Raw genomic sequence first — 135551 nt, 5'->3', positions numbered from 1 at the left:
ACCTAAACCTCCCCTGGCACAACTTAAGACCGTGCCCTCTTGTCTTGCTGAGAGTTGCCTGGGAAAAGAGACCAACACCCACCTGGCTACAACCTCCTTTCAGAGAGCTGTAGAGAGCAATGAGGTCTCCCCTGAGCCTCCTCCAGGCTGAACAGCCCCAGCTCCCTCAGCCTCTCCTCATAGGATCTGTGCTCAAGTCCCTTCACCAGCCTGGTTGCCCTCCTTTGGACCTGCTCCAGGACCTCGATATCCTTCCTAAACTGAGGGGCCCAGAACTGGACACAGTACTTGAGGTGTGGCCTCACCAGTGCTGGGTACAGGGGCAGAATCACTTTCTTGGACCTGCTGGCCACGCTGTTCCTGATACAGGTTAGGATGCCATTGGCCTTCTTGGCTTCTGGGCACACTGCTGGCTCATGTTCAGCTTCCTGTCAATAACGAGGGTTTAAAAGGCACAGGTAAAATATGGGTGGGGACCCTCTTCAGGGGGACTTTCATGCTGCAATGTACTGAAGCTGTGACAGAACCCAGTGTCTGAACTTCAACAGAAGTGTATCTGGAAGTTAAGACTGGATCCAGCTGCACTCAGACTGCTCCCTGCGTGTCTGTCCAAGGATGTCCAGTCCAAACACCACTACTTGGCAGGAGGTTCATCCCAGACTCTTCTTCACAAGAGGAGTCTGGTATGGTCTGCATTAGCATTCTATGATTCTATAATTTCTGTACCAAGAGAGGCACAGCAGGGAGTAAGGAAACTGTTCTTCTCTTGAGGAAACTGTTGGTCAGGACTGCAGAACAGCCATCGATAATTGGACCTGCTTCCGAGCCAAAGTAACTGCCAGAAAAACATCACATCGCTTGTCCCCTCCAAGCACTAAGAACAAACTAATAGTAACATTGTTATATTAATAACTAAAACACAGTGGTCTCATCATCAGAAACCATACATTTTTCTTCTCTAGTAGAGGCAGAGGAGGAATTTTCCAGAGGCAAATTGCAATGATTTGATCACCTCTGCACCCCCATGTCAGACGTCTGCAGAAATCTGTATGCCCTTAATCCCAGCTGCACCAGATTTGCACTTTATTTTTGAACTGTGGACTGTTGACAGAGGTGTTTCTCAGGTTTGGGGAGAATCAGCAGACTGCCAGCTGAGTGTGTTGGAGCTCTGCTGTTCACTTTAAGGTACTCACAATGATTTTCCATAATAGTTCACCTTCCCTGACACTGGCCAGCTCTGTCTTTTTGGCAGGCTCTCTGCTGTTGCCTGGCAGAAAAGGCAGGGGGGTACAATGTGTTCAGCCAGGCATCTTGTTGCAGGCCACGTGCTCCTTGTGGCTCACCAACATAAATCATAACCAACAGTGCCTTCCAGCCATGCATGTATCCCTCCCTTAGCCATGCTGCCCAACAATTTACTCCAAGCAAAATGCTCACCATCTGATACCACTTTCACAAAGATTTTCAGTTGTTTTCTTTTTTGTGGGCATGTTCAAGTCCTATGGGTATGTTCCCAGGTTGTGCCACAGCACAAATCTTTTTGTAGTATTTCCTCATGCAGCTGCACAGTATTTTTTGTGCTGCCCTGGGGGAAATAGTTCTCTGGTTAAAATCATCAACTGTGAGTGTACAGAGCTTAATTGCCCTTCCTCCAGTAACTGGTCCCCAGGGACTAGCAGCCCTGCCTGCGCTGCCAGCAGCACTTTTACTATGGGTGCCCAGGATTTAGAACTAATGGTAGCAGAACAATCCTCTTCATCTTACCCTTCTTGTTAGTATCATCCCGTAGTGCAAAGGGGTGCCTGAGAGAGCAGGGCTCATAGATTGACAAGTAAAAATTTAATCTTCTAAATCACTACATGCTTCACAATGGTTTTATTTCTGATTCCACACCACGTTTTTCTTAAGCAAATCACATCAGCGTCTTGCAGGAATACAGACACAGCACATGTGACTATAAAACCCACAGGACTCAGGTGAAACATAGTCCCCCTTTGTTTTTTTTCTTAATCAGAATGTGCCAGAATATTTCGTACCTTTGCCTAAACAGATCTTGGCAGTTTTCCACCCTCCTGTCCACCAAGTACCTAAAAAGAGTTTGGCTAACTATTTCTTTCTCTGGACCTCTGATTAAGATATGAGCTGTACATTGAGAAACAATTACTTCAGACAGGAAGGTGTTTAATTCTTGCTGTTCTAACATGGTAAAGTAATTGTGGGGCTGTGCTTAAAACCTTGGGACAGGCTCTTGAGAGTATATTATGTAGCACCCCAGCTAAAAGTAAACTTTGATTTATCTTACTTTTGTACTGTGATTACAGTATGTATGTTTTATACCTGGCACTCCCACCCATGGAAAAGCACATGAACTTATCGTATTGACTCAATCTGCAATGCTGGCAACAGAGACAGCGGAAAAGCCAGCTTTTTTGTATCAACCCAGATAATGAATAGGTTTTTTTAACAGGTTACCCTAGGCTGTTCCATGTTGAATGTTTCATTTTTAAATATAATACCCCATTGCTCTGTTAATTCTTTCACAGGTTTTATAGCAGGAGCAAGTATCTTATGCTGATATTAATGGCTAATATTTAACATTAGGCAGGGTGGGGCTAGCTTTAGTATACCTGTAAGATTAATCACATGCAATTTGTCTTAGAAGCTATTCTACAGTCATGGAACCATAAAATAACTTGGGTTAAAAGGTACATTTAAATATCATCTTGTCCAGCCCTCTGCAGTGGGCAGGGACAATTTCAAGTCATCCAGCTTGCTGAGAGACTAGTCCTATCTCCCCTTGAACACTTCCAGGGAGGGGGTATCCACAATTTCTCTGGGCAAACTGTTCCAGTGCCCCATCACCACTGCTGTGAAAAACATCTTCCTTATATCTAGACTGAATCTACCCTCTTCCAGTTTGAAACCATCACTCCCTGTCCTATCAGCTCCTAGTAAAAGGTTCGTCCTCATCTTTCTTAAAATCTTCCTTCAACTATTTAAAGGCTACAATAAGGTCTCCCTGAAGATTTCTCTTCTCCAGGCTGAACAAAGCCAACTGTCCCAGCCCCTCTTCATAGGAGAGGTACTGCAGCCCTCTGATCACCTTCATGGCTAATGGACTCACTCCATTAGCTCCATGGCCTTATCTTGGGGACTCCAAAACACAACACAGTATTCCAGGTGGAGTCTCACAAGAGCAAAATACAGGGGGAGAATCACCGCCCTTGACCGTCTGGCAATGCTTCTTTCGATGCAGTTGGCTTTCTGGGATGCTTTGCTGGATCATGTCCAGTTGTCACCCACCAGTACTCCCAAATCCTTCTCCTCAGGGCTGTTTTCATTCCCTTCCTCTCCCTGCTGGTGTTGATACCAGTGTTTGATCTGACCCTGTTGCAGGACCTGGCACTTGGTCTTGCTGCACCTCATGAGGCTGTCACGGGCCCACCTCTCAAGCCTGTCCACGTTCCTCTGCATGGCATCCCATCCCTCAGGTGCATCAACAGCACCACTCAGCTTAGTGTCATTTACAAACTTACTGAGAGTGCACTTGATGCCACTGTCAATGACACTGATGGATATACTGAACAGTACTGGTCTCAGTATTGGGACCCCTGGGGGACACAACTTGTCACCAGTTGCTGTCTGGACTTAGAGCCACTGCCCTCTGGATGGGACCATCTAATCAATTCCTCATGCACTGAATATGCATTAAATCTGTACCTCTCCAATTTAGAGAAGAATATGGTGGACAATGATGTGCTCCAGTAGCAGGAGGACTACCTATTTCTCATTTAAACCAGCTCTCAATTTTGTCCTTTCAGAATACTCACTCCCATAATGCTAATTTTGCCCAATAACAAGGGATGTATGGTGTCTCCATTGCAGAGCAGAAATTTAGATGGTACAATTGAGTAAGTGTTAATTGCACCATTCACAGCTACTTCCGAACACAGCTGTTTCTGTGAATGAGCCTTATCTCCAAGATTCCAAGTCTGGATAAGACTGGTCCTTAATACATTTCTGCCCTTGCCTTGTGCTGTCTCCCAATGGTCTGAGTCTTTTCTGTCTACAAATCTAATTGAGTTGCAGGAGCTGTCAGTATGTGGAAGGAAAGAGAAAGCACTTCCACATTTTCTGTACTTAAAATGGACTGTCAGACTTTCTCAACACAAAAATGTGCAACAGTTTAATTAAAACATTTAGTCTTGTAGTCACACTGCTTTTTCCAGCAAAGCAACTTGATTCTTCATCTCTGCAGAAGAAAAGACCCTGTGCCTGTATCTTACTCTCCATGAGCTGAGGGGTCAGATAAACCTTTGTCTGTTACGTATTTGTGTGTTTATCACTTGGGAGGAGTGCCAACTAATGTATTAGCAGCCAAATTTTTCTGTGAAGGCCAGAACACAGCTGTGTGGCTTGCAACAGGGAATCACTTGTTGGAAGAGCTGTTCCTGGCATCCCAAGTCCTTTGGTAGGGGGAGAGATTAGATTGTGCTGCTGTGTGCTTCAAGGCTGACTGTTTCCCAAGGAGGCATTTGGAATCCTGAGTTTAATGTGAGCTTCCCATCAGTTAGGAATTACTTGTTCTGGTCATTGTAGTCATATTTTATAAACTGGTTTTGGGAACCTCAATGCAAGAGAAGCACCATAGAACTAAAAATCAAGCTGTAAACCCATGATTTTTCACATTTATACTTTCATCCCTAAATAACTCCAAAAATTCTTCCTCCAAGAAGTCCAGAGCGACAATAAATATTATAGTGACAACAGATTTTGGGGAGGGGGTAAATCTGAGTTATAACCTGCAGCTATATAGTTTATAACTACAACTATATGAAACTACAAAATATCTGGTTTTTTCTTTCAGTTTTATTGGTAAACTAATCTCAGAAATCCAAGTGTGGGGCAAATCTACCTGTGTTAATTTCCCCTGCTTTCCGAAGAATTAACCTTACTTTCTTAGTTTACAAATTGCCTTATGGGCTGGCTTACCATTGTCTGGATTCTTCCTTTGACAACTTTGTCTACCTTATGATAGCAGGGTAAAATATTTCTACAGTATTTTTTTTCTTTAAGAATCCTTTCTTCTACAGATACCTTTTGTGGCAGTTCCTTCCCTAATACAAAGAAAGGCTAATACAAAGTTAGCTGAAGTAAAGTCCTGAGTCCTCTAGAATATTAACTTTGGTATTATTTATTTAAGGTTGCTTGTTTTTTAAGAAACACTGATGGCTTCCTTACACTGATATGGTTGCCAATGCATTGGACAAATGCTACTCTGATATGACATTAAACAATATTTTGTAGAAAGACCTAGTCATTTAGCACTTGGACTTGCTGATCTTAAGCGTGTTTTCCAACCAAAATTATTCTATAAATTTATAATCGTAGAATCATACAATAGTTTGGGTTCTTTGTTTGGAAAGGACATTTAAAAATGATCTAGTCTTACCTCTCTGCAGTGAGCAGGGAAACCTTCAACTAGATCAGGTTGCTCGTATATAATATCCTAACTAAACAAAATATCTAATTAATACTTTTATTTGCTTCTTTGCAAAAATTCTGCAACTTGTTCCTGTAAATATTCAGCATCTGTCTCTGAGGAATGGAAGGAAAGTGAGTAAAAATCAAAACCAACACAATTTCTGGAGTTCTGGTTTGCAAATCAGAACATCAGAAAGCCTTATATTTCAGAGGACAACTCTTCAAAGTTTTGACTGAAAAGCAGCATGATACTTGGGCTGAAGCAAATAACTCCAGCTTGTTAAGTGAATTTTAGTCAGTGAGTAACCCTGCTGTGGTGTTCAGGGGAAACAGAATTTATTTCCAAACAGGGATTTATTTCAGCTCCTACCTTCTTAATTTCTTTTTGCCTTCTAGTGATGGAGCTGCTCACGGGAAAGAATGCCACCGAAAGCGATTATTTGCTGTCATCTAGTGGTCACATTTCTTTTAGCAATTGTTTGCTCACTCTACATGCATAGTGTGCTGAATTACAGTGCCAAGCGACTGACTTAGTTCTGTAGATATAAATAAAAGCACATAAATTCATAATCTTCAGAAACCATCAAATAAGGCATTTCTGCTTTGCACCATCAGTTACACTGATGTCTGCTAGATGGAACATCACCTGGAGAGAACTGTCTAGTGATGCAGTAGAAAATGAGGAAAACCACAAAGGTTAAACCTGGATGCTGCATCCTGCTCATCATTTGGGGTGAAAGGATGCATGGAGAACTCCTGCAAAAGGGCAGGATGGATGAGAAGTGAGGCTACACCATAATACACCTCTGACCAAGAGACAACACGAAGAAAACTGATGTGGGTTTCACAAAACCCCGCTTAACTTCAAAGTTTGTGCAAAACTCTTTTTACCTATCTGTGTTACAAGAATGTGTACTGTAAATGAGAAAGTTAAATTGACTGTGGTTTTGGGCATGCTTCCAGCCCTTTCCACTTTAAGATTACACTTGAATGTAATCTTAGGAAGGCTGAAAGATAAGCTTGTAGACCAAGATCACCACAGAAGAATTATTTTGTGTTAAGGCAGGGATATCTTCAGCACTTCAGAAAAGCTAAAAATAAAGGTCCAGAAACCCCAGGAACCTGACATGTTGTTAGAGTCTCTTCTGATTAACTATGTGGCTGTGGGAGAGACTGGAAGGGAAGTGGTGCCATGGACACAATCTGATTCAAAGTGAAACCTTACAGGCAATAGCCAACAAGAACAAGACAAACCAGCACCCTTGGTAAAAATGATAGGCAGAAACAGTCCTTCACTTCATGCAAGAGGAACCTCCTGGGAAGGAAAGAGACATGGTAGTTCTAGAGTTGAGAAATAAAGCAGCATCTTACTTCTCTAAAAGCACTGTTTTCTGTACTTGTTCAAGTCACAATAGATTAATTTCTGCACCAGTAGGCTACAAAGTCCTCAAGCCAGCTATGGGCTGCTGGTATATATACACAGATCCAATTAACTCAGTGTCCCTGGCAATCTTCATGAAATACCTTACTTAACACCTCCAATTGATACTTTATTTTATCTGACTTTTTATTGCAACTGCCAAGTACAGCTACTCTCATTTTCCAGAGTGGAACAATTTTTTGTTCCATTTTTTTGTTCACTTTCACAGATAAATAAGAACACCTGACATTCCCCAGGATTTATCAGAGGTCAGATGAAAGGTCAGGCAAGACTAGGAGCAGAAGACACAACAGAAAAGGTTGTTTTCTCTGTCTACAGGTGCATAAAGACATCCATCCGAATGGATATTCCTAACTAAGCACCCTTCCTGGCTTGTGGGGGTTGAGAACTGAGAGCAAGCTGCTAAAACACAAGTTGCACGACGTGGTGGGTTATGGGAGGGGAAAAACAAATGAGACTTTTCCTGTGGACAGACCTCCAAAAAGCAGACTTCGCAGGGATCAGGCTATACCAGACGTGCCCACAGGAGGAGGCGCTGCTCGACCACTCTCCACGTTGCAGTGGCTCCTGCGCTTGGACTCTGAGGCATCTTGAAATGAAACCTTCGACACATTTTGTCTGATTTTTTCTGGATCTTAATGGTTCTTTCCAGATCAATTTTATCATGCTCAAGTACGGCTTTTATGCCTATCTAAATTTCATCCGTGGCCAAAGAAACAATAAGAGACACTTGAGTATGGAGAGGCTGTTTAGCAGACACAGCATATTTCCAAGTTTCCTGGCAAAATCAGTTTTTCATCTAGAATGAGTATGTATTCTGAAAAAATCACTTGGCCCTTCACATGAGAGGGGAATTCTTAAATAAAGAAAAATCCCAAGTGCTTTGTTTAATAGTATTCCCCTAAATGGCAGGGCTGGAAACACTGGGCAGTAAAGTTATCAATGCACTGTTGCTGAAAACAAAAACAAAAGCAAAAAACAACAAAGGAAACATTTAAGCAACTATGCAAAATGATGAAACTTATATTGACATGTGTCAATATCATGTTGACACTTACTAGGAATCACTGGAATTTTGCCTGGGCCCCTTTCTTAAAATAGGGCTTTTAATCCCTAGGTCTCAGAGTGCTTTCTGAAAGGCCCGTGAACATGGCTAGTGAACTGAGGGACTTAAATATAATGTCACTTCCAAAAAAGTTAGAAAACGTTAGAAATAATACTGGTATTAAAGCCCAGTACTCCTGGAGTACACTGGGGACTCTGGGACATAGTACTCTGGTTGGGGTCTCACAAGAGTGGAGCAGAGGGACAGAATCTCCTCCCTTGATCTGCTGGTCGTGCTTCTTTTGTTGCAGCCCAGGTTATGGCTGGCTTTTGTGGGTTGGCTTTCTGGGCTCATCTTCCTATGGCAGGCTTTTTGGCATTTCATTTCAGGTGTTTATTATCAAAAGGGGTTTCAGGGAACATTTCCTGCTCTGCTTTTTAAAAAACTGCTTATATGCTTTGACTTAATGTTAAAAATCCTAGGCTCTTTAAATGGATGGTTTCTGCTGCACCTACCCATCTATTAATACAGCAAGAAAACCAGCATTTTTCTCTGTTACCTTTACTACCTAGCATGCCAGAGCATAGATGCCATGGCATCTATCTGCCAGTGATAGATAGCCAGGGTTTACTAGAAAATGTTTCACTTCTGTATTATCATTGCCCACCCCTCAGGATCAAATCATTGTGCCTCAGCTGAGATTTTCATTCTACTCTGTATTTCTACCACTGGAAGGGGAATAAACATGCATACAAATCATTCTATTTATAAGGAGTGGACCATGAAGTAATTTTTCTGCCCAGATTCTTCAGTGCAAAACTGGGTGGTGGTGTGGAAGAAGCCATTTAGTTGACTGAGTATGTAAGGCAAATTTTATTAAGGTTCTGGAGCATTATGTTGTCTCATGTTACAGCCTGGAAGTCTTGTGTCTTGTTGGATGCTGTGATGATGCTATTTTGTCCTCCTCTGAAAATCTTCAGACCTGCTGCTGTAGGACTGGTTTGTAGGTTGTGTTTAATTCTTTGCATATCATGTGCCAGAATGTCAATCATATGGATGAAATTTCCACTCTTATCTCATTACATAATCAGTAAATAGCCATAAATGGAAGTGTAAGGCTTCCACAGTGTATATGGGGTGAGCTATTGCTAAATCAGTCCTTAACAACACATTGCTTACTTGGTGGCAAATAACATCTTAAATAGAATGTGCCTCCATCACACAGGTTAGCAAGACTGTAGTGACTGCACACTTAATTTTACATACAGTAGGAACAATTAACTTACCTATTTCTAATTAGAAAGTGTATGAATCTTCTGCAAGTGGAAATAACTAAGGGTGCGAAGCATTTCCATATTCAGCTTTTTCACACAGAACTTGTGTTGGACTCCAATAATCGTTCACTTTTTTATAAGGAATTCAGTTAATAACAATATTTGAGAATGTTAGTGTTTTAGATGGCCTAGGTATATTTCCAGACTCTGTGGAGAACTAACACGGGATCCATGTCAGACAACTTTGGGTTTTTTTTTTATTTAATCTCTGCTACATCAGTGCTGGGCATTAACTACACTGAAGCATATTTATGGAGTAGTGGGAGGGAATAGTATTGCAGACAGTTCTTTCCAGCTTTCTTTTCCCATGAGGGAGGAGACCACTAGACTGTGTAGGTCCTCCCTGTCCCAAGACTTTCCTTTCCTCAACACTCCATCGTAGATCTTTCCACACTTGAATCCTGTTTATTGCCAATCTGTACTTCATTAAATGACAACAACAAATATTGCATGTGCTGACAGTTCATCATTCTTCCCTGAAGTTTCTGGTATTCATTTATTTTAATTCCCTCACAGTCAACAAATAAATAATCTCACATCTGTAGATAGATCCCAAAGTGAACTCAAGTGAAAAATACAGACTTTATGCCCAGAAGATGCCCTCTGTAGGTGTCCCAGCTCCTAATATTGGTGGCTAGGGTGTGCCCCAAGAACTGCACAGATTATTTGAATCATCAAATCAAGCAGCTGCTAAACAAGCATTACCAAATATTACTGGGAAAAGCTTGAATCATAAATTACTTGTAGTCTTCTTATCAATGCAGCATTTATTCTACCCTCTGTCTCCCCCATGTGCTGCCTAATTAAAAGCTGTATGCTATTCTTCAAATGATAACTACACTGTAAGAACAATGGGAAAACCTAGTTCAGTGGCAGAATGAAAACCTGAGCTGCAAAATATGGCAGCATGGGGAATGGCTGAAGTAATATTGAGTATCCATGTGCTATCACAAACTCATGTTGTATGGAAAAATTGTAAATAGATTTTTCCAGCTAAAATTTGGGTATTATACGGGCAGCAAATTATGATCTTAGCAGTGCAACTTAAGGAGCAAAACTTGCTTAATTCAGGGTGCTGGTACAGTTCTGCCAACATGTCTGCAAGCTGACACAAAAAGCTTTTCCTTGGCAGAAAATAAGCTCCAGGCTCACAGCAATTATCAGCATCAAAGCAGAGCTGGTCTAGGTTTCCATAATCTACCTCTGACAAGATCCATCAGTAGTTTCTGCTGTCTTTCAGGGAGGGATACTTCTGGCCACCAGGTAAGTTGAATTAGAAGTAACTGTGTGGCTAGAGAGGGCTTCTGTTGTTGTGGGACATATTTCTTTCCTTTAAGGCAACAACCCAATATCTAGCTCAGTGACTGAAAAAATTGGACCCAAAAGAGGGAGAAAGAAAGGAACCAGTACCGTGCTCAGTCCTAGCTAAAACAAAAAAAAAAAAAAAAAAAAACAACAACAACAAAACTGAGGAAACAAAATATATGGCTCTTAAAATAATTCACATTGACTCCGTGAAATGCAAAGAAAATGGGTTATGTTAAACACCGTAAGGTTCAAGAGTTAAGGCTAAGGAATAAAAAATCTTAAAGAATCAAAGTAAGGTGTGAAAATACTCCTGATCTAGATAGCATATGTCAAATGAAGCTTGCAAAACTGGCAGTCAGAAAGCCAGTTGTTTTACTTGGAAAATGAAAAAAAATTTAACATCTACATTCCCACTCCATTAAGTTCTTTTTATCTTAACAACCTTTTGAAAACTAATCACAACACAGTATGGTAATACTTAAAATATATTTAATTGTTATTTATTGTTTAATTGTAATATAATATATATTGTTTAATTAATTGTTATTTATTGTTTAATTGTAATATAAAATATATTTAATTGTTATTTTCCAACAAGGTAATCTGGGCTTTTAGTATCACCCTACATTAATAGTTACTCCTTTGTTGAAGACACAAATCAGTAATCACTTAATGCAATCCAATATTGGCCACTTAGGGACCTTCACTTTCAATTAGCTGCTCTTGGCAGATCTGCTGAAAGCAGAATTGCTTGTGCAACTTACATTGCTACAAAAAAAAGGAATCCCCATGTATTATGTTATTCCAGGTACTTGGAAATAGAAGCATTTTTTAAAAAAAATTAAAAACATTGCTTTTCTTCAGCTTTTGACCTAAAATTTTCAGGCTCTCTACACAATCTCTTTCATGCTTTGCACTGCTGCAGTCAATGAAGGGAGGTAAATATGTATCTCTTTTTCAAACAAAACACGAGCTCCTCATGAAATAACATGACTTTGGGAACCTGATGTTTTTAGAGTATTTCAGTAATCACAGTGAAGGAGGGGTCACATTAACTTCCACCTGGATGTAATCTCAAGCAGCGCCTGAGTTTGTAAAACATTTACAGTGTGCTTTACAACCCATTACACTCCTGGTAAAGCCATTGTCAAGGTGATGCTTGAAAAGACTACAAAGCACACTTTTTCTTCATTCTTCAGCACTGTTTGATGGGGGGTGAAGATCAAAAATAATCACTGATTGTCCCTGTACATTTTGGGAATGTCAGTGTTGCAGAGTTTGTAAAACTGAATCAAAATTTTCTTTTTTTCCCCCCAAATGGTGAACACATTTCCCCTACCAGTATGAGAAATGTAGTTAATTATGTATTTCTAGAAGTATAACTGTTCTTCTTCCTTTGGTCATGTGTTTTCCTTTATTTGGCATTTGGAATTTAGCATGCATTGTTTGCAAAGCTTTGTTGCTGTTCCCGGGTCGGATGCTTGCTGTGGTAGATACCAGTTACTTGATTCCACTTCAGCTTCCCCTAATACAGACTGCATGTCATTGCTGGCAATGCCGCAAATTATTTAAGATATAGCAACCTCATATATAGCTGTAGCTTGATTACATTATGGATGTCAGAGCTGGCTTTTCCATACTGTGTAATTTTTCCTTTGCTATTCAGTTGTTTGTTTGGTTGGTTTGGGTCTTGTTTTTGTTTTTAAATCAGTACAGGAAGCTGTAAATGTGACTACAGGCTAGGAGATCCAATGAAAGAAGAGATTACTAATGCCCAGTATTTGTCCTAGCCCTCTGCCAGAATATATGGCCCATTAAACAGATGTTGCTTCAACAGAGCTGGAATCTGTATATCTGGTTCGGTGCATTGCTTTATTTAAATTAAACTGCGTTCCACCATTCCTGTGGTGGAATGGACATTGCTCTACTGTGAAGGCAGTGGTCACTGCCAAAGGGATGGATGAGAAGCAGACAATCGTATCTTAAAATGGAATACTCTGTCTGCAATGAATCACTGAAGAGTCTTCAAAGATAAGGCTCAAAAGCACCACTGAGTTCCTCTGGTAACCATTCACCAGGTGACCCTCTCTGACTCTTAATGACCTCTTAGTCTATGCAACAGGCAAAAAGCATTTTATCCCAGGTTTGCCTGGCCACCTCCTGGCACACAGACAATGTGTTGTCTTATGCAGCAGTGACATTTCATTGTGCTTCTGAAGTGTTTATAAGCAGCAGATACCTTCACAGAGATCTGAAGAATGCCTTACAAAGTTATTTTTGTCTTCTCAGGTGAAAGTGTACATCAGGGATTCTTTAAGCATGACAATGACATCTAGGTTACATGACTATTTTTTCCAGCTCTCCATCCGAGACCTGTCCCAGCAAAATACTATTGTGTGGGCCCAGTGTGAAACAAGCATTTGGATGGAAAATTTCAGCTGATGTTTGATAGTCACAGGCATCTGTAAACATAGCATTTATACCAGGAAATGTCAGGCATCTTCACAATTCTCAGTGCCACCCCTCTAGAGAGTGAACTTGGACAGAATGAACACTCGTGTCAATGAACTCAGACTCATCACATACGTATGAAATACCTTACAATATTTCAAAGGCAAAGACACCTCCAGAGGGCTGCTCGCCCTCCCAGGGAGCAAGCTTCGGCAGGAACCAGTGCGGGGTCAGTTACCCTACAGTCGATACCCTTGCTTACGATTTAGTAGTGAAAGAACTCTTTCACTCTTTAATTGCCTGTTCTTCTGTTGTTTCTCCTGCAAAAAGGTACAATACCACCTCGCGGCCTTACTGCAGCCTCGGCACCGATCCTCTGCGCCGTGCGGGTTCTGCCCCTGCCCTGGGCTGCCAAGTGCTGCCGCAGGTCACAGACCGCCGGCTGTTTTCATGCCGCCCCGGGGTGCGCGGCCGGGGGGCAAGCAGTCAGCCGGCGGGGTCGGTGGGGACGGCCCCGGCGCTGACAGAGCGTGATCCCCCCGAGCAAGTGTGTGGTGCTGGCTCGCCCTCTCCCCGCTGCCTCCAGTTACAGCCCTGGCAGGAGACCGCGGTTTTCGGCTTCGCTTTCCAGAGTTATTTTTGGCCAGGGCCGCCGCACGCTGATGGCGGGGAGCTGGCAAGCCTCGGCCGCCCTTACGGGCGTCAAGGCGCCGGCGGGGCTCCGCCGTGTGGGGGGGCAGGGGCAGAGCGCACCCCGCTGCCCGACCCGGCTCCCCCGCGGCGCCGGACACCCCCGAAGGGCCGCCGAGGGCTGAGCGAGCCCGCCTCCGACCCTGCGGGGGGCCGGCCGGCAGGGAGAGCCCGGCCCCGCAGCAGCCCTGGGGGGACACGCCTCTCCGCTCCCCGGTCCCCGGCGAGGCTGCCTGCGTGAGGGGCTGCCGCTCCCCTGCGGAGCCACAGCCGGGCGGGCGGCAGCGGAGCGCCGCCATGGAGAGGACCCCCATCCCGGTACTGACGGTGCAGACAGCGCCCTACGAGGACCAGCGGCCGACGGGCGGCGGGGGGCTGCGGCGGCCCACGGCGCTTTTTGAGGGCCAGCGCAACTACCTGCCCAACTTCGTACAGAGCCTCCTCTCCTCCGTCGACCTCCGCGACCGCCAGGGCTGCACCATGGTGGTGGGCAGCGACGGCCGGTACTTCAGCAAGACGGCCATCGAGATCGTCGTCCAGATGGCCGCGGCCAACGGGGTAAGCGGGGTCCCCTCACGTCGTCCCCCGGGCGACCCTCGGTCCCCGGCTCGCCTCAGGCGGGCTCTGCGCCCGCACCCGCTCCGCGACCTCCCCGCGGTGGGGAAGCCCGGAGCAGCACCATAGGGACGGGGAGAACGTTTTAATGTGATAAATCGGGAAGCGCTGAAAAAGACAGATATGCAAATAACTTGTTTTCCGGCGGTGTGTCAGGGGTCCGGGAATCTGGTGCCCGCCCGGGTCAGCGCGGTGCCGGCTCGTACGTCCTTCAGGCTGTAGCGCCAGGCTCTGGAGTGCCAGTTTCTATCTGAGTAAAGCAGAGGCTCTAGTGATAAACTCTGGAGACTGCTGGCCGTGCCGCACCGTTTCACACCTCATTTTGGACTAGGCAGGAACGGGAGCAGAAGAACACAATTGACTCTGCCGAAAAAAATGTAGCAGAAATAAAACTGTGTGGTAAATGAAGGCGTGAGACATGTATCTACTGCTCAGGATCTTTTAAAAATATTCAGGGAAAATTATATTTTTGAAGCAAGAGGAACTCAGCATTTTGGCTGCACCTCAACCATTCTCTTCTGTTAGAATCGAAGCATCATAGAATGGATAGGGTTGGAAGGGACCTTAAAGGTCTTGTTCATTTCCAGGCAAATTAAATACAAGACCACAGTGGAAAATACCTGCATGATCAGATGGGTTACAGATTCTCTTCTGCAGTTTTGAAAACATGAAAGAACACAGGAAGAAAAATTATGTCTTCTGGTAGACCCATGCATGTTTATATGTCTGTGTGTGTGTACAGAAAGCTGGAATAACAGCTACTGTACACTTCAAGTTTCTACTTCCAAGCAGTGTTGAAGCTGCTGTCTCTCATGATAGATGAGTTGATCCTCCAGATCTGATTTTTTCCAAAATCTCTATTGTTTAAGTACATTCGTGTTCTAAAACCAGGAGATCTTTCAACATTGAAATGAATCTCTGTGTGTGTCTGAATTTTTCCTGCTGATACATGCTGCATACAAGCTTTATGGATTAGCCAGTCTGGTATAAATTATGAATATTTTAAACTTTTGTCTAAGCATCTTTTCAGCACAGTGGTACTACCAAGCAGATGCTGAACAATACCTGAGATTTCTGAGACTGCCTGTGTTACCAGAGTGGCCTTTGCAGAGACCCAGGGTTTAGGCAGCCAAAGGTGTGAGTGAGGAGGGCTGTGGGGGGGAACACTGGTGAAGGTGGGGACACTGGCAAAGGTAGGATGGTGCTGTTATGTCTGCAGTGGTAGGGAGAGAGCACTCAGGGAGTAAGTGCAGGGCAGTGGCAGTGGGTTGGTGTGTGGGGTGTTGTGAGAAGGTAGAATGGGGTACCCGGGAGTGCTGCTCCCCAGCTCCATCCTTCATGTAGCTTGGTGGAGAAAGCCTGGCCACTGGAATGGTACCTGATGGCCAGGCAGGATAAAGTGCAGCAACAGCTAAAGCAAGAGCCCTGCAGTGAGAGCTGCCCTGCTGTGGCTGAATGGTCCTGTCCTGTACTTTCACAGTGGTAGGAGCTGCAGGGAGGGTTACAAACATAAGGTGACCACGAAGACTGAAGTGCTGAGGAAGACAAATTTAGGGTTTAGAAAACCAAGTGCTTGTCAGCCAGATTATGGTGTATTCATGGCTCCTTCCTGACTAGTTTTTTCCATTAGCTTGCCTTCTTCCTGCTGCTTTTGTCATGTTCCCCATTTTGCTGTTTCCCATGGAGATCCAGTCCCTTTTCACCTCGGATTTCCAGTTTGACATGTTTTGTTGCACCTTGCTATAATAGTGCTTCTTCCCCTTTCTTGAATCACTGGGAGTTTCCTGGAAATACAGTTTCTCATTAGTGTCTTCTAAAGCCCAAACCCAAGCTTTTCAGCACACAGTTCCCACCAACATCTGAATACAAGCATGCTACTCTTAACTAATGACACAGTCCCAAATTCAGCAGGACAGCTGTGGGGTGCTATGGGTACTAAAAAGGCTTCCCATTTTCATGTGCTAGTGCTCCATCTCCCCTCTACCATCCTCACCCTCAGCCTCCTTTCTCTGAAGCATATTGTAAATGCATAAGTCTCGCATTGACTAGGTGAACTATGCTTAAATGTTTTATTCTTTGGCTGTTAAAACAGACCTGCTGGGAGGATACCTAAACCTTCCTGAAGCTGTTGTTTAGTGCTACACTATGTAAGATGAAGGGAATACAGACACAGGTCTGTCCCTTTGGGTGAAGTTAATGTCATTAGATACATGTATCTACTATCAGAAAGAAAGAAATGAGCTGCTGTAGTTATGATCAAATGAAATGTGTAGAAGCCTTGGAACTGCCTTCACAACCTTTAGCTACCCCAGAGTGTGAGGAGAAGGATAGCTACGTAGTGCTGATAACCTGAACCCGAATCTCCTTCCTGGAAGAGACATAACAAGTCTTATGGTTAATTGTACCTACTGAGTACAAAAATAAAAAGGGATTTTCTATTATCAACTGTAAGTGTGTTGCCCTTTAGAGTCCCTAGGTTCCCTGTGTTCTAATTTGGTGACTCACTCCACATTCCCCCAGTGTTAACAGCCCAGCACAGTTGGCATAGGCCCCAGTACAAGGAGTGAGATGAGGCCCCCTGCCCAGTCAGCTGCCAGTGCTCACCCCATCTTCTTGTCTTCAATCCCTCTGTCTCAGTGCCCTCCAGCTTGGTGTTGCAGGTACATGCTCCACACCCATGGCCTCTGTGGGCTCCTGCTGGTAGACAAGACCTACAGGCTGGCCCATGCTGTGCTCCTGTAATCAGCACATGCTTCACCAAGTCTTTATGTTCAGAGTGGGAAGTGGTTAGCAAGGGTCACCTGCTGATGGGTTGTCCAAACGTGCTTGGGTAAGGTGCTGCATGTGTGAGGAAAGCCAGAAAAAAAAGAGGAACTGTACCATTTCAGATTGCAACAACTTGTTCTGCCAAGATGGGTGGCAACAGTGTATTTGAGGCTCTGCTTCCCTTTTCACCTGTGTCCTGTCAGTGGTAGTGTCCCTGCGCCTTAATGTGTGGAACAACTGAAGTACAAGGCTCCACTGTTGATAATACAGTTCTGTTACAAATTAAATGCAAGTATCCCATTAGACCCATCAGTTGGATGTGGTGTCTCACTTTTTATGCAACATTTAGGATAGGTTTAAATGGGAAGCTCTATGTGTGTGTCTCAGTGGCAGATCAGACACTGATGATCATACAGTTGGTATGGAAAGTCATAGCAACACGCTATGAAGAGAGATCATTGAAAATTGCTAGTAATGAGGCAAAAGTTTGAGATGGCACAGATTTTTCCAGTTTTTTTTTTTAATAGTAAAATATCTTGTATGGCCTTCCAGGCAAATATTGCCCAACTTCCCTGGACCTATGTTACTGATGCATTTGCTCCTATTTTGAGTGTGGTGCTCATCTTTAGGATACTGTGGTAAAAGGTAGGAAGGCACAGCCCTGTGCTGTCTAGGATATCATCTCCTTGCTTCATGTTCTTTAATTGACTGAGGCATGTGAGAGACTACTGGGAAAAAATAATTAAAAAAAGCATTAAGTGACTCCATGGTAATCAAATGAATTATCTGAAAATGCACAGCTGCAAGTGGCAATATTGCATAAAAATGTTGTTGTAAAGTACTTGTTATGAGTTGCTATTCTTTCATCTGTACAAGTCTGCTGAGGATGTTGGTCTTTGTTTCTGCTGTTGCTACTGAAAACAGTGATAAAATAGAAAGTGGTGTAGGGGCACAGTATTAGGAGAGACATTACATGCCTGTGATCTTGTTGCCATGCAAGTTTTTGAATTCCAAAGATAATATTTCCATGCTATGAAACTGTCCAAGATTTTTATAAGGATATTACTGGAACTTTACTTGTGAGTTGGTACGTGGACTCTTGGTCAGTGTTTTAGCCCAGACTGTGGCAGGTATGTAAATCTGAGTTCATTGGTTAAAATGAACTAAATGTCAGTTTAGTATTCGGTTCAGAGACAAAATTAACAGCTTCTGGCACGAGAAAGGGTGAACTTGTGTGTTCTTCTCGCTGAAATAAAGAGAGCAGGGGAAGATGGGTAGATGGAAGAATGGTAACACTTCCACTTCCAAGATCTATTGCTGCCCCAGAGAGTTTTGTAGAAGCACCGAAGATCTTCAAACTAGCTGAAGCTCTTTGCAGTAGCCACTACAAATAGATATCTGGGTATTGGTCATGCAAATTCTCTTGCAACATCCATAATATAGGATACTAAATATTGCAGTATTTCTGTAGTATAGAAATTAGTATATTAAATATTTCTAAGTAGCATAGATACAACGGCCTTGTGACAAATGCTGATGTAAAATCAAATTATTCCTGTTGATGTTAATGTTTGGCATGCAGAAAAATGGGAAAACTGGTTTGTCCAACATCTGTTGAACAGGAGAAAAATTAAGATATGGTAAAGAGAGAGTACCTGATAATTTGTGCATGCTGAAGAATATAACCACTGTACTTTAAAAATAAAAAACAAAACCAAAACCCAACAGTTTTGGTGTGCATGAAGGCAAAAGTCTAAATCCCATTAATTTAGATTTAGAACTACAGAGAATATGTATTTACAATAAGCCTGTATGCAAGTGGAAATGTTTTTTTTTATACTTGAATACCTCAAGATCATTCAATGTAGTTCTTTTCAAGCAGTTTGCAAAACGTAATTCCTGTCATCTTTCTTTTGCTTACTCATACACAACACTGTTTTAAAACCTGTCAGTCATTTCTGACATCTGTATTTGGAAGATTGAGTCATGGCCCTACATACTTCGCAGTTTAAAAGAGGGAAAGACAATATTCAACACAAACATTTTCAGTATTTATTGTCATTATGCTTTTCATTCCATAACAAAGGTACATGGGGTAGACTGTTGTATAGACTGGCAGAAAGTTTGTTAAAGTCTGTTTCCCAGTGTTCTGTGTGTTTTTTAATGCTTCACTACAAATAAATGGCAGTATTAATAAAAAGTCTTGCAAGTAAATGCTGTCACAGTGCACAAGTGTTAACATACAGTATGCTCCTCAAGGATGTGTACAATCACTGATATGTTTTGTTTCACAAAAAATCAAAGGTATTAGTGCTAAAGTTGTCATCAGGTTCTGTAATATGAAGGATGGTATTGCTCTTATACATTATGAATTGCTCTTTAAGATGCTCTAAGATTAACATATGAGTTAGTCATATGTTAATGAAGCTGTGTGCTTAGGCTTAAATAGGAAATAAAATAGTTTAATACCACTGAGATGAGCAGAAGTGACATTCATCCTCACCAACTGACCATGACAGTGGAAGTGTTGCTGTTGTTGAAACAGAAAATGTTGTTTCTGCTGATTTGCATTCTTTCTCCTGGAAATGATACTGGTTTTCCCTGGGAAGTATTTTCATTATAACAGAAAAATGAGAAACCAAAATTTTATATTTCTTTCTCCTCTTACCCTCCACCCCTGCAATTTTCTTCAGAATTGTTCCACCTTGGGAGAACAAAAGACACTGAAACATTTTCTTTAAGGTTTAAAACCTTAAACCTTAAGCTCTATGGTTTTCCACAAACTGTATTTAGAATTTTGAGAGAATAGTTGTTTTCTTGAAAGAATCCACAGGCTTTTTGCAAAAGCTGTGAAACAAACAAACTGTGAAGAACAAACTAGACAAATAACCATCCTATCATCACATCTTGATGCAGAACTCTCAGTTAATAATTCATTGTTCTGCACATTTTCTTTTTTATTTGATAGCCATAGTTTGTGCTTGGTTAGCAAAAGGTAAGTTGTGCTTACTTTGGAAATTGATCATTTCAACATAGAAATCTGTTTGGGTTTTTTTGTTTTTTTGGTTTTTTTTACATAAAATTATCCGCATAGACAGGTTAATTAATTTACTAATCCTTAGCTTTTCTGAAACATATTGGAACCTCACTTCTAAATAACTGTAAGGGTCTTCCACCAGTGTTGAACCCAGAAGCAGCTTAGCTGTATATGAAGAAAGAGCTCTTTAGAGAAAGGAGACAGGTAGTGACGTCCTCTGTGCTGTTCCTTTGCTGCACAGACAGCAGAGCCATGAAATCTCCCTCAAACTAGAGAAGGAAATCTGAGGTTGAATTGCCTGTCCACTTTTAGATGTGGAATGGGAAGGACTCATTATTCTGACTCTACCTCTCTTCCCACCTCCTTCTCTCCTCTCCTCTTCCTCCCTCCCAGACCCCAAACAATACTAATTTGGGTAGGGTCTTCTTTGGTTGGTTTTGGGTTTGTTTGTTTGTCTGTTTGTTTGTTTTTGTTTGTTTGTTTTGTTTTGTTTTTTGTTTTTGGTTAAGCTAGGATACTGGAAAAAAAACTTCAGCAGTATCCTTTTAAGTTCCATATCCAGCTGCCTCGGTTCTCCCTGGTGAAGCAAACCTGCCATTTTCCTCTCCATTTTATGTATCTGCCTGTTTTGCAGGAACTGAAGATTTTTCATGCTTGTTTGTAAATACATTTCTGGTTTGCTCCTTGATTATTTATGCTGACATGAAACTGTAGTATATCTGTAGGGCATGAAGGCAAGGTTTTGAAACTGGATCCTTGCAGGGCAACTGCACATAATACCAAACACATTTGCTCAGTATTTAATAACAAGACCTGAAAGCTTTTTTTATTTAAAAACAGTGGGGACATCCCCTACTAAGTTGTGCCCAGGGGAACACACGTGTGGAATAGTCAAGGAGTCACTGATGGCTGGAGGAGGAGCAGTATTTTCTTAAAGGCATCCAAGGCTGTCTTTGTGGTAGAGATGTGACTCACGGAGACTATAGGTCCTGTATGTACTGATGTTTGTGATTGTAATGAAAAGCTGCTCCATGAAAGGCCATATACTTGCTCTTCTACACATAGTTAGCCCTTAACTATTGATATTTGAGGGGATGTGCTGTTTTGGGGGGCTGTATGGGAAAGTTTGATATCAGGATCATAGCCCACCGCTATGCTTGAGAGCTCTTCAAATCTCTCCCATGACTGTGATCATGCTTTGCTGCCAGTGCATAGGCCATAGGGGTCAAATATGCCAGGATGCAATAATTTTTGTCAGCATTCCAGATTAGGATGCTATCAATTCCTGTGCATATATTTCTCTGCAAAGGAATAGGCTCCATACTAGGAGTTCACAATTTCTATTCTGTACATGTATACTTATATGTGTGTATGTTTACTAATTTTTAAAATTAATAAAAAAGCTTGGCTGCCTCCTGAATACTTTGACTTCCTTTTCCACCTAGATTGGCAGATTGGTGATTGGACAGAATGGTATCTTATCCACACCTGCTGTTTCATGTATCATCCGGAAGATCAAAGCAGCTGGTGGAATTATTTTAACAGCTAGCCACTGCCCTGGTGGACCTGGAGGAGAATTTGGTGTCAAGTTTGAGGTTGCCAATGGAGGTAAGCTTTTTGGGTTTTGGTTTTTTTTTGTTGTTGTTGGTTTTTGGTTTTGGTTGTTTGTTTTTTTTTCCTTTAACTTTGCATCTCAATATAGTGAAAATGTGCTGACAAGGGTGACTAGCTGGCTAAGTATTTTTTGTTCACTCTATTAAAACTATGATGAACATATGCATATCAATTTTTTTTCAGTTATAGGAATGCATTTGTTCATGTGTGTTTGTACAATAAGTATTAGATGTTGACTGAAGTCCTTGTTCTAGCTGTAAGATTTCTATAAACAAGACGTTTACCTTCCCATTTTTATAGCAATTTATGTAGATGGCCAGATCATTGCAACAGTTCTGATCCTCTATAAGGATGTCTGTGAGGGAGCTCTGTTTTGCTTATATTTCTGTGTTTCTTGTCTTGGCATTTGCTTTAAAGAATGCAATTCTTTATTCTTATTCTTAATTCTTAATTTCAGAAGTGCTGTAAGCAGTATAGTTCATTGTCTTGTATGGAAGAAAGCACTACTCATATTTAGCCAGGAAATAACTGCTCTTATCCAGGGCAGGGAATAGTTAAAGTTTTTGCCACTTTAACTATTGCAATTGTGGAATTGTGTATATATTGTGGAATTTTTGTATATATAAATTGTGGAATTTTTGTATATAGCTAATGCCCTGTTTCCTGAAATCAGCAAGCTAACACATGTAGGTGTGTTATACCTTATGAATGTTTTATGGTACAGATCTGTGTGTAGCCATAAAACATCATCGTGGCAATTCCTGGCTCCTTGTGTCTCTCGCATATGTAGAGTGCTTTCCATCTTAAAACACTGAAAGTGCTTTCAAAGTTGTGTTCCCTTTCCCATTTTGAAGGTGGGAGAATTTGAGAAATAGATGTTTCTCCCTTGCCTCTTGTTTAATTGAAAACTGTGCGTGATTAAGCCAGTGTGATTTTATAAACAGAGTAGGTTTGAATCTCAGAGAGATTAGTAAGGTCAAGCAGTGAGAGAACCAGGGTTACAGCACAACTGGAGCCAAACCATTAAATACTTTAGCACACTGTAAACTTTAAAATACCATGTACACCTAAAATCATGAGTGGGTAGCAATTGAAGGGGAATTTTTTTTAGTGTAATCTGCTTTTTTTAGAGGAAATGTAAAGAGGCTATTAAGCATTAAATATGAAACACTCCTCAAGCACAGGTCACAAGGTTCAATTTTTAATGATAATCAGCAGAGACATAATGAAACTTAGTTGGTTTAAATTGCAGCTGAGAAAATGCGTGTTAAGTTCCAGGTAAAGCCTTTGGATTAGGAGAGTGGTGGGGCAACACAACTGCTCCTAAGGAAGACACTTGTTGCTCTCCATTCTCATGCAGTCTATTTTGCAGGTCCAGGTCAGGAGGAAGTGGATTTTTTCTATAGCTGTAGGAAATAATGCAGAGTGACACTGTGGGACCCCCTTAGTTTGGAAATATGAGTAGGCATTACATCTCAAAGATGATCTGGAGCTAATCAAACCTGTCCTGACCCCTTGGGGTTTGTTTGGATTAGGTGATTAAGAAGTCATTTTCTAGTCTGATTGAAGAGTTCAGTAACTTACTATATTGCCTCAGACCAGCTGGTACACTGCATCTGAGGTGGAACACACTAGTTCATGTGGCAACACTGTACTTAATACAGCAGCATTGCTAGAGGAGTGGAAAGTTAACACTGAAAAGACAGAGGCTTCAGAGTAAGTGCAGAAAGTGCATAAAAGAGGATAGTGCATAAAAGGAAGTAATTTTTTGGACTGAAAGTGTGGCTTTAATGTAATCAATGAAGAGTCTGATAAGCTAGAAAGGAATTCTGTTGTACTTCATGCTCAACTCTTTTGCTACAAGTCCTTGTACACTATTTGTTACAATAGCTTGTCTGATCATTCTTGCTAAAGAGTGAAAAGAACACAGGTAACTCCTTCTCTGAAGTGCTTATTTGCCAAGAGGTGCATCACGGGGAATGAAGAGGCAGAGCTGGAGATGTGTGTGCAGTCACGGGGCTGGGGTCTCAGTTCCTGAGATGTGGTGGGACAGCTCAGGTGCCTGGAACGCTGCTGTGGATGGAGATGTCCCTTCTTAGGAAAGACAGAGCAGGAGGATAGGATGGTGGAGTTGCAAGGTTGAGACCTTGTGTATAAGGCCTAAGGGCTGACACAGGAGACAAACACTGCTGTGGGTGTTTATTCCGGGCCACCTGGTCAGGATGAGGAAGCTTTTGAGGCCTTTTACAGAGAGCTGAGAGTCACCTCACAGTCAGAGGCCTTGGGTCTCACAAGGGACTTCAGTCACCCTGATACCTGCTGGGAAGGACACACAGCCCGGTGTGCACAGTACAGGAGATTCCTCCAGTGTACCCATGACAATTGCTTTACTCAGGTTTTGGAGAGGGGTACTGCTGGGCCTGGTACTGACAAAAAGAAAAAGGGAACTGGTGGGGGACATTAAGGCTGGGGGCAGCCTTGGCCGTAGTGATCAGGAAAGGATACAGGATCATGGGTAGTATGCACCAAACAGTAAAAGGAAATGCAGCCTTGTATTTGAAGATGGATAACTTTGACCTCAGAGAAGGCTGAGGGTTGATTTGTTAATTTTTACAAGTATCTAAAGCATGGGTGCAAGTAAGATGCAGCTGGACTCTTCTCAGTAGTCAGGATGAGGAGCAATGGGCACAAGCTGGAACACAGGAAGTTCCATTTAAACATAAAAAAATTCCTCGCTATGAGGGTGACAAGGCACTGGAACAGGCTGCACAGGGAGGCTGTGGAGTCACCTTCTCTGGAGATATTCAAAATCCACCTGGATGTATTCCTCCGTGATGTGCTCTGTGGAGTCCTGCTTTAGTGGTAGAGTTGTACTGGATGATCTCCAGAGGTCCCTTCCAACCCCTAATATTCTGAGATTCAATGAAATAGAAGACCTCACTCACTGTAGTTCTTTGTGTTTATTCCTCAACAGCTGCAGCATGTTCAGGAAAATACATGCAATACCACTGCCTTTTTAAGTAGGGAACTTTGTTTAAAAAAACTGATTCACTACATTCTTTTTTTCTTACAGGGCCTGCTCCAGATATGGTTTCTGATAAAATCTATCAAATCAGCAAAACCTTGGAGGAATATGCCATTTGTCCTGATCTCAGAGTTGATTTATCACGCCTAGGAAGACAAGAATTTGATCTGGAGAACAAATTCAAACCTTTCCGAGGTATCAATATATGCTTTTATGCATGCTGCATTAATTGATTCTAAATATTGGAATTGCTGCAGAATGATGTAACAGGTCATTATTTAAGCAGAACTTCAATTCTTCGAAATGCCTTACTACAAGTTCTCAAAATATTACACAGTATAGGTAAGTGTTGAGTTGGTTGTCTTGTAAAGAAGCTGAGTCACAGACCTCACATGCATTAGGCATCATCATTTAGCCAATTACCTTCACCAAATACATGTCCTTAGGCTTGCTAGTAGTTAAAATCCTTTTTTGACTAGGAGGGATTTGCTCATGTAAGTCAAAATAATAAAAGGGTTCATGAAAATCTCAGCTTATTAATTCTATGCTCACACTGCCTTAAATGTTGTGAGATGTGTAAGGCACTATGCATCCCCTCAGACTCCTCTGATGCAAATGGAAAAGGAGTGCTTAAACACATACTTTAAGCAAGGGAATACTTCTTTAGTATTCTTACTTTCAAATGAGCTAACAGAGCAATTTTTTATTGGAAGGAGTCAAAAGCAAAGGAAGAGACCCATACAATATTTTGAATACTGCAAAACTCTGTATGGCCTCAAGAGCTCTTCCTTCTTCTGATATCCTAGAATTAAAGCCAGTTCATTTCCTATGAAAAACACCATATTTTGAGACAAAGTACATGTTGATAAAGTTTTTTATTAAAACTACTCTGAAATTATGTTGTTGGGTGTTTTGGGTTGTTTTGTTGGTTGTTGGTTTTTTTTTTTGTTTTTTTTTTTCAAAGAAAATATTTGGCTTTTCAGGCAAATAAAAAAAAAAAGTTCAGCTCTAACACCACTCTGGAATCTTATGGTTGCTACAATTTTAAATCTCTTCAGACTGTATTTTTCTAAATTAAAACTTGACCCCCTCCCTGACTTAGTATAGAAGTAGATTAAAATTAATGGCAATTTGTCTGAATGTTTGTCTAAGGAAAAGTAATTTCCCAACCAAGTCTTCCCAGAATATATCATCTTGGAACAATAGAGCTTCAAGGGATTTCTGCAGAAACAATGTAATTGGCTTATAAGAGCATGAATAAATATAGTTGTATTTAAAACTTTTCCTTTTCAGTTACATGAGCTAACTTGTGAATCTGCCCTACAGAGGTACTGAAGCACCTAAGAGTAAAGCAGTTAGACAAAATAATTTTTAAACTTTAATTCTGCAGGCACTTTATCTTAGCATGTGTGAATAACTCCACTGAAGCTGAGGCATTTATTCATATGTGCAAGGTTTAGACCCTACTTGAAGATAAGTAGTAAACCTTGAGGCTTCCAACATACACCATAATGAACTAATTTTCAAATACATTTTACAGGTTTTTTTTTCAGCCTTGAGAATTCTATTTTGTTGCTTGTCCCTTTAGGTGTATTTTCAGAATCTACTTGTAAGTGTTTTTCTAGTTTCAAAAAATATCTGTCATTTTAATGTTATCCTAAAGAAGGGCATTAGGGTGAGGTCAGTGTTTCCGAGGAAGACTGGCTGATATTCTAAGTAATAATTTAACTTTTAATTAAAATATTTCAAGATACTAATTTAACCAGATAAAAAGACATTTTTGTAACATAGGCTTTTTAATTTAATAAGCAAAAGCAGTATGTTCCAAAGTGACCTGAGAAGCATAGCTTCTGACTGCTTTCATTATGACAGACTTAGTTTCATTAATTCATTTTAGTTCAATGTTTAAAATTTAAAAAAATGAAAAAATTCATAGCTTTCTTATTTTATAAATTTAGAATTCAAATTAGCAAGAGCAGATGTCTAAAGCCATCTGTCTAAAGCCAGATGTTGTATGGGTGCCTAACTTTCCTAAATCATTGAGATACAAAATGCAGAAGTATCATGGTAGATTGGTAACAAACTGGAGGCAGATATTCCAGGTGGCAAAACTGAGAATAGTCTGTATGTCTTTCCTGATGGAATGGAGCAGGTAGAAACTGCTGTCAGGCAGAAAAATAGAATGTGTGACTTCATCTTGGCACAGACGTTTTCCTCTGGAAATAAACATGTTTAGTTTGAAAAGTTGTTCCGTGATTTAGTGAATGATTAAGCAGAGTTTATTTTGCTGCAGTGTGCTCTAATGAATGTTTTCAGTTAAAGAGGAACTGTCCATGTACCTCACCTCTGCAGGCAAAACTGTTGGCCTCTGAAAGGCTTGAAGCTTTTTGGCAGCCACACTGAAATCAGGGGATGTGTTTGACTTTGCCCCAATGGGCTTCAGAGCAAATCCCTGTCATGTAGAGCCTCTGTGTTTTGGTTTTAGTTGAGTTGGATGGCTGGTGGGAATATGCATAAAGAGATGTTTTACCATGCATGAACTGTAGTGATTTTTTTCCTGCCTAATTTTCTACCCATTTTTTCTAGTGGAAATTGTGGATTCTGTGGATATCTACCTCAATCTCCTTCGAAGTATCTTCAACTTCAATGCGATCAGAAATTTGCTGACCGGACCCAACCAGATTAAAATAAGGATTGATGCCATGAATGGAGGTATGAACTTAAGTTGCTATCAGGACAAAATTGTAGGTACACTGCAGTAGTTTCCCAATAAAGGTACAGCATGTAAGAGGCAGACTTTTTTTAAAAAAGCGTAATTAATAAGGATTAAGGGTAAAACCAAAGGATTTGAACATTATACTGGTAACAAAGACAATCTTCACAATGGGTTAGACCCCTTACTAGGCAAAGATAACTTTTCTTGATAGAGAAATGCAGGCATATGTGTCCAATAAATGTTTTATTTCTGCATTTGGAAGCAAGCAGGATGTGGTAATCTTCCCATGAGAGGGTAATAAAGCGTGCAGTAGCCAAGGTGGTTACAAGGCAGTTTCTACTATGAGTAAATTCTAAATGGTATAAAATTAGTTAGGTCTAAGGAAATTGCACTCAGGAGTCCTTAAACTTGGCTGAGACCTTGGTCTCTCTCACATTGACTTTTAAAAAATGTCAGTGTACTGGGGGCAAGAGGAGAGCAAGTGTCACAGAAGACAACAAGGGGACCAATTCTGAGACACTATGAAAAAATTGTCCTCTTTGTCACTTGGTGAAACATATATTGGTATGAGATCTATCTTACTCTACATCATGAAAAAATAAATAAAGATTTGTACAGATGATGACTGGAAGGACAGGAATGTAAATAATGATGTTCAACCTTATCATGTGGAAAAAAAAATCCAACAAATGAACCAGGTTTTGTTCTTTAATGAGATTACAAAAACTGACTAATAAAGGGAACTAGATGGACTTACAAAGCTTTTGTACAGTCTAATAGTCACTGTTCAAAAGATAACAGTGGGTGTACAGTCAGTGTGAACACCCAGTTTTTCCAGGCTGTGGTAGAAGAGCAGATGGTGTCCTGAGCAACACAGCAATGAGGAAGGCACTGCCTCCTGTCACATATTGCACCAGAGAGAATGTTACTCAAGTGGTGTGTAGAGCTCTCATGTCCAGATCTATAAGTGAGTGTTGAAAAATTTTATATGTGGTCACAAAGATGCACAGTCTGGCTCAGGGTCAGAAAAACTAATGCACCATAAGTGTTTGAAAAGACTTCACTTGCAAGGTGAACTGGCTTTATGACTTTTTAACTTGTGGAGAAATAGCCATACATAGTACACATAGAGTAGTTGTATATGAGAATATTTGTTTATACAAAAGAGAAAGTTTTGGTTTTTTTCACAGCAGAAATATTATTTCTCAGTCTTTTATTCCCCCAAATACCATAAAGAATAAGTAATGAGAAGTTGAGGCCAGGGAAATGCAAACTAAAATGTATCTCGCCTGTTTACGGGTACCAGTCAATAACCACTGGAGCAATCTACCACAGAGTTGATCCATTTGGCAGCCGGATACAAGTGGTGCTCCCCAGGGCTCACTCTTGGGCCCAGTTCTCTTGAGTATGTTTATCAGTGATCTGGATGAGGGGATAGAGTGCACCACCAGTAAATTTGCAGATGACACCAAGTTAGGCAGGAATGTTGATTTACTTGATGATAGGAAGGATCGGCACAGGCACGATTGATGAGTGGAGGCCAGCTGTGTGAGGTCCAACAATGCCAAGTGGCAGGTTGTGTGCTAGGGTCACAGCAGCCCCGTGCAATGCTACAGGCTTCAGGAGGGGTAGTAGCTGCAAAGCTGCCCAGAGGAAAAGGACCTGGGGGTGTTGATTGACAGCTTGATGAATATAAGCCAGCAGTGTGCCAAGAAAACCAAGAACATCCTGGCTTGTAACAGGAATAATGTGGCCAGCAGGATTAGGGAAGTGATCATTCCCCTGTTCTTGGCACTGATGAGGCTGCACCTTGAATACTGTGCCAGTGAGTGGACCACTCACTATAAGGTGTATATTTTGTTACTGGAGGATTTATGGAGATGGTAGTGAAGCTGGTAAAGGGTCTGTAGAGTAAGTCTTTTGAGGAGTGTCTGAGGGAACTGGGATTGTTTAAGGTGGAAAAGAAGAAGCTGAAGAGAGACCCTATCACTCCCTACAACTGCCTGAAAGGAGACTAGCCAGGCAGGGCTTGGTCTCTTCTCCCATGTAACAAGAGATAGGACAAGAGGAAATGGTCTTAAGTTGTTCCAGGGGCTTAGATTGGAGGTTAGGAAAAAAAAGTTCACTGAAGGGTATGTCAGGAACTGACACAGGCTGCCCAGGGAAGTGATTGAGTCACCATCCCTGGATATATTTGAAAGAGATGTAGATGACATGCTTAGGGACGTAAGTTTAGTGGTAGACTTGGCAGTGCTGGGTTTATGGTTGGACTTCAAGTTCTTAAAGGTCTTTTCCAACCTAAACAATTCCATTATTCTAAGATAAGTGGAGTGTGTCCCTCTCCTGGTGGCATCAGATCAAAAGATTTTTTGGATAAGATGCATTAAAAAAAAAGTGAGTCACGAACTGCAGTATTCTGTACATTAAAGAAGGCCACATGTGTACATGGACAAACTGTCTTCCAAAGTTTGTTTTAGCTCTTCAGTTCTGGAAATACCAATGACTGTAGGCATTGCTAGTTTAATGTTGGCATAGAAAAGTAATTCTTCAGAAGTATACTCTTCATGAGAATATGATCAATGTTTACCATGTATGTTACAGAAATTGCATGTAGGTTTTCTTAAAGACAAATTTCTTACAGAGGTTTCCCTCTGTTTACAGTTGCTCCAGGTAACAAGATTTCAGAGTAAGGTAAAATAGGGAGCATAAGAGAGTGAGCAATCATGAAAATTTTTACCTCTGAGTGACCTGTTCACACCTGCCTCAGGGATTCAGAAAGCTCATTTGTGAGTGTCTGTTCAGATGCTGACCACACAAATGTAGATTTCATACGTTACTGACATTATAGTTTCTTCCTACAAGTAGGTGATTTGATAGTGAGATTGAACAATGTTCTGTACAATTTGCTAATTATTGCATTTCTAGGTCAATATGTACTCAGGATCCATTTTTTTTCTGAGCTGAAATTTTAGAAATTTGCTACTAATACCAAGAAAATATTCTATACAGTTATTCAAAATGAAAATTCATTGGTTAAAAGATAATACACTATATACTTTCATTCAGTCATTGGCATTAGGATGGGAAATTCCTCTACAGAAAGAAAAAGGCACAAGATGTACATGAAACACAATGCTCATCCAAAATGGACCTGACTGATGTTTTGGGATACCCCCACAGCATTGCGTATAATAGCTATGATACAGCATGAGCTAGGAGCTCAGTTGGCCATATCTTTGTCAAAGTAAAGAAGCTATTTTGAATTTTTAGAAAAATTTTATTTATTATCTATGTGGTAGTAATTAAAATTTTGTAAAAATCCTTTGTTGGACAAACTTACTCTAATTTTAATACGAACTGGAATGTTGAGGTAAGTTTATTTCTCACTTACATTCCCTCACTGTTTGCTTTCCTTACTGTTACATGTCAAACTGTTGTTGAATTCCAGAACACATTGAACAGCATCTTAGTTTTGTTCTAGTGTATGATAATTGCTTTACTTACTAATGGGTGAATAAAATGTGCATCTTTCACCATTCAGTGATTACTTTTTCACTTCCAGTAGTTGAGAACTGTACTTTAATGCTTAATTGCTGATTGTTTATTTAGTGGGGGGAAAATCACACACTCAGCTGTGAAATAACAATAATACGGTTTCTCTTGATAGAACAGCTATCTAGAATTTCTGAAAGCACGTTTTGTATCAAGTCTCTATGGTGCTGAGAAAAATTTAAATGTCAAGCATATGCTTTTGTGATTGCATGGTAGACTTCTGTTTTTGCAGTTATGGGACCTTATGTAAGAAGAATCCTGTGTGATGAATTGGGAGCTCCTGCAAATTCTGCCATAAACTGTATTCCTCTGGAGGATTTTGGCGGACAGCCTCCTGATCCCAATTTAACATATGCAACTGCCTTGCTGGAGGCTATGAAAGGTGGAGAATATGGATTTGGAGCAGCTTTTGATGCAGATGGAGTAAGTGTTTTTATCTGTCTGGAGGTGTTACCGTAGCTATACTTTTTGCCTGGGGTCAGATATGGGACAAGTGAACTATAGTTTATTTGCTTTTCAGTAAGCCCTCAATGCTGAAAGTGGTATTACTTTCAGGTCCAGATGATAACGTTTGGAACCCTTAAATGAAACACATATGTTGTAATTTGTCTCTGCAGATGACTGCAGATTGAGCAGGATTTGAATCCAGAATTAGAATTCATTAAATGTTAGGCTGGTTTTATCTTGTGTAACACTTTTATTCCTGGTTAGGAAGAGACAGTATATATAAATAAAATGGACTTGTTAAAGTAAGTAGTAACTAATTTAATCCTTTTTGGTTAACATTATAAATCGAGCTATTTTCAGCTAAATAAAGCACTGAATCTCTGCTTTAATTTTTAATGTCATAAATGGCAAAGTATTACAGAAATAACTTTCTCTCCTACCAGGGTGGGAGGAAGATGGAAAGGTTCTGTAGAAGAGCAGCTGTTTTCCATTGTCAGTAAACACAAATCAGCCACCTACTCTCCATGTAGTGCATGCTGATGGCAAAAAGATTCTCCTGCGCCAGCATTCCCTCCCAGTAAGAGGCCTACTGAAGTGTCACGTAGGAGGATGAAGCTAGGGACTGGTCTGGAACTTAGATTTGCAAGGCTGGAGAGAAGTGAGATTGTAAACCTTGCAGGTTGATGCCAATAAATTATTTTACCCAAAGACAGATGCAAATAACCCAAGCCTGTTATTTTTTCCCCTACCTACAGTGGATCTAATGAATGAAATTACCTCTCTGCAAACCATGTAATTTAAGATGCCTTTTGGAATTTCTTTTCTTCTTCAGGACCGCTACATGATCCTCGGCCAAAATGGTTTCTTTGTTAATGCATCAGATTCACTGGCTATAATTGCTGCCAATCTGTCTTGCATTCCATACTTTTGTCAGAGGGGTGTCCGAGGATTTGGCAGGAGCATGCCTACCAGCACAGCCCTGGACAAGTAAGATGAAACATTTATTTACATGACCTTGGTCATTACATTAATTATCACTCTGTTTTGTATTACATAGTAGTTCCAAAATTGTGAAGTCTTTTGGTAAGACCTTCTAATTTTCACCATCTTTATGTGCTTTACTCTGTTAACTAGTTGCAGTGATATTTGATATTACCTAGACTAATTTTACCAAACTTTTCTTAAATTAAAATGGCTCAATTCATTCTGGAAAAGAAATAAGTAAGTTAAATCTTTCTAGAAGTACAAACACTTGGATGGTAATTCCTTTTCCAAAAACCACCGCTCTTCCTTTTTCAGTAAATAATGCTTTATATCCTAACCCAGCAGCCCTTGTGAGGGAACCCATGGAAGTTGAAAACAGGTAAAGTATTAATTCAGTACTAACCAAGCGTTAAAAAAACCAAAACACACCCCACACCCTTATTATTTTAAGTCACTGAAATATATAACCTATTATGATACAAAATGTCCCAGGAGTGACTGCAAGCAGTTATTAAATACATTCCCAGTTTCAAGGCAGGTTAAAAGGATACCTAAAGCTATTCCTGACAAGTTTAATCTGCTCTCAAAATGTTTTCTGGGTGTACGTCCTGTATTAGCATCTGAATTTTCAATGTCTCATCCAGACCGAAACTTTGCATAAATACTGACAGAAGAAGATTAGGCTGAACGTTATTGCCTTGTATATTCTTCATGGAAAGAGCATTCACTGAGTATATTGTGTCTCAGTTCTGGTCTGGTTGCATAACTTTACTAACATAAGACAGATCTGCTGCCCCCATTAAACACATCTAATCAGAAAGTAGTGATTTTAAAGTTTGAAAAGCAAAGTTATTAGGGTGCTTCCATATTCAGGAAGTTTCTAAGAGTTACCAAATTCAGAGCTAGCAACTTCCTTTAAACACTGTACACGTTTTTCAGGGAAAATTTCCTTATGTATAGGTAGGTGTCCTAGTTTAAGGAAAGACTGTTATGTCAGAGTTTGCTCTATTTTGTTTATTCTGTTTAGAGATCCAAAAATCTCATTGTTTAAGTGAAAGATACCTTTATAATGAAATACTACATAAAGAAAGACAGGATCATTCTGGATATAAACCCCAGGATCTTTGCATTTCTGTAAGACTGGAAGAAACAGTGACATTTCAATATGCTTGTCTGTCTTGTTTTCTTAAAGTTTGCTAAATATGTCAGAAAGTACTGAAGTCATTTTCAATAACACTGACTATTTGAATTATGTTCTTGACAATGTTTACTTGACCTTTGGGAGCACACATAGTCTCATTGTGATTACTGCCTTATTTAGTTCTGTGGAGCTAAGTCTGATTATTAAATAAAACTGAGTAACTGATAATGATGGAAAGATGTAAATATTTTCCTAGACATTCTTACAAATATTTATTATTGTGAAGTTTTCAGTCTGTATTCAGGACACTTGATTATTTTATTTTTCTTTCATTTTTTGTTGTCTTTTTTTCCCTGAAGATTTGCATTTACATGCTCTTGAAGCTGACCACTTTTGCTTTCTGACTCATTTATGCACATGACAATGCAAAATACCTGTGATGAGTTTGTTTGTTTTTTGGTTTTTTTAATCTGACAGTGAAAGCTTGTGGACATTGGCCAAAATCAACTTAATGAGATAAATCTTAATGAGCTTCTGAATAGTGATTTTAACAAGATATGTCAAACTTTCTGAGCAAAATGTTACAGAATGGCATCTGATGCATGCTGTGATCTATCCTGCTTGTGTAACTTTCCAAAACTGCCTGTTTTTTACCTTCTTTGCAATTGTTAACTATTTGTAGTTATACCAATGCTGGAGATTTTATTAGAAGATCCTAAAAGAGACATCAAAATATTCATCCAGATACTTACAGTGGGTTGACCTCAGCTGGCTGCCAAATGCCTACTCACTCTCTTACCCCCCCTTCTCAACAGGACAGGATCAGGATGAAAGAACTTGTAGGTGAGACAGGCAGGGAGATCACTTGCCAACTGCTATCAAGGGCAGAAGACTTGACTTCAGAAAAATTAATATAATTTGTCATAATTTGAAATAGATTTGGATAGTGAGAAACAGAAAGTACACAGATCAAACCAACACCGTTCCTCCAGTCCTTTTTTCCAACTTCATTCTTCTGTGTCCTCCATGCCAAGCAGTGCAATGGGGTGGGAGTGTTAGTCCATGAGAGCTCCCCTCTGCCTCTCCTCCACACCCTTCCCCTACACCAGCATTGTTTCTCCTTATGGTCTGCAGTCCTTCAGGCAAAAAAATTGGTCTCCACCAGCTAAAGTTGCTGTCAAGAAACATCCATCAGCTCCCACCATGGTCCTCTTCAGGGGCTGCAGGATGATCTCCGCTTCAGCATCTGAAGCAGCTCTGCCTCTTCCTCCTTGCTTCTTCTTTGCTCCTAGCATATGCTGTTTCTTCCTTAACCATTACTGCTGGGCAACTTTTTGCCCTTTTAAAGTCTGTTACCCTAGAGCTATGACCAGCTTGGCATTTGGGCTCAGCTGTGCTCTGTGATGGGTTTGTGGCAGCTGATGGGAACTCCCTGTGTCTGGGGTGGAACAGCCCAGGCCCCTCCTGACAGAGCCCACCCTGCAGCTGACCACTGGCAAACCCTGCCATGTGCACCCAGTGGAACACCTAAAACAAATCCCATAAAAACAGAAGTAGTTACTCATATCTAGACTGTCATTAATTCAGATTGGCATTTATTTCATTTAAGGTAGTAGCTGCATAGCAGACATTTTTATATGTGAAGGTTAAGTGGTAAAGTTTATTCTTATTCATATATCCATGGTTTTTTTTAGATGTGTCCCATTTACCTCTCTAGATTTAATAATGAAATATGACAGCCTGAGTTAGTCATAATTTGGCCTTCAATAAGTGTCCCTTACCATTCAGTTCCCTGGGAATGAATATTTAGAAAGGCTTTGCAAAGGCTTTTTTGTCAGTGAGTTAGAAGAAATAAGTAAAGGAAAAGGACTTTCTGACCAACTGTTAATCCCCATCAGGCATAGACAAGAATAAAAACAACACTTGATTAAAATGGGAGGAAAAGCACATTTAATAAACTTAGTACTTAAAAAAAATTTCTACTGTGCTACTGAGTGCTGATCTTCCTTATTTTCTGTATTTCCATTGTACTTACAATAGTAATTGAGGAACTCTTAAAGATGTCTGAAAAGTTCATGGCAAAATTTTTAATAGGTGCAGAAGTGCAAGAAACTTGTGAAGAAATAGTGCCTAGGAGAAGAAAAGAAATTTATATTCTACTTATTCGTCTTACTGAAGAAGTGATAACTGCAAGCTTTAATAGTACAGCCAGTACTCCATAAATGCTTAGACATCCTTGTCCCAATGGTTGTTAGCAGAGTAGGGAAACAGAGATAATTGTAATCAGAAATATATCCCTTATTTTTTTTTCATAAAAGAAAGACAGGTTCTTCTAGACATTCTTCATAGTATTTGATGTGTAATCACAGTGTCTCTGGAATGACACTTTTCCAGTCATCAGAGCCCCATTATTGTCTGAAAGTTGTATTTGATTTGCGTCTACAGAGGTAATCTTCATATTGTACTGTACCAAGTCCTCTCTTTTGTCCCACTTCTTGGTAATCTTGGTAATAACAGTAGCTCTGATGTGAGGGAATTGATTAAATCTCTTATTATGTTTTGTCCCTGTGGTGTGGCTACAGTGTAGCCTAAATCATTATTCTAGTGCTTTTTCTTAGTTGCAAAGAAAAATCAGACGTAGTACTTGAAAAACAGGATTTAGAAGATCTGATAATTTGTTCAATTGTGTGCATGATGATGCGTTCTTTAATAGTTTTTCACAGTGCTTTGTTAAACAGTGGGAAGTGACTCTTAAGTGTCACTTAGGAATACAGCAATAACAAACGGAGCACTGGATTATGAGAGAATTTGCTCAAGATGTTTAACATTTACATGTGTTTGCTTGAAGTGACTGCTGGAGTATACCAGCAAGTGCTGGGGGAAGAGTGTAGCACTTGACAGGAAACATCTGCTTTAATATGCTCCAACATCAACAAGATTGTGGCAGTACATCTCCAGACTTCAATTCTCTGGCAATATGTCCCCTTTAGTTGGTGTTCCTTTTCTTGTAGGAAGTGTGAATCTTTGTACCCTGTTCAACAAACTATTCCTTTTTCATATTTTTGCATTCTGAATGACTTGATGTCTGTATTACAAGAAATAAAATACTGGAATGTTAGCTAATCGCCTAGAAAATGAGAATCACAAAGGTGAGTAAAAATTGTTTATGTAGGAATTAGGAAGCTAAATGGGTGTGGAAACCAGCAGTCAAGTTGATACTGGAAAAGAAGGTCGTGAGAGTTCTACTGTGACAAGGATTAGCTAATATCTTGTTTCTACAGGCAAGTCATGGAAAGAGCACAAAGGTTCTGTGATTATACTTACCCTGAGCAAAGTCAAGCACCTTTCCAGATAACATGCTGTCACTTTACATCTGGTGGCACGTCTTTTAATGCAACTTTGACACATCAGTGTTCTGTCTGCTGACTGTCCATTTACTATTTGGTCAGCTAGAGCGTTAAGGGGGCCTGCAGTCACAGTGACTGTTCTGACTTGTTTAGAGAAATGTTCTTATGCAAATGAATGACAGAGATGTGGTAAGCTCCAAACAGCTGGTGTGGTTACAGGAAGACCCTGACAGCAAGAACTCTTGGGTTCACAGTGCTGGTTTAGAGTGAGGTCCATATTGTCTGAGGGACAGTGGGAAGCTTTGATTGAATGGCTCTTGCATGTTTGCTTCTTTAGGACAGGAGCCTGAAATGTGAGGAGGGATGAATGACATGAAGACAGGATGAAAAAAAAAAAATTCTGTCTTCTTGTCATAGTTTGAGTGGACAAGGATAATTTCTGGTACCAGCACAAGAGAGAGGATCTTTAGGACCCTGAGGGATCTGAGAGGGGTGGAACACAGAGGGGTCAATATTCCCTCCCATTTCCTGCCCATACTCTATAACCAGAAGCCGTGGTCTGTTTTGCCCACTCCTTGCTTCTCTGCTGCTTCTCTGAACTCCTTTACCCCCAGCTCACCACATGCTCCTCAGAATCCACATCCACGGGGTGCTGGGAAGAGCTGTGGAGCCCTCTCCTGAGCTGGTGCTGCTGCAAGGGGCCCTCAGGCACCTGTCCCTGCCAGCATCAAGACTGGGCTGGGTATATTTTTACATATTTTTGTTCCTTATCCCACGTGTCACTGCCCTTATCCTCTTCTAGTAAACTATGATGCCAGTCTGGAAACGACTTGTTTCAATTTCCAACCTTACAATATTTTCAGTTAAAAGGAAATCTTTTTCATTTGTGTCTCACGTTGGGTGCCAAATAATCTGTCCCGGTTTAGCACTATGGGTGGACCAAAAGCCAGAGGACAGATTGCTCTCTATTAGCCCCCCTCCACTCCCCCAAGGGAAGACAAAAGGAGAATAAGGATGAGAGAATTAGAAGTTGAAAATTAAAACTGCAACTGGTTTACTGGAGCAGTAAGGTGTGTATAAGGGTGTGTATTGAGGTGTGTATTGTCCAGGAAAAGTGCTTCTGGAGGCAGTGAAAACAGTGAAATCCAGATGGATTATTGGTTGTGGCCTTTTACTGCTGTTAAACAAGCTGTAGTAATTAAAGAAATGTGTATGTCTGGCCATGGAGAACAGCGCACCATGTTCTGATTGTGCCTTTGTGACAGTTGCCTTGAATTCTTCATTTGTAAAATACAGCCTAGATTCTTTTGCCAGTAGATTCTTGAGAATTTGTAACTTATTGTTTCTTTGCAACCATCTGCTTTTCTTCTGATCATGAGTTTTAATGAAGAAGTTTGTGCCAGAAGCAGGGTAGGCACTGTGCTTTTCTTACTCCACCTGGATTTCCTCTACTGTTGAGTTGTGGGTTCTTTCAGCCTCAAGATTTCTCCAAGTTATAAATACCTTTCTACATGGCTGATACTGCATTTGCTTTGTGACTGTGTTTTTTTTTAACTTATGCCAGCTGTGACCTCACTTTTTTTATCTTCCTTCAGCAGGATAAGACAATCTCACTTTCTCTTATCTGGAATATGCTTGCTGTGAATTTTTAAAGACACCTCTGTCAGAATTAGTCCATGTCACATATAAGCAGTTTTTAAATTAGATGGAGCAAAAGGACATGTTCTGTCCTGGAATAATGCAGAATGGCAACTGCATAAAACCTTCATAAATATAATTTAATATGTTTGCAGTGTAATACAAAGTTCTTGAGCACCATGGTGGGAATTTTTTTCAGGATTTGTAATATTTTAAATAACATAAAAGTATTAGAAGTAGCCATAAATGTCTTCTGTATACTTCTATACCTGATAAAAAATGGATTTTCTGTATCAGGTTCAAAAACATAATGCAGCAAAATGTTTTATTTACACAGATATAAAATGTTTGAAAAGATCTGTGGAAAAAACTTATTAAAAGGCACTGATGTTCTTTTATAAGCTGTGTCTTCGTTTTATTTCTTCAATTTGCTTGGAATCTAGCTGTCATCCTTTCATCCCTGAATGTTTTTTTAAGCAGTGGAGCTGATTTATCATTGCAGATATTTTATGGGATATCTTTAAGGAACTGTCTTTGTCTTCTTGATATTTTCTTCAATGTTGGATTTGCTTCAGTATAGTGTGGTGTTGCAAGCCTATTGTGATGTTTTTCCAGGGGTTTGTTGCCCTAGCCTGCACTGCTGAAAACATGCTGCCCACTGTGTTTGTGACTGGCCATGTTTCAGATGCACAGGAGATAAGTAATTTTATTGTTAACACTTCAGGACACCAGCAGTGAGGTTCTAAGATACATCCTGAGCCAAAGATGAGAATGAACCTCTCTCAGTGTATTGCATAATTTTGAACTTTCTGGGAGAGAATCAATGTATAATACGTCTTGTGTTCTTCAGTGCTGGCATTCCATTGCTCATAAAGAAAGCAACAGAAAACATACCAGTCTCCTATGAAATGTAAGTAGGGAATTCTGTCTTGTTCTTTATGGATAAATGGCAAAAGAGGCTAGGGAGTCCTGTGGCTTACCTCCTTTTACTTGGCACACAATTTATTTGTTTTTTTAGGCTAGTTCTGAATCTGGAAGCAACTGATTTCTATTAAGAATGGTTGGCTACATAGCAGCCTTTCACAGTGTGCTACTCTTGTTCTGGTTGTTAGTTGTGTTCTGGCCTGTGCCTGGGGTGGGTAGCTATAGCTGCTTAGCCTACAGTGAGCAGGTTCATCTGTTCTGGAATCTGTACCTTTCAGTACTGAGCACAGAAAGGTGTATTGAAAGTTCTCTTCATTTAAAAGAAAAATACAAGTTGAAAATGGCTATGCTCTGTTTCCATCTTAAGTTTGAACTGTGTTCAGCAGAGTTACAGAGAACGAGAGTTGGTGCTTGGTGAGACAGAAATACATTCTGTAAACTTGATTGGCCTTTGTTAAGAAATACATTTATTTGTAGTTCTCACAAACAAGCAGACTTTTGTCTGGACTTAATATGCTGCATGTGAAAAACTACCTGAGAAAAATAAACTTTCTGCAAAACATTTTGAGCATGCTTTACACTGTGCAAAAGGCAGATGTTGGGTAACAGAAGGTCCACAATTTTCCTAGTTCTGTATCTGTCTTAAATCTCAAAAAGTATACAGCTGTGAATAAACAACAGAAATTGTTCAAATGTCCTGATAAAAAAAGCCCAGAAGTGTTTTAATTAAAATAATGAGGAAGTTTACAGCAATGCAGCTACAGAAGACTGTGACTACTAGAAGAAAGTTTAAGATTAAGGCTCCTTTTCTTTTGTGGTTTTACACAGTCTCATTTTACTCTTCAAACTAGAAAGGCTCCCATGTGGATTAGCCTATCTGAACATGGTTTGCCTGTGCTGGACAGCAGAGCTGATATCAGCCCAAAAGCAAACTCTTTCATCAGAAGATTTCTTTGTAAATAGAGATGGCTTCCTACTGTTTTAAAAGAAAAGCTTTCTGGCACAGCATTTAAAGAGTGTGTATAAAACTTTTTACTTCTTACGTGTATTAAAGTATTATAATCTGCTAAATTACTCGAATTATTTACAATTTAAGAAGACAGGAAATTTTTCTTTATATTAAGGATGTTTTGAAGAAGATCTCTGTGGGAATGTGACAAAACCAAGATACTTTACATTATTTGAAGAAGTTTGAGAGTTCTGTTAGAACACATCTTGCTTTAAGTTGTAGTCACTTGAATTGTCAAATTAATTTTGGAGAAGAAACATATTATTATGTTCATTTTTGTGGGGAAATGAAAGGGGCTTAAGATCTTTCTAACCTCAACCATTCTGTGTTTCTGTAGTGGCATTTTTTTTCTATGGCATGTTACAATTTTTTCTTCCTTTTTATTTTTCTTTATTTCTATGAACACCATAGTAATGTTGCGAAACTGCTTTCTTCTTTTTTCTTCCCAGCCAAGTATCACAGCCACATGGAACACTTACAGACTCTCATTCATTAAAATCCACAGAACCATTTGCAAGACAGAAAGCAGAACTGGTGTAAGAAAGGAAATCTGAATGTAAATGGCATCATTAGGGAACTACTGGAATAAATCATGTCTAACCGATCTCTTTGCCTGGGAAGAGCAGGCAAAGATGAATCTGTTGATGAAGTTAGATCAGCAAATGTAATTTTCTGACATTTTAGCAAGGTTTTTGGCACTGTGTCTCACACATTGTTTTGTATCCAGCTTGGGACTTTATGATTTGGATGGGTAGACAACTAGATAAGTAAAAATCTGGTTAGGTCAGCAGGCTTAAGGGCCACTGCATAATATGCCAGTGAAAATTCGGGTACTGATGGGTTCTGTGACTTGTCCTGTTTATCATCTTTATCAGTGATCTGCAAGAAAGGATAGATGGTACTTTGACCAAGTTTGCATATGACACCAAATTTGGTGGGGTACCTGTTGGCATGCTGGAGATCAGGGCTGCTGGTAAAGGAAACCTAAACAGAAGGTGGGAATTGATGGACAAGGGCCTGATGAAATTCAGCAAGGAGAAACTGAATCTTGCCCCTAAAAATGCAGAACCCTACAGTGATGCAGGCTGGGGACAGGGGAGCTGAGGAGAAGATCTGCAGAGACAGGATGTGAGCAGTGAGCTGGGTAAGGGCCTGTTTTGTGCCCTGGAGTTGGAAAAGACCAGCAGCACCTTGGGATCTATGAATGAGTGTGGCTCAGGGAGTGAGTGAAGTGATTATTCTCTGCTCATCACCTCTGAACCTACTTCCAGAAACTCTGAGTGGTTTGGAGATCCTCACTACAGGAAAGTCAACAGTAAATCGGAGTGAGTTCCACATAGGATCACAAAGACAGGTGGGGACTGGAGCAACAGGCCCTGTGAGGAGAGGCTGGGGAAGTGGGTCTGTTTAGCTGAAGAAAGATGGCTTTTGTATGACTTAATAGCAGCCACCTGTACCTACAGATGCCATCAGGAAGATCGAGGCAGGCACTTCACACCTGTGCATGGTGGGAGGACAAGAGACAATGATAATGTTTTGAAACAAGTTGTTCAATGTCCAACTAGATAAACCCATGAGCAGCTTTGTCTTATCACATAGCTGATGCTGCTTTCACCAGGAAGATGGCCTAGAAGCCACTTGTGGTTGCTTCCATTCTGAATTATTGATAATGCTGTAGCCATATGAAGAGAAATTTGCTGGAAAGTCCTCATGCTACCAAGATTTTGAGCCTGCCTGCATGCTTGTAGTCTTGTGGTTACCATGATTAACAGCAAGGCAATGTGTAGAAAACCTTGATTTTCTCCCACATTATTTACTTGTTTATTTTATTCTGAAGCAAAGAGATGGCACCATTCTAAACCACTGAGAAGGCAAAATTGAACTGGTTTTTCTTTTCCAGATAATTTTGTGAGCTATCATGCTGATTCTGTCTGAGAAGATGGATTTAGTATTACAGTAGTTGGGAGGTGAAGACGAGGCTGCAGAAGCAACCAGTAATTTCTGATAAATACCTAAAACTGTTGTTTCAGACAATTCATTGTACTGAAACCCCAATTGGAATAGCTGTCATTGCAGAGTTTTGTACCACATACTGTGATTATATTCACATCTGGTTTGCATCTTTGTCTATGACCACAGGCATAGTGCCTTTTGAACCAGCTGACCTCATCGTAATAAGACTGAAAAAGCTAATGTTTATGGGCCACATGTACTCCTGAGTCAATAAAGTCTTTCCCCTGTGTTTAGCTCATAATATTGTTGCATTTCCTGTAAAAGACCAAAGGTCTTGCCAGTAATTAGCGATAGCATTACTGAGGCTCATCACAGTAAGTATCTGCAGATGGATGTAAGGAGAATAACTCTCCCTTTCCTCCATTTATTGCCTCCTCCTTTTTTACGTGTAATAAAATTTCCCTGTCAGAATAAGAGAAATTACAAAGCATTTACCCATCGCCTTCTTAGACCATTTTTATTTCTGGAAAATTCACAGTTTTTTGTGCGGCAGTGATGGTGCAGGACTTGAGGCAGAAAATATCTGTGTTTGAGGGTGCTCAGGTGTGTCATATATGTCAGTGAATTTCCTTTCCCAGAGACAGGCTTACTTTAAAAAAAAAACGAGTCTTTTTGCTTGTTTCTGTTCTCTCCGTGCATTAAGAAGATTGTCCTCCTACCTGCCTGATTTAGAAAGTCAGTAATAAGGCAGGCTCTTAATACAGCACACTACAGTGTAGCAGTGAGAGCTGTTTATCTGGATCAATACACCAAAAAATCTACTTCTTCTGAAGCTGAACTACTCTCAGTCTATGTTGTTGTGATTGGGACAACCATAGATTATCTAATACAGTCAGTTGCAGTCATAAAAAAAAGTGGAGAATATCTTTCCTGGAACAAGATAGAATCTCTCTGCTACTAAGCCATGGTAGAGTTTGGAGTCTAAAAGAAGCTTGGAGTCTTCAAAGGGGTCATATTTGCTATATAAAAGTTCATTGAAAATGATAGAAGTCATCATACTTGGTAATTTTTAAATTTGCTGTCAAGAAAGACTTAATTTAATCTATAGGTATATGAATACTAGAAAAATAAGGAAAAGTGATTCTTGCATCTCAGCAAAGGAGGGCACAACTAACCTTAGGGATTACTGCAGTACATCTGGAGAGCATAGACACATGCTTGCCAGATGGTTGGCCTTTTCTTCATTAGTAGCATGAACTCTGCAATCAAACCTCAGATTCTCTGTGAATTTACAGTATGTGTGTATGCAGTTTGTCACTGAAAGAGGCTCCCAAGGGAAGTGGTCATGGAATCAAGCCTGAGTTCATGGATTGTCTGGTCAATGCTCTTACTCATATGGTTTAGTTTTAGGTAGTCCTGTGAGGATCTGGAAGTTGGATTCCAATGATTCCTATGGGCCCTTTCCAGCTCAAGATATTCTATGACTTTGATTTCATCTTACAAGGATTGTGAACACTGTGCCAGCTGGTTTTCTTATGTGAAAGAAAATTCTGTTGAGGTGTGTTGTTGTCAAAGTACATCTTTACCTCATTGTGTACTTGTACAAGTGCTTGTGTTTACTAATTTTCTTCAGTGAAGCAGACTTTTTCTGTCTCTTTATCCTTATTTTAGCAGTCCTGTCTAGATACTGTATATGGCAACAGCTGTTTCTAGTCATTCTATTAGAGCTTGTGTGAAGGGGATAAAGAAGTTGTCATAAGGCAGAGAGCCACAGGCACTCTGTCCTGAAGCTTGAACTTCCTTTGGGAGTTGACCCTTGAAACATTTAGAAAAGAGGGTGTGAAGTTACTCATTTTGGATTTGAATCTCGGCCTGATGACTAAAGCAACATGAGAACAGCATTTGGTGTGGAACATTATAACGAGTACACCTGTTTGCATCCCACACACTGAAGAAAACGAAGCCATAATAAGAAAGTTACACAGACTGCATCTTCTCCAAAGCTTTCCAATACATTTGTAGCCAAGAGAAACAGTTGAAAACAACATTAGTTACTGTGGCACTTCTTAGGAAGTTCTCAAACTTCGAAGTCTTCATTTCTGGAATGGTACAGGTCAAAGGCGGTAATGACATTTTCATGAACTTGCATATAACACATGGCAGGTCTGTGTTGTGTAAAAGAGAAAAAGAGTAATTTCCCATTTTTTTTTTACCCTAGGTAATCTGACTAGGAGACCAATGAGAACTGTCATGTTTTCCTCACTTAGATCACTCAGTGAGTTACATCACTCATTTTGGGTTTCTGAGAAGTATGGGCTTTGTTGTTGATGAAACTTATTATGGTTTTGCTGTCCAAGTAGATTTATTCCCACTACAACAACTTTATAAAGTTGCTAGAATGTTAAAGTGTGGACTATGCCACAGCCTGTAGATTTCTTGTGAGGATTGCTCTTTTTTGTTTATTTTGTTTGGTAGTATGGTTATCAGGTGTGATATGTATAGGACTGCATCACTATGGGAAACCATGCTCAGTGTGTGTTCTGAAAGGTATTTATTTCCATCTCTAACTGCTGAAGACCAGCCAGTATGTTGGTAACTGCAATATTGTCCTTCCTCGTATGCAGTATTGTCCTTTTGTTGAGATGTCATAAAAATTACTAATCATTAGAGCTAGTCTAGGTTAGGAGACATATGTAATGACTGTAATTCATACTGCTTAAGGAATTTTTATTGCTCTGACTGGTGTTTGCTCCTTATTTCCATTTTCTTCAAGCTCTTCACATTTCCTTTGGACTTTTATTGTGTGCTTTCCATCTAGGAAGAGAGAGAAAGCAGCCCCACACTTTGCCTTGGTTTTTGACCAAGCACCTTTGCCACACTGTGGCAAAATCTGATTCCCCCCTGCCCAAGATGGACAGAATGCTATCAATGGATAGACTACCAGGTGGGATGCTGAAGGTGCTGCTTCCTATGTCTTTTTCCATACTAACTCCTATTGTTCCTCTAATGTGCAGACCCAAAGCATGCTGGGAGTCCTCCTGTAGTATGCTAAAGAGCTTTCTTACTTAATGTTAATGTACAGGCAATTACAGGTGGTTTGATTAACTTGCAGAATCTTTCTGTGATTCTGAAGAGGAATAATATAAATAGAGAAAATGTATGCATGAAGTTATTACTGCATTGTGTTAGGAAATTAGCTTACTCATAGATATGTCTGTAAATTGAAGAATTGAGTTCTTTAGCAGCTGCTTCTGGCTGGCTGATCACTCACTGCTGGGGGAATCTGCTGGACAGTTTTACACCTGCAGTCATCCAGTGTCAGATTTTTTTCAGTGTCTTCTCATGAGATGATTGATTTCTTAGGGAAGACTGGGCATGATGTGATCACAAGATATCTCCTTTGGGGCCAGACAGTATTGGTTGTCAGCCATCATGCCTTGATCCACACCAGCTCTTGGCTCTTGAGTCTTCGAGAATAAAGAACTAGTTGTACACCCCACCCTAGTTACCTAAATCTTGCTTAGATAGTTCTTCAGAAACACAAGAAGTCATGGTCTAAAGGTCATATAAGGAAGGGATGGAATCATTAGACGGCTGGAGCACCTCTCCTACAAAGACAGGCTGACAGTGGGGGTTGTTCAGCCTGGAGAGGAGAAGACTCCAGGGAGACCTTGAAGTGGGCTTCCAGTACCTGAAGGGTGTCTGTAAGAAAGATGGAGAGGAACTTTACAAGAGTGTGTAGCGATAGCATGAGGGGCAATAGTCTTAAATTAGAGCAGTGTAGATTTAAATTGGTTAACAGGAAGAACTTGTTTATTGTGAGAGTTGTGAAACACTGGCAGAGGTTGCCCAGAGAGGTGGTAGAGGCCCCATCCCTGGAGACATTCAAGTTTCAGCTTGACAGGGCTCTGAGCAAGCTGATATAGTTAAAGATGTCCCTGCTTACTGCCAGGGGCTTGGACTAGATGACCTTTAAAGGTCCCTTCCAACCCTATGCATTGTATGATTTGATGATCTAAGTCTGGATGTTCTCAGGAGACTTACTGTGAGCTGATAGATCTATAAGATGCTTCCTCTTCTTTTTCAGATTAATCAGTTCCCCACCAGGTACACCTAGAGATCTCTTAACTTCTTTTTTTGTCAAAACTCTGTACAAACATGGTTTGCTTTGCTTTTTATCTTATCATTTATAAATGCTGAAGAAGCATGATTCATGTTGCATTTGCCAAGGATCTTACTGACATTGTTACCAATATATGAGCAGCTGTATCCTCCTCCTCCAGTTTTAAATACAATTTTGCTCCTTTGCAAAAACAGCCTTTGTGGTGGGTATCACTCAGCATAATTACAGAGTGAATTTAGATTCTTGTCACTCACTGGAGTTAGTTATTGGTAGAATGTCTTCTTGAGTTTACTGTAATACTGTGTAACTGCAGCTTAAACTAACTCATCAGACTCTTCCTTTTCAGTCCTTACAGCCACCATTAAGAGCAAAATGAATCAAAACTCCACGTTGTATGTTTTCAGAGAACTTTCGTATTTGTACCAGATAAGTCAACTCTGTTTCATTGGAAGGAGTTGTGGAAAGGCTGGCAATTTGGGGGGGGAAATTCTTCGAATGGATTATAGAGCATATAAACAATTTGTTGCTAATGAATGGGTGAGAGTTTCACCAGTTCATTAGCATGCAATTAACTATTCCTATACCTGAGACAAAATGGGCAAGGAGTGTACTGTGTTTCTCCTGTGCCTCTTGCTCATGCTCCTGTTTAAGGGGAACTGTTCTACATGTTCCTTATGTAACAAGCTAGCTTTACGATCTTTAAACATCACCCTGTGGCTTGGGAGATTGCTGGTAAGTCATCATAAATTGAATCCATATGAGCAGAGACTCAGAAGACAAAAACCCAACATTCAGTGATTAAAAGGTTTTATTTCCCTGTGTGGATCTGAAAAACTCGGCCTTCTGTCTGTGAGCTTTGGAGTCTGTCTTCAGCTAAAGTTCATTTGTTTGTGATGACTGCTCAGGCTAATCAATTTGATGAGTACAAGGTTAATAATGTAATATAAAGGACAGAATTTTTCCTATTGGTATTTCTGGAGAGGTCTTCAGGGGCTAGGCAGGAGGAACCCATGCAATTTACAGTCTCAGCATAGACAAACATCTCAGCTAGCCTTAGTTACACTGAAGAATTGTTGGGCTTCTTTATAGGGTGCGTCCACAGCATCCTGTTTTTCTGTATAGATGTGCACAATGAGGAGAAATCACAAGCAAGAGGATGAACACATCCATTTTTAAGCATGGAAATTATTTCTTCCCTCCCTTTAAAACAATAAACCTTCCAGCTTATCTTTATTTAAACAGACTTATCCACCTTGGATTTTTTTTTTGTCTTCATAAGGAGAATTATTTCTGTCTGCATGGTACTGTGTTTGTTAGCAGACTTCTTGGAAGCAGGTCTTACAGTACACATAATGACTGTTGCTTTGTAAGGAGTTCTCAGTATGCAATAAAGCAAAATGATTAACTCTTGCCTCTTGGCACAAGTTCAGGAAAATACTTAAGTACACTTAACTTTTTACCTCATCAAAATCTCCAGAGGCTTGAATGGAAATGTGGAAACCTTTTGTAATAATTTATTTTTTAAAAAATTACATTGAAAAAAGAAAATTTGCACAAAAGTGCTAGTTTTCCCACAACTTCAGTGTTTTCTCTTTTCATATATACATATATATATATATACTATGCTCATTACTTTTTTTGGCATTGAGCCCTTGTGTAAAACACTTGGTTTCACATACAGGAGAAAGAAGTTGTGCAGTAACTGAGTCAGCATTGCCCAGCACAAACCTCCTAGGTTGCTTCTCTTCATAGCTCTCTGTGTGGATAGTATACTGAAACAGGGCTGAAAAGACCTAAGAAGACATGGAAGAGGAAGGGGCAGGAGGAACACAACTCGTAAGACAAGACTGCATGTCCAGAGAGAGTAGTGTGATTTGAAATCATACGAGGTGCAAATATTCTGTGCACTGCTCCAGCTAAAGGAAATGCAGTGCAGTAATTCAGCAAAGCCTGACTCCTGCCTCCTTCACACAGTGCACTGTTTTTCATGGGAGCCTAGATAAGTCTACACAGTGCAATACAGAGCAGTGCTGAGATTCTACCAAGAGTCCCACTGCCTGTGTGTTTGTGCTAGCAAAGCACCAAACCTGGCCTGTAAAGGAAACCCACTGCACTTAAAACTAACCCAGTGGGCTTGTTCTGACTCATGTCATTCAATGGGAGAGAAAGGAAAGAGAAGTGCTGGCCATATGAGTTCAAACAGGTAAAATTTTACACTCCTAGTAAAAAGTAGCTGAGAGTAATTTCTAGCAGTTAGGTGAGAATTTACATAAAACCTGGTTCTGCTGCCTCTAGTATGTGCACAGATGCTTCTTCTGTAATTAAAGCTTTCTTGTTATGATTAATTTTTCTTTTTTGAAAAGCAGGAAGAATTTTTTCCTGTTGACGCATTAATGTATTTATTACAGGAGAATTACAGTATTAAAAGCAATTTCAAGAAAGAGATTCTAAGTGCTGCCTGTAACAAGTACCACTGGGTCAGTATTTGTTAAGTTTAATTTCTGTATTATGGTGCATGAATCTAGTACCTAGCAGTTCTGTCCATTTCTGATTATTTTCTGAACATTTGCTCCATGCTAAATTTTGTTGAAGCACTGAGAGCTTTTTAAAAGATGAAGGGGGATTTTGTTTTCTGGTTTCTGTTTGGTTTTTTTTCTTTTTGTATTTTGTTTGCTTGTTTTTATTTGGTTGTTTTTTGTGTGTTTGTTTGTTTTGTTTTCTCTTTATTTTCTGGAGACTACAAAGTATTTTGTGTTTGCTAGTTTAAGCTACAGTGCTTTCATGCTGACAGCACTGTCCATACCATGATGTCTGAGCAGGAACAGATGTTGGAGGCTCATGGCTAGTTTCCTGTCTAAAGGAGAGTTTTCTCATAAAGTCTAATTTTTCATGGTGGGATTTCCTTAATGCTGTATTTCCTTGAAACAAAAGGAAAGTTCTTAGTTTCCATATGCACAAACTTCAATGAAATTGAATTAGGCTGTTAGCTCTTTAGAGAATATTTTTTTTCCCATAGAATCTTACTGCTAGTGCTCAGTGTTGTCATCCAGACTTCAGAGAGGAATTTATAAACCAAAGATGCACGGAAGGCCTTAAAATCTAAGCCTGTGTATGAGGTCTGCTCCAGTACAGCTTTTAAAAAAAGTGATTTCACTTCTGAGAGGAAGATTCTTTAATGCTTTGTATTGCCCACAATTTGGGCATGGTAACGATCTCACTGTGATAATATGCATGTAATTTGTGTGCTATCGATAGTTTTAACATTGGCAGTAGTTTATTATCTTGATAGTAGCTCACTTGAAGCACCTGCAAATAACATGGTGAAAAATTCCAGCTTTACATGCCATCTGCTTCATGTTGTTTGTTCAACCTGTATTTACTGCCTCTGTCCACCAGTGAATTTTGCATCAGTGGTTACTCACTCCACAGCACATTAGGGAGACTCGGCTGAAGTGCAGTGCCCATAAAAAGTATCTTCACTCCTCTACAGTGGACAGGATTAACACGTTAATTTTGAAGGCAAAGGCAGACTCAGCAAGGTGCCATCCTGGCTATTTTTACTCGACCACTTACTGCTTGAAGAGCAGGGAGGAGGCAGAGGCACTCTGCAGCCCTTTTTCAGAGCTCTGAGGCAGAGCTGTGCTGCGGCTGTTGGCCTGGTTACAAACCCGTTGCTGTTCTGCAGTGCTCCCCTGGCCCTGCAGCATATGAATTTACTTTTACCCGCTGGGACTGATTCAGAAAGTTGCCAGTCGGGATTGGAGCACATACTAATTTACCATTATTTTGTTAAGTGCCTCAAGTACTTTAAAAAAGCGCTGTCTTTTTAGTGGGTTGCACGACGTCGTTCGTAACATTTTGTCTGAGGTTTCAGAGGCGGTGTGCGGTAAAACCTGGTTCTGTGAAACCTTGAGCTGTGTATTCACACCATGGCCCATAGATGGCAACAAGATAACTACAGGGCCCTGATGCTTGCCAGTTGGGGAGCCCGAGTTCCTTGGTGAGTGCTTTAACTATCCTTGTGGTGCTGCAAGCCTTTTTCAGTCTGCTCCTACAGGTGACAGGAAAACTATAGCGAATCTGAATGGCCCGAACGGAGATACAAAGTTTTTTAATTTGTTTATTTTAGAAATTTAAAGCAAAAGGGATCACCTTCCACATAGTCGTTTACATACCCGTAGTGTCGTGGTCACCGTACAGAACGTGAATGGTTTCACACAGCTCAAGTAAGCTCCTAGTGTGTATGGTTGCTATGTGCTACAAAGCATGAGCATGGTAGGTTGTGTTTATAGGACTGTGCCTTTTTCATGGGATGAATTTTAATTTTTACTGTTGAAGGGTTCCATATGTGGGGAAAGGCTGGCATGAGACTGAGAAGCAGGACAGAATATTGGAACAGTTAGTTGGCACCACACTTGGGTTGCATGAGTGCCAGGAGGCTCCATTGACAGAAAGGGAACTCAAAATGTCCTGAGCAGAATTTAAAAGGGAGGTGAATTCTGAAGATATTAGAAAGCCGTAACTGTTCTCAGAACTACTGTCAGCTGGAAAATCCACCTGAACTCACCCATTTTGAAGACAGAAACTATTGCTGAACACCAGACTTCCATTCAGTGTTCCTTTGGTCCATCTGCAAGAAACATGTAAAACTCTACAGGAGTAGGAAGGAAGCAAAGCAAAACAGTCAAATGTTTTTAGATCCTTTGTAGCTAGAGCTTCTTCAGATGCTTTTTGTTTATTTGATTCTTTTACTGTGATATTTCTCTGTGAGATGCAGCATACTAGGAAGCAGAAAGAAAAGGAACTTGTCTGATAACTATTTTTTTGTGTGTGTCTTGTGGTCTTGACAGCCTCTCTGCCAGCCTTAGCTGTTTACATCTTATCTTAGTGAAATGTCCTGGTTATCTGTGTTGTGTGTGAGGACTTAGCATTCCGCTGCTTTTTGCCTAATAAATTAAAGGCTGTGAAGGAGTAACACTGTAAGACTTGGCCATATATGGGGGTGACTGTTGTTTTAGTTCTGCTCCTTGCACTATGTGAAGTTGAAGCCTTTTAAGGGAAAGCAGTGAAGACAGTGAAAACATCCAGAAGCAGAACATCCATTTCACATTATCGTTGTTGCCAGTGCTGGTGCAGTCATTGCTACTGCTGTCAGTTTCTCATAGGCTACTAGAGGTGCATAGTTAAAAAGAAAGAGAAACATACAGATCAAACTTATGGTAAAAGTTAAAACCTGCCATCTTGAGATGAACTGAATAATACTTCCAAAGCTGAGAAACAAAGTGGCAAAGAGCTCCTCAGCATCCATAGGAAGAGACAACATTGACTAAGAGGTAATGAATATCATTCTAAATTTTTAACAAAATTTTTAAAAAAACTCTTCGCAAAATTAATTTGAATGTTGGAAATCATATAACTAATGCAAATGATCAGATGAAAAAGAAACCATGGCAGTGTGATAGGCACTCAATCCTAGACAACATCTTCATACTCCAAAAAGAATGAACCCATGGAAACTTCAGGTCTGGTTGCAAGTACACCTAAGTAAGCCCATTAAGACAAAGGCCATATTATGTGATTAAAGAATAAAAAAAGCTGGATCTCTAATGGAAGTAACTGATGTAGGCAAACATAAATCAGTTGCTTTGTTCTCAGAAGTGTCCACTGTGTTAAAAAATTTTGAATCATCTCAGACAGTAAAATATCAAATAAACCACATTCCAAGTTTAGGCTGTGTGAAGACTGTTTTCTCAGCTAGAGAAATAGTTTTCTTGATAATCAGATGTGGATTTTTACTTGAGATACTTTTTGTTCTTTATGTGAAGAAAGACTACAGAGGTAGGAAGGAAAACTGTTCTTCATAATTTCAGTCAAACCATAGTAGTCTTTAAGCTAAAATATGCTATACACCTTAAATCAAATGAGGCTTTCATCAGCTGGAGATCAGGTAACACGGTCTACTTCAGTGGCTAAATAGAGACTTAGAAGACCCAGTGGGAAACTTTTCCTCTGCAGCTGGTAACTCTGAAACACATCACTACAAAGGTTTGAATTCTTGTGAAATGCTGCTACCACACACTGTGTTTTTCAGTGGCCCACATGTCTGTCTCACCAGTCCCTTCGGTTTCAGTTTGTTGAGGCCTAAGAGTGCTTACCCTTCTGCAGAATCAGTTTTATTGCTCTCTAAATTACAACACCTTGTATAGCTCAGCGCTGGTTCCACAGAGACCAGTAGGACTGAATCAAAAGATAATGTCTGTGGAACACCTGTCTTTGTTCTGAAGCCTGCTCAGCCAGGTGTCTGTGAGCATCTTTCACACGTGCAACTGACACCTTCAGGAGGTGGAAGACAAGAGAGACAAGGATTATCAATGCATGCTTCTTTAGTGTTCTTTCAATAGTATCTCTTTTTCCTCCAAGTGTGGAGGAAATGTGATTCACTCAAGAGTGAATTTGATGCTGCAGTTTACCCTAGCCAGCATTTCAGCTGCAGTGCAAAAGTCTACCCAGTAATTTACAACAGTTAATGAGATCTGTCAAAGAAAGCCCTTCCCCCAGTGAAGTGACCTTACAGGCATCATGACTTTGGCAGGATAATTTTGTTTGATTGACTGATCTATTCTCAGAAGCTATAAAAGTTTCCCTGGGCACAAGAAAGTCAGCTTGCCACAGGATGTTTGCTGTATCTGAATAATGTGTGTGCTCATCAGGACTTTTTGTAGTGCTGTGAAGAACAGGTTGCAGCAAATTTCCTTCTGGCTTTCATTAATGTAAGTCATGGTAATTCTGCTGAAGTCAGTGGTATTTTGCTAGTGCAAAACCACACTGACTGGGACATACCCACAAGAACCACTTCTTCATTAGCCCATCTGTGAAAAATAAGTCTATTGTCTTCACTTGAAAACTGAAAGACAAGGATATTCATTGAACTTTAAAAAATAAAATAGCACTTTTTTTTTCAATTGAAAGTTATCTTTTTTAGACAATTTGAGAAGGACAATATTTTTATTGTAACTCCAAAGAAAATACTTAGAACTTTCAAGAGTCCTGTATCCTCTATTTTCCTCATTAGGTAATGTGGAAAACGTTATGGCCATTTCATATGACTATGAAATACAAGGAGGAAGATGTGGTATATTTGTAGTTAGAGCTGTAGAATATGTAATACAGTTGCCTGGTGCAGAAAAGGTAATTTTTGCATTAGTCTGTTAAGGTTTTCAGGAGCAATTTTAGGATTAGCTGATTATTTTTTTTTTCCTGACTAGGAAATTTTAAAAATTATGATCTTGGTTATAAAGATTATTATTATGCTCATTATTATCTTTATTATAAACTGGCCAGCTCATGCTATATATATTGCAGAGTTCAGGAGTTGACTGAACAGTTCTGTGTAGGGACTCCACTCACCTATAATTCTGTTTTCTAGGGGCAAAATAACTCAAACTGCTTCTCATGGTTGTACTGTATGTGTTCTTACATTTTAATATAGATAATGTGCAACTAGCTCTTCAAAGTGAAAACATGAATGAAGTTGAACCATAGAAAAGTAAATTTGACCATAAAACCTTATGTTAATTTGTATTCTTATATTAACTCACTTTACTATCTCCCTGATAAAAAAACATCTGCTCCTGCCTTTTTTTTTTTCTTTTTAATGTAGGTTTAAATAGTGTATAAAATTGCAAAAGTATAGCTTCCTCATCTGTGTGGGTTTTTTTTTTAATTAGTATCTCAGCATAGTAGGACATAAATGCCTTTTGCTTATATAAAGGCAGAATAACTAAGGTGATTGTGCTTTAGTTTAGGTCCTAGTGCAAATACCCCATTTCCCAGCCTAGCAGGAGTACTACCCACAGACAGAAGAAACCTCATTCTGTGATCTCATTGATGCAGTGAGCACTTATGCTGAAAGGAGGAGAGCAAGAATACTGTTTGAAGTTAATCCTATTAAATGTCTGAGGTGACAAGAACCAGAATGTCCATGGTTTCTTGCATTCCTTCTACATAGTTCATGCCCACAGAACATATAAACACAGGTATATCAACTTTGTGGTTAGGCATAAATAGAAGGCCTTTACTCCAAATAAACTAGGAAAATTAACCTTTTCATATGGCGTATTTTTTATAGTTTTTTCTTTTGAATTGCTCTGTAAGTATATTCCATCCATCAAATTGGCCTTTTGACATCTAAGGCTTTAACCCAGAGAACTCAGGTATTGCTCTTACAGGACCACTGAATCAACGTCTTGATGATGAATCATTATACATATATATATATATAGAGGGACATAAAACATTTACTCTGATAAGGGAGACCTCTGCAAGATAAAAACTCTTTGCAGCACTAATTTCAAAACTTACTTTCTGAGAGCAGTTGTAGCCTTTCTGACCAAAGAAGAGAAACTTAAAAAGCTGTATACAGTTTAAACCATCCTGTGAAGGTACCCTTCTGAAAATGTCATAGATTCTAATTAATGGATCTTTGATTTTTTTTCATGGATAAAACTAAAACCTGTACCATGAGTCACAAGCAATTGTTCTTGCAGAATTACAAGTTCTAGAAATCCTCATGCTGAGAATTAATTTGCCTCGCAGACTAAAAGATTTCCTTAGTATGTCTCAAGCTTGTTATGAAGTCATATGATACATTAGGTGGTGCTGGAAATCTTCAGGGGTACATAAAAACTTAATTTTCAAATTCTGGTCCACAAGGGACACTACCCTTTTGTCTCAGGTGGTGCTTTTAAACAACAAAAAGTCACTTTTGTCTACAAGAAAGCAGATTGGTGACTGGGTGAATGTAAGGTAAAAGAAAAATTTTTGTAAAGAAAGATATTTTAAAATTATTTTTCTTTTACTTTCTCTGCATGTCACATCAGTCATATTTCTTCTTTAGAAAGATGTAGATGTAGGAGCATTAAAAAATCCCGCCCTGTTCCTGCATTTATTCTCTGCTTTCCCTGGCTTTGGAGATCCAATAACTTCCCAGTTACAGAATATGAGTTTCTTTTCTCTGTGTGTATCTCTGTGTAGTTTCAATTGTTATTTGTTTGATCTAATGCAGCACATTATTTCTCTGAGTCTGAAGCTTTGGGAATTTTCTGGATCTTGCTGTGGTAACTCCTTTTATGTTTCCTGGGTTAAATGTCCACATTAAATGTCCACAGGTTGCACAAAGGCACCTTCTGCATTTATTGAGACTTCAGTCATGATTCTTTATTTCAGCAAAGTAGCAATAAATGAAGAGTATGTTTAATTTTCTTTGAGCTTCTACTCACACTGTAAAGTCTTAATAGTCAAGAACATAAAATTACTGCAAGGAGCAACATTTATGTATTTGTTCTAAGCTTTGTATATATATGTTTGTATGTATATTATGTTGGTTTGTTTGAAAGACTTGGTTTCAAGAAAGCCCAATGCCAACAGAGTCAATATCTGTGTTTTTGGTGCCAGCCTAGTGCATAGAAGTCTCTGAATTTGTTGCTGGTCAAGATAGGTCCACCTGAGGCTGTTTGTCCCCAAACTAAAGGAATACAGAAAAGTGAAAGGGAAAGGATTTCCTTCCCCCAAAACAGTATCAGGATATGGGAACATTTCTGCAAGCAGAGATATTCCTGTTCTATTGTTACACTACTCCAAGAGAATTGGTTTTGCTTCTCCAGCGTGTTAGCAATTGTTTTATGGTTGATTGCTTTCTACTTTTTGGCAGTATGCTACTGTTCCCAGCCTGCAGTTGCTGTCATATAATGATTAAATCCTCTTAAGTTCTTGATTGTTGTTCAGAGACAGCCAGAAACCTGTTCAGGTTAGCACTGTGTAACCTCCCTTATGCAGCAGCATTTCTATGGGCCGATAGTATAGCTAGTGCTGCATAAATAGAAGGAGGTGCATACTTTCCTCTACCTGTAAACTGGAGACATAAAAAGTGTGTTTAGGACTGAACATTTTGATAACATTTTTTTTCCAGGAACCTCTTTAGGCCTTTTAAAATAGGGATCAGCAATTTGTACACTACCTCATTTTAAAAACATGAATTTTTTAGAGGTAATAGATTACTAAAAAAAATAACACCTAGGCTGGATAGCCTAGATAGCAAGAGATGTGTATTACTTTAGGAAAAAAAAAAAAAAAGATTTGGAGACTTAATGTCAGTGCTGATTAAATGTTTTAAGATTTTGAAGAGAATACTTAAGGCTGAACTGTTGCTTAGGTGTATTTATGTACCAGAATAGTTCATGCCATCTACTTTATGCACCTATTTTAAGACAGTGTGATGGACCATCTGAAAACAGGTGTCTCTCTTTTGATCAGAGTGGTGACTGCTTTTGCCTTGGCTCATATAAATGTGTTGAATCCCCCACTCTAAGTGATTACGCTGAATCAAGCCTGGGCTTGACTGCAGTTAAAATTATGTAAATTGTCTCACATGTATAATTTAGGAATTGCTTTTAAATGTGATTGTCAAAGCAATCCTAGTGAGATTGTAAGGTCTCTTTTAAATCATTCAGATTACTTGACTATGTTTCAAGTTTTATTTTTGTATTAAAAAATAGTTGGCTCTTAGTATCCTGGACACACAACAAAAACAAATATCATAGAAACAAGAAGAAGAGTAAATCTGCATAAATCCCAGCCTGGTACTGGGTTACTTAGTGATTATTTTTTTTTCTTCTTTCTTGATTTTTAGTCCAAGAAAGGATGTTTTCATTACACTTCATAACAGGAATAATTTCCAGTTAACAACCTGGGCAAGGGAAAGCATATCAAGCTGATGTACTGCTTTATTTTGCTTCTTGAAAATACTGACAGGTCAGTTATCTAGTGGGAGTATTTTGTTTAGGTGCATCAGAGGAGACAGGGAAAGTAAGTTCAGGCTCAGGTTGAGGCTAGGATTGCTTTTCTAGAGGAGGCACTGCATCATGGAAACATTCCTGTATTGTCTTGGCCTTGCTCACATGAAAAGAACACCTGGGTTTTGTAAAGGAAGAGACTTCACAAGACCCTCTAACTTTCATTAAAATATTCGTATGATGAGAATGTGTATCAATAGATGTTACAGTTTATTGCAGAGAAATATACTGCAGAAATATATATTGCAGAGAAAGATACTTGTAAAGACTACTGAGCTGAGGTCCTGCATTTTCCAAAACACTGCACTTGGTGTATAAATGTATTTGGGTTCTGGTTGAAGTCAGATTTTGAGACAGCAACCTGTTCTGAATGGTTCTGTTTATCTGTTTTGTGGGTTGTTGGGGTGCTTGTTGTTGCTTGTTTGTTTTTTACCTATAGCCCAGCTGTCAGGACCTGGAATATTCCTCAGCTGATCTCTGGCCAAGTGTAAAAAAAGCACTGTATTACTTGTGTGATGTTTTACTGTGTATTTTCCAGAGTGGCAAAAGTAATGAAGGTTCCTGTGTATGAGACACCAGCAGGATGGAGATATTTTTCCAGTCTCATGGACTCTGGACGTTGCTCACTTTGTGGAGAGGAAAGCTTTGGCACTGGTAAGTAGTACACAATCAAAAGTTTCCTCAGACTATTAATGAGCTTTTACTTTTCTTGAATGCTTCACGTCAAAGTCAAAAGAATCAGCAAATTAGTGCTTCTTGTGGAAGAACAAAGAACATGTTAATAGCTTGAGGGTCTTCTTGGTCTTCTTTTGTGTCCAGTATCTTGAGGTACAAAAAATATGGAAGTTAGACATTCAGAAGCCATAGACAACCTTATAACTGCTTTGGCTGCTTTTGGAGGTGCCTGGTAATCTCTTCTAACTTGAACAGTTAAGTAAGACAGAAAAGTCTTTCTGGTCTCACTGTAATAGCCTTTTCACAGACTGCAACAGCATTTGTAGTTTTTCCAATATGGCATTGTGATTCAGTATACAAAGTATGAGATTGTAATGTCTAATGGTATGTATAATCAGACCTGTTGCAGATGTCCCTTTCTGGAACATCCCAATTACTCAAAACTCAGACAGATTAAACCACCATTACAAAAATCTCAGTTACGTGTCAGCATTTGTGTTTTGCCTAAGTATTTCTCTCATATCTGTCACAAGAGTCAGCCAAGCAACAGAAAGCAGATTGAAAGGCAAATTTGGGTCCTCATGAATTGATTATTGTCAGGAAGCATTAGAGCAAACAATTAAAAAGTCCACTCTGTAAATCTGTACAAATGTGGGTTTGGTTTATGGAAAAAACTGAGCTGACTTCACAGTCTGGTTTGTTTTTTTTTTTTTATTTCCTGGGTTATGGCTCAGAAACACTTTCCTCTTTATTTTCATTGTCCTGCTGGCCACACTTCTTTTGGGCTGCATCAAAAGAAGCATGGCAGACAGATAGGTGATTCTCCCTCTCTACTTTGCTCTTGTAAGACCCTCACCTAGAATACTGTGTCCAGCTCTGGAGTCCCCATCAGAAGAAGGACATGGAGCTCTTGGAGCAAGTTAAGAGGAGAGCCATGAAGGTGATCAAAGGGCTGAAGCATCTCTCCTATGAAGACAGGCTGAGAGAGCTGGGGTTGTTCAGCCTGGAGAATGCTCTGGGGACATCTTGTAGCAGCTTCCAGTGCCTGAACGGGGCACACAGGAAAGCTGGTGAGGGACTTTTTACAAGAGCATATAGCAAGTGGTCAAGGAGTAATGGTTTAAAACTGGAAGAGGAGAGATTTAGATTAAACATTAGGAAGAATTTCTTTCCTCTGAAGGTGGCAAGATGCTGGAACAGATCCAGAAGCTGTGGAGGCCCCATCACTGGTGCTCAAGGCCAGGCTGGATGGGGCTCTGAGCAGAAGGTGTCCCTGCTCATACAGGGAGGTTGGAACTAGGTAATCTTTAAGGTCTCTTCTAACCAAAACCATTTTATGATTTGATGATCTATTACTGCTATGTCACAGGGTTTTTTTTTGAAGAAGCACATATCAGATTAACTTAACCATTTTCCTGGTTAATAAATTCTGGTTAATAAATCCTGGTTAATTAAATTCTATATTTTGATGTGAGTTCAAAATTTTTATGTTACGGTGTATAATTTATTTCCTATATATGACAATTTGTCATGCATTGAAACTTACTTATAATTTTCATTTTGTTTTCATTGATCTAAGTCCAGTATTAAGTTTGTTGATTGAAGCAAGTTAGAGCAGAACGTTCCTTTTTCAAAATGAGGGTGCCTTTAAGTTTTAGACATGCTACTTTATGTGTTACCCTATCATTAACTGCAAGTAGCTAATCAAACTATGATGACAGAACTAAAAATATATTAGATTTCTGTGGGTGTTTGTCTGTAAGAAGGGAGAGAAATTAATAATTAATGTTTATTTTCTTTCTGTTTGGAATGGGAACTTATGTCCCTTGATCTCTAACATGGATACCTTCTTGGTTTAAGTGCTGGGACTGGCACAGATTTGTATTGCCTTGAATATATCTTTTTGATAGCTATTTTCAAAAGGTGTCCTTCAAGGTCATTGAGTTGATTCTAACTTGGAGAGAGGGGCAGGAAGATCTTGTACCTTACAGAATTCATTGCTTTTTGTTGTGGTATGTTGTTAGACTGAGTCTCCTTTTGCCTATAAGAGATCCAGAGAGAGGAGTTTTCAATTTTTGATGCCTTTTGATGGTTTTTCAGCAGGCCAGTTCTTTACCCCTTACCTTTAAATAAAGAAGTTCCTCCTGCTCATCCAAAACCAGACATTTCCATGCAAGTTGAGTGGACCTTGAGACATCAGTACGACCTCATTAGCTCCTCAGTTCATTGGAAAAAAGTCCTGCTTTCGTTATTATGCTGAATTTGAAGTGTGGGTAGGCATTAGCTGGCGAGTTCTCATAGGCTGAAGTACCTCTTGAGTAGCTTACCCATGGATTACAGCACATCCTGCTGCATCCAGTGTTAACTGTAGAGGTATTTAAAGCAAGTGGGGTGGCCTCTATGTGCTGTGTGCTACAACAAACCACTGCCTCAAGCCTGTTTCTGCTTGGGAAGTAATGTGCCTAGACTCTTTTCATCTACTGATGGTAGTACAGCTCTTACAGATGCTTTCTGTCTCAGGGAGAAACCTTTGGTTGCTTAGTAGAAATAAAAAAGAGCCAAACTTAAATTTCCCTGGCATATTGAGAAGGCATGGTGAGTGTCACTGAGCAGGTTTTCCCAGGTATTGATGGACTTTTAACCCTGCCGATCAGTTAAATAAGAATGGAGAAAACTGGCTTCAGGGCTTGATTTACTGAAAACACTGAGAGTGTTTCCATCTGTATTGGCCTTACATCATTACCCTGAGTAATGACATCGTTAGAAATAGTTATTAGGAAGTTGGGAGGGAGAGATAGGTGTTTCATAAAGGTCAAGGAAGGGCCTCTGGAGTATGTTCTTCTAGGCAGACCAGAAGATTCCTCTAACTTATCTCTGTTCTTGCAACTGACTTCTTTCTTTTGCTTGTATCCTTCTCTAGAGCCCGAGAACATCTGCATTTTGTATAACAGCCTCTCTTCTGATTTTTCAGCTCCTGTCTCTTGACTTCAGACTAGTCTCTGCATTCCTACCACTCTCTGAGTTCCTGTCCTTTAATCTAGTACTCCTATCCTGTCATTAATTCTACAGATTCTTGGTAAATCCTGTCTCTTGGGAATTCTAAGGGTACTCCATATTTCTGGCCAGTATGTAGAGCTGCTCTACAGCAATATTTAATGTGTGCATCCCGGTGTGTTCTGGCCAGACGAACTTTGTTTTGCCGGCAGCACTTCAGTGCAGAAAGCCTCCTACCTTCCCATTTCAGCCTCTGCTACCTAAAGACTAATCTGAACCTTCATGATTCAGTCCCATGAGCATACAGACAATTTGCAAACTGGGCTTAAATTCCTCAGTGTGTGTGTAGTTGCTGTCTAAATGAACCATGACAGTGCCTACAGGGCATTTATGCAAAGACTGTGATGCCTGAAGTTTGGTTTTCTCTCTGCCACAGTTTCCTTAACATCTTTCAGTTCAGTGCAGCTGTGTGAAAATATCTCATATGTTAGGTAGATTCTTTATAAAATGCAATCTGGTCTGTAGATGACCAATACTTCAGCAATGCAAACTGTTTCTAGCAATAAATATTTACCTTACTGCAGATCTTTCAGTTATGTCCCAAGCTGTGTGACCTTCATAAGTTTCTCCCAGTACTGGGCATTTTTGATTAATTTTACAGGTTTCTTTTCAATCATATCTATTTAGAGAGCTGAAACTTGGCCCTTCCTTACCTTTCAGCATGGTTTATTTAAAGAAATGTATCTGATCAGATGATGATGTTACAGCTGATCAGAGAGTTAGAATCTTGCTTTTTTTTGCATAAAATTAGGGGGTTTTACAGATCCACATTCTGTTTTCAAGTGAAATGAACAGAGACCAATTGCTTATATACCCAGGTAATCCAGCCCAGCTGGAATTTTTAAATAATACAGAGCCGTGGATTTATAACATAAGGGATTTTGCTCTGGCAAGTAAATATAAGCAAATTTTCTCCTATAAAAGGACAAAAGATTTTGAAAACATCCCATAGGGCTGTGTTTCCCAGACTTATTTTCTGGCAGCTGATCTTGGAGCTCAACCAATGCTTTAAAAACTTCTTCCATTTTTGTAGCAGTGTGGGGAGCTTGTCAGATGAGGTTAGGAGCTTTCTGGTTCTATGACTAATGCCCAGGACAAGTTCAGAGAGGGGTGTCAGCAGCAGCAATTAGTTTCTAAACTTCATCAGCAAACTATTAATCAGGATTAGGAGGGCAGTGTACCTCATTTATCTTTCTGTGGTATAAGCCACTTCATCAATGGCTATATCTTTCACAAATTGACATGCTTCCTCTCTGAATTTTTAGATACTATTAACATCAGCTGCTTTCTCCTGCAAGATTATGTGGAAGAAGAACTAGGGGAGAATATAAAAATGTGCTGCTGCTGAAATGAATGAAAGAGCTGGTTGGTGGTATCTGTTATAAATCTAAACTAATCTCATTAACTTGAATAAAGGAACAGATCAAAATGCTTTTGAATCTCCATTTCCCTAAAATACTGCCAAGTTTCAGAGTGCTCTATGATACATTTTGCTAGACTCAAAGTGTATGCAAATAAAATTATTTACTGTGAGTTTGTTTACTCACTTTAGTCATATGTTGGTTTTAGAATTACTTTTATAGAATACAATACACTAGGCAGAGATGACTAATAGGAAAAAGCAATTCCATTTTCTTAATACATATGACCTCAGGGCTCTCTGTGTCCATCAGAATTGGTAACCTCAGATACAGATAAAGTTACACATGTAAAAGACAGTCAGCATGCCCAACAGCTTTCCAACATCAGAAAAAATCATAAAATGAAAATTTTTTGCAAGCTCTTACTTTTTTTCTCAGGCTGCTGCCTCCCAGGACTGTACTTCAATTTAAGCCTTTTTTTCCCAGGTTGTTTACTCTGGGTCTGGTCATACCAATTTGTTGCAGCAGTAAAAAATAAATTTTGCTACTGTTATGTGGAGAAATATGTGACAAAATAAATTAAAAAGAAGTTGTCAAAATAATTGCAATTACTGTACATTGTAAGACCCGCATGTATGTGCTTAACAATGGCAAAATTAATATAACAGGGTAATCGGATACATATTTGTTGACGCCTCCATTCTGTTGTCTCTTACTGCTTCAGCTCCCTAAACTGATTCCAGAATTCATTAATACCTTAAATGTTTTAATTAAAAGTATTGCTGACATTTATCCTGAGGTTGCTGAGAGCCCTCAGCAAGCCACAAGGACTAGTAATGTGGCAGTCTCAGGAACACATACTTGTGAGGCACCTTTCACTGCATCCCTTTGCAAAGGGCAGCTCTGCCTCTGCAGATCCACTGCAAAAACTACTGGCTCTCTAAATCCAAGAAGGATGGTGGTAGATAAATTGAGGTAGAAGAGCAAGACCCCTCCCTGGAATTCCTACCATGTGAACTGGGCAATAGGAATAAGTGAGAGAAAGAGAAAGCAAAGTCACCTCAGACAGTGAGTGGTACAGGAGGTGGAAAACAGTTGACTAGCAGTGTTGCAGTGATAGAACACACAGGATCATTGTCCCTGTACTTACATCAGGCTAGTGTTTTCAAACAGTGATTTTCATCTATGGGGCAGCTATGCTTTTTCCCCAGCTTTTCCATACAGATGTTCCCACCAGGATTACTTTTCTTCCAGTGTTTTCTCTTTTAAGAAAAGCAATAATCAAGCAAGATAAAATCAGTGGTCTTCTGAATTCAGACAGCTTTTCCCATATTTGAGAGTATATGCTAAGTCCTGTGAGGTATTCCAAAATTGTTATTACTCTCCATTGTTGGACCAATTGCTGCTGTAATAAATATAAACATATGAATGGATTTAGGTTTTGAGTATCTGAACATTTTACCACTGAGAGGTGGGGAGATTATAGAAAAGGAGAAAAGTGCTATTCTATGGTGGGGTTTGGTTTTGTTTTGTTTTGTTTTATTTTCCCAGAAACACTTTTCAGACTCTTGTTTTTTTCCTGTTGGGAGGTCATGAATATTCTGGAAATCTTCATTTTTCATGATATGGGAAAATTCTTCCTCTGCAGCTTGACAGATGAACATCTGCATAAACAAAGACATGCTGTTGAATGTCCCTCGTGTGGCTTGAAACATTCTGATTCGTGGCCAAGGGTTTGCATATCTAGGCCAGTTCTGAGATAGAGTAACAGAGGTTTGGACATACTCAGTGAGCAGGTTTGGACTGACTCAGTGTGTCAGTGAGCAGGAACATGACTAAAAATATTTTCCTGTTACTATGATTTCTGTCCCAATACTTATACATCTTTCTATTTAACCTTAGGAATTTGGGTTTTGTCAAACCACATTTTAAATGTCAGTCCTGGTGATCCACCTGAACGATACTGGAATTGCTGAGGTTAATACTGTTGACGTTACATAAAAAGTTAAATGAGACATTTGCCTAAGCTCTTTACCATGTTTTCTGATTTGCAGTGGTACCAAATAATGTGATTTACCTACATCTCCTTAGGATCTGATCACCTTCGAGAGAAAGATGGACTGTGGGCTGTGCTGGTTTGGCTTTCCATCCTAGCAGCTCGAAAGCAGAGTGTGGAGGAGATTGTCAGGGATCACTGGACAAAATTTGGCCGTCACTACTACTGCAGGTGAGAAAAATGAGGAAAAGGCACAGGAAATTATGCAGTTGATAAGACAATTCTGCCACAACCATGGCTTGTGTTATGTGTTCAGTTACATTTAAGTGTGCATTTGTTGTGTTCACAGAACAAAAATATGACACAGATTGACACATTTCATTTTTTTTCTGATAAGTAAGTAGCAACAGAATTTACTTACTGAAGGAGCAGCATGTATATACCACTGGTAATATATGAGCAATTGAATTTCCTGATATTGAATGCTAGAAAGATTTGAATTATTTACTTGTGGAATCTGTAGGCATAGTTCATTACATGGTGAAAAAAAAATGGAAATTCCAGCAAGTGTTACTCCTGCTTTTGTTTCTGTATGTGCTTCCATATGATAGTATTTTAGTGACAACAGGAACTATGGCTACTTCTAATTCAGGAGAACTCCTCTGATGATCCAAACATTTGCTCATTTTTATTGAGGTCTCAAAAGGATGAATTCTAATCTTGATAAGATAGCTGTGTATTGATGAAGCTACTTTTTTAACCGTGAGTTTTCTGAATTATTTCTCTTAACTCATAATCAGATGGCCAGTGTAAAACTGTTGTGCACACATTTGGTGGCCAAATTGCAGAGGACATTAATGTGTGTTCTGGTTTGACTCAGAATCAATACTTCAGTGGTCTACCTCTGAATTTTATATAAGCAATAAATTGATAATTGAGAGTATATAGAGTTCAGTGAAAGCAGAGATGTTTCTTCAGGGATTGGGAACTTACTTCTTGGTTCTACTTTTTTATATATATGCAAGGTTTGATTATGAAGCACTGGAGCCCCGAACAGCATATTTCATAATGAGAGACCTGGAAGCTTTGATCACTGACAAATCATTCAGACATCAGCAGTTTGCTGTGGGCAGCAATATCTACAGTGTGGAAAGAACAGACAGCTTTGAGTACATAGATCCTGTGGATGGCACTGTGACCAAAAGACAGGTATGGTTGTAGTGATGGGGTAGCAAAGTTTCACAACTGTCACATTGTAACTAACAGTGTTGTTTCTAATGTTCAGCTGGCAAACCTCGCCGTTTATTTATAGGATGGTGTTTTCTTTGCTCTGATAGATATTGCATATCCTACTTAAGATTAACTTGGTCTGGATAAGAAAATCTGCCTGTGGTTTACTTTGCACTTCCTGTGCTTAACAAGGGGTGATAGTGTCACAGAGAATGTATGAGGGGATGGAGTCCCTGTTGACAGCAATGCACATACAGGGAGAGTGCCCTTTCCTGAACAGTGCAGAGTGTCTTGTTGAAAGACAGTTTTTTTCTATCTGAAATCTCTTCTTGCAAGACATTACAAGAAAAGTTAAAATTTCCTTGCTCTTGGTGACCCACAGGATTTGCAATAATTACTGTGTATATGACACAGCACCTGTTGTATTCAACACTGCATAAGACCTCAGTTGACTGTACTCTGTGTGTGTATGTCTAGCCCAAATGAATGGTTCTGTGTTCCTTCTGGGCTGTGTCTGTAATGAGCTTAGCTCATACTTTAGCTACCAAAAATAGCAATTCAAACTGAGCCTTCAGTATTTTGAAGTGCATGATGTGCTCAAAGCTAACCCATGTACTTTTTCCAGGTGTAAATATATGTTCAAATGTCTTGAAGGTGAGCTACAACCCATTAAAATGTGTTCTGAATTTGTGATGTTTATTTTTATTGTCCTAGCTTCTCTTGTCTATAAATCATCTGACCAGACCCTAGCAAATGATGCCACAAGCCATCAAAGCTGTTGTTGCGCTGTTCTACTCAGAGTCCCTGTAATTCCATTCATCATTGCATACAGATAATACAAGCAGCTCGTCTACCACTGAATTACTCTCTTTGTGCATACTACTGCTGAAACAAGATATGAGGCTATCATAGCATCCAAGTCCACTGCAAAATTACAGGCACTTGTGGCATTCGTACTTTCAAAGAGTAGCTTACAAATTTCAGTAGCTTTGAAATTTTTCTTTCCTTATTATTTTTCCAGAATCCTTGTCCTAAATTAGAATAAAATTGCTAATGATATCAGTGTGTAAAGCAAGCAGAGAAACATGACTTGACCTATTTTCAAACGGACCCAAATTAGCCCATACAGCCCATACAGCCCAGACAGCATGTCTTTTCATCAGGTGAAACATGTATTTTTTGAGAGTTTGTCTTCTGGCAAGGTCACATTCCCAGCTCCATGTGTCTGCAGCATCACTAGGATTGTCTAAGCACAATGAAAATAAAGGAGAACATAGATGTATGAAAACGCAACAGGATTTTGTTGCTACTGCCATTTTCTCTGGTAATTTGCTTTTTATATAAATGGAGATGTCTCTTTCTAACTGTGATGACCTTCATGCAGATATTCTAGCTATGTTTTCAGGAACTCGTTCAAAATTTTTTTCCCAGCTGGCAGTAAAGAGAGATCTATATTCAGTGTAACTGCACTGGGTCTCATGAAGGAGAAGCTGGCTAGCAGGCTCAGAAAGCAAACAAGTTAGCAGCAAAATAGGCAGCAAACAATATGCCCAGACTGGAGCTTCTGATTAATTTGTACTATTGAAACCTGTGAATATTGTTTGTCAAAGTGTAATAATAAGGTATAAAATGAAAGGAACCATTGTGTTCTTGAAGACTGCTTTTATATGTAAAATCTTGTTGTGCTAGCCTTTGTGCACATAGCAGTGCTACTCCTAAGGATCCTGAAAGCCAAAAAGTGAACTGGTTGCATTTTTGTGTACAATTTTAATTAGAAGGTTGGGAAGTACATGTTGCCATTATAATGGTTAACTTCTAGCTCTTTAATGAAGGGATCCAATATCGTGAGATTCACAAAATAAAACTTTGGATCTTTGTTATTGAAAATTTGTTAATGTTTTCTCGCTTCTGTTTTTAGATTTGGTGTGCAAGGAATTCTGCAAGTAATCTTGTTTTTTTGCTTTTCAATTTGAGTAAGAGTCAGGAAATGGGTAGTGGAAAAGCTGGAAAAAAGTTGTTTGAAATAACTCTCCAGAGATAAGGCAAAAATTCTTCTCTGTTCAGAATAGTATTTCAGTTGTGCATCAGCAGTAAGATGCTTCCTGTCAGAGTAGTAAGTGTGGCCCTCTATTCCTAGAGGACCAAATAAAAATTGTGATAATTGCAGTATTTTGAAGTAAAAGTATTGTCAAAAATCCAATACCTTGCTGCTGAAATTAGTAGCTGAAGAACACCACAAACCTCTGGAAATCAAACTTCATGGTGTAATGCATGGTAGTTCTAGTTTTATGAGTGCTTCATAGATACTGATACATCAGCTCACTGTTTAACTGGACTGTAATGTTCAAGAGGGAAATCACTGTACAGCTCTGTCTACATCACATCAGCCTCAATGCTGGGTTAACCATGGAACATAATTTTGTTTCAGTTTTTCTATGCGTCTCATTAATATCCATTAGCTGGCCCAATTTGCCTAAAATAAGTATCTTCAGATGTTCAATGAGGAAGCTATACTAAACTTTTTTTTTTTTTACCAAACTTTTAAAATCCAAAAACCATAATTCAATGGGTGGTGAGACTTCAGATGTGCTGAACCAAGTAATAATGTGTTAATGATATTATTGCTATATAAACATGGAGTATGTGTAACCTATCAAAATATTAAAGTGGTCTTTCTAGTCATGTGATTGTGGGAGTTAGTAGGCCTGGCAGGAACATGTAAAATGCCCATTTAGTTTTTGGAGAATGAGACACTCACATGCTCTGGTGTCCACACGTGAAATTGGAACAGATGGATTGGATTCCCTTCCTTCTCTTTTAAAGTTGGTTGGCATTAATGTTCTGCACTTGGAGCTGCTGATCTGGGGTTTGACAGTCATTTGAAATAAACTATACACAGAACTGGGAAACTCTTAATTTTATCTTATTTCTTTTCACTGCCATAAAGTTAGTTGTAATGACCAGTCAGCAGAAGACAACCTCTTGTTCACAGGATAAAGTTGCAGCAAGCTGCCTGTATAATTCTAGGCATCCAAGAGGAAGTCTTGATTCCATTGAAATCATTGTCAAAACTCCATTAGCATCAACTGAACCAGCTCATTACAAAGTTGGCTTAATGGCCACTTAGTAGAAAAGCAGGATGTAAAGCTCAGCCTTCTGCATGCAAGCTCTTTCTGTACGTCAAACATATGCAGACTACCAGGTAAATTTATGTTACCAGTACATGTTAGAATGAATATATAATTCCATACTAGCACCTAAAAAAATGTTTCATTTTATCACTGAAATGAGAGATGGACAGTATCTCATAGGCCAGCTAATCCAACCCTTTACCCAAGTGCATTATCTTCCTGATGAGTATTTTCTAGTAATAATTGGCATTTCACCAGAAAGATGTGAAGCTGTTGGACTGGGTGTGGGCCACAATAGGGAGCCCCAAGAGGGGAGCCGCTGGAATGATCAGAGGGCTGGAGCACCTATCCTAGAGAACAGACTGAGACAGAATTGGCTTTGTTCATCATAGAGAATAGAAGGCTCCTGGGAGACCTTATTGTGTGGCCTTTTAATACCTGAAGGAAGCTAAAAAAAAAACATGGGGACTAACCTTTAAGCAGAACCAGTTGTGATTGTACAAGGATTAATAATTTAAACTAAAGTAGTGTAAATTTAGGCTACATATAAGGGAAACATTTTTTATGATGAGGGTGGTAGACACTTGAAGAGTTTGCCCAGAGTGGTGGTAGATGCTTCATTCCTGGAAATGCTCAGTGTCAGGTTGGACGGGGATCTGAGCAACCTGATCCAGCTGATGATGTTTGGATCACTTCAGAGGGGTTGAACTAAATGACCTTTAAGTGTTCCTTCCAACACAAAGTATTTTGTGGCTCTGTGATTATCAACTGAGCAATGCTTTACACAGTGCTGAAGAAGTTTTTGGCATTTACTTGAAACAAAGGCTTCTAATTATATTTCAGAATGCTAAAGCACTGTGTTGCTAATGTCAATGTCTTCTTAAGCTGCTGATAAAACTGGAAGAATAAAACATTTCTCTCTTAATTATTTTAACCATTAAACCATTATCTTAACCATTTTTGATGGTTTACCCTAAACAAAAGTAGTAAGGATCACAGTTTATGCACTAGGCATTTTCCAACAGCAGGACTAAATGGGGAAATAAAGTTTAGTGGCATTGGAGAAGTGGCAGTCAGTCTAACTAAGGGTACCATTTATGGACTGAGAACTGAATAGCATGTTAGTGAAATTTTTTAGAGTACTGAAACACTACAACTCTTTAACCGTGCAGTTTGGCCTTAGTAATGTTTGGCCTAATTTTGCATCCTGCCACACAAAACAAGTCAGATGAAGGAAATAAAAACAGTAGTAAGAGAGTCTTTGTTATGACAGGTGGGAGGAAATACACTAATTTATTTCTAGTCTTTAGAATGGGGAAAAAGAATAAATGAGTTGTTTAAAGTTACAGGGGAAAAGGAATTATATTCAAATAACTCTTCCTTTCACTTTTTATTTTAATGCAGTGGACTGTGATTTGTCAAGGTACAGCCACCATACATATATGCTGCTCCCTCTTCTCCCACAGGGGCTGCGGATTATTTTTTCAGATGCTTCCAGGCTCATCTTCAGAATGAGTGCTTCTAGCCATGTGAGAGCTACTCTCCGGATCTATGCAGAGAGTTATGAAAAGGATCCTAGCCAGCACAATAAGGAGCCACAGGTAATGCAGTAGCATTGTATTAAGTGTATAAGTAGCACATGTCCTCTCAATAGCAATGTCTGCAGGTTTTCATCTTTAATTAGGAGGAGTGCTCAGCATCTTGATCTCTGTATACTGTGTTTGTGAACGATTCTTCTAATCTTGTAACTGTACATCTTTTGAGGCAGAACCAGCAGTTTGAATGTATGTTTGTGAAGTAACTAATACAATAGGCAGGTCAAGGTCTGAGATGCTTGGTGATGAAAATGGGTAACAACTGCTAATCTATTAAGAGAAGCCATGTTAGTTTTAATTTTTCACACTTTTTTCCAAACATTGTAAAATTGGTTATAGAACAATATTAAGAAATAATTATATTTCAAGTGGGTTTTCTGAGGATGACTTAGTTTAAGAGCAATCCAGGGATTCTTCATGATGAGAGTGCAGTTAAGAATACTGATGCCAAAGTCTAAACAATGCAGGGATTCCTTGTAAGGGAAAGACTTGCAGTTGGCTGAGGATTATCTCATATCACAACTGGACTCTTTCCCAAGAAGAGTGAACGTTGAGAACAAATTGCAGTATTGGCCAGCAGATGCCTAATACAATTCATAATATAAATCACGTTTTGAACTGTCAGATTTTTCCTAGTAAAACACCTTCATGCTGTGATATACAACATAAGACGACTAAGGATGTTTCATGGAAGTAAGGATAAGCATTTGACTCGTAGTAAATCAAAACCCTGTAGTTTGAAGTTCTGTTTGGTTGTGTATTCATAATTGGAATGCAAAATACAAATTTCCCTAAACATAAATTCTGTCAAATGCATTTGAACTGCAGGTAAATGTTTGACATAGACTTTTCACCACATTCCCACCAAAAACATATAGAGTCTCTCCTAGTGATATTAAACAACCACCTATCAGTCATGCAAAGTTCTTCAGTTTTTCCAGAAATGTGCAGACCCCATTTCTGCAGATCTGATCTGTTAATTTTATTTGCTTTTTCTTACACAACAGTTGTATCCTCAGTAACTCCTTGGATAGAAGACAGAATGCTAAATTTCAGAGCAGAGGGCATTTTTTTTTCAATTTTATCGTATTTCTGCACACCCAGTTTTAACCATCCAGCAGAGCCATAAATTTATTTTGAGCAAATAAGAACACTGCTACAACCCCATTCATTCTTTTTACTGTACTGGGTGTACATGGCAAGGTTTTGGTAGCAGGGGGGCTGAAAGGGTGGGTTCTGTGAGAAGACACCTGAACCTAGCCCCATGTTGAACAGACTCAGTTCTCTGGCTCTGAGGTGGACCCACCACTGACCAAAGCTGAGGTATGATCAGTGATGTTTGTAGTTTCTCTGTGTTAACTTATTAAAAAAGGGTAAATTAAAAAATGGATGTGTCAGAGAGACTGAAAGTTCATTTTTGAGGTTTGAAGGGGACTTACAGTAACCTTGTGGTACGTGACATGTAATGTATGATCTGAACATGCTTCCTGTCTAGCGAATCTTAACAAGAAAATCCTAGAAAAAAATAAAGCATATACTTACAGCATGCATCTAGATAAACTTTTGACTACTTAATTACAAATGAGAATGTGATTTTTAAAACTGAATCCTCTTTGCATCAATGGACTGTTCTACTTGTTACAAGGTATGCAAAATGAGGTGTGATGTGCTGGCAGAGTTTAGGCTTCTGTATCTCTCAATGCCCTGGATTTACCAGTTGATTTTTTTTTTTAAATTAAGTGGAAAATAGCAAATGTACTCAGTGAGATTTCCACTTGTGAGAAATCTAAATTGAGAGAGAAGAGAAAGTAAGAAATGCATTTTCCTTAGAAAATAAGGAATGTGTTGTCCTACTGTTACTTTTGCTTGAGAGAAGTGCATGAAGTCCACCAAGGTCTAGTGGCCTCATCTGCAGGGATCAGGTGTCCAGGGAGCAGCAAGGGTGCACAAGGTGATAGGAGCCAGGCAGTCAGAGCAGCTGCAGCGTGGGTAGTGCCCTCATTGTCCAAGGGACAGTCCCTCTGGAGAAAGTGGAGCAGTCAGAGCAAGGCTCTGGTAACAAGCTCCACTGACCATTCTAGGCAAGGCAAATGGTGGGTCTGGTTCAGGATACACCTGGAGCAGCTTGGATGGGACCAAGAACAGGGCTGGAGACAAGGCAACAGTGTTGGTCCAGCCAGGAGACAGGGTCAAAGTTAGGACTAGAGACAAACTACAATGTACCTCCCAGGGAAAGTGTAGATCTGAGGCCCACCCAGCAGATCCTTAGATGAGTCTGAAGCCAAGCACTCCTATGGGCTAGCTCCAACACCCCTAGGGCAGAGTGGGAGCCCATGGGCAGGATGCCAGGAGGTAGTCCTCAGGAGAGACAGGGCAGAGCCAGCTGGGTTTATCACTGCCCTCAGGGCTTTCAGTGTGCAGTTTCTTATTCTAGATACCAAGACAGTTTGTTATTCCCAGGTACAGAAAAAAAAGACAGTAAGAGCCTGTCAGATTCCTACACTTCAGGCTGTTTATCCAGGATGCTCGCTGGTGAACAGATAATCCCAGGGGTAGAAACGTCATTGCCTTGAAACTTGTTTCAGGGACTTTCCTGCAATCATTTGGTGCAGAGAGACATTTTAACACCCAGACTGCCTCAGGAAGGACATAATACTATAGTACATAGTACTATAAACACATGTGCACAAGAACCTGTGACAAAGAGCAGTTTCATCTCAATTAATTCAATAAATTTCTGTGGTTTTCACCACTTCTCTTCTCTTGCCCTAGCTGGATACATTGCCAACAACATCAGGATGTTAGGATGTGCAAGGTTATGTATCCTGCAAGCAGATGGCTGATTTCAAGGGAGCACATAAATTTGATTGCAGGAGTTCCTCCTGTTAGTACGAAAACAACTAAAAATCTCTCAGGAGGACATTTGATAATTTTCAGTGGAATATGTGGAAGGCAGTGAATAGCAAACTCCTTTTTCAGAAAACATCATTGCTGGGGAGGGCCAGCATAGTCTTTCTATCTTTATAATTCCTTTTATGTGCTTTGAGATTCATACTGAAATGTACATTTGAAAGAGCTGAGACAGATTTTACTTTATTTCTTACTTACTTTCAGTAATAGGGGCAGAGTCAACATAGTTGTATGTGACTAGTTATTCAAAGGGCAGTGATGTACAGATGTAAAGCATATACCTTATATAGTATTTAAGAAAATTGTTACATTTGGGTTAAATGCTTATTTTTTTTAAGTGTAGTTGATCTCTGTAATTTGTTAGATGACTGCATGTAGTTTCTGTAACATTGTACTCTGTCTGGGCTGATCATGAAAAATTCTCTTTCATACTTTGCATCACAGAATGACGGAATTGTCATGGTTGGAAAAGATCCCTAGGGTCACTGAATCCAGCTGTCAACCCAGGAAAAAACACTGCAGCATATCCTGAACTACCACATCTACACATTTTTTGAGTATGACTAGGAATGGTGACTTCACTGCCTCCCTGGGCAGCCCATTCCTAATGCCACCTAATGACTCTCAGTAAAGAAATTCTTCCAAATTTCTAGTCTCCTGGTGCATCTCTAGATCCACAGGCACAACTTCAGGCCATTTTTTCTAATCCTGTCATTATTTACTGGGGAGAAGAGGTCAACACCCACCTCTCTACAACCTCCTTTCAGGTAGTTGCAGAGAGCAGTAAGGTCTCCCCTCAGCCTCCTCTTCTCCAAAGGAAATAAATCCAGTTCTCTCAGCCTCTCCTCATAGGACTTGTGCTCTATACACTTCACCAGCTTGGTTGTGCTTCTCTGGACACCCTCCAGCCACTAAATGTCCCTCTTGAAGGGAGGGGCTCAGCACTGAACACAGCATTCTAGCTGTAACCTCACCAGTGGCCAGTAAGTAGAGCGGGATGATCACTTCCATCATCCTGCTGGCCACACTATTTCTGATGCAGGCCAGGATACTGCTGGCCTTCTTGACCACCTGAACACGCTGCTGGCCCATATTCAGCCAGGTATCAGCCTGGTCCTTTTCCTCTGGGAAGCTTTCCAGCTATTCTTCCCCAAATCTGTAGAGCTGAAAAGGGTTTTTGTGTCTGAAATGCGGGACCCAGCACTTGGCCTTGTTGAACCTCAAAAAATTTGCTTTGACCCCACTGACCCAGCCTGTTCAGGTCCCTCTACAGAGCCTTCCACCCTTGAACAGATCACTCCCAGTCAACTCAATGTCATCAGCAACTCAACTTGCTGAGGAAACACTCAATCCCCTCATCTATATGTCTGATAAAGATATTGAACAAGACCAGCCCATATCATAAACCAAGGCATGAAATTATTTGCAAAAATTATTGGCTGCATAAGCAAATACTCAACTTACTGGACTGCTTCCTTCCATTACTTTTACTTTTTACATATGCAAGTGGAATATGAAAGCTTTGTATTGCTTTGTGTTTTTGCCTGGTGATACTTCCAGTCAACACCTGAAAAGAAAGGCAAAAATACACTAATGCATGGTTTTGGGTCTTTTTCACAGGAAATAAATCTCTCTGTTTTGATAAACAACTCATACTGGAATTTGCAGTGCCCTTTTGTTGGATCATAGTGGTGACTAGCTTGAGTTTCCCTCCTGTCAGCATCATTTTTCTCCCCTTTCCTTTCAGAGATAACCTTTTCCAAAACTAATCAGCCAGCTTTTCAGCAGTTTTCAGGCTTTTCTAGTTTCCTTCTGTACTCTTTGACAATATATACACCAATGGTGGGTGCCTCTTCTGCGTGTAAGCAGAAATCTAGAACACACCTGTATGTAGTTTACAATTTTTTTAAGTCTACAATCACAATTTTTAGGTCTACATTTTTTTGAAACTGGAATGCCCCCCTTTGAATGGAAGGCCGCTCTGTTGACACACTATGTCACTGGTGATGCCCCTCATCACTGTACATTACTGAGAAAATGGCTTTCCAACTTATTTGGAAGGTTTCCTTAAAAAGATTTATATAGTTTTAACCAGTCAAATAGGTAGGCATCCAAGTAGCAATTTCAGAAAGTTCAGCTCATTGTGAAAAACAATAGACTTCTATCTGAAGCCTCGGACCTTTATACATTGGCATGTATCTTTTTGTAAAGTTAATGGGGCTATTTGCTGTTCTAAATTTATCACAGTTGGAAACTTAAGGGGTATGTTCATGAGACATTAAGTACTAAAATAAGAGCTTATTGACCTTTAGGCACAGTTACAGCATTATTTTACAGATCAACTTGTTATTCATTATTTGGAGATCCCAGAACATGGCTGGTATCTTCTTGTCCTTCATCTAGCCACCTGGATATATTGTCAAACTTGAATCAGATTCAAACAGGAAGTTTCATATATAAAGACTAAGATAGAAATGACTCACTATACAGATTTGTTTTGTTTGTAAATCCACTGTGTTCTTCAGCAGCACAGTTGTGCTGCTGTTGCAGGGTAAGTTCCTTGGGAGCAGTGTAGTTAATAATCTGGATTGTTCTGGACATGGACTAAATAGCTCTGTTTACAGTATGTTATTAATTATGTGAATTGCAACAGCAATAAATAAGTGTTGTCAGAGACCTGTGCAGGCTGTATCAGGTACTCTTTAAATGGGGTGCAGTCAATCACAATTAGTTTTGCCAAAAACTGGTGAAGTGTGTGTTAGTTAGCTACAGAAGTATTACGCTAGCAGCAGCCAGACAAAGATTTGGGGGCAGGAGTTGTTTTTTTGAGTTTTTCTCTAAAAAGGCACAGAGGTGCCTTTCACAAAGGTGAAAGAAAAATTGATCATCAAATCTTGGTCATCAAAGACTGAATTTCTGAAGCAATTTTTGAATGGCAAGTACCAGAGGACAAAACAAACTGATTTTCAGGTGGGCCTTGGTTGTTGGTTGGAAGAATTATGATTGTGTATCATTGTGTGTACATATATATGTGTACATAGTGATTGTATAAAGCGACTGGTTATGGTATGAGTTTGTCCAGGAGCAGGGAACTGAAATCAATAACCCAGAAGTCCTTGTATTGAATATCACTTAATAGGGATAGAATTAAAGTTTTCTGTATGGTTCTGTTGAGACACTCTTACAACCCCAAGTACAAGTGCATTTTGCTAGGTATTTATCGCCCCTTTATTTTTTAAATATTGAGTCCTTTATCATTGCCATGGCTGGCTATTAAACAATATAGTATGGTGCAGAGAAATCACATGAAGTTTTGCCTTTACTATTACATATATGAGATTTTCTTTGATGCGAGGTGGGATATGAAGTTTTCCATCTGTTTCATCACACTCTTAGGTAACATACCATGTTTGCATTATTTAGGTAGTTAAGCTTCTACCCAGAGCCACACAGTCAATTAATTTTAAATGAACTGGAACTGGAAAGGAAGGTCTGTTTTGCTGTTACATAGTTCATGTGACAGAAACTCTAAAATACTTTGTGAATCAAGGAAATTAATTCATTAAGCCCAATCTTCACTCAAAGTTCTTTGGATACCCTAAAAAATTACTAATGTATTGCAAGCAGAGATGTTTCTGTATACCACTACTTAGTTTATATTTTTCTCCTGTCATTTTCACCCCTCATGCCTGCCTTCTTCTATTGCTGGAGGCAGAACAGCTGGCCTCCTGACCTTTATTGTAATTTTATTTGGGTCAGCAGGAAGATTGTGCAGAGGAGTACAGAGTTCAGTTTCCATTTTCCTGCCGTGAGTGTGCTGTTTCATGGTAATAAATTGAACACCACAAGGGCCATGCATGTTACAGAACCAGTCCAGTTTGTTCCTCAGTGAACCAGGCTACCCACATTGCTTAGATATTCTAGGACAGGTGGCTGTAGCATAAACCTTTCCAAAGATTTTTGGGGTTTTGTTCTTTTGTTTTATTGGGGTTTTTTTGTTTGGTTTGGTTTGGTTTGGTTTTTTTGCTTTTTTTTTTTTTAATGCAAGACCTAAGCAGGCATTCTAAGCTAAGATGTTAATGGCAAAAGCCCTACAGGAGGTGACAGCCTGTGTGACCCTAGTTCTGAGCTCACTTTGCAGTGGTTTCAGTCAGTTGTGTCTCTACTGTCACTTCAGTGGTGCTTTGTAAGTGAATTGGTTTGACCTTTAAAATCTATTACAGCCTATGGAAAAGCTCCTTAAAAAGACCATCAAAACCTGTTTTGGGGAATTTTCCCCTCTCTTCTACCCTTCTTTTTCTTTCCCTTAGTTTGTTTGATAGTGATTCTGTTGTCCAGGATACAAAGGGCTTTAAAAAGTCACATGTACCAGGAGAAAATTACAGGGGAGCAGGCAGAGTAAGAAAAGAAGGAGATACTTTTTAATTCCTTTGTGTCCTTGTAACAGCATGTAGAGTTGTATCACTTCCCCTGGTGTCTCAGCAAACTTTGTGTAGATAAAAAGAGGAAGACTGAGAATTCATTTAAGTGTTACAGGAGAAAAGGATTTCTGGTCCATGTCTGAAATGTTGAGGCTTATCATAATTCATACAATAATAATAACTCCACCTAGCAATTACAGCTGCTTGTGACTTCAAAGCATTCTTCAAGCATATTTTCCTCAAGACTATATTTATGAACTGGAAAACTACTTCAGTTTATAGTAAATATAATAGACAAGCAGATGAAGAAGTAGAATTTGGGGTTTGACAACAGTTTTTAGAGAGAGACAATGCAGAGATGGAAAACACTTGGCACATCTTCTACCCTTGCAAAGCTCCAAAAGTTAAACTGTTGTGCTTCTTCCAGCAACATGAATTCTTCTGGAACATGTAGTACTATGCAAGCTCTTCTTTAAAATCTATTGCAAGATCTGAGCATTTGTTCATTGTGGTTATTAGTAATTCAGGTGCTTAAATACCTGTGTAATAGTCACAAAAGTTTGAGCTGATTGGGGTGGGTCTTTGTCCCCAGTTGGACATTCTTTTAAGACTGACTAATTTGAATTGTTTTCTGTGATCTCAGAATGTGGGGAGTAAATGGTATACTAACATATAATGGTATACTAACATATATATAATGGTATACTAACATATAATAATAATGGAACGTCTGTTCCTAGTTTTCAGACCCTGTACGTTTACTTGTGTATGTATGCAGCTGAGACAGTCTAAAATAATAACACTTGTGGATGTGATGCTGAATACAAAATGAGGATCAATACAGTAAGAGAACACAGAGCAAAAGTTTGAGAAATGAAAAATAGAGTTGTAGTTATCTGGTGTCAGCTAAAATGTTTGGATCCTATTTGAGGGCATTAGTGTTCTCTGAGCTGTATTTTTTAAATTTTTTTCCAGGTGAATTCTGCAGAATTTTTTTCACTGTTGAGACTGTGAAAAGGGCAACTTATTTTTGAGTCTTACACTGGACTGGGAAAGGAAAAGTGAATTTGAGACCTATGGAAAGTGTCCATTCCCAGACTGTGTAAAATGCTCCTGCATTCATTTTTTGTTACGAGACTGAAATTCAGTGTAGTGGAGAGACTGAAGGGAAAAGATTCACAAGCTTCACAATCAATGTCTGGACAGATATTTTTTCATCAGAAATACATGATTTTTTAATGAAAGTTTGCAGGTTTTAGTGTAAATGCTTTCTAGAGTTTTCACCTTGTGAAAACCTAATAGCTGAAATCTAAAGGCAAACTCCAGACATATGCTGAGCTGTAAGAAGGGACATTTCATCCCCACCAGATGGACCATGGGGCAAGTCTCATCTGAGAACTTGGCTGGAAGAAAGGGAGTTGCGTGGAATTTTCTTGTGAAAATGAAAGCTACATGACCCAAGCAGGCATGATACATTTCTGACAGATTATGTATCATAATAATCTGACAGATTATTCCCAAGCAAAGAGCTTTTGATATTTATTTGCCTTATGTTAGATACCTGTTTGTTCGATTATTCTTACTAGTTATTTTTTAGAGGTGTGACGTCAATGCTATTGCTAAAACAAAATTCTGATTGAGTTCTGTTAATTTTCAGTTCTGAAATCTTATCTAAAGGATAACATGTTGTGTCTCAAACAGTTTCCAAGAGAGAAATAGATTAAAAAAGCAGGGTCAAGTGAAGATGGCCAGTAGGGCTGCTTTTTAAATTTTCTTGTGCTTTTTAGGTTAAATAAAGAAGGGGTTTCTCAGGAGAGTACCAGAGGGTCTTCAGATGCTTTGCTCTTCTCTCAGTTCTTCTTAATCAGTGTTGATGGAGTGATATGGTCCAAACCTTATAAATTGGCACATTTTAATATTTAATTTTGCATCATTTGCCCACAGATGCAAATCTGTGCTCTGCATATTAGTCTCCTCTAAGTATATTTGATTTTAATGGACTTGTATTCTGCTTCAATAATTTTTCAGTGGATAGATATCTACAAATATGGAGCATTTTGAACAATAACCTGTCAAACTGCTTGCACTTGAGAATAACTAAGTTCGATCATAAACTCACTTGGCATTCATGGTGTTACTCCATGGCTCTGCTAGCAATTATTTTGTCTCCTCACACTTTGTTATTCATCTACCTGACCATTAGCATAAATAAAGCAAAAACCTCATACTGGCAGAAACTGCTAGGTAGCTGAAACAGATTGAAAGTATTGATTTTGTTAAGCTGTAAATTTAAGCTGTCTAGAAGTACTGTTTTGTTTGATTTGATTTTTAGACCTGACAGGTTTATATCCAGAATGTAGTTTATCGAGTTTATATCCAGAATGTAGTTTATTTGAAAGAGGCAGCAGTGGGAGCTCTTAGAGGGTCATCACATGTAGATTATCTGAAAAGAAAACTTTCACACGAACCCCAGATCTGCCAGTTTACCTTTGCACATAATTTAATTGATTGAGAAAAGATTCAGTTGCCATTTCAAAAAAATATGTTTTACTTGGGTCTCATATGATAGTATCATAGTTTTCTGCATTCACCCATTGGGGCATTTTCATATGTGTGGCCATTTAATAAGGTCTGTAGCCTGAAACTTTTTTTATGCTACTTCTCTTGCAATTCATCCTATTTAATACAGTTACAGGTGTTATTACTCAAAATGCACTTGTGATTTCTTTAACATAATTGTTACAGTACTTTCTGACACAATCACAGATTGTGTATAGGAAGACAATCTCATTTACATAGCTTCCACTCATCAAAATAGAAGTAATTCTATTTCTGTGATTTCTAGTTTGTTTTGTACAGCAGACTTCACAAGACCTCCACAATTCTTGTAATATGGAGACATTATCAGTATAGTGTATTTCCTGATCTCTCTTTTCTCCATAGCTTAGGTACACTCAGTGTAGCACTTCACAAAAGATACACATACTTCATTATATCAAGTGTGACATTGTAGACTCCGTAACTGTCGATGTTTCTTACTGTGGAATGCCTTACTGTTACTATAGTACAGGTGAAAGAGGAATTTATAAATTAAGAAGTCTGTTGATATTTCTGCTTTATGTAATTCAATGTATTTCTTCCTCTTCAGGCTGTGCTGAGTCCTCTTATAGCAATCGCTCTGAAAATATCTCAGATTCATGAGAGGACAGGGCGCAAGGGACCCACTGTCATCACCTGAAGCCACCAAAGATTGTTAAACCAGGGCCAAAAAAGGAGCAGCAAGGAAGAGACGGGACCTTGCTGAAACATGTTAGCCATTTGTGCCTTGTATGATTTTAAAACTTTTCTTGGGGATGGAGGTAGAGTGCAGAGAAAATTTCAATATAACATTGAGCATATTCGTTTGCATCAATCTAGAAATACAATAGTGCATTGACTTCTTTGTTTTACCTGCAATATCTTAATTTTCTATAACAATGTAACCAAAGAAAGAGGCCTTAACCTTCAAATGTCAGCAATGTGACAGAAAAGGAAAACTGTTTGGTTTTGAATGGTATGGTTAAGATTGGGGAAATTTTAGTTGGAGAGAAAGGTGGAGCAGTTGCAGAGCAAAGACATGTTTGATGAATGTTGTTCGGGATCCTTGGCATCTCCTTGTTGGTTTATGAAGAGATACAAGGAGCATGTCTGAGGAGTAAGGGCTGTATATAATATTTGCAAAGGGTGTATCTTCTCGCCTGACACCAGTGCTCCTCTTCTATCTCTCCCATTGCTCACTGATGCACACTGGCAGCAGTGTTGTATACACGCTTGCACGTGCTCCCAAAGAATCCATTATCCCATTTTTGGTTTTAACCCTTGCTGTTAAAGTATATGAATGTGATTTTTGCCTTTGGGTGTTCCTGATTTTTTGACTCCTTTTCTTTTTTTTTTCTTTCCTCCAAAGGGAGGCTGTAGAAGCTCATTGTGTCCTTTCAGCAATATGTTGGGTATGGAATCTTTCTTTTGCAATATTCCTTATGTCAGCAGATGGTACTGGTCCTTACTGTGTTTATAAGGTAATCACTGCAAGTTCAGCAATTTTTCATGAAGGGAGTTATTATGGAAGTTTTTTAAGTCTTCAGCATACTCATACTCATGCTCCATTTACCACAAAGTAGAAAGTGAAGCATGTGGTGAAATGGAAATGAAAACAAAAACTAATTAATTAAGTGGAAATACTTGTGTGATATACCATCTGGTCAGTTTCTGTTAGATTCTTTGTAGCAGAGGATCATGGAATAAAAATTTGGGGATTGCAAAGGGAAAAGAGACATCCTGGCATAGATCTGAGAAGGATTTTGGGGATATGGACACCAGCATTTTTCTCCTTGTGAAACTTAATGCAGCTCTAACTGCAATGCTGTGCTCTGAAGAAGACAACAAACAGTTAATGCATGTGACTTGTCTGAAAGGTTTGGTTCCTTGGGAACAGTGTGGTCACTTATCATTTTTCAAGGTGGCTTTGTGCAACTTGCCTCTTTGCAGTGTGTTTCAATTTATTGTGGTTGTCAGATATCAGTGCAATTTATGTAACAGTGCTACAAAGGGAATTGTTTTGATTTCTTTCAACACTTCTGTCAAGAAAATTGCTATGGCACTTAGTACACAATAAAGAGTATTGCTGCATTTCTGTCTTAATATGTATTTGTGGATAATAAAAGACACACTGCACTTTCAAGCATCTTAATAAAACTGTCTTTAATACAGTTACATTATCTACTTAAATGACTCTACACAAATAAGGCACTAATATTCTCACATAGTATTCTACCATACCAATAACTATTCCTGAAAACTAGAAGAGATTTTGAGGCTTTAGTTGTTTTTATAAGGATTTGTTTTGGTGACAGCTGTACCATTCTCACATAGTTTGGACATCTATTTTTGCATGCAAGAACATGCACCTCTACAGACACCGTGTTTATTTTATCTTTCATTTTTCTGATAGATCAAACTCCTATAGGTGCAGGATAGTAAGCTTTCAAGTAGTGGATCACACAAGGTCAAACATACACATGCTCTGGGTCATGACATTTACTTCACATTACTGGGCTGCCTGAAAAAACATTCTGAAAGGCAGTACAAGAATTTCTAATATCTCTTATGTGTTCTCTGACAATGAAATATTTTTTGGTCATGTAGTGAATTAGATGGTTTTACTAGCAAGTATTCTATTTATCAAGCTTCTGGAACTGGGAGTTGAACTTTCAAAAGTGATATGTACTGAAGCCAGGTGTCTTTCAAGATGTGGTGGGAAGACTATGAGGACTGGAAGATCATACTCACACTTTTATCACAAAATTACTAGAGCATTAGCTGCAGTAGATGGCAGTTGGCTTTCATGAAGCCAGTCTTTCTGAACAAAGAAGATATTTTAAGATTGCAGTACTGACTTTTCCCTGGGCTTCAGAAAAAACTGTTGTGCTTCTGTACTGAAATGGGGGAGAGGGCTATTTGTGTGTGCTTTTGAATAGCTGTCAAAAATAATGGACTTCAGTAACAAGAGTTACAGTAGTGTGGCAAGATGAGAAGCACATCATATTCAGAGGCAATTTGGAAGGCATCAGTACTCACCTGAAACACTGGATCACAGAATATTTGAGGTTTGAAATCCACCAGGATTAGAATTACCTATTCCATCCCCCAACTCAGAGCAGGGTCAAGGTAGAGGGGGTTGCCCATGATTTTTATTATCTCCAAGATTCTCCAAAACCTCTCTGGGCAAACTGTTCAAGTGTTTGACAACTCCCATAGTCAAAAAAAAACCCCAGACTTTCTTGAGTGTTGATGGCATTTCATGTGTTTCAGTTTGTGCCTATTGCCTCTTGTCCTGTCACTCAGAATGATGCAGAAGAGCCTGGCTTCACTGTCTTCTTTCTCTCCCATCAGGTATTTATAAAAATAAATAAGATCCCTCCCAAGCCTTCTCCAGGCAAAACGTTCTCAGCTTGCTAAACTTCTTGTATGATGAATTCTCCTGTCCCTTGATCTTTGTAACCCTTTGCTGGAATATGTCCATGTCTCTTTTTCAGCTGGGGAGCCCAGACCTGGGCAAAGTTCTCCAGGTGCATCTCAGATGCACTGAGCAGAGGGGATGGATCACTTCCCTCCACTTGTTTGTGATGCTTTCCATATTCCAGCCCAGCATACCCACTGGCCAATGTTTGCTGTGCTGGTGGGTGGCCAGCTTCTCCAGCATGTGACTCCATTCCAGACCTTTCTCTGTGGTGCTGCTTTCCAACTGGCCCCAGCATTTACTGATGCCGATGTTTTTTTCCTCCCCAAGGGCAGGACTTTGCAATTCCCTTTGCTGATCTTCATGAAATTTCTGTCAGCCCATTTCTTCAGCCCATCCATGTCCCTCTGGATGGCAGCAAAAGCCTTTGGTATGTCAGCTGCTCCTTCCAGTATTTTATCATCTGCAGAACTGCAGAGGGTGCACTCTGCTCCACCATCCAGATAGTTAGAAAAGATATTAACCAGGATTGGCTCCAGTACTGACCCTGGCAGCACACTGCTGGTGACTTGCCTCCATCTGGGCCTGGTGACAGTTTTCACAACCCTCTGGGCCTGATCGTTCAGCCCCTTTTCAATCCACTTCACTGTCCACTTACCTAAACCATATTTTTTCAGCTTGTCTGTGAGGATATTATGGGAGATGATGTCAAAGCATCACTAAAGAAAGCAACATTCACTGACTGAGCCAGTTATCTTGTTGTAGAACATCATCTAGTTGGTTAAGTATCAATTCCCATTTGTAACTGCATGCTGACTACTCTCAGTCACCTTCTTGTCCTTCATGGGTTTGCCAAGAGTTTCCATGATTAGTTGCTCCACTACCTTGCCAGGGACTAAGATGAGGCTGGCCAGCCTGTAACTCCCCAGACTGTCCTTGTTCTCTTAAAGACAGGAGTGGTATTTGCTCTTTTCCAGTCCTGTGGAACCTCCCCCAGTCACCACAATCTTTGAAAGGCAACAGAGGGTGACCTTGCAATGGCATGGCCCAGCTGCTTCAGCAATGTGCATGCATACCAAGTCATCGTGGACCTGTGCCTGTCCAGTTTGTTTAAGTACATCTTAGCCTGATCCTGCTCTACTCAGGATAAGTCTTCCTTGCTCCAGACTTTTGCTCTTGACTTGAGGGCCTGGGATTCCTGAAGGGTGGTTTTTACCAGTAAAGATGCAGGCAAATAGATCACTGAACACCTCAGCTTTCTCCATGGCTTCTTTCACCTAATTTATATGTAGAAACTTTTATTATTGCTCTTTACATTCCTCACTAGGTTCAACTCCAGTTGGGCTTTGGCCTTACCAATCTCATTTTTACATGGCTGGACAGTGGCTCTCTATTCTGCCTGGGTCACTTGTCACAGTTTCCACTCACAATACACTATCAGTTCATATCTGAGTTGAGTCAGATATGTAGATCTCCTGGTAGTCCATGCAGATCTTCTGCTACATTTGTTTGATTTCTGCATGTCAGGATGAAACATTCCTGAGCTTGTAGGAGGTGATTCCTGAAAATTGGACTTTTGTCCCATACTCACCTTCTCTCCAGAAACATAACTGATGGGCTTCTTCCAGATCATCTGAAGAAATTAAAATTTTGCTCTGCTAACTTTGGTCCCACCTTTTGCCCTTCTCCCCCCCTCTCAAGATCCTGAACTCCATTGTCTCAAGAGGACTGCAGTAAAGGCCTTCCCATGCCCACTCATTTCTTCTGGCGTTGTAAGTATAGGGACAGTTTTGCACCTTCTTTTTGGCTTCTCAGTCACCTCTGTCAGGAAGTTGTTGTCAGTTCAGTGGAAGAACCTGTTCTGCCCTGAAGAACTCTGCTCTTAGTTTGACCTGTTCATATCTTCCAGTACAAAGACAATTCCTCTTAATCTAAACTTTGAGCTGCTATTCTTGGCAAAGACGACTTCATGCTAGTAGGTTTAATCAAAAGCAAACAGCTTAAAAAACTTCGCTGATTTAGTGTTGTTGAAGTTTTTGAGCTAATTGCCCACATTGTTTTCCATCAAGATCATAGCAAAAAAATTAATTAGCTGAAAAGACAAACTGAAAAACAGATTGTATAAAATAAAATATTAGGTATTCGCCTCAACTTTTTCCTTTTCTCTGTAACCTTCATGTTTCAAATACTTTATTCCATACTGGAGGCTGAAGATGCCATTATATTTGGAGGCACATTTCTAGATCCATTGTGAACTCACAACATTTGCAGAGGGCTGGAGATAACCGGGAACAGTATGACTGCCCTGGGACTTGGGGAAAGGAAGAGAGAATTAGCTCTTCCTGATTGTCCATAAACTATGTGGAAAGAATCTGAATGTCATTTCCTATAGCAAACTAGTCCAAAAACAACCTTCAGATGTACTTGTCCAGTACTTGCTCCCAGAGTTATCTGTAGTCTTCCACTGGTCATTTTCCACTGGTCTTACTTTAAAACTTAACCAATGGAAAAGTTAGATTTAGTGGACAGAAGAATGACCATGAGCCATCACTGTACCCTTGTGGCCAAGAAGGCCAGTGGCATCCTTGGGTGAATTAAAAGCAGGGTGGTTAGTTGGTCAAGAGAGGATCTCCTTCTCCTCTATTCTGCCCTGGTGAGGCCACATCTGGAATATTGTGTCCAGATCTGGGCCTCTCCATTCCAGAAGGACCAGGAGCTGCTTGAAAGGGTCCAGTACAGAGCAACCAAGATGATGAAGGAGGTGGAACATTTCTCTTATGAGGAAAGGCTGAGGGAGCAGGGTCTCTTCAGCTTGGAGAAGATGGGACTCAGGGGCAACCTCATATTAATGTTTACAAATATGTAAAGGGAGGATGGAACCAGGCTCTTCTCAGGGATGACCAAGGATAGGACAATAGGTAATGGATGCAAGTTGGAGCATAGGAGGTTCCGTGTAAACATAATAAAAACTTTTTCACTGTGAGGGTGACAAATCACTGGAAGAGGCTGCCCAGTGAGCTTATGAAATCTCCTTCTCTGCAGACATTCAAACCCCACCTGAACATGTTCCTGTGTGACCTATACTAGGTGGTCCTGCTCTGTCAGGGGGGTTGGACTTGATCTTTCAAGGTCCCTTCCAACCCCTAACACTCTGTGAATCTGTGATTTCTGCAGGAAAACAAAACAAAACACCAAAAAAACCGAAGAGGAAGAGGAGGAAAAGGAAAACCAAGAGGAAGTAAAATAGAAAAAGGAAGGGAAAGGGAAACAGAAAGGGAAAAGAAAAGGGAGAGGGGAAGGGAGAGGAAAATGAAAAGGAAAGGGAAAGGGAAAGAAAGAAAGTGTTGAGCTTGCTTGGGACAAGCATTTTGCCATGGATATCTCCTGGTTAATCAGCCTCATCTACTGTAGCAATACAGCTATTGTTATAGCATCCTGCAGCAGTATTTGGTCAGTACACAGAGACTTCAGGATCAGAGGCCCTGGAGTAAATAAGCAAGGGATTTCAGGTTGTGGGTATGGCAGTGCTAGGAGTTAAGGCCATAAGAGGGTCACTTGGCACAGGAGATCCTCCGTTCAGCTGTTCTGGAATGAATGTGCAATGTTTCTCTGACTTTTACTGTTATCCTCTGTGCATGTACCACTTCTGAGCCACTGAAAAATCTTTTATATGCTGGTGGCATCATCTACCTGTTTCTATCTTTTTCAGGTACTGTTTTTAGTCTGTGATTCTTTTAATATATCTGTCTTCCTCAACTTTTCTTGATTTTCCTTTCCCTGTAGCTTCTCCACCCCGTGTTATTCCGCTTTCCTTTCTCCTTTCATCAACTGAAGGTTTATGGGTCCTTCCTGTAAAGGATGTAACTCTGGAAGAAGAAACTGACATGATTGTCATTTTGGTGGGCTTAGCTATTGTTACCATCACTATCATGGCTTGCATTTGTAATGTAAATGCAGCCATAATCCTGAAGCTGTTGTCTCAGGATATGTGACCGTTGGGAAAGTGGAAATTTTTCTGTCTCACTGGTTCTACAACAACACCAGGAACAAACTGTCCAGAGTGGTGGTTGATGCCAAATCCCTGTAAACATTCATGGTCAGGTTGGACGGGGCTCTGAGCATCCTATCTAGCATCCTCCCAGCTTATTGTAGGGAGGTTGGGTTGGCTGATATTTATTTAAATGTCTCTTTCAACCCAAACTATTCTATGATTCTCTGAAAACAGAAAAACCCCACCCACAGGTCAGTGCTGCTGATCCAAATCTGAGTGGGCCTCTGTGAAGTTTCTCTCATCATCTGGAATTATAGATGTCAGTGGCCTGGATGCAAATTTGCCTCAGTGACTTTGTGGAAGGAAGGAAACTTGTAACAGAGGAAGGACAAGTCCAAAGCTGTCCACTTGCTGGTACCTGTTCCCTAACCAGGAGGTCCCTTGTGTAAGAAATAGGATACAGATCATGTTTCTTAGTTCCCACAGTCTCAAGGAAGTTGCAGTGGAAGCAGCTGCTTTTGGAGGCAACTCAGAGGAGACAGAGAAGGTTTTTCCTTCAGCAGTTCTGGTTTCCACTGAAGGGCTATGGGTGTAACTAGTGTTGTCTGTTTAGGAGCTAGAAGTGTATCGAGTGTATTGTATTGTATGCTTGTCCTGAACCATAGACACCTTATTATACAACCAGATACAAGGCATTTGTTTGAAATACAAAATTTATTCATGAAGTAATTTGTAAAAGAGCAGCTATTACTAGACAAAAATAAAACAAGTAGCTGGAAAGGTGTGTGATATACAAATGAACAGTTACAACAAATAATTTACAAATTCCAAACAAAGGCTGAGTTAATTGGTTTCTCATGTTATCCGATGTTACAAAATGACAAATGAAGACTTTCAGCCAAAACTCATTAGGAGGCACAAGACATTTATCTTGTAGCATAAGAAACTCCTATTGCCAGTGATGCTGACTTTTTGAAGAAGTGCCTGATCATTTCTATCTCTATAGAGATTCATTCTGCTTTGAAATACTGAGCACTTTTTAATATATCCCCTCCAGCACTATTCAAACAAACAAAAGTCTGTGCTTTTTCCGGACAGTTTTAGCCTAGGAGCAGTACTATTACGGATCACTCACACACACCTTCCAATTTAGCCCACTTCACGATGCCGGATTTTTCTCACCGCCTGTCTCAGTTGTTGTGACAGGTGTTGCTCTTTCTGAAGTCCCCTGGCAGTCTGTGTGCTGTTGGTAACTCTCACCCTTTGTGGATGGATCAGAATGTGGCTCCACTCCATGGTCTGTGTTGGTCAGCTGTTTGCTTGCTGCTGCATGGATGATTCCTATGGCAGTGGCTGCTCCTGCCTCTCAGTTTGATGAACCCTGCACTGCCACTATACAGAGGTGGGGGGATATTGGTGACTTCTTGCTACTTTAGTATAGGGGCATCTGGCAGCAGGGAGCTCTGTTTTTCAGGATCTTCAGGATCTGTGTTGTCTTCATAGAAGGGGGGATAGAAGTCAGACCTGAAAAAAAAAAAAAAAAAAAAAAAAAAAAAGCAAACCAGAGACACATCATGGTTAAATATGAATTACCTCAGAAAACCTGCTTAGAGGCCTTGTCTCTTATGTTTGCAAAATCAAGATGATACTTTAAATGTAAGTGGAAACCTAAGCAGGCTTATATCAACTGATTATATTGATTGAAACCAGCTGGCATAGCTGGGGTCATTACCTATGTCTTTCTGCAAAATGTTTCATTACAACACAGCATTCTTAAAAGAACAGCCATCCCCACGGGTGTTCCTACCCATGGCATACAAACACTCATGCTTGTGAGCATTTCAAGAAGCGCCCAAGAAAAACGTGATTTGGATGAATCACTGTTTGAAAGAGATCACTCTTTGAATATACTAACTAAATTAGTAGTTGTTTATTACCACACTAGTAATTGTTTTCCAGTTTTAAAATACATTTTGCATGTCTGCTTATCTAACCAAAATTTGCTGGTTTTGTCTTGATTTGATTTTTGTGTTGGGGGGTTTTTTGTTGTTGTTTTTTTATTTTTATATTTTTTTTTATAATGCTTTTAGAGCACTCATTGTCAGTGTTACTCGTGTGGTTTCCATAGCAGTCCAGAAAAAGTAATTTGTTTCCAGTGACCCTGTTTAAAGATTTTTGTCAGGCCCAGTGCCAATCAGTTTAAGAAACTCTCCCTTGAAACATCAGCCTTTCTTCAGAAATAGTGGGGACAGTTACATAATAAAACTTCAGTAAGCACCATATCAGGAGCTGAAGCTGCCTGCATACCTCATTGATAATAAGCAATATGAGCATACACCTCCCAGCACCACAGCTGGAACTGTTGGGATGGGACTAATGATGCTCCTGCAGGAGCTCCATGGAGTCAGTGTAGCTGTGCCTGCTTCCTTCGGGTGTGACTTTGGATCTCTCTGTGCAACCTGGGGCAGTTCCTGTAGTACACCTGATTTTATGTGTTGTCTGCACAAATTGCTGTTTCCGCATGGGTATCTTGCCCTAGCAAATTGAATTTCAGACTACAGTACTCTCCATGGAAACATAATAAAGTGGCTACTTTCTTTTTTTCTTTCTTTTTCTTTTTTTTTCTTTCTTTCTTTCTTTTTTTTTTTTTTTCCCACAAGCCTTTCATTGCTTCTTTCTTCTCCCTCCCTCCCAATTCATCATCAGTAGTCTGTAATACATACCTGTCTATAGTGCTGACATAGTGCTCTCTATAGCTGCGAGGTCGATTGAAGGTGTTGCTGAGGCCCCTGCATTTCCAGACTTCATGGAAAGTGCTCCAGAAAATGCCAGTCACAAGGAGAAAGAATCCCAAACCTAATAGGCAGTAAAAAATGAGCTAGATATTTCCACATCTACATATGGAAGAACTTACTGAAACACAAAGGGCTCCCAGACAGACAGTGAAGAAACTGAGGCAGAGCACAAAAAGACGAATAAAGGTGAAAATGCCTCTTGGCATCTTTCCAGGAGACACAGCACTTGGTTCCTGTCTGCCATTTCTTTGCTCTCTGTCTCAGCTGTGCTTCTCATCTTCATGCATTGATATTTTATGTACTTCAGGATCAACTTATTTGGACAATTAAGAGGAACAAGCAGTTTTAAGATACTCATTAACTCTTTGATATACTCCTAATGTCTTTTGAGATTAAATTCTAATCTTAAACCTTCTCTAAAGAAGGAGACAGGAATTCCCTGCATCATTTCTTTGCCACTGTGACCTCCTGAGTGCATACTCAACTGCTGCATTCATTGCATGCTGCAGTTTGCAGTGGTTTACACACTTCGTTAGTTTATGAAAGAGACTTGCATTTGTTTGTCTTAAAAAAAACCAAAACAACACAATAATAACATTTTATAATTTCCCATTAAAAGTTTGAAGGTAAAATATACATCTTTTAGAATCTGGCATTTTCATCTTGGATTTTGGTCTTCATCTGACTTCAACACATTATTCAACTGCCTTGGTATTTTTAATAGTCCATTGAAAAGGGATAAATTTCTAGCTTGCAATGCAACATAATCAATGAATTAATTACGTAAAATGTAAAAAATTATGTAAAATGACACAAGTCAAAATTCCATAATGTTAAAAAGACATAGGCATACAAGAAACCTTCTCTGTTGTACCCTCTTTTCTTCTCTGTTACCCTCCTGTCTTTTTCAGCGATTCTTCTGAACTGATTTTCAAGAGGGTCAGTGCTCAAAGCTATGTAGAAACTCCTATACTTACATCTCCAACTATATTCAAACATCTGAAATTCAGAGGTACTTGCCACCAACAGATTTTAGGCCTAAATATTGTTACGCCCAGTGCAAAAAGTAATCTTTAGTATTAGCCTATGGATTTTGTCTCGAAGACTATACCCAGTACTTTTTGACAGGACATGGAAAACTCTGTAACCAGAACTTGACTTCTCTGTTAATGCTACCTTATTCTGAAAGTTACTAATTACATTTCTGAATATTTGCGACAATGGCATAGTTAACCAGACTTCACTGTAGGTTTGTTGGAAAATCTCCCTTGCAAACAGTGAGCAAATCAAAAGCATGGACTACTAAAAAAAATTGTCTTAGGATCAAATCTTTATTGCAATAATGAGTTTTTTGCAGTTATCCAGAAAGTACTGCATCTCCTGTCTCTACCTGATCTAGTCTGTACTTGTATAAGCTGCACCACAACACACACCCATAAATTATATCTCACAGAAACTTTATGGTATCTCATGAGATGTTTCCTGTCCAGCCAGCCTATTTTCTACTTTGTGTTTATCCAAATGTGGTGAATGTTCATTCACAACAAACCAGGTTATTTGTAAGGGAACGGAAGCTGATACAAAGCTCTTACACATTCTGATCAAGTACAATTATTTCAAGGTCACACCACCATTCTTTTTGAGCTTCTTGAGCTCTCAAAGGCTCTGTAAAGTCTTTCTCATTTTTATTTTAGGATCTATCAGAGTTTCAGCTTGAAGAGCAAACCTTATAAAACAATATAGTCATTAGACAGAATTTTTCTAAGATGGGCTACTTTTAAGTCACAGCAAAACAAAACCACAGCAAGACCAGGCACTGCTCTTTCAAAGGGAGACATTCAGGTAAGGAGTGATTTGGGGTAGTCTTCATTTCAGAGCAAAACTCTGCCGAAGTTGAGATAGTCCTGTTCCCTCAGCCCGTGGCTGCAGCCGCCTACACTGTACCAACAAAGAGTGGCAGCACTTCATGTGCACAAGGGACTGTGAGTATCAGCCAGTTCATGGCAGATGGGATATAAGGTGTTTCACACTCTGCAGTGACTTCTTGCAATTCCTTCAAGCCATATTTCCTTTAAGCCTCTTCTTTCTTTACCAAAAGCCATCTATTTATTTATTCTGATCTGCATATTTGGAACTCACTTCCACATGTTGTTTCCTCCACTATATTTACCCTGTACAATTATGAGTGTGACTTGTTAGGCTGTTGATATTCTTGTGATTCTCTGGCACGAGGACATCACAGACTGGTATCTCAGGTTCATTATACACAACAACAGTTCACAGACATAGTTAAATACTCCAAATCTCCAGATACCTTGAATGCACACAACTGTCAGACACATTCCACAAGGGTCTTGAACCCTCACTCACAACCCATACAATGCCAAATCTCTCCTGATATTTTCATATGATCTAGCTGGGGAAGCAGGTAACTCTTCTTTTTCTCTATGGTTTGGGCTACCTCCTCACAGAAAATAGTTTTTGTAATCAAATTGTCTTTCCTGCTCATTGATGAACAGAAATGAAAATTGCTCAGCAAAGCTTCCCCTTGAGTGCTCATGGCTTGTTCAGTACCACTGCTACAGGTTTCTAGTCATGCAGTTCAGCTGGGGAAGTTGGCTAGCAAATTTTGGAGAGCAGTAGCAATCTGATTCTCAGTCACACATGTCCCTCACCTGGATATTCCTGAAAGGTCAAGATCCAAGCTCCCATTTCCTCCCCAGGAATGTGCTTTTTCTCATCCAGCTGTCACAGATCCAGAACTATGTAATGACATTGGTCAGAACCACTGTGCCTGCTTCCGAACTGCTGGCCTGCGTGGCAGGGGTTTCATCAGCTGTGCAAAGCTGACTTCCCCTTGTGCAAAGATGCAGGTAGAACACCTCCCTCTGAAGCTTGAGCCCTGTATCTTCTCCTCTTGCTGAAATAATAGTTTGATTGACACCTACACAATTCCAAGTTGGTCTTCCCCCTGTCCCCACGTGGAAGGAAGGCTGAAGTCAGGCGAGTGTAATATTTTCTTGGGCTACCACAGTTTTTTCCTGGGAAAGGGTAAATAGATTATCCTCTACTTCTCTGTGAAGCAATTTGCAGAGAGACTCAGAGCACTGCAGCCCTGACAGCATGGGGTGTTTCCCATCAGTGTAACTGCTGCATGTCAGCCAGGTGTGAGTGCAAGCAGCAGGATGCTCTATCTCAATGTGCTTTTGCAGCACCCTTCACAGGGGAGGCAGAGGTGGAACCACCCAGTGAAATGTCAAATTGAATCAGTATTACAAGTAGGACTGCTCTACCATTCAGCATGAAATGCCAAATTGAGTCAGTATTACAAGTAGGACTGCTCTATCATCCAGCATTTTAGCAGAGTGCAGATATACAGAAGAGTTGAACTTGTTTGTTTGTCTGATTTCAGTATTGAGTGCTGGCCTGGTCTGTGCTGCTTCATAGAGAAAAATGATAAAAAAGAGATTACCTCGAAATCTGAACTAAGAATGCACCTTAATGGAATACCAAGTTAAGCTTCTGATCCATATGATAAGAAGAATACTCCTTGGTATGTTCCTCTGAATTTTGCATATGCTCATTTTGTAATGAGCTATAAATTTTTATCTATGTGGCATGGAAATTTGTCCATCCTGTTCACAGTGAACTTTCCTGCACTGTGACTAAGTCAGATTGTTGTTTATTGGTACTTTTAATAGGGTTTAGGTCTTTTATAATGAAGGCTCCCTACAAAAGAGTAAGTATTTGACAGACACACAGTAAAATAAGATGTTTAAATACACATGTAATTTGCATGTGCCTTGCCTAATATGAAGCTCACAACTTTATGTCCCTGCTAGTGGAGAACTGTCTCCCATAGTCCCTTTGCCTCATGCTTCATAGTTTCAAATATTTATAGAATCACAGAATACTCTGAGTTGGAAGGGACCCATCAGGTCATCAAGTCCAGCTCCTTATTTTTTCCATGAGAGCTCTTCCTGCAATGTATTTTCCCCATAGACTAAGAATTACAGCTGAATTTACAGTACTTTTTTTCCTGTACAATTTGTACTTTCTCCCTGTTAAACATTCTTTGATTTGCAAAATAATTTTCCTCCTGTTTTTTTTTGTTTGTTTTTTTTGTTTTTTTATGTTTCATATCTTACTGATTACCCACACACCTAAATATAAACACTCATTTATGACTGCTACTCAAAATTCAGGTTATTACTGTAATTCACATCTTCTATAGTACTTGTCCTTCTGTTTTGCTTCCTACTTTCTGTTTATTGAGCTGTACTCACTGATCTGCATGTTTTAATTTTACAGTTATAGAATGACAGCATCGTATCTGTGGTAACACAGGCTAAGGTAATTGATACATGAAAAGCTGGGCAGGAAAACAGATTCCAACTATGTGAAAAAAAGTAAGAATTCTTACCTATTCCCTTTCCATATTAGAAAGAGATAAAAACAGATATTCTGAAAAATCTTTCATGAAGAAATTACTGTGAATAAATAATCTTTGTAACTCTCAGAAGAATCACTAACCAGTGACTAGGCTGCATGTCGCATGGGGGAAGGACGTGTTGACATGATAAACTTCAGCCTCAGGAAAATAGATGACTTTTCTGTCCCAGCCAGTTTGCTAGGAGCTCTAAAGAACTGGGGAGGAGCAAGTGAGAACTGTTCAGTGGCAACTTCTTGCTCCACAGGGTGGTGAAGTTGTAGCAGGGAGGGAGTAGGCTGGCAGTGCCACTGTAAGGTGCCCTGAGCAAAGAACTGCACGAAGTCCCTTGTAAGATGTGGGTGAAGGGTGACCAGAGCATGAAGGGTGAGTCCCTTCATGGGAGAAGAAGAAACATGAGAGCTCTTTGTATGGGGAAATATGTATCTGCCTGTTGTTTCACATGTGCAGATCTTCTGGTTTTTGCAAGCTGCAGAAGTTCAGTGCTTTCTGCAAGAAATCAGTTAAATCTGTCATAACAGTCTGTGGGTATCTTATCCTTGAAAACAATCCCTGATTTCAAATTATTGCTCCTCACACAGTAGATTATATATATATATAAAAAAAAAAAAAAAAAAAAAAAAAAAAAGATAGAAGCTGAAATAGCCCCATAGCAGAGCTTTATTTTCAAGGTTTCATTATTTTTCTTACTTTCTGTCACTTAAGATTTTCTGTAATGTTGTTCTTGGCCTATTTCAACTTCCCAACATTTTACAGCTAGACTGTTTTATTGGCAGAGGGTGCCTTGGACTGTATCAGGCTGGATGAGCAGATTTCCTATTTCTCTTACAAAACAGGAAGAAAGTTGCTTCTAATGAGGATCAGGTGGGAAAAGGGAAGAGCCATCATGGGGCAAAGGTTGCCAAGTAGAACTGGCCACAGACCAAGGTCAAAAGGTAGCAGTCCAGACGCACAAACAGCACTTATTAGGAAGTCTGCTTGAAGATGAACTTTTTGGATGTTCCACTGCATGATTTGGTGACTGCAATTGTTTTGCATTTCACTTGAAAAGGTCATTGCTTACCCTGTATCCTGTTGAAATCTCTAAGGCACTTTTCTCACAAAGCTATTGCTAGAAGTAGGCTGACTGGAAAAAAAAATTATGACACAATACACAATTTTATTAAAGTTGTGAAACTTATACTTTTAAAAACACTGATGAAATGGAGAGCTTTAAAATCATAAAATAAAAGAGATAGACATTTTAATAGAAATATGTGGGTAGCAGTACCAGCTGCATATGAGAGGATGTCATACGAGATCAGATCATACTATAGGTCACGTGCTGCTCTACTAAACAGTGATATTTACTAGAAATTTCATGACTATCTGTTTTGCTCTATTCAGAAATGTGGCGTTTTAGAAAAAAAGAAACTTAGAATTCAAACCAATTTTGTTTTTGTCTTTCACAGTCTAGCACTCTTAGTTGATGTGATTTAATTGCTAATAAATGACTTGCAGGATATAGAAAGTTGTTGTCAATAATTCAGTGCAAGGGACCTCTCTTTAGCAAATCTGGAATTCATTAAAAATTTGCGCTTGAGGACATGGGAAACGATTTTAAGCTCTGGAGATGCAGTCTCTTCTCCACATCATACCTGTATGACTTACAATGGTTATGAAAGTGTAGGAGACCTGAAGGGTGTATGAGAGTAGAAGCAACAGGGACAAGAAAATCGTATTTCACAGACGAGTTTCCAGCCTGTGAATTTGATGATGTCGATGAAAACTGATCACAAAGAGATACTCTTTGTCTTTGAAGACATTGTGGTGTTATGAGGTCTAGCTGCTATGTGTGAATGAATGATTGAAAAACATACAGAAAATTGAGTTCGTTTTTTTCTACGGATATTGAAAGGTGCAGGGTTAGATTGTTTGATTGAAAATAGTAAGTACAGGATTTTTATTGAGAAATTTCCCCAAATGGCTGAGAATGGTCCACCCCTGGTGTCGGTACAACAAACAAGCAATAAATATTAATATATTTACAAGCAATAAATATTAATATTTTAAGTAAGTAGTAGTTAAATTATAAGTTTCAAAATCATTGTTAAATTTTTGAGTTGTAATATTTGAATTTTTTCTTTAGTAACTCACACGTTCATATTTTGTAGGTATTTTTTTCCAAATGCCATTGCTTTATTTATTTATTTACTAAAAGAATTAAATACAGTAACTGTGATAGCAATTAATTAACTTAGTGATGCTGTGAACTGGCTAGTCAGAAAAAAATGACACAGAAAGTGGTACAGTTCCCTAAGGAATGTGGAATTACTTTTGGCCCATCAGGTTGATAATAAATCGATTAGAACTTGTAGATTTTAAAAAATAAAAAATGAAATTAACATGAGGGATTGTCAGCAGATGTGATGGCTTCTCTCTTAATTTTTCTGTCATAATTGGAATGCTAGCTTTCCATATCAACAAAGATATCAGTAGGACATTGTTCATCTTCTGTCTGCAAGAAGTTATAAAGGAAGGCTTTACTAGTGACAATAAAAGCATGCTGTATTTGTCTCATACTTACATCTTTAAAAATATCACTCCTTATATGACATCCAAGAGACTGGGAAAGCTATCAATGTCATTGCTATCAAACCAGAGATTATGGTTCTTTCTTTGGAATGAAGGATTAAAAATTGTCATATGTACAGCAAAAAAAGAAAGATTTTAAAATTAAAAAAAAAATTAATTAGCAAAACCCCCACACTTTGTTATCTGTTAATCTAGGCATAAGAGCTAGAGCCATATGTAAAATATGGTGACTAATTGTGTGCTGTGAATTACAGGGTAAGTAGGGCAGTCAGTTCCATATTCCTTTTTATCAACTATTTGCTACACAGTGGTTCCTCAAGGACAGATATGTCTGAATGTTTTCTGAGTAGGAGACAATTTACAGCACTGCTTGGCTAACATGGATAACTGTGACCCTTCTGGATAAGGATCCTCTGTATGGGAGACAAGTTCTGTTCATGCTTTGGAAGTGCAGGTGGTGTGCCAAGTGAAGCATTCATCTTACAGAAAGTCTGGTAATCCACCATTACACACATAAGGATTCTTGCAGAATCCTAGTAATAAATTAAGACACCATCACCAGTTAGTTACAAAGCAGTGCTATCATATGCAATTGCTCACTGTATTGTTTAACAAAAGTATAAATAATCTTGGAGAAAAAAAACACTTAAGGAGAAAGCATGGAAGTTTTTATGTCAGTTTTCCAAATATCTTTTCTTTCCTTTCACTCCCTCTCTATTCTTCATTCATATTGAAGGCAGTTGTCCTAAGATTAATCTTCTTATTTAGTTGAAATTTAAAGGTAGAACATGTTTTTGTGCAAGGAATCAAAAAAAGACATGTACTTTCTATAGAAACTTCCAGACAGGGCACAGATAGCAGCAAACATACGACATACATTACCTATATGATTTGTGTTGTCCTCCTCTAGGAACTGTGAGGACTGCTTTGGGCACTTGTTAAACCTATCTTTAGTTTTACAGTGAGGAAGGCACTAAAGTACAGTCTTGTTGGTAATGATGACTTTTTGCCATCGTCATCAGTAACAAGGTCAGGTTTTAGACGTGGCTATGGGACTTTATCAGGTCTGTCCAAAGCAGATTACAAGTGCATTTTGAAGGAACTGCTGATAGCTCTTGTTCTAACAAAGCATAAAAAGCTTACAGCTAGCAGTCTGGCTGTACTGGAAGGTTTAATATTAAAACCAGAGTTCCTATTTTATCTAAAATACAGTTAAATATTATAACATAATTAGATTGAACCTCCTGAAACTCTTCTTATTTGACATCATTCCAGTAGGTTGGCTAAGCTCTGCAGCCAAATATCAGATACTAAGAGGTATTTAGAATTTAACAGGGGTAACTTTCAAGAGTGTTTAGTGGGAAAGATGCAAAAGCACTGCTGTGCTTTAGGGGAAATATCCTGTTACGAAGTTTTACACAAGGCCAACAAACAGGGTGAGTGAGCAAAGCTTTCAAAAAATTTTTAGCAATTATTTTCAAGAGTTAATCTGGTGTCAGAAATCAAAAAAATCTGTGTTTTTTTTTTTTCCTGTAACTGCAGTGCATGCTTTGATACATGTTTTCATTTACAATGGTTTACCCATATCTGATTTTAACGAAATGAATTACTCAAAACTTGAGGAAGCCTCAAGATCCATCATTCATGCAGTCTGGTTTAAAAAGAAGCAGGTTTTCAGCACTTACACCAAATCTGATTTGTCAACACAAACGAGGGAGCTGGAAATCACAAGAAAACAAAAAATAAAAACAAACAAACAAAAAGCCACAAACCCAAAAACCCCACAAATGAACAACCACAGTACAAAAAAGAAGACTTAAGTGCAGTGGCCTAAGCAGCAGTTACAGCAATTATGCAGTGACTGTGGGAACACATAGAAAAAAGTTGCAGCATGTAGCATGTACAAAGTTGGCACTGTGTAAAGTTTTCATGCTATTGTGCAGAAGAACAAACATGCCTGAGGGGGGATTTGTCAGCCATACTCAGGAAAAAAAAAAAAAAAAAAAAAAAAAAAGGAGGCCAGAATAACATAGATTCTTAACAGGAAAAGGTCAGTGAGTAGACCTAGGGACCTAGGAACATCAACTAAGTCCTAAATGCTCTTCCATTTTCAGTTCAGTTCAGAAACCAGAACTGCTGATAACTCTGCAAACCTACATAACTCTGCTCATTAGTGCTTGAAACAAGAGACAGCTGCTGTATGGAAAAACAAAGTGCAGGAGACCGATGTCTCCACAGTGATTCAGGAAAAATGTGCTAGGACTGCAGCATCTGAAATGCACCATCAGCAGGTGCATGCAGGGGTGATGGTCCAATTGCAAAAGCTGACCAACTTCTCTGTGAAGGATCTCTGTTCTCCTTGCAGACTGATGCAGAATACTGTACTGGCATTGCTTGTCATTGTCTTTGCACATGCAAAATCTGCCTCTTTTGTAGGTCACCAGCCTTACACTTAGAGAAGAGTAGTGGGCACTTCCCACTTCAGAAGAGGCATCTGTTAGGATGGTCACTAATTGTCTGCAGGAAAGGAGTGGGCCTCTTTTTAAGTCACTAGCTCAGCCCTTCCATGAGGGGCAGAGGAACAGGGTGAACACTATTTCTGCTTGAGGAGATTGAAACATACCTAAAATACAATCTGGTCTGCAACAGCATGGAGGTCCAAATGCATTAACAGCTCCTGTTGCTATCAGTTTGGACTTGATGGCCCCACAGAGGAAATAGAATTTGTGCTCATGGTCCAGCAACCCACTCCTTACCTCATACTGGGATCTATAGCCAGAGTGGGAAAAGGTAGCAAATGCCATCTGTATTCTTTGGGGTATAAAGTTTAGGGAGGTTTTAAATAGTACAGCTGATGGTGCTGGTAGTAGAAACCCTGAGTACAACCAGAGCTAATGGTGAATGCTGGAGACAGTCAGTGCTAGTGAGAGCAAAGAATGTAATACAGATCTTCGTTTTGGACAGACCATTAAGGCATTTGATGCTTATCTGGTGAATATGAGGACACTCAAAATGAAGCTAAGAAAGTGATTAGTTTTTATTGAAAACACAAGGTGAGGAGGACACAGGAAAAAAGTAGCATTTTAACAGAAAATGGGAAAAAAGGGGAAATAAAGGAAGTAGAAATGTTTATTTGGAAAACAGCTCAACCGAAACCAAAGCCTGGATAAATCAAACAGCAGCTCCACCTTGAACTTAATACTTAAGAGGAACTGAAGGGTAAATGAAAGTTGTATCAAATGTGTTCTTAGTAAGGAGCAGAAGAGACAGGGAATAGATGTAGTGGACTGACTCAAGTAGCAGATGCACAGAAGCACCCTTAAGTAAACAGGTGGATCAACAGCCTGTTGTGCAGGAGGCAAGAGAAAGTGCTGAACATGCTGTACTTGACAAAATGGAAGCTGAGAGGCAATATGGTTATTATCTATAGACACAACAAAAAGTGAACACCAAGAGGGGGAGGGAAAAAAATATTAAATTTATTAGTGATGGAAGCACAGGAAAACAAGCATTCAAATCAGCCAGGAAGAAACTGAGCCTGGAAATAGTAGGCTTGGAAGACAGAAAATTTTGATTCACTTCACAATCAAGAAAGAAAATGTGTAACATGAGCCTTAGAGAAAGGGGCTAACTGCCAGTGAATCCACATCTGCAGTGTCCAGCTTTTCTATCCTTTTTTCCAAGACACTTCGCCTGAGTTTCTATAAGATAAGGATATAAACCCTACAAGGATTGTGAAATTCACTTATTAAAACTAACAAATGAACCTGAAGCAGTTTACTGTTTCGTAAACTCATCTGACACGCTCTAACTAAAACAAAGGTGTTGTCTGTGAGAGAAATAAAGGTTGTCTTTGTCTTTTCTTCACAGCATGTTTTCTCCAAAGCAGAAGACATGAAAGGCTTCTCAGAGGTATTTAACCTGCAAAGCTTTAGGTGAACCCTGTCACCAATTTGTTGTTTCAGCTATTTAATTCACATCTGTTGTTGACTGTTCTATTGAAAAAAAAAAAAAAAGTGAGCCTGTAACCATACACCTGCAGGACACCTGTGCTCACTTGAAGTCCAATGCTCGTTTCCCAGCCAGCTCATGAAGAGCTCCCTCCCCAGCTCCCTCTTCCCAGATGACAAACCCAGCTTGCACCCATCTCCATCACTGATCACTGTTTCTATTCACATTCCCCACGACAGGTCTTGTAAATAGGATGCCCCACACTCCTGATATCTGTTGCTGTTACTATCACACTCTACCAATTGAATACATTCTGTTTGAGTCACACTGACAGTTGGCAGGTAAAATTCAGAAGCTTCTCCTCCTAAAATGCAGCTGTTGAGCACTGTCTTTATATTTCCCTTACTGCATGTAGACAGAACTGTCTCTTTTGTTCAGACCTGGGCCCTGGATCTTTCAGAGGTGTGTATCCTTCAAATCCTTCAATAATCTGAACTTGAAGGAGAAGCAGAAATTAAGTTCCTATTAAACATTTTGCAGAAGTAATTTAGCTTCTGGAATAATGACTGCTATAGCTCTTCAGTCAGCCTAAAATGCTACCCAAGGGGTTTTGTGCCTACCTCCCAGCTCACAGCTGCAGTTCTGTGGCCTTCCCAGCCCTTTTTAACCTTCTTACCCATTTGATCCAGTTCAAAGGGCCATGGTGTGAAACAGAGAAGGAACCTCTCCTCTCCTCTCCTCTCCTCTCCTCTCCTCTCCTCTCCTCTCCTCTCCTCTCCTCTCCTCTCCTCTCCTCTCCTCTCCTCTCCTCTCCTCTCCTCTCCTCTCCTCTCCTCTCCTCTCCTCTCCTCTCCTCTCCTCTCCTCTCCTCTCCTCTCCTCTCCTCTCCTCTCCTCTCCTCTCCTCTCCTCTCCTCTCCTCTCCTCTCCTCTCCTCTCCTCTCCTCTCCTCTCCCATCCCCTTCTTCCTTGCTGCTTTGCTGTGCTCAGAGATCTTGGAGAGAGTCTCTGGCCCTTTATAATCAGCTCTCCACATGCTCTGCAGGATCCAAATTCATCAGGTGCTGCTGGGAAGAGCCATGGTTCTGAATTAGTTCTTCTGGAAGGGACATTCAGACACATCAGAGATTGCCTCAGTCAGGTTTTGTGTATCTATTTGTGTATTTGTTCCTCATCCCACATGTTACAATCCCTTCTCTGTTTCAGTAAACCTGTTCTAGTTTTAACTCCCAGCCTTTAAGTCTCTTCCTTATTTTCCTTTTGTCTTCCTTTGGGAAGAGTGTGGTAACAGAGAGTCATTCCATTCTCTAGGCTTAGGATGACCCTGACCACTAAACCAAAACAGAAGGCAATCAGCCATGTTCTCAGTACCAGCAGGCAGGGCCATCAGCAGGGCTGTCTAGGAGCTGGCAGCTCCTTGAAACTACCTTGATTGAGGTACATCCAGGGAACTGACAGGCAAAGCTACTATCCTTCCTATTTGAAAAAAGGTGGCACACCAGCAAAGTTCCAAAGGGATGGAAAAAGGGAAAACATCATCCCTATTTTTATAAAAGAGAAGAAAATAAGACTCAGGGAACTACAGGCCAGTCAGTCTCACCTGTCTGCATGGCAAGATCATAGAACAGATTCTCTTGGAAATTACTCTTGCCTGTCAAGATCATGGGGCAGATCCACCTGGAAACTACACTAAGGTAAATCTTAAATAAGTGACTAGTGAAAGCAAACTGAGGGCAAGTCATGCCTGACACACTCTGTGGTCTTCTGTGATGGAGTTATAGCCTCAGTGCAAAACCAAGGAGCAACTGGCATAACCTACCAGGACTTGTGCAAAGCATTTGACACTGTCCCACATGACATCCTTGTCTCTAAGCTGAAGATGCATGGACTTGACAGATGGCCCACTTGGTGGATAAGGAATTGGCTGGATGGTCACATTCCAAGAGTTGCAGTCAACAGCTTGGTGTCCAAGTGGAGATCAGTGACAAGTGGAATTCCTCAGGGGTCAGTATTGGGACTGGCACTGTTTAACATCCTTGTCACTGACATGAATGGTGGGACTGAGTGCAGCCTCAGCAAGTTTGCTGATGACACCAAGTTGCACAGTGCAGTTGGCATGCTGGAGGGAAGGGAGGCCATCCAGAGGCACCCTGATGGGCTTGAGGAGTAGGCCCATGCAAACAGCATGAAATTCAGCATGACCAAGTAAAGGTTCTTGCATATGCTTCAGGGCAATCCCAAGCACAAACACAGTTTGGGTGCAAAATGGATTGAGACAGCACATGGGACATGGGAGTAATTGGCTGATGAGAAGCTCAGTATGAGCTGGCCATGTGCGCTTGCAGCCAAGAAAGCCAACTGTATCCTGGGCTGTATCAAAAGAAGCATGGCCAGCAGGTCAAGGGAGGCAGTTTTACTGCTTTACTCTGCTCTTGTGAGATACCACATGGAGTACTGTGTCCGGTTCTGGAGCTCCCAACATAAGAAAGAGAGAACCTACTGGAGCAAGCCCAGAGAAGGCCACGAAGCTGATCAGAGAGCTGAAGTGTCTCTCCTGTGAAGAGAGGCTGAGAGAACTGGGGTTGCTTAGCCTGAAGAAGGCTCATGGGGAGACTTTATAGCAACCTCCTAGCACCAGAAGGAAGCCTACTGGAAACCTGGAGAAGGGCTTTTTATAAAGTGTGTAGTGATAGGATAAGGGGGAATGGTTTCACACGGAAAAAGGGTAGATATAATTTAGACATTAGAAAGAAATTATCTCCTGTGAGGTTGGTGGGACACTGGAACAGGTTTCCCTGAGGAGTGATGGGTGTCTTCTCCCTGCAGTGTTTAAGGCCAGGCTGGATTGAACTTAGGACTACCTGAGCTATAAAAAGGTGTCCTGGCCCATGACAGGGAGGTTGGAAGTAAATGAGCTTTACAGTCCCTTCCAACCCAAACCATTCTGTGATTCTGTGCTTCATTCATGGACTGTGTGTCACAGTCTGAGGTAACATTAAAATTTATTTTTTGTTTTGGATCTGTGAAACAACAGTAGAAGGGTTGGGTGCAAGCAGACTTTTATTTGACAATTGACACAGACAAAATGATAGAGCCAGGCAAAAGAGGGAGAGAGGAAAAAAAGATATAAGAGAGAGAAAAGCAAGAGAAATGGGAGAGAAAGGGGTCCAGCGAGTTTCTTCAAGGTGGCGCTGATCCTGGACAGGGTCCGATGAAAAACAGCCATGAGTCAAGAGACAATGGCACAGCCACAGCATGGACAGTCATATATACTCCTGAGTTCCTTTTGTTCTGAAGGGGCAGCTGTCAGTCAGCTGCCACAGAAGCCAGATCCATTAGTACAGAGCCATTGCAGACAGGCTGCCTGGAGGGGGCTTCCAGCACACAGCTCTTATCTCTTTCCAGGCACCACTCCCCGCTCTATTCCAGCCCCCTCAGCATCAGTACAATCAAGGTGGCTTCCTCCACCCTGGCCAGGGTAATCGTGCCTGGAGGGACGTCCCAGCATTGCAGGCCCTCAGAAAAGAGGAGCAGTGTTGACCCTCCTGTTAGTTCTTAGTTCTTATCTCTTTCCGGGTGTCCGGGTTTCCCTGCTCAGCTCTGTCCAGGCCAGGTCCTCCACCCTAGCCAGTGTTGTTCACTTTAAAATTGTTCTTTGGAGACAATTTCAAATTAGTGAGATCAGAATCTCACACTGTGGAATGTCTATCTGCTCCACCATAAACCTCCATGGGGACAGGGGGACTTCCTGCCTCACCATGGGCTGCAGGGCATCTCTGAAGTGGCACCTGGAGCACCACCTTCCCTTTCTTCTTTGCTGGCCTTTTGGTCACCAGGGCACACTGCTGACACACTTTGGTGTCCTCCAGGATGCCCGGGTCCTCTTCTGCAAAGCTGAGATAGATGACCTGCAGAACTGCTGTGCAGAGGCCTTGCAGGCTGCAGTAGAGGGGGAACCATTGTAGGGTGTGGGGCAAAGGTGTACGGAGCAGCCCAGATGTTATGAGAGAATGTTGTTGAGAGCTTGTGGAAATGTGCACCCTATCCCTGTGTGGGATAGGATTAAAAGGGGGAGCTGAGAGTTGGTCCAGCAAGATGGCGGGAGGAAACAGTGCATTTCAGACCATGGCACAACTGTGCTTTGCTTGAATTGCAGCCTGCTTCTGGATTGCTCCTCCCATCCTGGGATACTTGAGGTTTGGAGCTTTGCTGTCCCAACAGAGAGCAAGTCAAGGTATGTAAATCAGAAGATGGGTCTCATTCCCCTTCAGTGGCTTTTGTGAAGCAGGCAGACTGCCCTCAGAAGTTCAGAGCAAGCCTATCTTGCCTCCCAGCCATGGTCATGGTGCCTGGAGCTGGAAGAGCCGGGATGCTCGTGTAGAGAAACGTCAGAGAAATGCCCAAAGGGCTGTGACTGGAGGATGACAGGGGCCATATGAGTGTGGAGGCATGAGCAGGAGGATGCAGGTCCTGGCTTTTGTCCATGGCAATAAGCTTTGTTTCAGGCTATCCCTTCCTTTCAGCTGGTGGCCAAGAGGCTTGGACAGCCCTGCTCATCTGCTTGGAAGAGGGAGACTGGGAGAGTGTGAGGGAAAAGGGGCTACGTTGCACCATTTACATTAAATAAGTTCAGTATCAGTATCATGATGAGATACTCTCTTCTTTTGCTTTCCTACACTACTGATACCCAAGTAGAAAATGTTGCCTGCAGTGTGTGGAACTTTGCTTTTGAAAGACACATTCTCTGAAAAGCTTCTGGATCTTTATTCAGTGTCTACAAAGGCAATCATTAAGCTGCTCTCTCAGGGCCATCATGTCCAAGTGCAGAACAGGCCCATTGGCAGGGCTGTCCAGGTGCTCCCCTCCAGCTCCTGAGTCATTGGAGCTGTGTCCCTGCCAGCTGCCCGGTGTCTCCACACAAACCCCCTTCTCCCAGCAGTGGGCTCATTTTTGTTGTTGGGCTTTGGGTACAGGTAAGATTATAGGGAAGAAGGGAGAAGGTTACAGAAGACGATGTTACAGTAGGGATCTGCTATAGTCTACTTGACCAGCAGAACCAAGCAGATGTGGCCCTCCACAGGCAGATAGAAGAGGCTTCTTGTTCAGCGGCAGCGGCACCGGTACCGGTGTGACCTGTGCCTTTAAATTGAAGAGGAATTGAGAAGGAATTGGGCTTCCCAGAGACGGTGAAGCCAGGGCAGAGCGAGGAGACCTGAGTCTGAGTGGGAATCCTGCGAGGTGAGGAAGGCTGACGTGGCAGGAGGCGGGGCTGTGAAGGGCGCGGCCCCCACACCGGTGAGAAGGTATTTAAGAGGTTTCCGGGAGCGCCAGCGACCCGGAGCGCGGCGAACAGGAGTAGGCAAACAGGAAAGTGAAGCGGCAGTTCGCGCGGGCAGGGCAAGCACACAAAGTAAGCAGGAGTAAGCACGCGGCAGCGCTGAGCAGAGAGGAGAGAGCGGCAGCTAGCTTCCAGAAGGCAGGAGCGAGGCTAGACAGGGAGCACCAGTGGATAGATACATCATGGTCACAACACGGCCAAAAGCCATTGTGAAAAAGAATGTGGGGACGCAGACAGAGCTCCCAAGCAGGCACGCAGCAGTGCAGGTCTCTGGCTGCAGTGAATGCCTGTGTCTGGCACTGGTACCAAAGGGAACCAGTGACACCACATGTGTGCGGTGTGAGCAAGTAGATGATCTCCTCAGGCAGGTGGTTAAACTGACAGAGGAGGTGGAGAGACTGCGAGCCATTAGAGAGTGTGAGAGGGAAATAGACTGGTGGAATCTCACCCTGAGGCAGGGGCAGATGGGAGAGGTTGAGGAAGCGATGGATCCCCTCCCCTCCAGTCACCAGACAGAAAGAGAGGACTTAAGAGTTACGAATGAATGGAAGGAGGTCCGGCCTCGGAAGGGCATAAAAAAATCCTCCCAACCCCCTCCACCCTCCCCATTGTCCTTGAAGAATAGGTATGAGGCCTTGGAAGTTCAGGGACAGGATAATGTAGTGACAGAGGTAGACTTACCTACTGAACCACCTAGGACTTGTCAGTCACCCCGTGTCCTTAAGACTTCTTCAATCAAGAAGGACAGGAGAGTAGTTGTGGTGGGTGACTCCCTTCTGAGGGGGACAGAAGGCCCCATCTGTCGACCGAACCCATCCCACAGGGAGGTCTGTTGCCTCCCTGGGTCTCGGATTAGAGATGTTAAAAGGAAACTCCCTAATCTTGTGGGTTCCTCTGATTACTACCCACTGCTGATTTTTCAGGTTGGCAGTGATGAAATTATCTCAGGAAATGTAAGGACAATGAAAAGGGACTTCAGGGCCCTGGGACGGCTACTTAGGGGATCTGGAGCGCAAGTAGTGTTTGCCTCCATCCCTCCTGTAAGAATGGGTGGGGAGGTATATAGGAAGAGTTTACAGGTCAATGAGTGGCTAAGAGACTGGTGCCAAAGACAGGGTTTTGGTTTTTTTGATCATGGAATGCTGTATGAGACACCTGGCCTGGTGGTGGCAGGTGGGATGCACCTGTCCCAGAGGGGGAAGAGGCTTTTGGGGCAGGACTTAGCAGGGCTCATTGAGAGGGCTTTAAACTAGATGTGAAGGGGGAAGGGGAGAAAACTGGGTCTGTTAGGGACAAACACAAGAATGAACCAGTGTCCGAAGGCAGGTGGTCTAGGGAGGATTTAGTCCCACCAGTGTGCTCTGCTTGTTTCCTGAAATGTCTGTATGCTAATGCACGCAGCATGGGGAATAAGCAAGAAGAGTTAGAGGTCTGTGTACGGGCTAAGGGTTATGATCTGGTAGCGATAACAGAGACATGGTGGGATAGGTCACACGACTGGAATGTGGCCATGGATGGTTATGTGCTTTTTCGGAAAGATAGGGTAGGGAAGCGAGGTGGTGGAGTTGCTCTTTATGTGAGGGAGCAACTAGAATGTGCTGAGTTTTGTGCAGGGGCTGATGAGGGGCAAGTTGAAAGTTTGTGGGTAAGAATTAAGGGGCAGGCTGGTGTGGGTGATACAGTTGTGGGGGTCTACTACAGACCTCCTGATCAAGGCGAGAAAGTTGATGAGGCCTTCTACAGGCAGCTGAAAGTAGCCTCACAACTTCAATCCCTAGTCCTCATGGGTGATTTTAACTACCCTGATATCTGCTGGTTGACTCACACAGCCAGCCTTTCACAGTCTAAGAGGTTCCTCCAGTGCATTGACGATAACTTCTTAATGCAAATGGTGGACAAGCCGACTAGAAGAGGAGCGCTGCTGGATCTTGTACTAACCAACAAGGAGGGCCTTGTTGAAGCAGTGGTGGTCAATGGCAGCCTTGGCTGCAGTGATCATGAGATGGTTGAGTTCAGGATCCTGTGTGGAAGGACCAGAATGCCCAGTAGGACCAGAACCCTGGACTTCCGTAGGGCAAACTTTGGCCTCCTCAATCAACTGTTAAGAGAAATCCCATGGGACAGGGTGTTAGAAGATAAAGGGGCTCAAGATAGCTGGTCAATATTCAAAGACCACTATCTGCAAGCACAGGATCAGAGCATCCCTATGGTTAGAAAATCCAGTAAGGGAGCTAGGAGGCCTGCATGGTTAAAAAAGGAACTGCTGGGAAAACTTAAGTGGAAAAGGAAAATCTACAGATCATGGAAGGGGGGGCTGGTCACTTGGGAGGAATACAGGACTGTCGTCAGAGGATGTAGGGAGGCAATTCGGAAAGCTAAGGCCTCCTTGGAACTTAACCTTGCAAGTCAGGTTAAGGATAATAGAAAGGGCTTTTTCAAATACATAGCTAGTAAAACTAACACTAGAGGCAATATTGGCCCACTAAGGGATGAGATGGGAGCCCTGGTGACAGAGGATATAAAGAAGGCAGAGGTGCTGAACACCTTCTTTGCCTCTGTCTTTACTCCTGCAGGGTTTCCGCATGAGCCCCAGATTCATTTAGCCCCAGAAGTAGTCGAGATAGATGAGGAGCTTGACATAGTAGATGAGGATTGGGTTAGGGATCAGCTGAGTAATCTGGACATCCATAAGTCGATGGGTCCAGATGGAATGCATCCAAGGGTGCTGAGGGAACTGGTGGAGGTCATTGCTAGGCCACTCTCCATCATCTTCAGTAAGTCATGGGTAACAGGAGAGGTGCCTGAGGACTGGAGAATAGCAAATGTCACTCCAGTCTACAAAAAGGGCAAAAAGGAGGACCCGGGTAACTATAGACCGGTCAGCCTCACCTCCATCCCTGGAAAGGTGATGGAACAACTTGTTCTTGTCGCTATCTCCAGGCATATCAAGGACATGGGGGTCATCAAGAGCAGTCAGCATGGTTTTATCAAGGGTAAATCATGTTTGACTAACCTCATAGCCTTCTATGAGGAAATTACTAGGTGGATAGATGATGGAAGAGCGGTAGATGTGGTTTATCTTGATTTCAGTAAAGCATTTGACACCGTCTCTCACAGCATCCTTGTAGATAAGTTGACCAAGTATGGGTTTGGTGATCAGGTAGTGAGGTGGATCAGGAACTGGTTGAAAGGAAGGAGTCAGAGAGTTGTAGTCAATGGGGCAGAATCTGGTTGGAGGTGTGTGACTAGTGGAGTCCCTCAGGGGTCGGTACTGGGACCGGTGTTGTTCAATATCTTCATCAACGACTTGGATGAGGGTATAGAGTGTACCCTCAGCAAGTTTTGCTGATGACACTAAGCTGGGAGGAGTGGCTGACACACCGGAAGGCCGTGCGGCCATTCAGAGAGACTTAGACAGGCTAGAGAGTTGGGCAGAGAGAAACATGATGAAGTTCAACAAGGGGAAGTGTAGAGTTTTGCATTTGGGGAAGAACAACACGATGTCCCAGTATAGGTTGGGGGCTGACCTGCTGGAGAGCAGTGTAGGTGAAAGAGACCTGGGGGTCCTGGTAGACAAGAGAATGACCATGAGCAGCAATGTGCCCTTGTGGCCAAGAAGGCCAATGGCATCCTGGGGTGCATTAGGAAGGGTGTGGTTAGTAGGTCAAGAGAGGTTCTCCTCCCCTCTATTCTGCATTAGTGAGGCCACACCTGGAGTATTGTGTCCAGTTCTGGGCCCCTCAGTTCAAGAAGGACAGGGAAGTGCTTGAAAGAGTCCAGCGCAGAGCTACGAAGATGATTAAGGGAGTGGAACATCTCCCTTATGAGGAAAGGCTGAGGGAGCTGGGTCTCTTTAGTTTTGGAGAAAAGGAGACTGAGGGTGACCTCATCAATGTTTTCAAATATGTAAGGAGCGAGTGTCAGGGAGATGGAGTTAGGCTTTTCTCAGTGATTACCAGTGATAGGACAAGGGGTAATGGGTGTAAATTGGAGCATAGGAGGTTCAAGTTGAATATTCGAAAAAATTTTTTTACTGTAAGGGTGACAGAGCCCTGGAACAGGCTGCCCAGGGAGGTTGTGGAGTCTCCTTCACTGGAGACATTCAAAACCCGCTTGGACACGTTCCTGCGCGATGTACTCTAGGTGGCCCTGCTCTGGCAGGGGGGGTTGGACTAGATGATCTTTCGAGGTCCCTTCCAACCCCTAGGATTCTATGATTCTATGACAGGCCCTGGTCCTCATGGGTGATTTCAACCACCCTGACATGTGCTGGAGGGACAGCAGAGGATGTTCCTGGAATACATAGATGATAACTTCCTCCTCCAAATGGTAGAGTAACCAACAAGAAAAGGTGCTATGCTGGACCTCATTCTCACCAACAATGAAGGGCTGGTGACCAACATGAGACTCAGGGACAACCTTGGCTGCAGTGATCATGAAGCACTTGAATTTAAGATCTTGAGGACATCTAGGAAAACGTATTCCAAGCTTACAACCCTGGACTTCAGGCATGCAGACTTTGAGTGCTTCAGGAATCTACTGGCCAAAGTACCATGGGACAAAGCCCTAGAGAGAAGGGGCACCCAGGACAGCTGGTTAGTATTCAGGGATCACCTTCTCTGTGTCCAGAAGCAAAGTATACCAACAAAGAAGAAGGCAGGATGCTAGGAGACCTGCCTGGATGAACAAGGAGCTCCTGGACACACTGTCACACAAAAAGAAACTCTACAAGGAATGGAAGAAAGGACATCTAGAATGGAAGACATAAGGAAGTTGTCTGAGCAGCAAGAGACCTGGTTAGAAAAGCCAAAGCTCAGCTGGAACAAAGCAGAACAAAAATTTTCCTGAAGAAAAACAAAAATTCACCACTGTCATAATTTCAACAAGTGAAGCTGCGCAGGATCTACCCACTACTGCAGAATTTAGTCTTGCTTTTTCTTCAAAATCTGCTGTACAGGAAACTTTCCAGGAAAAAATAATTCTAGCTAACACCTCCTCAAATGCTTTCTAATTATTTCAAGCCAAGTTGCTCAGATACCAGCAAACACCAGCAGCTACAGGGGCAACCTGCAGCAATTGCCACTACCTCCTGTAGTCCTCAAATGCTTTCTAATTATTTCAAGCCAAGTTGCTCAGATACCAGCAAACACCAGCAGCTACAGGGGCAACCTGCAGCAATTGCCACTACCTCCTGTAGTCCCACAAAGTGGGATTCAGCTGTATCCCTTTCACCAACCTCCCTGGTATGGCACCATAGCAGCACTGGGATTCCCAGAGCCCACCGTGGTGTCCCAGGCTGGGTGACTGAGCTAGAACAGAGCTGCCTTTGGGGACAAAAGCCCCTTGCATGTAACAATTTGCCAAAACCAGCAAATGGCTGTTAATTACTGAAAAACCGATTGCCCTGCTGCTGACCTGAAGAGACCCTTGCTCGACAGCTCAGCTAAATGCCCGGGCACAGGTGGCCACTGTTTGGAGATGCAAACTTGAGTACTGCAAAGGACCAGAGCTTCAGGACTCAGGAACAACCTTAGAGAGACGTGAGGAGGTGCCACTGCCTACAGCACACTGATTTGGGTCATGGATCACGTACCTGTTCATCCAACTCTGAAGTGGAATGCAGATGTGGGACATGTGCCTTGGACATAAGTTAAATGGCTTTGCTGATGACTCTGCTGCTGCATATGATATTGCAGGGAACTTGTTTCACCGGTTTAACGCAAATCTGAGCACCAAATATCCCTTTCCACATGATACGGGTATTCTACAAGGCTGGCAGGAATGGAGTTAGTTTAATGTAACTTTTTTTCTTCCAAATTAGGTCAGTGGGAAAACACAGTAGTGTAATTGTGGCTTCAAACCCAGAAGATATTTTTGCCTTTGACACTGTGTGGGTGCTCTGCAGATTACAGTGGAGAATGGTAACTGGAGATACTTGCTGTAATCAGAACTGTAATTTGTAAATTTCAAAGCATGAAACTCCTTCATTGAGGACAAGTAGTACAGTTGCTCTTCAAGTGGCATCCAATTTTGGAGCGGTTGAAAGTGATTTTTCAAAAGATAGAGCAGTTATCATAATGTAGCTCTACATCTGTTTACACTCAACATAAAAGGAAATTTTGAACACTCATTTTTGTTTGGGAACTTTTACCACACTTCAGTATGTAGATATTAATTTTTCATTTGAAAAGGGATTTCACATGAACACAGTATTTTTATATATTCATGTATTTATTCATATGTAATTATTTCTGTATATTCATATATTATAGTGGTTTTGAAATGCAAAAGCAAGAGTTCTTGTTAACTTTCACTGCATTGCAGGAAATATTCTTGTTATACTACATCCTTCACTCAGGGAGTCACTTCCCATGTTCTCCTATAGAATCAACCCTCTTCCCATTTATCAAAGCAACTTGCACAGTTGAAACTTTGCACCTTATCCCTTTCTATTGTGACCAAGGAATGTCATGCCTCAGTCATGTGTATAATTTTTTTCTTCACTATAAAGAAGAAAAGAAGAACTTTCACTGCCCACAGTGTCACTACTGCAACACTCATGAATTTCACTTGAATTGGCCATCTCAGCTCCTTTCTAATTCTTAAATATTAACGAATTACACTCTTTTAAGATCTTGACTAATAGAAGTTAAATCAGGGAAAAGAAAATCTCAGGGAAGTAAGAGCCTCTGTAGGACTGGTGGAGAAGATCACATGCCCTTTATTGACTCTTTCCAAAACTGCAATGGTGAAACCTCAGGAGAGACAGAGACCTGTAGGCACAGCTCCTGGCTATCTGAAAGAGCTACATCTGATTGTGCCTTATGAGCACACTGGCAGTGGATCCAGAGGCAAAGCACACCTTCCCCAGCCTCATCCTGCAACCAGCAGCGCTTGTCTGAGGAGCAGCAGCAGGAAAGGTACCTGATGCCCAGGCTTGGCTGAGACTGAGCTGGCCTTGGCATCTGACAGCAGTGTAGCTCAGCACTGCTCTCAGCCAAACCTAAGGACACTCATGCCTGTGGCATGAAATGGCTGGAGCAGCCATATAGATGCATCCCAGCTTGATTTATGGCTCTGTTTTGACAAGGGAGGATGATTTCACACCACAATATGTTCCCCATCAGAGAGTATTGTCTGCAGTGAAGCTGTGATGAGGAGTACATGAACAGCACCATGGAAAGGGGTGAATGACAGAGGTTTTTTTCACAAATGATAAATCAGTGGGCATTTGCTAATACTGCTAGACCAACACAGAGCAGTGATCTGCTTGGGAAAAGCTTTTTGGTTTTTATTTCCTCAGAACAAGCAATTTACATCTATACCTCCTGCACATGAGGTGTCTATCAGAATACATCTGTATCCCTAGATGGTGGTTCATGCAAGAAGATGCTTCATGCTGCATCTGCTTCCAAAGAAGCACCCTGGCTGGCTGGGGATCACAAAGATGTCAATGCCACAGCATCGCACGTAGGCAGACCCTACTGAAGGTGCTGTATTTTAGTTGGCTGCATGTTTCTGAGGACAGCTGGAAGCTGCAAGCACCAACCCCCTCTCTTTCTTACAGACAGTCCTCCTTATCTGTCTTGTTCTGGAACCCCCAAGAGCCAGATTTATACTGCCAGTCCAGGCTGGGAGCAGAGAGTGTGAAACATCCATGTATAAGAGGCTTCCCCTGTAATACATGAGCTCTCCTCTCCCTCACTCTTTCAGTAACTTTCAGGGTCACAATAAAAGTTTGAGAAGCCTTAATTAGAAGGGCTGTATAAGGCCCTCTATCTTTTTCATTACCTAGAAGCTTGATCGTGTTGGTGTGGAAAAGTACAAATGAGGCAGTTGTCCAGCACTGACAGCGAAGATGAGCTTGGGTTTGCAGGGTCCAGTGGAGGGGGAAAACACACTGAGAATTTAGTGCACAAATGGACCTGCAGGCTGGAGAAGCTGAAGATGTCTTGCCTGAGGAATAAAAAGAAATAAGAGATGGTTTTGTGGCGTAAAGAAAAGGCTTAGACTAGTAGGGAAGGGAACTACTCTGCTGATTTGTTCAGCCCTCCTACTTTCAGGAATAGCCTTTTTTGAGCTTGCCAGGAAACTGGCTCTTTTGGATTGTTTTTTTAAATTGCATGCTTTACAGTTCATGGGTCTACAGACCTGGAGTTCACAGATACAAAACTTACGTGGCTCAATACATCTTTGATTTTTTAGTTTCAGAAAACTTGGAAGTGCTGGTCTTTCACTGACACCTGTGGTTGTAAAATGGAATCGCACACAGGCTCTTATATGCTAGAAGTCAGGAATTTCAGTTCCCATGACTGTTGGATGGGAGTATTCTGCCTCTCAAACACTTTTGCCTGAGGACAGACTCATTTTTATGTAAGTGTCATGATAGTGTAGTGATGAAGGCAAAAAGTGGCACATGTTAATTTGCAACATTAACATTTTTTAGTCTTTCACTCTTTCCCAGGGGAGAATTCTCTGTGAGAAATGATTTAGGGTTTCTCTTTTTCCCAGGTGCACACCTAGCTATGTGTTCTACAACAGAGAAAGCAGTCCAAAGCAATGTGCTTTGTAGCAGGAGCAGAAAGGCAGGAGGCACTACTGCCCAGAAACAAGCTGTCTTTGACTTCCCTATGGCTTTGTCTGCTAAGGAGGACAGAAGATGGAGAGAGATAATAGTGCCTAGTTCCATTCAGCCTTGATGCTTCAGATACAAGTGCTGCCAAAATAGCTGTAACATTGCAGATGCCCTGGCCTAGACCTCTCAGGTTGACAAAGGCTCACATTTTAGCACAGTCTGCAGCATAGACTTTATTTGATATTTATAAGCATTGATGAGATTACCCCTCAGTCTCCTCTTCCCCAGGCTGAACAGACCCAACTCCCTCAGCTTTTCCTCATATGGTAGGTGCTCCAGACCCTATATCATCTTGATGGCTCTGCGTTGGACTCCTTACAGCAGTTTCTTGTCCTTCGTAAACTGGTAAACTAAGAACTGGATGCAGTATTCCAGATGGGGCATCACCAGGGCAGAGCAGAGGGAAATATTACCTCCTTCCACCTGCTTGCCACACTCTTCTTGATGCACACCAGGATGACATTGGCCTTCTTGGACACAAGGACACATTACTGGCTCATGGACATGATATTATCCACCAGAACAATTTTTTCAGAGGCCTTTTTCAGAGCTGCTTTCTAACAGGTCAGCCCTTGACCTGGACTGGTGCCTGGGGTTATTCCTCCCTAGGAATGTGCAGCTGCCCCTGTTGAACATCATGCGGTTTCTCTCTGCCCAATTCTCCAGTCTCTCCAGGTCATGCTGGAAGACAGCATAGCCCTCTGGTTTACCAGACTCCCCTCTCAGATTTGTATCATCACCAAACCTTCTGAGGGTATACTCCATTGTTTTATCCAGGTCACTAAACAGGACTGGACCCAGTACTGATCTGTTATAGGTCTCTAGCTATAGTAGGAGCCACTAATGACAATCCTCTGAGCTCTACCTTTCAGCCAGTTTTCACGCCACCTCACTGTCCATTGTTTAACCCACACTGTCTAATCTTGCCTGGAAGGATGCTGTAGGTGATAGTGTCAAAGGCCTTGCTGGAGTCAAGGTAAACAACAATCACTGCCCCATCTCTCCTCCATCCATCCATCCATCCATCCATCCATCCATCCATCCATTTTTGCCATTGTAGAAGACATGACATGACTTACCCTTGATGAATCCATGCTGACTACTGATAACTTTTTTTCTTCCACTAATAGGAGAAGTTAAGAAGAGTTAATGTATAAGTAGTGTAACAGGATCGTTAAAGCTTCAAAAGAAAATAATTAGCTGTCACTATCCTGTGTCTTTACCAGCCAGGGATCACTCCTGGCCATGGGTTCACTGGAGTCAAATCAGAAAGTTCACTGTACCAATGTGAGGTATCACCACTTATGATTAACTGTTTGCCATACTTGTTTCAGCATATGCTCATTAGGAAACACTTCTTGTTTCATTGCCACTGTCTTCTGTGGTCATACTGATAAAACAACAGCTCTTTTAATGTCAATTTTCCCCTAATGCAAAGCTCTGCACTAAAGTCAACTCCAGCGGAAGGCAAACCCAGGAAAAGTGTGGCAGTCATTTGGCAGCTGTGGGGTCAGTCTGATTAATTGCAGGAGTACCTTTCCCTGTCTCAGGAGCACCCTCTCCCCGTCCTTCTTGTACAGTGATTCATGTGTTTTGCTGAAGGTTTGATCTGTAAACTCCATTGCAAAGTTTTGTAGTGCCATGGGTTTTGAATGAGCTGGTTAAGATCCCTATGGCATGTGGTGGCACTTCTGCTACAAAGCCAGGCAAACTGACATTTCTAAACCATTTTATAAGTGTTGAAGTACCTTTGTTGTATTTCAGAAGTAAGTGGTGCCTGATCTACAGCACTACTGGGGACAACAGGAAAAGAAAGTTACAGTTTTGGATTGAACAGAAGTTTGCTTAATGGTGGTGTCTTCCTACCTTACTAACAAAGAGACAAGAACCCTCATGGCTTCCAGCAGAAGAAGGTCTTGAGCAGGGAAAGATTGAGGGAGGGAAAACCTTGGTGTTAGGACTATTTGCTTGCAATTGTCATTATAGACCCTTATTACACACTTGATTATTTTTTTAAACCACCTTCAAGACCATAAAATGGATACAAGACCTCTCTCACAGGAACAGTACAGTGTAGCCACCCTTTTCTGCAGACTGTTCCAGTGCTATATCAATAATTCCCACTGAAGGGCAGCAGTAGTCTGCTCATATAATTCTGCCATGACTACTTAAAATGACAGGTATTAAATGAAGTATTCAGACTAAAGCCATTAAATGTTGCACCGCTCTGAGTTATTTGAAGACACACTCCAGCACTTTACAAATACTTGGTGTATTTACACTTCTGTGATTGCACTGGAATAATCTGTTGTCATAATAGCAGCTATCACCCTGACTAATGAATATGTTAGATACACAGGAGAAAGCACAGTTAGAGCAAAAAAGTGACATATTTCTCATTATGTAAGGGCTTCTACCTCTAGATTTACAATATTATGTTGTGAAGACCAAAATCAATCTTCTCCCATTTATATAAAAGTTCTTCATTACATGGGTGACACAGTCCTAGTACACATTTCCTACAGCTCTTGCCAAACAGTTCTCACCCAGAGGGAGAAGAAGAATCATCCATAACCAGAGAGGCAGCAGATGCTGTGGCAATAATCCTTGATTAAGGTTTTCTAGAATACCATTAGACACATGGATCTACAGTTTAGAAATTGAAAAGACAACATTCCACAGTTCTTTGTGTGATTATCATGCACAGAGATTTGGTGGGAAGCAAAACTTAATATCTGTGCTTTTCTTGTCACTTGTGCTCGGTACAGAAAAGTATCTGTGTGAGAATTGGCCTGTGGAAATCAAAGGGCAGATTTTACCACTTTTTGTTATGCTAATTTGGGATTTTTGAAGGATACCCCCTGATATCACTGGTGCCCTACTGTACCATATGAATTTGTCATTTAGCTTGAATGGTACTCTGAAGTGGAATAGCTCTTCACTGAGATACCTCTACTTTTATTGCAGTATTGAGGTAGACTTCTGTGCCCTTTAAGTAAAAGAGCTGCCACATCCAGCAGCGTCAGGACACCATCACTGATTTCAGGTAATAAACCATTCTGGAGTTACTCCTATATCTGACAAATCTCGCCTCTGAAGGGAGACAACCAAAGAAACAAAAGGGAACCATAGGTCTCCTTTGTGTGGACTCACACTGAAACTGAAGGTTATCACCACTGCAGCATCCCCAGATAAATCTCACTGCCATTTTATGAGTAGCTTGCATATTCTAGGTTGTTGCTGCAGAGGCAACAGCAGCACACGGGCCTATTGAGTCTCACTCTTCATTTTAAAATGCATCTTAATAATTGGCCCTCTAAGCCACTTTAAAATGCCTTCTTGCTATTCTGACTACCTAAATATGTTTTCTCCAATTGTAATTTAAGATAATACATTGAAGCATCACTGTTATGCAGTTGATACACATAGGACAAAACAGAGTTGCAGGTATTTCTACTGCTGATAAATTAATTAACAACACATGGGCTACTAAAACTTCGCAAAATCTAATGTTTTGGGTATCGATTCTCCTTTTTTGATTTTTAAATCTCAGAAGGGTTAAGGAATGCACTTTTTATTGCTAATTGCTCAATAAAGTCAACACAGAAAGGGAACAAGATGTACTTTTTAAGGAGATGATTTTTCATCTTATCCAGGACTTGACTGGTGTCTAGGAAAGCTAAGAAAACATCATAATGAGATCCAATTATTTTAATCCACAAAGAGCTGTTGTAGCTAATTACTATGCATGTTACACACAGCTGGAATGTAATTACTGTTTTCTGACCTAAGCATCATCATGGGCAGCTCACTGAAACATGAACTATGAAACACTGAAATATGTTCTATTCATTTTAGTAATTCAGTGGGTATAGGAGATGGTAATGTGATACTTTTCCCCTGAGGAATATGAGCTCTGCCATAACAGTTTATGGTGAATGTAGTATATGATTATCTCTATTGTTAAATATAAAGATACACATTTTTCATTAGCTGGGCAAGAAATCAAGAAATTGAGCATCTGACATTGTCTCCTATAAGCAATCCCAGTGCTGATGTGCTCCTGTGCCACTTCTGAAAGTAACTGTGACACCAGAGGAAATTTGAGGGAGATAGTCCCTTCCCAGGGGGGGCATTGCAGTGTCTCATTGCAATGGTGATCTATTAGGTTCTTTTTTTTTTTTTCTTTTCTTTTTTTTTTTCCCATTTAGACCTCATTATATGTGCCAAATGAAGCTGTCACTGCAGTGCATGCTTCTGCCTGTAACAAAGGGATCTAGTATAAGCTTGTATGTGTTGAGGTCTCTAAGGGCTGGGAATCAGTATTCATTTTCCCTTAGGGCTATGTTAAATCTGCAGGAATATCATTTGAGCCTGGTGACTTCACTCATATTGGTCATGCCTGGTGTTTCATGAGGCACCTCCAGGCAAACAACCACCCCAGGACAAGGCAGGTGTATAAGGGATCAGAAATTATCTGCGGTTGTGCCAGCAATGGGTAAACACTGAACACAAAGGTTTAAGTGACAAGAAGGGAGCAAGAACAGGTGTCTCTACAAAATTGTTACAAGGGTGGGAACTTGCTCATCAGTAAAGGAAACATGGCAAAGTGCTGACCTGCACAAAAGAAGAGGCTCTGCTAGCCACCGGGATCACCAGCCCGGGGTCCTCACTGCTGGCCACACTTGCAACAATGATTGGCAGTGCTTGGTCCATTGGATCTGATGAGGGGATAAGAGGGGCAACTTGGGAGGGGAGGAGAGAGAGCATCTGCACACTGACAGATATGCAGGGGATGCCCTGAGAGTGCTGTGCCTACCTCCCCCTTGTGTCAATGTTGCCCTTGACTGTCTTCCTGCTGGGTCAGAAACACAGGTTTAGGCTCTCTTGAAAGCACCGTCTGTGTAAATCTGCTCTCTGACTTTGTGTGCTCACTTGCTCTCTTGCCTTGCCAAAAGACTGCTATAGAAGTATTAAGCACTATCTGTTTTTTTGATTATTTGTTTGCTTTACCACTTTAACAATAAACTGGTTTTGTATCAGACTTAAGTATACTGATATACTTACATATTTAAGTAATATTTAAGTGTATTTGTATATAGGGACCCTCAACACCTGGTAACAGTGGATAAGAAGTGTAAGTGAAGGTGCTGGCTTCCCCTGATAACCTCTCTCTAGGGATAGAATGTGTGGGCATGAATACTATCTCCCCACAGAGAAACAGTGAGGCTTAGGAAAGCCAGTGTTGCTGCTTGGCAAATGGCTGTGCCACTGGCTAGGCACAGGCAGCAATGTAAACAAGCGATGCCAAGTGCATCAACTTAAAATCTTAACTTCAATATTTAATTAATATCTCCAAGGTTTCTTGGATCCCTACAAGACTTTTCCCTTTCTGCTGAGCATCACCCCATATTGCTATTGGGCAGATGCCAGAGTTCTTGACTTTAAAGCTTGTAAGTCTGAACCATGTTACCTTTTCCCCAGGTTTTATGTCTTGATCTCTGATAAAAAAATATCCTATTCACTTCCAAAACGGAAACAGCAAGACTTTACAGAGGTTCTCATATTTTATCCATGGAAATGTCTGTGCACATAACCTGCAGCCAGTCTGCTTGAAACTCAAATCCAAGAACTGCTCCAAGATTTGAAATCAATGTTTGTAATATTAAAAAAAAAATTATATAAATAAAAAATAACCTTATCAGAGGATATTAAATAGCACATCTATGGCTGATTGCTGTGAAGGATGGCACACACCTACAAAAAGTGTGACAAATGGAAACAGAAAATGGTGTTGTTAAGGTAAATAAAATAAAGGAATAAAAAAAAAAATCAGTGCAGAGAAAGTTGGCACGAAGCAGTGAGACATTAGGAAAGCTTCATGTGAATGCCACTAGAAATCTCCCTAATGAACACACCTCCATCTGGATAGAAAAGGTTACAGAGCAGAAAGTCAAGTAGTATGGTACATCTGACATCAGGCAAGCCAGAGACTTTCATGGCTGCTAACAGAAACGCAAAACACCAGGGACATAGCAGGTTTGCTTAGAGATCCTTGCTCAAAAAACAGTGCTTAAGGGAAAAGTCATGGATATTCTGTATTGCCATATTGGCATATTCAGTATGCCAAACACAACATATTACATTTGGTCAGACAAATAAAATTTTTTGCCTCCTCTGATTTGTTTGGGGAGGAAATACTTGTTAGAAACATGATTTGGATCTAGTACCATCAGGTCCATGAAGTGTTTTAACTGCATCAACAGAGGGCATGATTTCCATAAGAATCACTCTGACTTTTTATTTAAATGAGGCCTGGGCAAATCTTAGCTGGCAATGCTCTGAGCCTTTAGATCTTGAAGAGCATCTGCTGCTGCTGCTTCCCTACCCGGGTGTCCAGGTGGTTTTGGGTGGGCATTCTGTATTTCACACAGGGATTTGTGCATCTATTAGCATAAATGGCCATTATCCAGGCTAATGTCCCACAAGCTGGTGAGATAATAGTTCTCCAGGCTTTTTAACTGGTTGTTGGAAGCTGACAACAAAAATCCTTTTAAATATAGCCCGCTGAAAATACCCACCTATGCCTTTATTTCCCAGTGGCTGCTGTGTTCCTTCTGGAAGCATCATCAAAGCATTACTTTGATAAACTTCAGCCTTAGTCACCATGTCACTTGATTTTAGATTAATCCTTCATGCTAGTCAGGGCTTATGGTTATAATCCTTGTGGTTATCTGCCCCCAGCAGATATCACCATCTGCTTTAGTCTACTGCCTGGGGCACTGGAGTTCCTCCTTTCTCTCTCTCTCTGACTCTCTCTCTCTATTTCTCTCTCTCTCTCTCTCTTTAAAATTTTATGGCCTCCTTTATTTATTCAGACTAGGAGGAGAAGCGAGCTGATTCAGAAGCAGGATGGGCCTTGCAAACCTTTCTAGGTTCGGCTAGCAGCAGAGAACCTTCAGCCTTGCTGATGCCATGGGAGAAATGCCCCAGGCACCAGTGCCCCGAGGAATTCAGGTTTGGGCCCTTTGATTTAGGTCCATCTCCCATTGCAAAACAACAGTCATCCTGAGAGGACACCAAGAAGCAGCTGAGTGCAATCTGCCTGCTTCTGAGCTTGAGGCTGGCAGGTACTTTGTACAGGGAGAGGGGCTGGACCCTTTTCCCTCTCCCCATACTATTTCTCAGCTTGGATAAGGAATATAGACATGCAGGGACAGCTCAGCCTTGTTATCTGTGCTTTGGAGGAGCTATAGAGAAACTCTTGGTGCAGGCTGACAGCTGGAAATGTGGAAGATGCTAAAGTAAATGTACCATTGCCTGCACCAGCTCCTGGAAGGTAGCATGCTTAACAGTCCTTTTTTAGTGTTTCCGAGCATGATCCAAAAGGATGCAGTGGTTCTGAGTATGGACAGTGGCAAAGTGTGACAGACTGGCAAATTCTTAAGAGCTGTTAGCCAAAGAGACTCAGGTGGGTAGTAGGGACTGAAGCCCAGTCGTGGTTTTCAGTGATTGTTGTTGGATTGGTTTTCTGTCTATGGCCACAGGTAGTGCAAAACAAAGGCTGATGGAAGCTGTGTCACTAAGATGGGGCACAGAGGAGCTCTGAGATGAGACTCTCATTCTGAAAAACAATATCAGGAAATAAAGGGACAATCTTGTAAATGCTTTCCTTGTGTTTTCTCTTTCATTTGATCTTTCTGGAGAAAGTAGATGACTTCTCTCATCTTAGAGATTCATTCGTCAAAACTCTAAGAAAAAAACCAACAGCTTAACAGACAGTGAGCAAAAGCAAGAGTTGTGTGCCCAGTGTTGCAGACTGCTCTCTACCTGGCTGGGAAATATCCAGGTCTCATGGTGGGCTCCCAGTTCCTGACTTGGGTACCTCTGAAATAGAAATATCCTAAAACATCATGTTTAGACACTGAACCATGTAGTGCTTTCAATTTTGCACTAACTTCCCAGTTCAATTCTTATACCACCAGTTTCCTTGAGCAGGCAGCTGTGGAGAGTGGAACACGTTACACTCAGATCCAATTAATGTCCCCTTGAGACCCTTTGGAAGGCAAATTTTCATTAGGTATAGGTCAGCATAGCTTGAAGGAGATGACATTTTGAGATTTGGTCTCCACTGAGACTAATTAGACAGTGTATATGAGTAAATTCATATGGTTTGCTGTGTGAGACGAGGTCTGTGCTGCTTTTGGTAAGAGGAAGATGGGGAAGAAGCTAGAGGCTGGCAATATCAGGCTGGTGTGGCCAGGCACCTGCCTGATGTGTGTGAAAACTCTTTTGGCATCTGTAGGGTCCAGGTCCTTGAGTAATGCAGCCATGAATGTTTATTCTTCATCCACTCTGAGGCTTGCTCTTGGAACAGAATTCTGCAACTAATCTGTGAGTGGAATGATAAACCATGTTTTGCACAAATCCAATCTCTTCTTGGTCTCTCCTGCTATTCTAGGGTGGCCAGAGAAGGGCACAGTTAAAACTTTCTAACCACTTAAAAGACATCTGAAATAAGGAAAGAGACAGTTTCCAAGTTGGGAGTTTCACAGAGTAGCTGACAGCTCATCAAAGCCAGGCTCAAGAGAGTCCTGAACATTTAGAAGTTTCTGGAGAGAGCACTCTTGGGCTGGCAGGAACAGTACATTGTAAGCACTTATACATTTATTGTCTATTTTAAGCTTTTTGTCCACGTAGGAAGAAAGAAAGAACAGTCCTATCTGAGATATTGATGTTTTCATCGCTGTTTTTATTTCAGCTGTTGTAAGAACTGGTGATGGATGACACCATTTTAATGAAGAATATCCTTCCACAGAGAAGTGGTTTTCTACAGTGTTTACTGTTCTTTAGGCTTGGAGCTACTTAAGGCTCACTACTTGCATTGCCTATTATATTATATTGTTTTCCAGTTTGCTTGACATTTTGCTGAGTCACAGCTTTGTTTTTAATTTCCTGGTGACTCAGGGACTGGCAAGAGTCATGTGGGCATGTGGGCTGCAGTGCTGGACAGTAGTGCAGCTCAAAATACAAGTGGCACAGCAGTAACAAAAGAATAGATTTTGCTTGTCTATGGTGCTTGGAACTGGCTACAGTGAGCTTCTGATTACTGGGTTGTAGGGAATAGCAAGAGCAGAAAAAAAAACCAGCTACCCAGCCTAAAAAGCCCTCCTCTCTTTGCTCTGGTAAGATACTTTTTAGATAAAAACTCAATTTTCAATTAGGTGTAACAGAAACCAGTGAGGAAAACAAATTGATCTTTTGATCCATTGTGCTTCTGCCAGGAAAGGAGCACTTTTTCTAAAATGACATTACATTTGAAACAGAAAAGGAAGGCCCAAATTTCTGGTTTAACCTTAGAGAGAGCAAATAAGGCAACTGCTACATCAGCTTTGGTCTTTGCCAAGCTGTTTCCTTATAAATGAGGCGGAATGTCCTAATATCATGTTTAAATCACTCTCTCAAGCATCAAGCTGTCAGTGACTTTTATTTAAGTGAAGAAGTCTGTAGAAACATGGTCACTGCAGACTTGCTGACTCAAGCAATCCATGTTCCAGGGTCAAAGATGAATTGATGAATTAAATTGTGACTAAGCTAATCTGAAATATCCCCTTCAGGGTCATATTTTGAAAATTCAGTCTGGGAAAAAGATGAGTGACTGTGGTTGTGATTGCTGTGGCAGTGAGCATCACTGATGGCTGACAGGAATAAAACTCATGAAGAGTGGGGGAAAAAAACTGTCATAGTAATGTTTGCACAGGAAAATATTCCCATGTCCATAAAATTCTTAAATGAATGCACTTTGCCTATTGGCCACAAGCAGTGTTACTTCAGAAAGAGAAGAGTGCTTTGTGCCCTGCAGAGCAGACCTGGAGTGTAATGTCTTCCTTTTGCAAGCCTCTGTCTGATTTTTATCATGTGTGCATGATTTTGTATTTAGACAGTGAACAGCTGAAGCAAAATTTTTTGAAAGAAATTATGTTTGTAGAGGGCGAAAACCTACTTGTACCATCAGGGAGAAAGATAAAGGTGCAGGCACAAAGCACAGAAGCCAGATCCACATTGTAATTTAGACTTTATTGAGCTCTCTTTGAGGTAAACACTGAGCAATATTTTCTACCAGTTCTAGTTCTCAGGATCCAGCCATCGCCCACCACAGTGCTTCAGCTGCTGTCAGTGTGCAATTAGTGCAGTATCTTCCATTCCAAAGGGTTGTATCTGTTTCACAAGGTTTAAGAGAAAAGTAGGAACATGGCACCTGAGCACAACTGATGCAGGAAAGGTCAGGAAGGTCTCTATGGGCCTGGGGATGCTCTGAGACAACTGTTTGCAGGTATTCCATGGATCCCAGGCATCCCAGCAGGAGGCTGATTGGAGGAGAAAAATGGGAAGCATTCATAATTGAGCAGGAGCCTCTGGGTTTGCATTCTGCCTGAAGGAGGAAGGGCCATGTATCCCAGATACAGAATAAAGGTGATAGTTCTGGGACAAGGAAAGGGATCATGACCTGACCCCTTTCCTTTAGAGAGGGGTTTTCATGAGCATACTGTGGATTGTTAGAATTCAAACTACATCTGCTCTGGGTGTCAAATAGGGCAGTGAAATAGGACCAGAGGAGAGGACGGTCTGACAGGTACCCATGCACTTTGAATGTGGTGGGATGAATGCATATATTTTATATGTCATGGATTCTATGGTGAATTCTTAATTCTCCATTGCTGTCTGTTTCAGAGTACCGCTTACGAAAGTATACTTTGGCCTGTCCAAAACTACTCTATTTCTTAGCCTACAATTTTGTTGATATAAAGAAATGCTACCTAGCCTTCCGCTGAGACCTTGAATTGTAGCATTTTTTTTCTGAAAAAATAAAATGTAGGATGGAGCAGAACAAGATTAGCCTGTTTCAATTTCTAATTCAGTTTTATATTTCCAGTCAGGCCTGAGATGGTATATATGGTGGAGTGAAATCACTTCCTGACTACAAAAGTATTTACAGAGAAATACTTTCTTGAAAATAGAACAAATTTGCAGAAGCAAACTCTGCGTTCCAGCTTTTTCTTTAGGGAGTATATTGTTTGTATATACTAGTGAAGGTAAGATTGGATTTTCCTACTTGACCTGATATTCAGAAGTTAATTATAATAGATGATGAGAATGTTGAGTCTTTCAGCAGAGGATATTGGCATAACTGTCTTGTGAGAGGTCTTGTGTTATTTGTGCAATACTGGAACTTTTGACAGATTAAGAAAAGCTATTCAGAATTTGTTGTAGACTTTAGAATCAAATTACACCTATCTATGGTATATTTTGCTGTATAATTTAGTATCTGAACTGAACAATCAACCAGAAGCAAATTTCACCCCACTTTACTATTAATGTGTAGATGGCAAGTGTTTTCCCTTGCTATGTTCCAAAATAATCTGCAAAATATAGTATGCTGTCAAGGTTCAAACTGTAGCACATTTTTTGCATAAGCAGAAGTTCATAATGTAGTACTCCTGTGTAAAAACAAAACAAAACAAAAAACCACAAAACACCCAAACAAAAAAACCCCAAAACAAAACAAAAAACCCCAAACACCACCTTGGGTTATTATCTTTTTAATGCTGTAGTAAGAAACAGCTGGGAAAAATCTTCATTTCTTCCAAAGTTCCAGACAACTATGCCCACAGAGGCATTTCTGTGCACCAGAGAAAAGTTTTATCTTCATCTGAAAGAGAGAGCACTATATTACAAGCAATACATATTTTTTATTATTATTATCAACATATATCATACAGCTATGTGCAAATCTTAAAAAAAATTACTTTATTTGTCACTGAGGGAATGACTGTGAACCACGTTATAATCCACTCTTTCTGCTTTAGTCACTTTTCACATTTCTTAGCAAGAACCCATTCACAAGCTTTGCTAGAAGCTAGTCTGGAATGTCTTTTATGATCTGCTCCATTTGCACAGAGCCTTAGGGTTCACAAGTTACAGTAAAGCTTTATGGCAGTTATTCATATCTTCACAGATCTGTGCAGAATCACTTCTCTGCTCCTTCCCAGAAATCTTGTCTCTCCTTTAAGGAGGCTGGTTTGAACTGCTGTGGCATATTAGTGACTGTCACACTCAAGATGTACACGCAGATTAACTAGATCTCTTGAAAAATTATAAATAGAATTTATGTTAAACATTAGGTTGTTCTCACTCTGTCTGGTCTCTACATTTACCATACCAGACTAACTGGTTAGATTCAAGCAGTACTTCGTTTGGGATCAAGGTATGGGATATAATTAGCCTGAGATACCAAAAGGTGGAACTATATAGACTAGTCCTCAGGTATTTATTTTATGAAGGGAGGAACTATTTGGAAAATCTTTTCAGATGTTGGGTTTGCTTTTGTTTTTGTTTTTGTTTTGGAGATCGAAGTTATTTCTGTAAAAAGAATGCCCTCCAGTTTCTTGTGACCCCAGCACCATCCTTGGCTGAACCTAACCAGAGACCTCCACAGAAACAGGAAGCCTCCTCCTTCTACTCCTAGTTTGTCCTTGCAGCCTATGAGTGTGACAGCAATGTAACAGGTCAGTCATGCAGTGAGCCCCTATGGCTCCAGCTCTCCCCTGCTCTTGGGCTGTTGCACTCAGAAAAATGTTTGCACTGACCTTTGGGAGGGTCTCTCCCCAAGACCTTGTAAGCCTTGATGTAAGCAGCTGGCTGCAGCAGTGCTCAAAGTCCTGCCTGGCACCCTTCTTGCTGAGTCATTTCAACTGAGTGCCCATATCCACAGGTCCCTGGTACTTGCACTGCCAGCAGGGACTGCTGGTGGACACCAGAATTCTGCTTGTCTGCATACTTTCTCATTACAAGCATCACAAGCACAAGAGCAGAGGTACAACATTTTAAAAGCCAAAATCACAAATATGAAGCCTTCATGCCAGATGTGCAATTTAGCTCTGCTCTGAGAGTAAATCAGTGAAGGTTTTTCATCCTTAGAAATAAATAGACAATCAGTCAAGTTAAGGGACAACTCATTTGCCTGCTAAGGACTTGCCACCAGCATCCTTCAAAAAGACCCATTGTCAGCTCAGGTCTAACACATCCCCATTTCCAAATGTAATGGTTGCCAGTGCTGCTGTAGAAAACTATCTTCCTTTCAGGCTGCCCAATGTGGACATGCACAGAATGAATTTGTAATAAGGGCACAATTTTATGCAATCAGGGCTAAGGTTGAAACTGTTGATGACTAAGTTAAAAAGATAGCTACAGCAGCTATGCTGCAAACAGTAAAACGCCGTCCAGATACTTCATTAACTTGCACAAAGAATTTCCCTTCTTTTCTTGCTCCTCCAACACCTCTTAATATTATGGAGGGCTCACCCCAGCAATCCTTGTAGCTGTGTTTTCCCTGCTATTGCAGTGTAATGGAAGCTGGAGCCTCCCTGAAGCAGATAACAGCGAAGCTCACGTGTATCCTAGCACCAGGAGGACCGGCACTGCAGCTGACTTGTGCTCAGTATCACAACTGGACATGTGTATATCAACTGTACATCACCAAAACCAGAACCACCTCCACACAACAACACTGACAGAGAAAAAAATTACTGCTGTGGAGGAGAGCCTTCATTAATAAAGAGGAACTTAATGGCTAGAAATGTGTAAAATCCATGTACTACCAGTTCAAGAATGAAAACTTGAAAAAGAGAGACATTTTTAAAAGATTCATCCATAAATACTTCAGGACAAAGAGAATATGAACTGAAAGAAGTCTTCTGTTTTGAGCAAGTTAAAATGTGCTTCTGAGGGTGTTTTACTCTGTGAAATTTCAAACCAGCTATGCTAAGCATGTAGGAAAACAAGTAAGCAACATTTTCTGTTATAATTATGCTTGTACAGAAATGGTGTTCTGCAAAAGTGAAACGGTCTTCCAAATATCTGACATATGCAAGTGCACTAATAAATGCTTTGTATGATAGAAGCATATAGAAGCACTGGAAATTGCATATAGAAGCACTAGAGGCTTTTTTCAGAGGACTATATATTCAGTTTGAATATTTATGTATGATGAGTTACCTTAATAAAGACATCCTGTTGTACATGAACTGATCTGATCATTACTCATTTTTGTCAGTAGAATTTTTTGAGTCCAGTGTTTAATTCTCACATATCAAAGAAAGTGTGATTTTTGCTATTGGACATTTTTCAAATTCCTGCAGAATTGAAGACTTAAGCGCATTGAATGCTCTCACACATTCCCCCTGATTCAAATGGCTTGGGCAAAAATCTTGCAAGGACTTCAATAAAGGCAGGAGTTATCATATGGTTACTTCGTTAAGCTACCAAAGTAACTTCAGTTGAAATGAACATTTCAGTGTTGACTAATGTCTTGTAAGTCACTTCCTTGTTAGGGAATAAGGATGGACATACTTTCAGGACAAAGGGACCAGAATTTTTTTGCTGAGTATATGGTTATTATGTCAAAATTCACCCGATCTGTTAAATGTTTCTGAATCTTTTTTTTTTTTTTTTTCCCCTAGCAGAATCTAAGTATGTTTTGCATTCTCTCTTAAAGTACTTGCTTGGAATAGGAGTTTAGAAATTGCCATAGTGGATGAGTTGTCCATCTAACCGAGGATTCAGTGATGACTGAAGAAACTTTGAAACCCAGATGAAAACGAGCAACCATAAATTAAGCAGACCAGGAGAGAAGTTTCTGTATAATCTCATTTGATGGGAATTTTGACTGTGCCCTGAAAAATGAAAGCTTATCATATTGTCAAAACTCATAGCTCTTTAAATTAGATGTTTTACTGTAACTGCAGGTTTTATCTTAGTTCACAATGTCATTCAGCTATCATTCTGGATCCTGCAAAGCTCTTCATCTAAGTGGTGGAGGAATACGTAACTTCTAGATAATGCTTGCTTCCAGGAATTTTCAAAGCAATTCCACTATAGTTAAAATATTCTCCTTTTAAAACTTAAACTCTGTAATTATTTTCTTTCAGAGTTATTATTATTTCAGAGTTAAACTAAGAAATGGTTAAGACCATTAAGAAATGGTTTCACAAGGTAAAGCACACAATTTTTCCTATAAGCCTATGGGGGAATAAGAAGAAAGTCATACATGCACAATTTTTTTTTAACCTGCCTTTCATTCTTTCTTATGTTTTCAGGTATTTTTCCTGAGATTTTCATCATGATCTTATATAACTAGGGTCAGACTAGATGACCTATAAAGGTGCCTTCCAACCCAACACATCCTATGATTCTATAAAACATAGAGAATTAGGTTACTGCCAAAGGCACCCACAGAAGTGTTAGAATCCTTTTGTTACTGCCATGTTTGGGTCTCTCTTGTGAATGATCCTGCTCTGTATTTGTCCCTCTAATAATCAGAGGCCAGGAAGATCTGAGCAGTGTCTCACTCTTTCTCAGCTTGGCCCTGAGACACCCTACAGCCACAAGCTGTGGGTCTAGTAAATGTTCCCTGAGCTGAGCATCTGTTCTTTGGGCTTTCTTGCTTGGTGATAGATGAACATGGAACATGAGTGTGAGTTATTTTTCTTATTTCTGAACACTGTATGAGCTCTGGGGTCTCTGGTCAGGGATCAGCTGGGCAACACATCACTGGCAACATCTTCCCTCTGTCTGGTTACAGCAGTCCCTCTGCTCCATGTGGGTGAGGTCCCCAGGTTGGGGTAGCAACAGTCAGGCTGTAGGGTTTTGAGATGGACTGCTGTAGCTTCTGCCTAGTGGTCCTAAGCAGAACTGTTTGGCTCTGAAAATAGAGGTTATGCTCTTCACTGCAGATGTGCAGGGATTATGCCAATGTATTGCAACAGTACAGGGAAATTATCTTTGAATTTATTAGACAAATGAATTTGCTCCAGCAATTTTTTAAACCTAGCTCCAGCACTCTAAATCTTGGCATGACCAAACAAATTATTTGGGCTCATTAGCCAGATAAAACAGAGTAAAACAGTTTAAAATCTTTTACAAACTCTTTGTGAGAACATAGATAAAATGTGCAGAAATTGCTCCATGGGTTACTCATGTTGTAGAAGAGTCCTTGAATTCTTGTTGATGGCATTAAAGAGAGATGGTATTTGTGAACCACTTAGCTCTTACAGTTTAGGTATTTATGGCCTGAAGTTGTTCCCTGATACATTCTTCTTCCTCTTTTCCTGATATGATAAATCTTTGGTGACAAATATGTATATTGCCATCAAATGTGGTTTAATATTTCTCAATTCTTCTGTGCTATTGAGCTGTATATTTAGTTTTTCAGTATCTTCCTTGCCCTCCGGGGAGGTATAAGCTCTCATCTTGCATTTAAAGTAAATCTCTAAGTGAAATGGTTTGCAGTATGTGGGATCAGGTGAGTTTCTGTGATGAGATGCAGGCTGTTGAGGGACTACAGTTACTATGAGAATGCGGGTCTTGGCTCAGTGAAGTGCTTAAATGTACGCTCCACGTTGAGTCTGCTGGATGTATTTGGCTGTGCCAAGCTGTGGATCTGGACTGCAGGCACCACTGCTTGTCAGTAGACCTGTGGCAGGGCTCAAACAATGAGAGGCAGGAGATGAGATGTCTTACATTGTCCACTTCAATGATGCAGCAGGTCCTGTGCCCTGGCATTGGATGACCCCTCCCCAGATATTTAGTAGGTGTGCAGACATTTAGTGCACCTGCCTTTGGGATCAGTAGGTGCTACTGGAAACAAAAGCTGTGAGCAATGAGGAAAGCCATTGGGGCAATGCATCACCCATGCTGGCATGAGGACATTGTGCCTGATTGTGCACCAATAGGTGTGCTTTCTTTGGCCCCCACTGCCTTGCCAGAGGAGTGTAAGTTTGTGCATTAAAATAAATGAGAGTGTGAGACCATTTCCCATTGGCAGAAAGGCTGAATTATACAACCTGTGAATGAAAAGTTTATTGCTGAAAAGAGAAATTGTGTGAGGAATCAGTGCTCTGCACTGATGGCAATAGAATGGTTAACTTGTATGATATTTCATTCTCCAGCACTGTAATTCTGACAATGTCTGGTACCTAATGCTTTATTCATTTTGAATTTATTCACTCCCTTCAGTGCAAATGACCAGCTATCACTAGGGAAAAATAGAAGATTCTTTCTGCTGCCTCACACATCTCATTAACTTTCCCTCTGCCCTCTGACTCTTCTGCCTCTAAAATATTTCTTTTTGAAACTTCATTGCCATGACAGACAACTTTCTTTGTTTTCTTTTCTGAAGACAAAAGCATATTTAGAATAAGAAACTCCCAATGTGTGTGTGCTCAAGCATGTCCAGCCTACAGGCTCCCGGCTTCATGACCCTGCAGCACAAAACAGTTTGGGAGATTATTAAGCTGTAGTGGACAGGCCTAAACCAACCAACCATATGTGGCAATAGACTTGTGTGTGAGCAACAGAAAGTACTGCTAGAGCTGAGCCTAAGCATAAAAACTCCTCCTTGGTCCAGTTTTCAGGAAGACAGTCTTTGCCTCTCCTTTCCTTTTTCTTTATCCTTGAGAAAGTCCATGTGAAAGAATGCAGACAAAGGGATGAAGAGTAAGCCAGATACTACAGTGCCCTCTGAGGTGAAGACCTAATCCTGTGGCTTCTGTCTATCTGTCCTCGCTGTCAATCTGTTGAAGAAAGCACATGAGGAGGCAAATAAGCAGATGATTGATTTGCATGAAGGAGGTTAATAGGGGTCACCACATGTGACAGGACAAAAGTACAGTAACTCTGAGTCTGGGAAAGCATCAAGGAAAACAATAACTGAAAACCTCCATCCCTGCCTGTGGTAGGAAGCCTGTGTGTTGCTGCTCTGGGAAGTTTGTCCAAAGCACAGTGGAGTGTGTGGGGGCCTGATGGTCCTGAGTACAGCAGTGCAGCTCCTCCTGGTGAGAGAGCCCATGGAAGAAGTTAGGCATCTGACCTCCTTGTTGGCTCAGGATGAAGACATTATTTCTGTAGCAATGTGGAGCTGCAGAAGTTATGAAAACAAGCTTTAGTCTGGGAAACCAATGATATTATTTTTGCATGGCTAATATAGTAACTGCTCCTCATGGTTCCTCTGTGATGTGCAAACTTCATTCCAGTTCTGTTGTCTGAAAATCTGCAGGCCAGTCCCAGCATTCTATCATGATGACAGACCTGGTGAGACCATGCAGACCATCCTGGTCCCAGGTCTGCTGCCTCTTCCAGTGGTTCCATCAAGGGACTGCATTGGAGGCCATACATAGGGGTCCTTAAACTGGAAGAGAAGTTGTGGGAATAGAGCAGGACCAGAAAGAGCCTTTGCTTTTACAGCAAAACTGCTGTTGAGAAGTGTGAAGATTGGGATGAAAATATTATTTTTTTGCAGATGATGAAGCAAGAACATTCCTCTAGCCATTCCCAGAGTCCTAGGAAAACTGGAGCCTTCACCTCACAGCTGTGCATGGGTGGGCACCACATCACTTCTGGATTTTCTGTCATCTCACAGTGAATGCTCTAGTCCTCCATTTCAGTCAGGGCAGGCCAAAGATTGGAAACCTTGTGCTGAGGCACCACCTCTGCAACCACCATGGTTCACCTCAAGCCCAGTGGTCACTCCTGAGCAAGGGAATTTTTAAAATTTTATGGAGGACAGAGAAAAACCACTTGAATGCAGTGACTAATGCCTTCTTCCTCCCGGAACAGTAGCCTGCAGAAAGGCAGTTCTCATCCTGTGATTGGTATCCTTTCTCAGTAGCCTCAAGCACTATTTCTGGCCACCATCTTTATGTTTCCCAGGTATCAATACTCCATTATTTCACTCCTATTAACACCTGCTGAAGAGCAATGCCCAGCATTACAAACATGGAGAAAGTTCTGTTTGATCTGGATATAGATATTAGTCTATGATGGTATTTTATGGAGGCAGAAGATTATATAGGCAAACAATAATGACATGTTAGCCTCCCAAATCAGGCTGAGGGGGCCTTTATCCATTTGCACGTAATTCCTCTCGGCTGCCATTAATGAAAGAGATGCAAATTTTACTTTTGCAGCTGTCACTGAGCATAAGATATCACTGCTCCTGTGCCACAGGGTAAGGCATCACTGGCCTGTCTCCTGGGAAATATTGAATCATAATGCAGATATTATATGAAATCAGAAATTATAAGTACATTGGTTTCGCTGGGTTCTTCCTTACTGTTTTGACCACTGATATTTCCTTCCTTAGAAAAGCACCCTGTGCAACACCAGTTAGGCCATTGCAAAATATAGCTGTAAAAGAAGAAATGTCTATAGCAAATGTACATAGTGAAAAGGATGTTTAGTCCTTAACAGTCCCCTCCCTCACCCTAGTGTGATCCAAATGCATAATGCCATCCCGATCAACTGTTACATCTAGGGAGTGAAGATCTTTCATTTTGATCAAATTAATCTTAAAAGAGATTCTGCTTTCTGTGTCATCTTCGCTGATTAGTTTATGTTTGCTGCTGCTCAGTTTTGCAATTCTGCTCTCGTCATTCTGTGAACATTTTAGCACCCTGAGGGAAAAGGCCCAGCATGAAGGGCAAAGACCCCAATGCCTCATCTGAGTTGACTTCTGAATATTTTTGAGAAGCTGGAATATTTGTTTGGTTTGTGGTGACAGATAATACCTGGTGTCTGGGGAAGGGGCAAGGAAAGGTGGTATCGGAAGCTTACACATGCAACTGACATTGAGGGGTTATTAGATTTGTAGGCAACAAACTGTAATATAGCTGTGGGATATGGATATTTGATTTCCTGACTAGAGAAAGGATTTCTATCTCACAGTAATTCACTGTTTCAAATCTGGAGCCTGGTCACAAGTATTAAAAAAGGAAATTAAGATGAATGGTGATGCAGGGGAGTGATAAGGGCCTAAATATGTCCAAGAAGCTAGGCACATGTTATTTTTGAACACACTGACTATAAAGCATTTTAGGTTTGAATTGTTTGAGTTGGTTT

At 40.6% G+C, this 135551-nt stretch overlaps 2 protein-coding genes across 2 annotated transcripts; one reads left to right on the top strand and one right to left on the bottom strand.

Moving 5' to 3' along the window:
- Nucleotides 1-13867: 13867 nt before the first annotated feature.
- On the top strand, nt 13868-82535 carry PGM5 (phosphoglucomutase 5). Its single transcript, XM_030467687.1, has 11 exons — nt 13868-14311; nt 21617-21779; nt 24859-25005; nt 27397-27522; nt 31311-31501; nt 32358-32512; nt 58033-58148; nt 64676-64811; nt 65606-65789; nt 70408-70542; nt 81016-82535. Exons 1-11 carry the CDS (start codon nt 14051-14053, stop codon nt 81103-81105), a joined length of 1704 nt encoding a protein of 567 aa, XP_030323547.1. The 5' UTR covers nt 13868-14050; the 3' UTR covers nt 81106-82535.
- Nucleotides 82536-89015: 6480 nt separating this feature from the next.
- Nucleotides 89016-90857, bottom strand: TMEM252 (transmembrane protein 252). The gene is given in 4 exon segments (XM_008503537.2): nt 89016-89149; nt 89152-89238; nt 89241-89380; nt 90580-90857. Coding segments are annotated over 4 exon segments (639 nt in total).
- Between the last annotated feature and the right edge of the window lie 44694 nt (nt 90858-135551).

The sequence above is a fragment of the Calypte anna genome, chromosome Z (genome assembly GCF_003957555.1).
Source record: "Calypte anna isolate BGI_N300 chromosome Z, bCalAnn1_v1.p, whole genome shotgun sequence".
NCBI lineage: Eukaryota > Metazoa > Chordata > Aves > Apodiformes > Trochilidae > Calypte > Calypte anna.
Note: the sequence above shows the minus strand (reverse complement) of the source record. Positions and strands in the feature narration are given on the sequence as shown.

What these genes read in the sequence shown, in the direction of transcription:
- PGM5 (XM_030467687.1), top strand. Translation starts at nt 14,051, where the DNA reads ATGGAGAGGACCCCCATCCCGGTACTGACGGTGCAGACAGCGCCCTAC. An exon ending in AGAGGAAAGCTTTGGCACTG is followed by an intron (nt 58,149 to 64,675) that starts GTAAGTAGTACA and finishes ACATCTCCTTAG; the next exon opens with GATCTGATCACCTTCGAGAG. An exon ending in GGCCGTCACTACTACTGCAG is followed by an intron (nt 64,812 to 65,605) that starts GTGAGAAAAATG and finishes TATATATGCAAG; the next exon opens with GTTTGATTATGAAGCACTGG.